General features: G+C 47.2%; 7 protein-coding genes across 16 annotated transcripts; 4 read left to right on the top strand and 3 right to left on the bottom strand.

Moving 5' to 3' along the window:
• The first annotated feature begins 2,477 nt into the window (after positions 1-2,477).
• On the top strand, positions 2,478-11,017 carry LOC310829425 (suppressor of cytokine signaling 3-like). The gene is made up of 2 exons (XM_083707840.1): positions 2,478-3,295; positions 10,232-11,017. Exon 2 carries the CDS (start codon positions 10,283-10,285, stop codon positions 10,895-10,897), a length of 615 nt encoding a protein of 204 aa, XP_083563966.1. The 5' UTR covers positions 2,478-3,295; positions 10,232-10,282; the 3' UTR covers positions 10,898-11,017.
• Positions 11,018-13,230: 2,213 nt separating this feature from the next.
• Positions 13,231-17,754, bottom strand: RPS9 (ribosomal protein S9). 3 transcript variants are annotated; one of them, XR_014557671.1, is made up of 7 exons: positions 17,711-17,754; positions 16,104-16,223; positions 15,886-16,008; positions 14,439-14,625; positions 14,272-14,296; positions 14,102-14,227; positions 13,330-13,503 (listed from the first exon to the last, which is right to left on the bottom strand). XR_014557671.1 is itself a non-coding variant. In XM_083710469.1 (5 exons), exons 2-5 carry the CDS (start codon positions 16,198-16,200, stop codon positions 13,326-13,328), a joined length of 585 nt encoding a protein of 194 aa, XP_083566595.1. In that variant the 5' UTR covers positions 16,201-16,223; positions 17,711-17,752; the 3' UTR covers positions 13,231-13,325. The 3 variants fall into 3 exon arrangements, 1 of the variants encoding a protein (XP_083566595.1); XR_014557670.1 differs by having other exon boundaries at positions 13,231-13,503; positions 14,102-14,296; XM_083710469.1 differs by lacking the exons at positions 14,102-14,227; positions 14,272-14,296 and having other exon boundaries at positions 13,231-13,503; positions 17,711-17,752.
• An 8,835-nt stretch (positions 17,755-26,589) lies between these two features.
• On the top strand, positions 26,590-56,034 carry LOC310829410 (serine/threonine-protein kinase LMTK3-like). Of its 5 annotated transcripts, none has more exons than XM_083707805.1 (15): positions 26,601-27,628; positions 31,691-31,824; positions 32,996-33,146; positions 34,025-34,101; positions 35,078-35,196; positions 36,192-36,279; positions 36,559-36,707; positions 38,052-38,136; positions 38,552-38,673; positions 40,476-40,625; positions 41,994-44,443; positions 45,418-45,788; positions 46,279-46,390; positions 50,084-50,344; positions 52,025-56,034. In XM_083707805.1, the coding sequence occupies exons 1-15, from the start codon at positions 27,541-27,543 to the stop codon at positions 52,039-52,041; spliced, it is 4,374 nt and encodes a 1,457-aa protein (XP_083563931.1). In that variant the 5' UTR covers positions 26,601-27,540; the 3' UTR covers positions 52,042-56,034. The 5 variants fall into 5 exon arrangements, 4 of the variants coding, with proteins under 4 accessions (XP_083563931.1, XP_083563932.1, XP_083563934.1 ...); XM_083707806.1 differs by having other exon boundaries at positions 26,603-27,628; positions 36,195-36,279; XM_083707808.1 differs by lacking the exon at positions 26,601-27,628 and adding an exon at positions 30,676-30,949.
• An 884-nt stretch (positions 56,035-56,918) lies between these two features.
• Positions 56,919-81,449, bottom strand: LOC310829414 (BAR/IMD domain-containing adapter protein 2-like). 2 transcript variants are annotated; one of them, XM_083707814.1, is made up of 14 exons: positions 81,324-81,449; positions 76,316-76,391; positions 76,097-76,183; positions 73,253-73,314; positions 72,915-72,986; positions 71,083-71,220; positions 67,116-67,268; positions 66,344-66,538; positions 65,859-66,087; positions 64,771-64,972; positions 63,181-63,252; positions 62,646-62,811; positions 62,313-62,353; positions 56,919-61,270 (listed from the first exon to the last, which is right to left on the bottom strand). In XM_083707814.1, the coding sequence occupies exons 1-14, from the start codon at positions 81,369-81,371 to the stop codon at positions 61,198-61,200; spliced, it is 1,614 nt and encodes a 537-aa protein (XP_083563940.1). In that variant the 5' UTR covers positions 81,372-81,449; the 3' UTR covers positions 56,919-61,197. The 2 variants fall into 2 exon arrangements, with proteins under 2 accessions (XP_083563940.1, XP_083563941.1); XM_083707815.1 differs by lacking the exons at positions 76,097-76,183; positions 76,316-76,391 and having other exon boundaries at positions 81,324-81,400.
• A 3,150-nt stretch (positions 81,450-84,599) lies between these two features.
• Positions 84,600-91,419, top strand: LOC310829411 (uncharacterized protein). 2 transcript variants are annotated; one of them, XM_083707810.1, is made up of 4 exons: positions 84,600-84,695; positions 84,941-85,186; positions 87,158-89,976; positions 90,991-91,419. In XM_083707810.1, exons 3-4 carry the CDS (start codon positions 87,176-87,178, stop codon positions 91,151-91,153), a joined length of 2,964 nt encoding a protein of 987 aa, XP_083563936.1. In that variant the 5' UTR covers positions 84,600-84,695; positions 84,941-85,186; positions 87,158-87,175; the 3' UTR covers positions 91,154-91,419. The 2 variants fall into 2 exon arrangements, with proteins under 2 accessions (XP_083563936.1, XP_083563935.1); XM_083707809.1 differs by lacking the exons at positions 84,600-84,695; positions 84,941-85,186 and having other exon boundaries at positions 87,155-89,976.
• Positions 91,420-93,782: 2,363 nt separating this feature from the next.
• On the top strand, positions 93,783-114,867 carry LOC310829415 (neuronal pentraxin-1-like). The gene is made up of 5 exons (XM_083707816.1): positions 93,783-95,045; positions 104,114-104,294; positions 106,454-106,701; positions 109,943-110,122; positions 110,760-114,867. Exons 1-5 carry the CDS (start codon positions 94,287-94,289, stop codon positions 110,967-110,969), a joined length of 1,578 nt encoding a protein of 525 aa, XP_083563942.1. The 5' UTR covers positions 93,783-94,286; the 3' UTR covers positions 110,970-114,867.
• Positions 114,868-116,290: 1,423 nt separating this feature from the next.
• Positions 116,291-139,571, bottom strand: LOC310829417 (cytohesin-2). Of its 2 annotated transcripts, none has more exons than XM_083707824.1 (12): positions 139,132-139,571; positions 135,082-135,229; positions 133,387-133,453; positions 132,430-132,548; positions 132,106-132,186; positions 131,024-131,136; positions 129,884-130,032; positions 129,429-129,540; positions 124,814-124,890; positions 123,994-124,065; positions 123,206-123,360; positions 116,291-119,985 (listed from the first exon to the last, which is right to left on the bottom strand). In XM_083707824.1, coding segments are annotated over exons 1-12 (1,182 nt in total). In that variant the 5' UTR covers positions 139,133-139,571; the 3' UTR covers positions 116,291-119,897. The 2 variants fall into 2 exon arrangements, with proteins under 2 accessions (XP_083563950.1, XP_083563949.1); XM_083707823.1 differs by having other exon boundaries at positions 139,069-139,569.
• Positions 139,572-140,487: the final 916 nt, after the last annotated feature.

Below are 140,487 nucleotides of genomic sequence, written 5' to 3' on the forward strand. Positions count from 1 at the left end.
ATATATTGCCTTGATTTCTTTTTCACATTTGTATCATATCAGGGTGAAGGTGGCAGACATGAGACCGTTGCTTCTACATCACAACAGCCCTACAAGGTAAGTTACGAAGAACAGAAGAAACTGGCTTGCATAGAGTTGACCCACCTAGCCCAAGTGTAGGGCTGGGAGTGAGTGTCCAGGGTTTCAAACACAGGTCTCTCCCAGCTGTACCTGGAGATGGCAGGGGTTGAACCTGGGACCTTCTCAATGGAATGCATGAGCTCAGCCATGGAGCTTCAGCCCCTTCCTAAATTAGGCTCAAAATCAGCAACCAAACTAAGGATAATCTCCAAGCTCATTCCAACCCAGGTATCTCCCTGGCCCAAGTCCACCACTTGTGTGTAAGACTTGCAGCACTATAATCCTATATCCAAAATCCACAGGATCAAACATAATGTTGCTGCATAGTGAGCAAGCTTTGGAGCATTTTCCGAACTCTTTCATCAACCTAGATGTTAGGCAGATAAAGGAATACAATACAGTCATACCTTGGTTGTCAAACGCCTTGGTACAGGTATGTTTTGGCTCCCGAACGCCGCAAATCCGGTTTACGAATGTTCTTTGGAAGATGAACGTCCAACGCGGCTTCTGCGGGTTCTGATTGAGTGCAGGAAGCTCCTGCAGCCAATCGGAAGCCGTGCCTTGGTTTTTGAACATTTTCGGAAGTTGAAGGGACTTTCAGAATGGATTCTGTTCGATCCCAAGGTACGACTGTATCTGCAGGTTATAACAAAAAATGCATGTGTAATGTATATGGAGCTTTAGGGGCAAATGAGGGCCAGCAGATTTATCCTCACATGAACCCTGTGAGGTAGGTTGGGCTGAGCAACAGCAACTATTACCAATATTACCTAGCTAGCCATCATTGTAACTGAGCTTGAATTTGCACCCTGGACTCCCCAGTCTTAACAAAACACCAGATCACCACACTGTAAAGTACCATTTATGTTCATCTCCAGCTTCACTGCTGAACAGGAATATGAACCCAGGTCTTCATTCCACACTCTTCCCAGAACACCACACTGTAAAAGTAGTAGTAGGTAAAAGGTAAAGGACCCCCGGACGGTTAAGTCCAGTCAAAGGTGACTAAGGCATTGCGGCGCTCATCTTGCTTTCAGGCCAAGGAAGCCGGCGTTTGTCCACAGACAGCTTTCCGGATCATGTGGCCAGCATGACTAAACTGCTTCTGGCACAACGGGACACCATGACGAGCGCTAGAGCGCACGGAAACGCTGTTTCCCTTCCTGCCACAGCAGTACCCATTTATCTACTTGCACAGGTGTGCTTTCAAACTGCTAGGTTGGCAGGAGCTGGGACAGAGCAACAAGAGCTCACCCCATCCAGCGGATTCGAACCGTTGACCTTCTGATCAGCAAGCCCAAGAGGCTCAGTGGTTTAGACCACAGCACCACCAGCTCCCCTTAGTAGTAGTAGTAGTAGTAAGTAGCAATAACAATAACACATTTGTATTATTTATTATATTTATGAGATGCTTCAGTAAACATCCCTATAAAATTGCAATAAACGTAAGAGACAACCAGCCTACGAATTCAGAAAGCAAAACCAGTGCTGATATTCAGCAGGAAAATACTATCTATAGCACTTCCAAGTGTTCAGAGCGTTTCTCCGTGCGCCAAGCAGTTCTAACCCCTTTAACAACTCTGTTAGCCAAGTCAGTATTATTACCATCTCTCCTCTCTGAGTTCACAGCCTCGGCCTCTATTTTACAGGGAGCGATGGGGCGGGTGGAAGTCAGTGCCTGGGTAAGACCGCCTAGCGGTTAGCTCACAGCAGGGCCGAGATTCGAACCGGGTACTTGGTGGCCCGCGGTCCCGTCGCTTAGCCGCTGCGCTACACCGGCTCTCATTGGATGTTCCTCTCCCTGTTCCGCGCACAAGAAGCTCTACCTACACCGCCTAATAGGTGCGCACGCACAAAAACTCCTGCTCCGTGCACGCGCGTCAGTGCAAACTGCCCATGTGCAGAGGGCAACCTCATGCGCAAAGTGAAGGCGGCGGGCGGGTGGCTGGAGTGGGAGCCGCCACGGGCCACTTGGGGGAAGGTTTTCCCACTTCGTCTCTTGGGACGCCCGGCCACGAGGGGGTTAACCGGGTCTCGCGTGGCTGTTGTTTTTTCGCTTTTCGGCCCGCGGGATCTCCCTGCAAGCCCCTGGATCACCTTACCCAACCTCTCTTCCCTCTTCTGCAGCAGGGATAGGCGGGGACCAGCTCGCTTTCCCCTCCTCCTTACCAACAGTCCCCTCCACACTTCCAGGAATCACCCAGGAAAAAAAAAAGGCAGGAGGGGGAGGGCGAGGGGGAGGGAGCCTAGCGGGGTTTACACAGCCACTTCCTGCCAATCAGGAGCCTGCCAGCCACCTCCGGCGGCCAATGAAAGTTCTGACCATTCATAAAAATAAATACTCTTGCCACACTCCACCCCAGCCACACACAGGCACCAGGAATCCAAGCCTCTCTTCCCCCCAGCGTGTCAGTTTCCCCGTGAAACATACAAGCTCCTCTTGGAACCGGAGCAGCTCAAATATTATTCTTGTAGCTCTCGCTCTCTTTCCCGCCCTTCTCCATCCCTCCAGCTCCCAGCACGATGCAGCCAGCAGCAGCCACACGCTGACATGAGATGCGAGTTCACCGGCTCTCGCTCTCTTCCTCCTCCTCCCACCGCCGACCAGCCCCGCTTTACTCCGCTAACGGGAAAAGCGCTTCAGAAACGCGCGCGCACATTCACACGCACTTCCAGGAAACCAGAAAGACGCTGCGATTCTTGGCGAGAGGAAACGGATCGGTCGGCCTTTCTGCGCGTACACTCCTCCCCCCTCCTCCTCCTCCGCCCCGAGCAACTTCCACCACTTTCGACTCCTCTTGAGTAGTCCTGATCCGGGAGGTATCCGGTGTGTGTGCCGGGGAGGGGAATGTGGGGGGGAGAGAGAGATTAATTGGCCCAGCCTGGGAACAAGCCTCCCATCCGGTGCGCCCCAGGCGCGCGGGGCGTTTGCAGACTCTGCTCGGCGCACCGCTTCCCCCTCGCGACCACAACCCGCCCCCCTCGCCGGCGTTGCAAGTATGGCAAAGGCAGGCGATCGGACTGGGCTCGGTTTCGGCAGAGGATCCCGCGAAGGGAAGAGCATTTTTAAATTTTGATCCCCCCCCCGCACCCCACCCGTTTCCTCCCTCCCTCTCTTTTCTTCCACTCTTGGAGAGACACACACAGGCACCTCGCTGCTTTCACGCCGCCAAAGGTAAGTGAGTTTAAAATAACGACGACGGCGAGAGCATTAATAACCCCCATCCCACTCCCTGTTTTATATTGTTGGTGCCAGAAGTGGGGGGGGGGGGGACAGGGCTGAGATTGCAAAGGTGGGGAAGAAGACGACGAGAAGACAGGACCAGCCCGCCCAGAGCTAGAAGCGAGGAGTAGTCAGTGCCTGGGTAACTTTGGCTCCTGCAGTATTGTGGTGGTTTTCATGTCGGGCGCTACTCAGCCTAGGAGAAATAACTTTCTCCAAGTTTAATTTTGTTTCCTCGTCATAAAGGATTAATTATCATGACGGTTATTAATTATTTAGGGAAATAAGGGGAATCCAGATTATAGGCAAAGCAGCACCGTGGTTTAGGTTGGGTTGGTTGGGGGTGGGGGTAAACAAGGACTAGAATCTGTACAAATTGGAAATCTGACCAAAACAAAAAATCAAAGAAAATGCAAACTTCCAAAACATTTAACATTTTGGTTTTGAGAGCTGGAGGACATTAATGTTCTATCTTCGTGGCTGTTGTAATTAAAACAAAACAATATGCACAGCCAACTTGCTACATTCAGGATTTTTCCATTTCCACCACACACGCCTTAAGAAAACCTAGTGGGATTGCGCAACTGGGAGTATTGGGAAGGAAGTGGAAAATCAGCAGGATTTTTAAATTCAGCTAACCCAACAGAAAATTTATTTAGGAGCTAGTTTTCGAACCATAGCAAAACCTTGTTTGGAAGCCCCAGCTTATTTCCACATATTCCCCTTGTAAAGATGAACAGTGTTTCTTTGCTATTTTGTGGAATTCTATCCCTAGTATCATCAACATCATCGTTATTTGTTATCGCCATCATCAAAATAGGTATTGATTGCCTTTCCGTAAAGCATCCTGAAGGCATTGTTGCTGCTTGAAAAATGAAGGAGACAATAACATGTAATTAAGAGCAGCGAGAAAAGGAGGGGCCTTTTGGGGTAAAGGCTGCAACTCAGAGGAAGAGCATCTACTTTGTGTTGCAAAAGGTTCCCTGGTTCAGGTGCGGCTGGGCATCTTCCGTGTCTGAAACCCTGGAAAACCACTGCTAATGGTGCTAATACTGAACTAGACGGACTAATTGTCTGACTGTGTTTAAGGCTTTTTACTGTATTCCTACAGTCCAACCCAAGATGTGCATATTTAAGTCCTGTTTATTTAAGTGGAAAACTTATGCCCATGCTTAAGCCTTCCGTTTTAAATGTGATCCCCTTTTCTAAAGCCTTCAAGTCCAAAACGATTGCAAAAAAGTTTTGCTAACAAGAGAGAAAGAAAGGCAATGAGGTGTGGCCAGCTTGGCAGGGTGTTCTGCCATTGCGATGCCACTGTTGAGGAGACTCTTCCTTAAGTATAGAGGAAAAGGTGTGTGGGACTTGGAGTAAAACCGCCTTAGAAGATCACCGGTGCCAAGAATGCTCATATGTGCCTCTTGTTTATGGTTAACCATCAAGGACTTGATTTAAACCCATGCAGAGGTTCAACAGGTAACCTCCACCAGGGGACCATTCTGCAGCTCCCCCCCCCCCCCGGGAGTGAATTGTCCAACTGCACCCAAGGCAGAAGGAAAACCCAGAGCGCCGACTCACACAGAGATATGACAGGCAACACCCATATGACATCTGCTCTTATATGACTGGAAGCTGCTAGTACAGGTGATCCAAGGAGGATTTCTCTCCTCCAGCAAAGACTGGAAAGCTAGAGCAGTGACTCACAGAGAGGCATCCTTATTGTGGATGGGTACTAGATCAAGGGAAGTAATAGTGCCACTGTATTCTGCTCTGGTCAGACCTCACCTGGAGTACTGTGTCCAGTTCTGGGCACCACAGTTCAAGAAGGACACTGACAAACTGGAACGTGTCCAGAGGAGGGCAACCAAAATGGTCAAAGGCCTGGAAACGATGCCTTATGAGGAACGGCTAAGGGAGCTGGGCATGTTTAGCCTGGAGAAGAGGAGGTTAAGGGGTCATATGATAGCCATGTTCAAATATATAAAAGGATGTCACATAGAGGAGGGAGAAAGGTTGTTTTCTGCTGCTCCAGAGAAGCGGACACGGAGCAATGGTTCCAAACTACAAGAAAAAAGATTCCACCTAAACATTAGGAAGAACTTCCTGACAGTAAGAGCTGTTCGACAGTGGAATTTGCTGCCAAGGAGTGTGGTGGAGTCTCCTTCTTTGGAGGTCTTTAAGCAGAGGCTTGACAACCATATGTCAGGAGTGCTCTGATGGTGTTTCCTGCTTGGCAGGGGGTTGGACTCGATGGCCCTTGTGGTCTCTTCCAACTCTAGGATTCTATGACTTCGGGCTCACAAAAACAGTCAATCATTTACCGGTACTTTCTTTTTTTTATGGGGGGGAAAAAGAACATAGGAAGCTGACCTATGCCTGGTCAGGCTTTTGATCCATCCAGGATGTAGATCTACCTACTGCCTTTCCCATCACCTGCTACCTGATGTTTTTAAGTGGGGGTCCAGGAGTTGACCCTGGGACCATCTCAATCCAAAGCTTCACCCACTGAGCCAATGTCCCCTTCCCCAGTTTCCTAATGGCAGGGCTTGCAGTTTCTTCATAGTGTTTGTTGCGCTTAGGTAATTTTAGACTCTGGACACTAATGGGCTTGCAGCCTGCCCCACTTTAGGCGGTCATGTGTTTTGCTTCCCTTTCTTCAGAATGTGGCAAGCCTTTCACCCCCTGTTCCTGCTGCCGAGGGAGACAGCTGGACCTCTGGCACAAAGACTTGCCCAATGGCAGCCACTGTTTGCTTGTGGCACCCAAGTTGGCAGGGACATTGATGGGCAACTTAACCGTTTCAAGGCCTGGACACAAAGGCAAATGTTAGCATAACATTTGCATGTGCTAATGTATATGTAAAGATGGGAACATCTCTAGGGATTGAATCTGATACTTTCTGCGGGTGCTCCAACCACTAAGCTGACAGACCTCCCCCCTTAAAAAAACCCAAAAACCCACACACAGATTTCTCACCCAAATCATCCCAGATAAATTTTTCAGTTAATTTGGAGCAGAGGTTGCCTCTACTCAGTTCCTCTTCAGATTCATTTATCCCCATTGATTTCTCACAGCCCCTTCTCCAAATCAATTCTTTTTGCCCAAATCAACTCTAGATAAAGTAGTCTTAAATTAATTTATTTCCCCAGGTGAGTATCCTACACAATAACCTAGAGCTCTCTCACACGCATGCATTCAATTTCCCTTGAATTCATTACCTGGCTAACACTAGGGGGCATTAGAAAAAGGTTGAACCCCCGTATCTCATGGGCCCACCTGTATCAACTCTACAGTTTGGGAATTACCAAATTCTCAATGTTTGTGTGTGGGTGTGGAGGTTTTATTTCTGCATCAGAACCTTAACACAATTCTGCCAGCCTGTACAGGGTGCTTTGGTGCGGGGGTGTGTGTGATTTCTGCCTCAACTCAATTTTCCCCCAGGAAAGATTGGGAAACAGGGTACTGTACTAGAATCCTGCTGCCACATCCAAGCTCGTGCATCTGAACAACAGAACTGTGCTCTAATGTAATATAAATCCCCACCCTCCCTCTCAGTATTATTCACAGATGCCTCCTTTAAAAAATAAGAAGAAATTCCATATATTGTTTAATTTTTCTGGAGTAGCATTCGCCACGTCGATTCTGCTGTGGGAATGAAGGCTTCCAAAAGCACTTTTCTGGCAGAGGTTCTTTGTAAACACTGGCATAGCATAGCTCCCCCCCCTCAAAGCAAGTTAACCACACCCATCCCAGTTAGTCTCCTCCCCCTAACTTTTGCAGAGGGCCTTGGGAAGCAGCTACAGTGGGATGATAAGATCTTCCAAGATGGTGTTCAGCAGCAGAATGGTCACTGCAGCCTGATGTGTTCTTGGGGCTGTATCACTTCAGTATCGAGGCAGGAGGAATTGAACGATGGAGAGTTTTCTCTTGCACTTTGGCCATGGAAGCTAGTATGTTGGGGGAATGATTCTTGATTTCTGTATGCAGGGATGTTTTGGTGTGGGGAAACTTGTCAAATGTGCAGCCTTCAGCTCCCAGTGGTACAGTCTTGAGGAGGCTTTACCAGGCGGAGCCTGCATATTAGCTCTAAAACGGGGGTTCAGACCTTGTTGTTGCTTTCTATGCTCACAAGCAGATACGCATCAGGTGAAGTTTCCCTATCGCTACAGCTCTCTCAAGGAAAAGCATCACCTGTTGAATTTCTGCCCACACACAGCTTGCAGAGGTATATGATGCCTACCAGAGGGGAAACAAAAAATATGGCAAACCCTGGTCTAGGCCATACTTGAGTAGTCTACGAGTCCTTATTATAGGAGACTATCAGGAGGTTCAGACCTAGAGGGCACCAGCATATATTGTTCTGAGATGGGCAACAACTTTGGGGTTCTTAATGTGTGCAGTTTGCAAATCCGTGGGAAATCCTAGACAGCTGGACAGTTCAAATTACTTGAGAATGTGCAATGAACATAACAGTGACTCCTTTCCAAAGTGACAAAAAAGGTCTTTGCTTCCGCTTTCCCAAGAAGTAGGGAGTTGCAGGGTATGTTTTCTTTTAATGAAATATCAGCTACAAAGGCTTTGCAGCAGGTGTTTACTTATAAAAAGACAAAAACATTTTGGGAGCAAACAGGCTTATATTTATCAGGCCCGGAAGTGCTATTTTGGGTAGTAGACTCTCAAGGTGGTACTAGGTGAACAGCTACAGCCCACCCCAAGACTTCACTGCCAGCTCTGTGAGATTCCTTGTATGACTCCCTATCTCCACCCCAAACTCTGGTGGGTGTTGCATTCCAAAGGAAGGAGAGTTTTCCATCCATCAAGGATCAGTATGCTGTTTTGACTACCATAAGTGCCTCATACAAAATCGTTTTATGACCAGTCATATCCATATCACTAAATGTTTAGCACATTTAAAACACCTGCCTTTCCCCAAAGAATCCTGGGGACTTTGGGGGAAGCCACCTGTTGAACGGCTGTAAATATGCTTTAAACGTATGGTGTTAGATGTGATGTCAGTAGAGGGATTTGAACCCAACTCTTGCAGGTCTGAATGCATTGAAGCAGGCCTGGTTCTAGGATAAATAGCACCCTGGGGTGAAGGATGCCTGCAGCAGTCCCCTCTGTGGCTGGTTTTGTAGGGTTGCCAAGTTATGTACCTTGTGCAAGGTTGCAAAACCCGACGGTATAACATGCCCTTGTTGCTCCCAGGCGTTCCCAGAAATGCTCATGAAAAGATCCCGGAGCTACCTGTCAATGATTTTGCCCCAGCAGTGTAGACAGAACAGTCAACAAACTCTGAACTTAGCTGGACAATCACACACACACACACCCCTTCTTCAGCTTGGCACCCAAGGAGAGCAACAGAGCTCATCCACCACTATGTTTGAGCTACAGCCATTCGTTCCAAGTAATCACACAACCAGATCTGCTGCGAGATCAATCAGTCTTCTATGCTTCTGTCCAGTTTAGTAACAGGAAAAGCTTTGGAGATGTGTCAGCAGAACAAGGTGGGAGAGGGGTGAGGCAGTGGAAGGGAGAGTACCACTGTACACTGCAGATAAGAGGTTCCTACAAGAGCATCTTCTCAACACTTCGTCCCTGCAGCCTGGACTATGATACAGTGGGGGAAATATCATTGCTTCTTAGAATGATGGGATTGTAGAGTTGGAAGGGACCTCAAAGATGATCTCTGCAATGCAGGAATATCTGCTAAAGCATCCACCCAGCCTCCACTTAAAAACCTCCAAGGAGAGTCTGCCACCTTCCAATACAAGGGAGTCTGTTCCACTGTTGAACAGTGCTTGGTGTTAAAAAGTTCCTCCTGTAGAGTCAGGATCTCCTTTCTTGTCACTTGAATCCACTGGTTCCAGCCCTAATCTCTGGAGCAGGAGAAAACGAGTTTGCTCCATCTTCCATGTTAACAGCCCTTTAGATATTTGAAAATGATTATCATATCTCCTCTGAGTAGAACTGAGTTGGATACAAGTCATTGATTTTAATGGGTGTATCTGCTGTATGACTAATTGGATATCACTCAGGATCCTAATATGTCCTCCCTGCTTTGATATCTGGGCACCCAAATTTGCCTTTGTTCTTCTGGGTATAACTTTCATGAATGATTCCCATAGTGGCAAAGATTTGTGCAAGAGCTGAGTTTGCTCAATCATAGCTCAACATACACTGGACAACATAGCTAAGGCTTCCTGCAAGAAGTTGAAAGCTGTGAAGTCAAGTGCTCTGACAAGCTTGGCGTACCGGAATGTCAACACAACATCCTTGGTTTGATCTGGTCAGCCAAAGAGGTTTTTTTCTGCCCCCACCCCCCAAGGCCTTACCAATTTTGATGACGTGGCAAAAAAATAAAAATTAGGTAGAGCACTAGAGTGAGCAGAGAGACCTAATGCCCTGCTTAGGTTGCAAACCACCTCCTGCCCAGTTGGCAGATTGATCTGGTGGCCACAACCTCCCATCTCAGCTGAACTGCATGGAGTTGCAAGTGTGTGAGGTGGCCACACACACCACTGATGGAACAACACCTGGAAGTTTTTGGCCAAGGGTGAATGTGGCTCTCAAACCAAAAAAAGCTCTGCTTTGGATAAAATGCCAAAGCTACTTTTCAAACAAACTTTGCTAAACCTGCTTTGTTCAGTCATGCCGCTCCAAGATCTTTCACAGCAAATGCACAGGAATAATATCAAGCATTTTTAGTTAGCGTGTCTCCATTTAGGCGCATATTGAAATAGAGCTATTTCCCAAGTTTCTTGGTTCTGCTTTTATGCCTTGTCTCGAGCAAAGAAGACGTGAGTCCAGGGGAGAGACCTGCACCTTTCAGCTGGAGTTTGAAAGCCTGCAGGCTCCTGCTGCATGAACCGTCTCTGTCTTCCTTTTCAGATGCTGCTCCGGTAACCGACTGAGCGTCTCTCCCGGCCAACTGGAGGCGCAATGGTCCCCCTGTGCTGGTGCTGCCCGCCAGCACCTGCACCAGCTGCGGCGGCCATGACGGGCACGGCCACAACCTCCTACCACTTCAAGAGTTTCTGTGGGGAGTTTGAGCGGGTGGAAAGCGCCCTGGAACGCCTCGAGGCCAGCGGCTTCTACTGGGGCAGCCTGTCTGGGGCCGAAGCCAAGCGCCTTTTGACCTCCCAGCCGCCCGGCGTCTTCCTCGTGCGAGATTCTTCCGACCACCACCACCTCTTCACCCTGAGCGTCCGCACCAACACGGGCATCACCAACCTGCGCATCCAGCAGCAGGGCTCAGCTTTCCACCTGGAGGCCTTGCCAGGCGCTGGCCACCCCCCGGCCTTCCACTGTGTGGTCCGGCTAGTAGAGCACTATCTGTGCCTGGGAGCAGTAGAAGGGGGCCCCTGCTACCTGGAGAGGGAGGGGCAGCCCCCAGTGCCTTTGGCCCTCACCCATCCTCTCTGCTGCAAAGTGCCCACCTTGCAAGAGCTGAGTCGCCGGGCAGTGCGTGCCAGTATGAGGGGCAGAGGCGATGCCAGGGCTCAGCTGCAGGGGCTGCCAGTACCGCAGGGACTCTTGAACTCGCTGTGCACCTGAAAGGCTCTTTTCCTTCCTAACATTCCTTGTACAGTACATAAGCAGGCCTGTCTGCACAGTGTATTGCTGGGGGCGCCTGTTTATCATTATATTTGTGGAATAAACCAACTGGTATACTGGAGGGAGCCATCTCTTCATTCATCAAAAGCCTTCAAATTCATTCTGATGCTCTCAAGATGTCAAGTATCACCAGAAGCAGAGAAAACGAAAAAAGCTGCCTATTCCAGGGCCTGGGTGGGCTTGTAACACAAGCTCCCATCTCAAAAGCACATCCAGAGAAAGGTATAAAGAACTGCTTTTGGGAGGAGTTGCATCCTTGCAGGTTCACACTTGTAATCTTGATGGCCTAAGATGTAACTGTTGCCCTAGACCAGGTAAGAGTTCTCTTCTTCACCAGAAAGTCACTAGGAGATGCACTGCTCAGTGTTAAATGAGGGGTAGATGCAGTAATCTAGCAACAATCAGAAGTGTAGTAATTTTGTCAGAATAAACCAGTCTTCTAGGTGTGAGCAACCTCCGTTCCTTCAGATGTTGAACTAAAAGCCCCCTCATCCCTGACCACTTCTCATGCTTGTTGGGCTGATGGGAGTTGCAGGTCAGCCACATCTGAAGGGACAAAAGTTCCCCATACCTGTTTTAATGTGCCACAAGCCAAGGTTCTTAAAACGTTTAGCTAGAAATTGTGCACTATGCTACAAATGAGAAGCCCTTGCTTCCCATAGTGTGTGGGGAAGGATGTGGGCATTCCATGACCAAGGAAAAGGCATTCTTTGTACAAACTGGTGTTGTTGCAAAGGGATCCTTCTCCCACTCGCTTTTCATGTTTGACCACCACATCCCATTTTTCTACACGTGACACAAATCTTTCCAGTCACTGCCCTAAGGGCAGGTCATTACTGTAACTTGACAGGCCTCGAGAATGTTGACACAGGAAACTAGTTGTTGAGAGAACGACGTTTTGAGGCAAAAAGAAAGTACAAGCTCAGCTAATCTGATGCTGCATCTGGCGACTCTTTAGCTTGTGTATGTTTTCATAAACAGCCTGGTGTGTGCAAAGGCCATGTCACTGGGGAGCCTGGAAGAGCAGAGGGGGGCACAGATCTGCAGCAGTGTTTAAAGAAAGCAGTGACTTCTAGTTTATTACTAGGGACTAGGCTATACCAGTGAGCATATATGCTCAACACTTGCCATGCACTCAAACCCTGTACAAACCAGCAGGAACAACCTGCCATACCAGATGTGTTAAAGCTTTAAAACAAAAAAAGAAAATCATTTTAGACAAAGCTACCTTTGTCTAAAACTGCACCTGACCAATTAATAATTGAAGTTAATTTTTGTATCCTGTGCTGTTCCAGTTTACCTGAACGTTAATTCGAGCCACCCTGCTCCCATTTAAATCAACTGCAGTCACAGGTTGTCTGATTTCAATCTTATTCTAGGGTTGTAGATTCTCATTTCTTGTTGGCAAGCCAAATCTCTTACTGGAAACTCTGGGAGTCCCTGCCAATTTGTCTCCAAGGCGAGGTGACTCAGAGCTTCAAGCTGCTCTGATAAAACTTGGAAGGCTAATTTAACTTCAACTTCTGTTTGCTTGGAAGTCTCCTTAAAAGCAATGAGACACAGCACACATGGGAGGTGTATGCAAAGTTGGCACCCAAAGCGCTCAATTATGCTCCCGGACCCCAAATCTCTCACTTTTCCACCTGCCATCTGTTCCTGTAGATTTGCCTCCGGGAAAGATCCCAACTTGTTTCCTGCCAATTTCTTTACTCATCGCTCACCTTTATGCTATTTTCAGCAGCGATCGTTTCCATCTACTGGAGATAAGGATTGCAATTCAGCTATACATATATGCATGCTAATTCCAGGAATAATCCCCCTTGAGTGTACAGAAAAACAAGGGGTAGTATTATGGGTCCAGGGAATGAATGACCCAGGCAGCCACTGGGAATGGCCTCTCCTCTAGATTTGTTTTGACTTTCCAAGGCAAGGGGGAGGGGGTTGGCAGAAGACAAAAAACAACTGCTCCTTGTTTTTGGACCCTTCTGTGTGCAATGGAGTCAACCATTTCATAGATGGAAAAGAGGCGTGTATATGTTAAGAGTACAGTATTGGCCTCAAATGCACTGTACCCTCCTCAGCCACACTCCACTACTAGCCCCATTCCCAACCAACAATTGGCTGCTGCTCCTTCCTATGCAGATGTCCTGTTTGCTAGGAACCAACCTCAACTGAGTTGCTCATTCGAACAGAGCGCCCCATGCGAGATCACTTGTTGCAGGTATTATCAGGTATTTTTGAGATGCACCCCCGACACTAGAAGGGCTACAATATTTTATCCACAAATATTTTTTATTGTGTAATGTTACAGTTAAGGCAGGCTTGATTCCCCACCGGCATGTGCGGGGGGGGGGGGGCACCCCACAGCTTAATCTTCTTCCTCATCATCACCGCCTCCAGCACCACCCTGGCCCTTCTTGGCATTCTTCCTCTTGACGCGACCTGGGCGGCCACCACCATATGGTGAGCGGAGGGAGAAGTCAATATGCTTTTGGGAGTCCAGGCGGACGATGAAGGAAGGGATGTTCACTACTTGCTTCCTTACACTGAAGAGGGAGAAAGGAAGCAGTTACAGACGTTCCAGCTAAACCCGGCAGCATTCTTCTTAAGAACGGTTTTTCACAGAACTAGAAAGCTAAAGTGATTGACGGAAGAGAGCCAAGTGAGGAATCAAGTGATCACCCCCCAATTCCAGCACTCAGGGAGCTTAAAATTTAAAAGCTCAGCGTTTGGGAACATGGACATTAACATCCTGCTCCTATTATCAAAGCCAGGGTTAACCTCAGCCCCTTCCTTAATTAACACTGCAATGAATTCCTAAACATGATACTCAGAACTAAGCCCCACCATTCAGTAGGCTTTTCTTACACATTAATAAGTGTTTTACAATACAACTCAATGCAACTATGCCCTCACAACTTCTTACTCGCAAACTGCTCACAGAACAAAGGTTCAGAACCAACCAACAGGAAATGCTTGGGAGAAACTGACTCAAGTTTGACATTTACTGCTGCTGCCCTCAGTATACAATGGCAAGATGAATGCCTGGTTATCCTGAAAACTGGGTGTAACAGCAGACAATTTGCTAACGAGGGATAACATTAACACTTTGTGCCAAGAAGGAGCAGAGTTGCTAGTTGTTACCTCTACTGCCCACACGCCAAGACCTTCGCAAGGTGTACGGCTGAGCCGCAGTGAACCTTGCCGAAATTGTTGGTGCTTTTGGCATACAGCCTCATTAGGCAGACTGCAGGGCTTTTAGGTTATCCAGGGTTCCAGTCCATGGGAGGGATTGGTGGGGTAAAAAGACACACGGCTGGGACATGTCCACACATCTCCCTGCACAGGCCACACATAAGAGACATCAGATGCATTACTTCAGAGGTAGACCCTGTCTTTACAGCCCACAGCAACTCAGTCATTGCTTCTGGCTTCTGCTTAAGTGAAATGCCATTTCTAAACATACTCCAAGGCAACCTACCGGATGTGTCTTTGACGGATGAGCACCCGGGCATGGTGGATGGACTTGGCCAAGCCCAGCTTGAAGACCTGGGTTTGGAGACGCCTCTCCAGAAAATCCTCAATTTTCAGACCCAGGATGTAATCCAGCTTCATCTTGCCCTCATCCAGCACCCCAATTCTGACCAGACGGCGCAGCAGGGCATTACCTAGGGAAAGATATGGACATGTAAATAAGCTGAAGAGGCCAACACACAACTAGAGAAGTGGGCACAAGATTCATGTATTTTGGTACGTCTTATGTGGCCATGTAAAAAGCATTCTCTATGAAATACTAATGACGGGTAGGGGAGAGAAGAGGAAGAAATGGCACCAAGTTGACGACAGCATTTGAAACTCCCTTTGTTCTAGGCGCATTTTGCGACAGGGAATTTCATTAGTGTGAGCAGTTTCTGAGCTCTGGGTGCAGTACTGCGCCTAAGATTTCATATTAAAATTGCCACTGCTAGAAGGAAAAGAGGACCCTTTTCTGCCTCCCCACTTTCAGCCATTCTGAAGACTGGAGAAGGGACCCTCATAAGATTCTAGGGGTGGGCAGGGGAAGTATGGATTTGTTTTTTGCAGTCTTCAGATAAGGACCAGACCATGTGAAAACTGAATTTAAGATTTTACCTGCAGTTCATTCATTTTCAGCTTTGTATTCTTGTTATGAAAAAGTGAACCTAGAAACTATTGCAGCACCCATAACCTAGGTTTAAGGTGCCATTTAGCTCCTAGCTTTCACATCTCAGTTTCTAACACAGGTTGACACGTTTAGTTACATACTACTAAGCAGCACTATAGTATATTACATTGACCTTGAAATCACAGTTTAAATCCCAACTCAGCCACAAATGGTGGGCAGTCTTTGAGAAGAGAGTCACTCTCAGCCTTAGTCTCTGATCTGAAATATGGGACTGATTTAAAAGATTCTCAAGACAATATATAAATATAATTACAGCAGGGAAAAAAGAACAATTCAACATAGGTAACTGATATTAATCCAATAGATATGGTCTATTCACTTAAATCTAACACAAGAAATAAGCACATCTGAAAGGCATTAAATACACACACACACACACACACACACACACACACACAGAGAGAGACAGAGAGAGAGAGAGAGAGAGAGACCTGTATCTAAGTAGTATTTACAATAATATCTATATAACACATTGAAATCTAAAACCAGATACCATCAACTAACCATTATGGAAAGATGTAAACATTACAACTGTCCATAACAGTAAGTTGATAATCTCTGGTTTTAAATTTAATAGGACCAGATCCAAGAAACTGGTAGGATTCATAAAGGAAGTGAACTCACATCCCAGATCCCTTAATCTGCTGGCAACTGTTAAAGGGATCCGCAACAGCAAAAGAACCATTAAAGATGCCAAAGATTGACATGTCCAGCCCTAACATACCCTCAAAGAGACGCCTCTGATCCTTCTCATCCAGGGTGAGCAGCTCCCGGGCAGCTTTGCGGATCTTGGCCAAGGTGAACTTCACCCGCCACACTTCACGCTTGTTACGCAGCCCATATTCACCTAGGAGGGGGATATAAAAGTTCAAATGTAACATGCAACTGCCTTTGGAGCGTAACTGTTTGAACAACTCTTTTTTTCATCCAGGATAAACTAACCAATCAGCTTCAGTTCCTGGTCAAGCCGGGACTTCTCAAAGGGCCTCCTTGGGGTGACATATGTCTTCCGACATACCCAGCTCCTGGCAACTGGCATGTTGGCCTAAAGGGAGTCCAGTCCTGTGGAGAAAAAAGTTGAGATCTATATAAGTGGCAGGCAGATGAAACAAGTGAAGCAAATGAAGTTTTGATATATTTCACAGCTACTTCTCTGTATAATTTATTATTACAGTCTCTCATTTCATTTATACATTCATCCAAACCTATGACGTAGGCTAGGCCGGCTAGGAATTTCAAGTCTAATGTAAGCCTTTCCTACTTGTAAGGTCAATACTACCCAATGAACCACACCACCCAAACTGAGCTCAGGGTAAATTCAATACAAGTTTTGTTTTTTGGAATCTAGACTGACCCTTAACTGACACTACTGGACACCAGAGGGTCACAATTGTTCTTTGTAAATTTGTGTTGAAGCCCTTAAGGTGATATAAATCATGTAAGTTTACCCATTTGAAAGGGGAGAATAGTTTGTTGAAGCAATATGCCACTTTGGACCACTTGCTATATCCAAAAGAAAGCAGCTACTTGCAGCCAGTCAGCATTTCAGTGCAGATACTGAATTACAGCAAGCAACTAAAGTACACTTTTTACAATAAACCAGCAAGGCCCTTTGGCCCCTTTTAAAGTCCTGTCCTGCACAAACTAAGCTAAGCAAGACCTGTAATATATGTGGCACAATTTACTGCTACTTCAGTATTTTAATATGGTCAATATTTTAATATGGATATAATTTGAGCAGGAAAAAAAAGTGTGTGATTCCATATAACAATGGTTAAGCCCAAACGCTCCCAACTGAGCAGGGAGGTATGAGAATTTGTGAAATGCTCAAAGATGTTATGGACCATCAGCAAAATAATCTCAAAGAAAGGCACATTCCCTACTCCTCATATCAAGGATGATTTTGCATAAGCAGCATTCACCCACCCAGCCTCTGGGAAGGAAACATTTAACACTGAATCAACTCAAACTGACCAAAGTTTTGAAAACGATCCCACCAAAATTATAGAAAAAAGGGAGCACCTAGAAATAGCTGCTATTTTTTCAGCAACACGTGGGGTGACACCAAGTCAGAGAATTGCAGAGTTGGAAGGGACCAAGAGGATCATCTAGTAGGAATCTTTCTGGCCAACGTGACACTTGTAAAATTCACAAGACAGAGAAGGCTAATTCCCCTTTAAAAAATAATTCAAATCACGTGAGACCGGCGGTTCGAGGGAGCGTGTTTAATCCCCACCATCCACGAATCCCCCGAATAGGCCGAGCAGCACCGCGGCAGCAACCATGCGACACGTGTGATCTGCGCACGCGGGGCTGCCCTAGTTCTATAGCCCGCACATGCGCATTGAGTGAGTGAGGCGGGGGCCGCGCGAATAAATCCTCCAACTCCCTGATTTAAAGTGGATTCGCAACCGCTAAGGCACTTCTAGCAGCTGGTTGCCGAGAACAATTTATTTGGAGTCACTTAAAACGTCCTTCTCGGCCACCGGGGCGCTTCTTATTCCCCGACACCGCGCCTCGGGTCGCCGTGAAACAAAACCTCCACTTACCTTCCGACGCACTTGACGGCCACTACTAAAAGGAAGGGAGCGGCCTACGAAGGTTGCTTATATAACTCGTGCCATGCCCCGCCTACCGTCTCCGCTAGCCAATAGCAAGGCGACGTCTTTCCTGCCTAACCTATTGGCGGAGGGCTGCTTCGCGGCGCGGTAACCAATTAGCGCTTGCTCCAAGGATGATAGAGAAGAAGACGTAGAGTGGTCGAGGGGAGGGTAGCACGTTGCATTAACGGTCCAGGAGTCGGCAGCGTCTGTGTGCCGAGTGGAGCCGCCATTGCTTTGTGGGGGTTGGAGCCCTAACAGAGGTATTCATTGGGGCCGGGGAGTTTCTCCCTCGTTGTCCGCGCCATCCCTGCCTGCGGTTTGAAGTTGGCTGAAGCGAATAAACAGGCGTCCCTGCTGCTTTCTGAAACCGACTGTCTCAACGGTTCCTTATAACGCCTCCCCCCCCCCGTGCCCTGAACCATAGAGATGCCAAAGAACCCACAATGCGTTTCCGCTCCCTTTTCGTTATAGAGATACACACAAAAAAAGTAGAGTCGAACATGTCTTCGCCGCTGTTTCTCACTTCCGGTCTTTAGACCCGGCGTTCTACTCTGTTTCTATCAAAAGAAACGCGTGGCCAGTGACGGCTTTTTCTGGTTGTGTGCGTGTGTAGTATAGGATGCGTGTCAGCTCTTAGTATTTTCTGTCTCCATGCTCTCACCCAGTAGTACCCTAGTATACAGCAACTATGGCCATTCAGTACCTTATGAGAGGCAGAGGGGGAAAGATGGTGCTTTAGTCACAGCCGCTCTGGCTATTGGGTGATGGCAAGAAGCGTGTGTGCAGCAAAAAGTGGCTAATTGATTTGGTAAATAATAAGGGGCGGGGCGGGGGGACATGGGCAGAGAAAGTGTTGGGAGCTCAGGCAGCTTCAGACATTTCTTTTTTTATAGAAAAAAACAATATTATACATCAGTTTACATAAACTTAAACTATGGTATATTATACATACAATACATATATTACTTACCTACATACTCAGACATTTCTTTTCCCCGATTTGATGGGGGCAGAGATGGCATGCACTGCAGAGACCTGTGTGTGTGTGTGTGTGTGTAGTGGCCCATCTCTCTTTGCCCACCCAGGTACTCTGCAGAACCTGGCCAGGCCTGGTGAAGCAAGCAGAAAACTGCTTGGACCCATGCTTTCTTAGGCATGGGACAAGCGGAAGTGTGGAAGAGCCCTAAATGTCTTTGCGGAAAACTATTCCAGAGGGTCACTCCGCTGGGAAGTGGTTTGACCATAACTAGGTGATAATTCCAACCCCCACTAACATCCCGACCATCCTCCCCTAACCCTGAGACAAATATGAAATCCAGGGTGTGCCTTCGCTTCTGCATTAGATCAGTGACAAGCTGAGACAGCCCCATGGTTGTCATGAAAGCCATGAGGTTCAGTGCTGGGTCTTGGCATGGATGTTGAAGACCTTCAGAAACAAGGCCTTAGGGTTTTTCAGCACCACGCCCAAGACAAGCTCAGGCAGCAGAGCTGTTGGGCAGCAGGGTGCATGGTATACCAGTAGGAGGCCCCTGTATGTCTTCTAGCCTTATGCCAAATGCAGGCTCTCATCGCCTGACCAAGGATAGAGGGGTTTCCTGGCGGGTCAAATGGTGCTTGTGTGAACTATTTATTTTATTTACATCCCACACCTTCCTCCCATGGTGGCAGCTCCCCAACAACAACCCTGTAGTCTGTCTTGAAGCTGCACACTCACCCAGATCTCAGTAATACGTGCCGGCACAACTTCCTTATCCATGATTTAATAGTAGATGGGGGAGATTTCATTTTAATGTGAACTGACCTGGTATTCACCAACAGCACCACCAGGCTAGAGGGCACAGTGGTTAGTCCACCAAGTGCCTGTGGCATGGGGAGGGAGTTTGAAAATCAGCAGTAGCTATCTTGGACCTCACCTCTCCACCATTAATTTAAAATACTTTATATTACAAAAATTACCGTATATATGGCTTGATTGTAGTAAAAACCTTTAAGCGATTTACAACAAATATGAAAATTATCAATAAAAACAGTTAAAACAATTAAAAACTTGTACAAATCATTAAAATTACAATAAAAGAAATTAAAATACATCAACGTCTAAGTGTCTGGCTCTGCTTGCCTATATTTACTTTCCTGTATTCTAATGTCCTTCAGTATTGCTGCTTCTGACAGTGGCAAACAGTAAAACGAACATGTTAGCAAGAAAATAATGAAGCATGTCATGAAGATAATTATATATAAAGCAAGGCAGCAAAAAATATAAATCCTAAAAATGCCATTGCAACTTAAACGGCCTCGGAAAATGAAGCAGTTTTCATCTAGCATAAGAGAGATCTAACTTTTCTAGATAGCTTGGGCACTGTACTTGTAGCATTGCTAACTTTGGAAGTAGACTACTGCAACAAGTTTTGTTTGGGGCTTCCCTTGTGTTTCCCAGCAACATGTGCAGAATGCAACGGCCTGGCTTCTGATAAAGGTTTCATATCAACAGCACAGAACCCCTCTCCTTAAGGATGTTTAGTGGCTGCCTATATACTACTGGGGGACGCAGGTGGCGCTGTGGGTTAAAGCCTCAGCGCCTAGGACTTGCCGATCGAAAGGTCGGCGGTTCGAATCCCTGCGGCGGGGTGCGCTCCCGCTGCTCGGTCCCAGCGCCTGCCAACCTAGCAGTTCGAAAGCACCTCCGGGTGCAAGTAGATAAATAGGGACCGCTTACTGGCGGGAAGGTAAACGGCGTTTCCGTGTGCGGCTCTGGCTCGCCAGATGCAGCTTTGTCACACTGGCCACGTGACCCGGAAGTGTCTCCGGACAGCGCTGGCCCCTGGCCTCTTGAGTGAGATGGGCGCACAACCCCAGAGTCTGTCAAGACTCGCCCATACTGGCAGGGGTACCTTTACCTTTACCTTTATATACTACTGGGGCCAAATTAAAAGTCTTACTGCTAGTTAGTTTATAAAGCCCTGAACAGTTTACTTGAGGGACCGCCTGTCTTCATATCTAACTGTCCAGGTTTTATGTTTGGCAGGAAAGGCAGTCTCTGCAAACAGAGGGCATTTTGTGTGAATGCACCTAGGTGGTAGAACTCCTTCCATCTGTACTTTTCTGCTTACACAGGGGCCTTATCTGTGCAACCCATCAGTTATTGTATATCATTGCCCAGCTCAGCTGCTGGCTAAGTATTCTTATGCTATGTGTTATGTTTAGCACCTGGGCACTCTGTTCACTATGTGGTATCTAAGCTGGTCAATCCTCCCCACTCACCTCAAGCCTCTTGGTTTGAAAAAAAAGAAAGAGATATGGTAAAGTTAAAAATTGAATTCCCCGAATGGTGGGGGGCAAGTACTCTTTGGTGAGAGAGCCCCAGGAGAGATTTTAAATCACAAAACAAGCAGCAAAGTAAAGCGTGGAAATATAGACTGACTTTTAAAATACCCCAAGTTGCTTCTAAAGTTCCCCACTTTCCTTAGCTTGGAATGAGGCCACCAGATTGGTAAGCTAGAAATGGTTTACTTACAAACTCTTCAAAGGTCAGATTCATGTGCTTTTCCATGCAGCAGCAAGAAAATACAGGCAGTACAGTAAAACATAGATTCCAAAATGGCTAGTGTTTCTAAATTATTTTTATAGAAACATAAAGATGGCTTTATTAAGCCACATGGCTTGCAGCAACCAGCTTGGACCTCCTTACTAGTAGGGTTCACATGGTGCAATTGAGAAAACAAAGAGTTTGATAACCTTTCCTCCCAAGGTGAGGTGGAGTGATCCAGCTAAACCTGGCAGAACAGCTTACTCTATGGTCTTAACCTCTTCATACATTAATCAGAGTTAAGCATCTTGGTTATATGAGGCTGGATATCCCGCAAGGCTCTGGTTTCAAGCTCTGGTCTCCTCTCAAATCCATTTCTGTCTTGGGCTAGAATCAGTTTTGAAGAGAGTTGAAAATGGTCTTCCGTGTATGTGATATTTACACTGAAATTAAGATTTCTAATTGAACAAATGGGAGCTTGCATTTCAAGGCAAATAACAGATGCACCCCCACCCCTGCCGCCACCTGCCACGCCTCTGATTTACTTTCTTTAATGCCTGAAATTGCTAATTGTATGAATGATGGCGTGTCTTGCTTGGCCCTGAACGACACTGAGAATGCTTGTACATAACTATTTCCACATTAACGAATGCAAATACAGCAGAACATATGGAACTCAGGAAGCATGAGACATAAGGCACTAACCGCTTCATATTATTTTTTCTTTAAATGAATGATTAGGAATGCTTCACTAAGTATCAGACCTGGACAAATATATCTTAGGGATAGACACATTTGGATGCCTCTAAGAGGTAAATACAGTCAAAGAACAATATGGAGCAAGAACCACACATTGGATGACTAGGATTTTAACTTGTTCAATGTAAAGTTTCTTTCTTTCTTTCTTTCTTTCTTTCTTTCTTTCTTTCTTTCTTTCTTTCTTTCTTTCTTCAGTGGGTGGCTGAATTTGCCCAGACAATGAGTTTCTTTCCCCTTTCTCCTGCACTGTTGTGTTCTGGGATGTAGAAAATTGCTCTTGGCTCAGGGAGCCTGAAGGCTTGTAAATCACCCCCCTTTCATTAGACACTTTCATTTGGTAAGCAATAAAGTGCTGAGGAACAGAAAATGCTAGATAAATGAAGCTGCTAATTTACTGGGTGTCTTTTAAAGCAGAGGGGAAAACAATAAAGTTAGGTTTGTGTAAGCATTTGTTTGTGGCTCAGCCTCCTGTCCTGCTTCTATCCTTAAAGCTCAGCTTTCGCTCCCTCCCTCCCCTCCCTCCCTCCAAATGATCCTCTCAGAAGACATGGCTCCAGGCATCTATTTGCCTTCAAGACAAAAGTATCCAGGGTCCCTAACATCTTGTCCATTTCTCTCATGTAACTTCATGGATGAGTGGGGATTTGAATGCAGGCCTCTCTGGTCCAAGCCCTAAGAACATTCAGCATATTACAGGACAACAAACCCGGGTTTACCACTAGGGGCTTAACTTTACATTATGTGCAAATGTGCACCAGAGCTTAAATTCCCTTTTGTTAAAAGAAGAAAAACGGTTTGAGGAGGGTGTAACTGAGAGTCAAGAAGTGGTATTGCGGGACGCAGGTGGCGCTCTGGGGGATGCGGGTGGCGCTTGTGGGTTAAACCACAGAACCTAGGACTTGCCGATCAGAAGGTCGGTGGTTCGAATCCCCACAACAGGGTGAGCTCCCGTTGCTCGGTCTCTGCTCCTGCCAACCTAGCAGTTTGAAAGCACGTCAAAGTGCAAGTAGATAAATAGGTACCGCTCTGGCAGGAAGGTAAACGGCGTTTCCGTGCACTGCTCTGGTTCACCAGAAGCGGCTTAGTCATGCTGGTCACATGACCCGGAAGCTGTAGGCCGGCTCCCTCGCAACCCCATAGTCGGCCACAACTGGACCTAATGGTCAGGGGTCCCTTTACCCTTCACCTTTAAGTGGTATCTAGGGAGAGGGAAGGGGAACATTCCCCTTTCCCCACTCCAGATCTCCTCTCATGCAGCTCTCTCTCTCTCCATCCCCCTTCCTGGATTTCAAGGGCGTGTTTGCCTAATAGTAAAACAAAGGCAAACATAAGTGAGAACTGTACCTTTTAAACTGGCTTAACTGTCCTGATTTCCCCCCAGGAACTCTAGGTACTATAGTTCCATGAAGTGGTTTAGGGATTCCAAAGAGCAATTTCCCTTCATGGTCCCAAAAGTACAACCCTCAAGTTCATGGACAGAAGCCAAGGCAGTTAAACGCATCTCATACCAGTTCAAGCATGACATGTAGTCATGGTCTTAGTGAATTTTCATGTGATTTTCATGTGGGTTTTCTGTGCAGCGCTGTGACAGTAACATGTGCTGACAAATTATGAAAGTTTTCCCATTGGAAAGTCTGAGAAGGCCGTGATGGCATACACACCATACATTTAAAGCACCCCTAAAAAGTGGAAAACTCAAGAATTACCAACAATAGAAGAATGGCAGATGAAGATGATGGATTTTTCAGACCTAGCCGACCTAACCAGAAGAGTCCGCGACCAGAAGGAGGAGTAGTATCAGGAAGAGTGGAATAAATTTAATGATTATTTAGTTAAATTTGTTAAGTTAAACTAACTGAAAACAGCTTGCAGATACTTAATGGGCTAAGGATTTTATTTATGTTAAGTGATGAATTAATATGTTTAATTCCATAAGGTGAAGATCTAAGGATGTTAATGTTTAAGTTAAATTTCATAAAAATTGGGATTTGGAAAACCGTTAAAAGGACATGCAATGAAATTCAACCAAGGGGAAGCGAGGAAGTCACTTAACAAAGTTAATAACTGTAATTTTCAATAAGGCTATGATTTATGTTTGTATGTTTTGTGTGTTTGTTTGTTTGTTTGTTTATAATATTGTGAAAACTAATATTATTATTTTTTGAAAATAATAATAATAAAGCACCCCTGAAAGAATCCTGGGAGCTGTAGCTTGTTAAGGGTGCAAGGAATTATAGCCTCTGTGAGGGGTAAACTAGAGTTCCCAGGATTCTTTTGCAGGGCGGAGATGCTCTTAAATGTGCTTTAAATATATGGTTTGCATGCAGCACATATTTTAAAGGCCCCATCTGCACTATACCTTTAAAGTGGTTTTCTACTACTACTTTAAATGGTCATAGCTCTTCCCAAAGAACTCTGGGAACCCAAGTTTGCCCATCACAGAGCTATAATTCCCAGCACCTTTAACAAACTACAGTTCCTAAGATTATTTGGGGAGGTATGCTTTAAATTTATAGTGTGCATGGAGCTAGCTGCACCTCCAAAAATCCTGTTTTGAGTAGCCAACCAGTTATTGCCGGAAAGCCCACAAACCAGTCGCATGATGGCAAGGGTCCCTCTCTCACTGTATCATTTCAGTACCTGGTAGTCAGAAGGCACAAATTATGTGTCTTCTTACTCCATGGTGCATGAGGAATAGCACCAGGTATCTGTGCGCCACCATTTTGTGTGAGTGAAACACGGTGGCAACTGGGGTCTGCATGCATGCAATTATTTGTTTATTTACTTATAAAATTTATACACCGCTTGGCTGTAATAAAAAAAAAAACCCCAAAGCTGTTTACGACAAAGTAAAACAATAAAACCAATAATAATTCACAGCCAATATACAAAAGTTGAAAATGCTAAAACAGATTAAAATTACCTCAACTTTCTAAGCATCTGAGCAGACTTGTCTGAACAAGGATGTTTTTAGTAGGTGCCGAAAAGAGATAGCAAAGCCACGTGCTTGATCTCAATAGGCAGGGAATTCCAAAGTTCTGCCACACTAAAAAATCAAATTCTCACTGCAGCTTTAATGGCTGACACAGTGAAATTATTACTGTAAGCCCACAACTCACACAGGGGTTACATTCTCGGGATGGCGACTAAAGGCAAAATCACATCTAGTCAAAACCCACTGGGTTCAATGGTAGGCAGGATTGCCAAAGTCGTTTCCCCCAGAACCCCTTTTAGGTTTTTTAAAATTATATTTGCCACATACGTAAAGCTAAAGGTGCACAAGTTAAATGTGTGTAAGTTGCAGGCTTACTGTATTATTTTTTAATTGACCACACTGCGTATGATTCCAAGACCGTTTCAGCATGTGTGGAAACTGCTGCCATTTTGCACTGGATTATTTATTCATCCTGTTTGCATTCTACCTCCAACAAACTCAGGGCAGAGTATTTTTCAGCATCCCATATTTTTCCTTTACAAAATCCTAGGAGGGTGCTTAGGCTGGAAGGTAGTAACTGGATCAAAACCATCCAATATGATTATCAGAGTTGAGGAAGGCTTTGAACCCATGTTGAAGAGTGCCTGGCGTGCTCTGGTCCATGGGGTCACGAAGAGTCGGACACGACTAAACAACAACAACAATGAACCCATGTTTAAGGCTGTTCACCTTGTGGTTAGTGCACCCACTAACGCCCCCTTCTGACACCAATTGGCCACACCCCTCATTGGTCAGAATTGTGGAGGCCTGTCTGTACACAGGCCTCTTTTCAGACCAAAGCTGAATGAATGGCTGTCAGGCAGATGTGGCCTCAGTGTCATCCAGTGCGGTGATTGTGGCTTGCAGCAGGTCCAATCCCCTGCCCCATATGTTTGTTGAAGGTGGGTCATTTGAATATTTCTTCTCTCTGATCCGAATGGGAATCTCTCTGGGATGCATGAGGCAACGTGTTTGGATGACTTTGAGAAAATGGTTCTGTGTGACATAAAATACAGTTCATGACACCATGGGAATGGAGTCTAGTCTGCCGTTGAGATGGAGCAGGGACTTTTCAGTGGCGGCCTCTAAGCTCTGGGATTCCCTCCTACCCATTCTGCGGTCCTTGTTCTCACATTCTGCCACCTCTTCCTTCCAGAGGACAGGGAAAAAATATATTTCATTCTGCCTTTCCTGTTTGGTTGTTTATTTGATAATTATGGGATTCTGCCACCACTGTTTCAGCAGCTGTTTCCCTTTATTCAGTGTTTTAATTTTATTGTTGTTTACGTAACAATTAATTGTTTTCCCATTAATATTGTTTTAAATCTTTTTATCACTGTTGGACACTGCTTGGTGGTCGAAAAGCAGCATGCAGCTACTGTAAATAAATACAGCAACACTTCCTATCTAGGTGTAAGACATTTTCTGCAAGCATGAAATATTGTGCATGATCTGTTATGTTTGTGTGTGTATGTTTGTGTGTGAGAGACTCTGTTTATGCCTGTGTGTGTGAGAGAGAAGGAGATTCTCCTTATGCTTATGTGTTTGTGGAATATGACACTGAATCTGGCAGATGCTCAGCGGCATAGCACTACTTGTGTGCAAAATATCCTCTCCCCTTTTGCAGCCCTCTCTGCCTCACTGCCCTGAACCCCTTTTTTAATCACTCCATCCTTTCACCTTCTTGCTCCTGCACTCCCTACTGCTGCTGCTGCTGCTGTTGCTGCTGCTGCTACCCAAGAGCAGGTCTCCATGGTGATAACACCCCCCCATCCATTCCTGCATCCTCCTCCCTTCAGTCTAAGTGACATGCCCATTGTCCAATCCACAACCCGGGCTGCATGGGAGGGCTTTGATCTCCATCAATTTCTCTGCTACCCGAAGAGCAAGGTTTCTGAAGGGGGGGGAACACCCAGCCTCCTTCCCCCCTTTTTCTCTTCCCCCCTTTTTTCCCCTCTTTCCTTCCTTCCTCCTTTCAACTGGGATTTTAGGTTTTTCTCCTTCACCTCTTCCCCACCCCCCCTCTTCCCCACACATCTGCTTCCTCCTGTTCCCTCCCCCTCCCCATGTGAGATCACCTATTGTTACAATGGCTTTCTTGGCCCCCCCTCCATCCTTGCCGCCACTTCTCTTCAGCCACCTTTGACTATCCTCTGCCCTCCCCTCCCTCTATATTTATTCCATTTCCCATCTCCTCCCCTTCCTCAGCAACGAGAGAAGATGATGCCTGGGGATGAGATCCAGGTAGCAGCCAGCCAAGCGGTCGCACATCCTCCGAAGGATGCAGGCGACACAACGATCTGTTGGGTACCATTGTTCTTGCCGTCTTCGGCTCTGCTCCATCCCTTCTGATGACTGATGCCCACCGTGTCTCTGCTTTTCTGTGCATTGCTGGCTGGCGGATCTTTCCCTCCCTCTCTCTCTCCCCCTCTCTCTCCACTCCCCACCCCCACCCCGCACCTACGTCTTGAGACCTCTCCCCGCCTTCCTGATCCATGATCCCAGACTCCCCCTAAGATGCTAAGACAAGGCCCCTTCCTTCTCCTGGCTGCGTCCATGTCGTATTTCAACCCAGAGAAAGCTTTGGCAGCGCCTTCGGAAAACGGTGAGTCTTCTTGGCAGGTTGCGAGGGCTCCCATTCATCTGTGACAGTGGCCACCCCTCCTTGCCTTTGCCTCCCTTGCCTCCACCATCTGTGGCCACCTGTTTGTGTGATGGGTTACCTGCCCAAATGAGACAACCATCCCACTTTCATGTGTGCAAAGCTGGGCACGGCGGCAGGGCTTGCGGGATTTCTCGCTTCCCAAACAAGAGGCTGGCGGTGTTTTCTGGGTTAATAAATTCCATTCCGGAGAGAAGGCTGGGATTCCTGTACAGACCAAATTAATCATTGCTGGTTTTCCTCAGATGCCTATGCCGGCGGTTCTTTGCTGGTTGACTGGATTCCCCCAACCCCTTCTTCCTTTCCGACCCTGGCGAGGGAAATTGAGTAGACCTGGAGGGGCTGAAGGAGTGGCAAACAAGAATAGAAGTTATTTGGGGTGTGCGAGAACAAATATGTTTTTGTACATGGTGGGGCCCATGATCAGAGCACAGCAGCAAAGATCTGGGATTAGTGTGTGAAGAAAACAAGGAGTGTGTGTGTGTGTGTGTGAGAGAGAGAGAGAGAGAGAGAGAGAGAGAGAGGTGGGGAGGGGTGGGCGTGAGGTCTGTGGCATCTTGAATATATAGCATGAAGCCACATTTGGTCTGGCAGCCATCTGGAGAGAGCGGCGTGACTCACTATGGATGTGCCCTTGGCACAAGGGTCTGGTGGTGGTAGAGTTTTGTGGGAATTGGCATGTGCTGTGGGACTGCTGAAGTGCTGGGAGGGCCGGCATGCCTGAGATAGAGAAGGTACTTGGGGCCTGAAGGGGGGTTGTGAAGATGAGCTGAAAGAGAGAGGAAGGTAGAGGTGTGTGCGTAAGGGACGAAAAGCTGAAGGGAAGGGTGGGTGGATATGTACTGATGGATCGTACAGGTAAGAGTAAGTGACAGGACCTCATCCACTGCTTACCCTTCTGTAAAATGGGAGCAATAAAGACTTTCCTCATAATGTTAGCTTGTGGGGTGTTTACAAGTGTGTGTGTGTGTGTGTGTGTGTGAGAGAGAGAGAGAGAGAGAGAGAGAGAGAGAGAGAGAGGGTGGGGTGGGGGAGAGAGGTCACACCCACACCATACATTTAAAGTATATGACTCCTCACAGAGCTACAATTCCCAGCTCCCTTAACAAACTACACTTCCCATGATTCCTTGGGGGAAACCATGCTCTTTAAATGTATAGCGTGGCTGCGGCCAGAGATTAGGACAAGGGAACATTGCTTGTGGTTTTACTGGAAGTCACTGCCTGGCCTGTTGCGTGAAACAGGATGTTTGCATTGGATCAACATTTGGTCCTATCCGATAGGGTTCTTGTTTTCTGCGAGACAGAAATAATCACAAAGATTAGTTCCTCGCAGTGAATTCTGAAACACTGTTGGATCAAAAGGCCTGTCAAACAGGCCAGGAGTTTTATCTTCCTTATACCCTTAAAGGACATTCAAAACACATTCTTTTCATCAAAGAATTCTAAGCTTTGTAGTTTACCCCTCATGAGTTGCAGTTCCCAGAAATCCTTAAGAAACTACACTGCCTCAAATTCCTTGAGGGGAAGGGGAATGTGCTTTTAATGTGCTTTAAAGCTATAGTGTGTATGCAGCTTTGGACAAATTCAATGTTATTCTTGACAAAGTAGCTAATGAGTTTTATTTCAGGATCCTGTCACCCCTACTGTTCCAACAGCTGGAAAGTTTTTTCCTGAGTTATAATCAAAGCCCTTTCTCTTGCAAAGTCAGTGTGTTCCCTCATGTACAACCCTTCCAATATTTCCCTCTCTTTTTCACCTCTCGTTCTATACATGCTCTGGTGCCATACTGCAGGCTGGAATGGTGGGACTCAGGCTACCATTGGCTTACTTGCCATGATGTCACCCGGAGGGTAGGGTGTCCTGGGTTGAGACCTTGGACCTTTTTGGCCCAGATGCTTTCTTCTGCAGACAAGGGCAGATAAATCCATAGGGAAACAATTGATTGTTCTAGTAGCCCATTCAAGGACAGGCTAATCAAGGCCATTTGGGTGATGTCAGAAGAAGCAGTTTGGTGGGAAGTCCCATGACTTCATGATGGGCTCGGGACAGAGGATGTGACATTTCCCTTTGCTTCATCAAGAAAAAGTCTATGGGCTCACCACAGACTGTTTGCCAGGCTTCTCTTAATGTAGGGATTCATATATTTTTCCTGGAAAATCCAGCTGGATTTCCATTTCTGGTATAACTTTTTCCATGTAACCACCCCCAAGCCTTTAGAAAAGAGACACCTCCAACTAGAGGATTAAACTGGTTTAACGGTCAATTCCCATTCCTACAAAACCCTGGGAATTGTAATTATTTTGGAGGAAGGGGCTAGACACCTCAGCATCTTCACCAAACTACAGTTTCCAGAATTCTTTTTTTTGGGGGGGTGGGGGGGAGTAATGGCAGTTAGAGAGGTATAAAACAGTTTATATAGCCATGGCAGTATATTGACTGTTTTAGTTTTTTTCGGTTTTAGATCTGAAAAATACATCTGCACAGTTTAGAGTTCTGCTTCTGAGGCACCAAATGGACAGGTGGTTGGCAGTGAATGGAAAGTGGGATGGATAAAGTAATTGACAGGGAGTTGGTAAAAAGATTCCATTGGGGAAGACCCGGCCTCAGCACCCAGCATGTCAGGGCAAATGTCAGGACCCTCCTGGATGGGTGCCACCATCCTTTCATATAAATTTTGCCTAAGCATTTTGATAGGGGAGCAACTGCTGCCACAGCCATCTTTATCACCTAGAATGTCTCTAGGCCTCAAATCCATGGAGCCCAAAGGCATTCTGAGGGGAGGGAAAGATGGTGGCAGCTATAGCTGCTTTCCTCAGCTGCTGGTAACCTTCTGCGGTGTCCAAGTGAGGTTGTGGGGAGTGAGAATTGGTAGGGATGGGTGGCGGTGCTGAGCCCAACACGCAGCAGAGCAAGTGGCAAGGCACTGGTGTCTTCATTTGTCTGGAAAGACCAACCAGCATGGCAGTGTGGAGGACTGGAGGAAAAGCTTGCTGAGGACCCATTCACACTGGGCGCTGTAGGGCTAGATGTCAGGAGGTCTGCATGTGGGGAAAAGAGGAGACTGGAGTCACGTGGCTGGGAGGGTAAGTAGTACTGTAGTTTGTTAAGAGGATGAGGAGTGGAGGAATGTTTATGATCATGAATGGAAGGAACGGTTTCTGCCCTGGTCTAGGGAAGTGTGTAGCCAGATTTGTGGTGGAACCGGATTAAACATGAAATAACAGATGACTGGAGAATGGTGCCGTAGGTCCTGAACAGATGTGTAAGGGCTGAAACCACAGAGAATTTGTTTACATTTGGGGGGTTGAAAAAACACACACACACACCTGACATCTGTCCTCCATTCTCTCTCATTGACTGCATCTCAGTCCCAAGATGTAGAATTCTGGAAGAAAATTTGAATGCTTGCTTATTTACTCTCACTCACGGTCCTAGCGTTAGGCAGAGTGAGGCGGCTGCCTCAGGTGGTGGATGGTGGAAGACAGGCAATGGCAGCGAGGTGTTGGACAAAGCTGTGTGTTCCCTAGGGGTTTCTCTCCACCTCCTAAGCACGTACGCTGCCCTCAGGCAAGGTGGAGGAGGCTAGCCTGTCACCTGTCTTCAGCTCTCAGGCTGCATATGCACCATGTCTTTAAAGCACATTGAAAGTACATTGATTCCCCCAAAGAACCCTGTGAATTGTAGTTTACCCCTCACAGAACTATACTTCCCAGCACCCTTAACATACTGCAGCGCCCAGGATTCTGCGTGGGGAAGCTAGATGCTTTCAATGTGTGATGTGTGTACAACCTAGTCTCATTTCTGCTTTACAAGTAATAGGAGGGTGCCATCTTGTATTTTGCCTCAGGCAGCGAAAAAAGTTTGGGTCAGCCCAGCTGCTTTGGCTGATTCTTATAAATGCCATATTATGGATTGTGGACAAACCTAGCTTTTGACATTTTAAAATGTGCTTTAGAGAAAGACCTTGTCCCCTTTCTTCCTCTGCCTCTTGCCTCCCCTGCAGATGGCTTGTCCCAAGGCCGGGCTCCCCTGGCCCCTCCCTATGCTGTGGTCCTGATCTCCTGCTCAGGCTTGCTGGCCTTTATCTTCCTCCTCCTCACCTGCCTGTGCTGCAAACGGGGCGATGTGGGGTTCAAGGTGAGCCTGGTTGTGGGGATTTGAGGTTGGTCATGGAATGCTTTGGGGAAGGGATGTTGTTGTTATTTGCTGAAAGGCATTTGTGGCTTGTATTCTGTGAAGCTAAACAGCATCATGGTTTGAAGTGTACAGTTTCCTAAGCAAAACCTATAGCCCTCCCATTAGTCCCTGAAGGTCAGGGATGATGGGAGGGACACAAGTTCCCCATCCCTCATGTTGGTGAGAAGACCTTGTACCAGCGGTTAACCACATTGGGCATTTCCTGTGGGCCCCATTACTCTAAAGTGCTCCTCGCCAGCCTGATCTGCTGCCCACTAGCTCACCATTGGGTCCAGCTCCACCCCATAGCAGTTGGCTAGCAACCTCTACCTCCTTGCTTGGGCACTGAGAAGGGGGCCAGAGGGTCCTTCTTCTCAGATTCTGGCCTTCTTGGTGAGATGGCTAGGCATTGCCTGCGCTAGTGCGGTTTGCTGTGATAGCTAAAAAGGCTTTTGAAAATCATTCATTTTTTTGAAAAAGTTAATAATCATAGACTTGTACAGTTGGGTCCAAGAGAATTGTCTAGCCCAACTCTCTGCAATGCATGACTCTTTTGCCCAAAGTGGGGCTCAAACCCACAACCGTGAGATTAAGAGTCTCATGCTCTTATTAACTGAGCCGCAAGAGTAGAAAGGAGCGCCAAAGGTCAGTCCTCTGTGTTTAAAAAGTCTTTCGAGCCGCCATGGCAAACCACAGAAGTGACGGCAGAGGCATTCTCCAGGCCACCACATCACCAAAATGCTTGTCTCTATAAAGGATGTCTTTGGCCCTTTCTCAGAGCCCAGGTGCTGAGGGAGGTGCCAGCGAAGCTGTTATTGTAGCCGTGAAGAATGTTTTTAAACAGGATTAAGAGAGACGTCAGGGCGGAAGGGAAGAGGAGGGCGGCAGTGTTGTCCCACAAAGGGGAATATCAGGTGCAGCAGGGGTAACTCTGATGATGGTGGTGTTGCATTGGCCATGCCAAGGTCCCCATTAAACCTGGCACCAGCCCTGTTGGTGGGTTCTGACGCTTGGGGATGGCAAGGCCATGGGGAAACACTGAGGTTGCTAATTCAGGCAACAGACTGGGAAATAATGGGGAAACCAGCAGAATATCTTATCATCCTTACACTCCCCTCTGCCCACCTGGCAGGAATTTGAGAACCCTGATGGAGAAGAATATTCTGGAGAATACACACCACCTGCAGAGGAGACGTCCTCCTCTCAGTCTATCCCGGATGTCTACATTCTGCCTCTCTCAGAGGTCTCTCTCCCATCCTCCAACCAGCAGATGCCCAAAACAGGTAAGATTCATTGGAGAGGGCATGCATGCACCTGCCTGTCTCTTTATTTGCTGATTTGCTACTGGGTTAGGTTCAAGGTACTTGTGTTTATCCACAAAGTCCTAAACAACTTGGGCTCAAAGTGCCTTGGGGACCACCTGATTCCTCATGCTCCACCTTGATCACTGGGATCCTCTGATGGGGCCCTTCTGGTGGCTCCCCATGGCCCTAAGGATCAGTTGGCCATCTCTAGGTCCCAGGCCTTTTGTATGGCAGACCTTGCCCTGTGGAACTGCCTACAAATGGAGGCTTGGCAGGAACCATCCCTCTCTTCCTTCAGACGTCGTTTGAAAACTTTTTCTTTTACAATATTCCCCCCTCCCCTCATAGCCAGCCAGTATTTATTGATATTTATTGCTGTTATTATGGCTCTTCTGATTTTACCTTTATATGTGTACTCCGCCTAGTTCTATTTTTATGGAAGTGTGGATTGTAAATTTGTAAAAATAAACAAACAAATCCCACACCAGCTTGGCCCCATATAGATGGGGAGCTTTTGGTCCTTCAGACCCTGTTGAACAACAACCTCCGCCAACCCTGGCCATTTTCTGTGTTTGCTAGGGCTGATGGAAATTGTAGTTCAGCAACATTTGGAGGGCCAAAGGTTCTCCATTCTTGCCCAGAATGATAGGTGGCCTACAAAGGGAGAAGCAGCGCTCATTATATTTGCCAGGAAGGTGATACCATCCTGCCCCATCAGCTGCTGCTGCTAGCTTATGTTCCAGTAGCTTGTCTATTAACTTTTGAATGTGGGGGGAAACGAAGTTGGGAGGTTCATGCTCAAGTCATTGGGTCATGACATTGACTTCTGTTACTGCCACGCTCTGTCTCTCTTTCAGATCTAGTTAAACACTTGGGACTCAGCAGACAACACCTCAGTTATTTGCAGGAGATTGGAAATGGCTGGTTTGGAAAGGTGAGCAAAAGCTTGTTGTTGGGGATGTGATTTTTGTTGTGGGACCCAAGGTTCTTTCCTGCGGGCTCCAGTTTTATTCTCAGGGAATATGAAGAGCCACTGTAAGTTTAAAAATAGCAATAATTTGAAATATTATTATGCAGCTAACAACAACAGAGTAACAGGACACTTATGTAATGCAGATGCACAAAATGAAACAACAGTAAATAAAACAACAACCATGGTTACATCCACGCCATATATTTTAAAGCACATGGCTTCCACCAAAGGATCCTGAGATGTGTAGTTTGTTAAGGTTGCAGGGAATTGTAGCTCTGTGAGGGGTAAACGACAGTTCTGCAGATTCTTATGTCCTTTAAATGTGCGTTAAATGTTCTCTAACTGTGTAGTGTGGGTGTGACCAGTCAATTGCACAATACAGGAAAAATAAATAAATCTCAATATTGGGTGGAAAGGATAAAAGAAAACCTACAGCCATCTTACATTTAAATAACCAGGATCGAGAAGGTCCTCTCTCTCCAGTTGCCACCTGCCTAAATTTAGATTAGAGGGACATAGAGAGAAGCCTTCAAAAATGAACAGAAGGTTCAGTGAGTAAAAGGCAGTATCCGGACACAAAGCTGGGTAGGGCTTTATAGGTAATTATGAATTACCTTTGAATTGTGCCCAGAAATGAACTGGCAGTCAGAGTGGCCCTGTAACAACTGGCGAGATGTGTTTTGTTTAGTTGGTTCCAGGCTGCATACATATCCCTGGCTTAAATCGCTGCCAGGTCATTCTTTTTCTGAACTCTGAAGCTAGTTTGGAAGAGGAAAAAAAATGGATGTGCAATGTTTCATAAGAAATGACAGGATAGATATGGATCATGGCCAATGTCGTGTGGACACCGCTTCCCTAAACCACTGGTAAGATCACACTGGATGGGAGCGTGTGTTCACAACTCTGGTTAGTAACTGTTTCCCCCCCTGTTCCACAGGTAATCCTGGGTGAAATATTCTCAGATTTCACCCCTGCACAGGTTGTAGTGAAGGAGCTACGGGTGAGTGCTGGGCCACTGGAGCAGAGGAAATTCCTGTCAGAGGCCCAACCATATCGGTAAGAAGCAGGAGAAACTGAAGTGGGAGGAAGAAACAAGGGGCAAAATATCCCCATATAAACAGCTACCTTATTTTGAGGCGGCTGCTGCAAGAGCTAAAGCTGTCCATGATTCCAGTAAGTGTTATAACTCATGCCAGTCTCCCCAGTAGCCCATCATCATGTAATAGGCGAGACTCCAGTAACACAATTGCAGTTGTACCTCGGAAGTTGAACAGCTTAATTCCCAAACATTTTGGCTCCCAAACACCGCAAACCCAGAAGTGACTGTTCCGGTTTGCGAACTATTTTTGGAAGCCGAACGTCTGACGGGGCTTCCGCGGCTTCCGATTGGCTGCAGTAGCTTCCTGAGGCCACTCAGAAGCTGCGCTTTGGTTTCCGAATGTTTTGGAAGTTGAATGGACTTCCGGGACGGATTCCGTTCAACTTCCAAGGTACGACTGTACTCCCTGCTCTAAATAAAAAAGCCTGGCGGAACATAAGAAAAGGGAGGAGCATAGGAAAGAAGGAATCTTTTTAAAATGGATTTATACTCAACCCAGTCGAGCTTTGTGTTAAGTTGTGGGTGAACATATCAGACGACACAGCGATTCTTCAAACAGCTCTTGTTTATTCAGAGGCCAGAATAGAACTGAACTGAAGGGTTCAGTCAGCCCGCTTATATAGAGCTCCAGTACAACGTAACTGTAACAACATTTTGTAACTATCCAATCACTGAATGTTACTTTCGATCCCTTATTTGCATATGTGGACCTGAACTATCTACAGTATCCCCCTGCTGGCTCAGGGTGAGAACTTCAGTACATAACACTTTGCTTACTTTGGAATGTAGTGTCAGCTCTTTTTAATTTTATTTGCTAAAATGCAGTTGGGGTACACTTTCAGCCCTCGAAAACTGAGCAGAAACAGGTGCCGCCTCTTTGTGATGAATGGAGCAAAACCTTCTTTTCCCCTCCTCTTTCTGCCCTTCTCTCTGTCCACCCACTTCCCTCAAGAAGCCTCCAGCATCCAAACATATTGCAATGCCTTGGTCTGTGCACAGAGACCATCCCTTTCCTGCTCATCATGGAATTCTGCCAGCTGGTAAGTATCCTTAAGCCAAGAGATGAATTTGGGTGGGAAAACACAAAAGGGATAGATTGCTCTTGCCAGGGGTCCAAACAGATCGCTGTGGGGAGTGGTGGGGAAGGTTCTCCTAACATCACTCCATCTGTTTGGCCATAGCTGCCAAGTGTCCTGGGAAAAAAGGGACATTCTGTTTTTTCACGTGTGGTTGGGGAACTTGCTTGGGTCTGTAGGAAACTTTGTGCTAGCTTCGCTGACTTTGCTCGCCAAGCCTTTTCTCGCCCTGTGTTCCTCCAGGGAGATCTGAAACGTTACCTTCGAGCTCAGCGCAAAGCAGACGGGATGACCCCTGACCTGCTGACCCGTGACCTCAGCACACTACAGCGCATGGCTTACGAGATCACTCTGGGAGTGCTACATTTGCATAAAAACAACTACATCCACAGGTAGACCAGAGACCACAATCCTTGGGTTTTTCAGGAAATGTTGAGCTGTACGGAGCTGTGTATGGTTTAAGCTCTGGAACTCAAAGGGTTTTGCTGATGAATGTGAATTTTAATGATTTGAAATGTAGCGGGCCATACTCCAGATGTGGGTGGCACTGTGGTCTAAACCACTGAGCCTCTTGGGCTTGCCAATCAGAAGGTTGGCAGTTCGAATCCCTGTGATGGGGTGAGCTCCTGTTGCTCCATCCCAGCTCCTGCCAACCTAGCAGTTCGAAAGCACACCAGTGCAAGTAGATAAATAGGTACCGCTGTGGCAGGAAGGTAAATGACATTTCCGTGCACTCTGCCTTCCATCAAGGTGTGAGGTTGCACCAGAAGCATCATGCTGGCCACATGGCCTGGAAAGCTGTCTGTGGACAAACGTCAGCTCCCTCGGCCTGAAAGTGAGATGTGCGCTGCAGCCCCATAGTCGCCTTTGACTGGACTTAACCGTCCAGTGGTCCTTTACTTTTACTTTACTTTACCTCTGAGAGGCAAATTTAGTCCCACTGAGTATAGCTTGAGCAGGTCAGGGGCAGAACAGATGTGTGAACCTGCCTATTGCTGAGCTCTTCTGCTGAGGCCTTACTCGGAGTGTCTCACATTTGAAGATGAGGGGGAGCATCTAAAACAGGAATTTTTCTCTGGTGCCACCCAAAGTTTGGACTGCTTTGTTGTCATTCAGCAGAGCAGTTGTAACTGGGGTGGGGAGTGACGGGTAAGGGCAAGTTTTGTCTATCTTCATCTCAGTGTATCTTGTTTTTCGTTTGTTTTTAAACCCCTCCATAGGCTTCAGGGGTGGGAGATTAACTATGCCAGCTACAGGCTGGTATAGCTGATTAGCTTCATTCTGGGATTTTTTTGGGGGGTGGAGAAGCTTTGTATCCAGGGCCATTCCTGCTCTGCCCACCCCTGGCAAGAATGCATCATTTTACCAATAGAATTACTGCTTTACACCATGGGATTTCCCATGGCATACAGGGGGGACACTGGGTTTGGCTCCCTGCAACAGAAAAACTCCTATCTGCCCCCCTCCCTAGCCCCCTCCAACCAGTGGACCTGGTCTTGTAATGGTGTCCATTACAATTTTTTTCTACTTATCTTTTCCCCTATTTATCCAAGCTCTTGGTGGCACCTGATTAGTTAGTGCTGTTCTGTTTATTTTGGGCCAATTGGCTGCATAAAATTAAATAAATAGAAAGGGAAAGCTGGTGAAGAAATGTGCCCTTTACTCTCTCTCTCTCCATCCCCTGGCCCACCCACCTCCAAGCTGCCCTTACTGGGTATTTTTCTATCCCTCCCTAGTGATCTGGCCCTTCGGAACTGCTTGCTGACCTCTGACCTCACAGTGCGCGTTGGAGACTACGGCCTGTCGCACAACAACTACAAGGTGAGGGGCGGGGCCATCCATGCCACAAGACCCCTGCAGGTAGATTGAAATGTGTTTGCCCATGTCTGGTGACGTCAGGTTTTTGGGGGAGATCCTCCGGCATAATTTCCAATCAGCGCATATATAGTAACTTCCTGCTGAAATCCCTTTTGCTATCACAAAGGATCTGGTTTATTTTTGTCCTGCTTTTCTTGTTCTGTAGCAGTAAGGTGGTAGCATTGAGGAAGCATCACAGAACTGTTAATAAACAGCCTCAACCAGTAAATGCACCAATGTTGTGTCAGGGACATTTTGTGGAATATACCCACAGAAAGACACCTGCTTGGAAAGGCTCAACACCCTATTTTCATCTGTGAAGCTTTGGAGAGTCTGCATCTCCAGTCCTGTTCCACCCATTCCTCATATCTGTTCATAGGAAGACTATTACATCACTCCGGACCGGCTATGGATCCCTTTGCGCTGGGTTGCCCCAGAACTGTTGGATGAGATGCACGGAAGCCTCATTGTGGTGGATCAAACCAAGCAGAGCAATGTCTGGTGAGTTGCAAAGAGACACACACACCCCACACACCTGTGTGTGAGGGAATTTACAACCCTATACTGTGGTACCTTGGTTCTCGAACTTAATCCATTCCAGGAGTCCGTTCGACTCCCAAAACCATTCAAAAGCGAAGGCCCAGCTTTCGATTGGCTGCAGGAGCTTCCTGCACTCAAGTGGAAGCTACGCTGGATGTTCGGCTTCCGAAAAACATTCGCAAACCGGAACACTTACTTCTGGGTTTGTGGCATTCTGGAACTGATTTGTTCGGCTACTAAGCCGTTCAGGAACCAAGGTTTGACTGTATATCTATTCAGAAGTAAGCACCACCAAGTTTAACAGGGCTTACTCCCAGGTAACTGTGCAAAGGATTGCAACCTTAGTTTGCATTTTTGCACCCTTGGATCCAATTGGCTAGAGCTGAAACAAACTTGGTTTTAAAATCCTCAAGGGAATGCTCTGAACTTTGCTTACAAATATTAAAATTCATATCCACCATGTTCAGTGGTGGGGAACCACTGGCCAGTGGGCCTAATTAAGCCCAGCAGGCCTCATATGACTCATGAGGCTGTTTCTGTTGAGTCATGACCATCTGCCCCATGTCAGGTGTAAATACGTAGCAATGTGGGGTTTACAGGCACCCCACGCCAGCTGATCTGTGCTTTTGCAAAAGCTGATCATCAGTACTTTGCCTGGTTGTGTGCCTTCAAAGCACATTTACAGGCACTCTTTGGTGTCAAACCATACCTGCAAACTTGACATTTTCCCTCTTCATTTGCAAGTGCAGCCTGACTGCAACCCTCCCCTGTAAAGAAACTTCAAAGGGTGTTCTTTGAAGATGTACTGTCAGCCTCAAACAGCTGATTGGTGCTAACACCATGCCTTCAAAGGAGCTCACTCTCAGTACCCATCAGCTGATTGGCCCTGAGAGTGAGCCTTTTCCAATTGGTTACCTGATGTCATGACATCAGGTGATTGACAGGTGGGCACCCACTAGTTTAAAAATTGACCACCAGGGGGTGGAGGAGATAAGGGATCCAGCTGGATCCAGCTCAATTCTGACCTAGTTGATTTGAATTTTTAAAATAACATGTCTAGTTTAAGGGTTCTCTTTCGATTTAGGGATTTTGTGAGAGTCTGGGAGCCTTATTGCTGTTTCACTTCTGCTTTGATTTCTGGTTGTGTTATTTTGTTGTTGTGTGCTGCTGTGTGATAATGTACTGTCGGCCTCTCTGTGGTCCCACTGGGAGAAAAAGGCAGGAAACAAATACAAGAAAACAAACATACACATAAATAAACCAACCCAGGGTATAGAATTTTCAATCTGGTATGTTGATACCATATATTATTTCATTTAACACTCTTAGAATTGTGATCAATTATGTGGGATGGGGCTTACCTGGGCCCCCCAATATTTTATTCAAGTTGGCACCCCTGGCTCTGCCTCGCATGCAAAAGCTACCAGGTTTGATCCCTGGTGTCTCCAGGTGAGCCTGGGAAAAGCTCCTCCCTGACACCTGCTGCCAATCAGACTAGAGGATACTGAGCTAGATGAGCCAATGGTTAGACTCCGTATAAGGCAGCTCCCTGCTTTCCTGAAACAAATCCCTGGGCTGCCATTTCCTTTATTGTCTGGGCTGGGATTCTTGGTTTTGTGGGGCTAAGCAAGAAAGGGTAAAAGGGGTGGGGTTATAAGGCCTCACCTATGGCGCCTGCAATGATTTTCTTCTTTGTTTTCTGCTTGCACTTCTCTGGAGTCCATAGTTCTGGGCTTAATCTCTCTGTTTCCTTTGTTTGCCAGGTCTATGGGGGTGACCATCTGGGAGCTTTTTGAGTTTGGCTCCCAGCCTTACCGTCACCTCTCTGATGAGGAAGTGCTGACCTTTGTCGTCAAGGAGCAGCAGATGAAACTGGCCAAGCCACGCCTTAAGCTTCCTTACTCTGACTATTGGTGAGTTGATTCCCCTGTTCTCCCTCCTGCCCCCCCCCATAAGAAAAAAAAAAGGTATTTGTTGTCCAGGACTCTCCTCCAAAGAAAGCAAGGCCCACCAGCTGGGATACCTTCTTCCCGAGTCTCCTCCATCCTTGACATCTGTTTGGTGCCTCCTGAGCAGCTAGTGACTTGGGAGTGGCTGCTGCCCTATGCATTAAGATTGTTCTTGTCCTCCTAACGTTCTTTCATTCTTCCCTCTCTGTGTTCCTCCAACTGTTCCTCCGCCTGCCTGCCCATTTCCCTCCCTGCCAGGCCTTCCTCTGGTTGTGTGACGTACCTTTTCCTTGCCTGCTCTTCCAGCTGCACTGGTGGTCTGTGAATCAAATTCCCTCCTTCCAGATTTGTATTTTCAGACCATTCTTCTGGCAACTTTTCCAGTTGGTTGTCTGTTTTTTTGGGTTATGGATCTCCTTTTGGATGTTGTTCATATCCGTATAAGGACATATCTACACCACAGGCTTATTTGTAACTTTTATTCTATATTAAGCAAAGTTTTATATAGCGAAGAGAGAGAACCCCCACCATCCCAACCACAAGACGTGTGCTCGTGAGTAGGGATGGCGGGAGAAATCAGATTCAGTTCACATTTGAAGGTGAATCTATCGCACTTTCCCGAAACAATATGTGAACTGAAACGCAGGCATCTTTTGAAGTTTGAAATTTTGCGATGCAATTCTGCAGCCAAACTATGTTTTACAAAATGCACATATTAAGAAAAGCTGTGCCTAAAAGTGAAAGTATTCGTGAAAATAGCACACAAAGATACATCATAACTGGGGGGAACGCTTGGCGAAAATGTGTATATTAGGCATAAATTGCATTATGAAACATGAGTGTATTAGGAAAAATTTGCACCAAAATGCTGATGAATTTTTGCGAGGATTAAAAAAATATCAAGTGATGTGGAAGTGGGGAAAACTGAAGACTGGAAAAATGAGAAATTCCAACTGTTGCCTTTTCATGTCTGCTTGTTGTTCTGACTGTGTCTGCTAAGGCTTCCAATTGGCTTTCCGACTGTTCTCTGTAACTCTGCCCCACAACCCATCTCCTGACAGCTTCCCCACATATCACTGCCCATTCTAGTACTCATGCCCCCCTTAAGCTTCTGCCTCTTTTTCTGTCTCCAACTCTATTTGCGGTGCCTGCGACCATCTTTTCTGCAACTCTATTATTATTATTTTTTTAAAATGTTCCCATTCCCTATCCGCACCCCAACTGTTCTCTCAGGCTATCTCCCCCCCACAACTGTTTCCCCCCTCCTGCTCCTATTTCTGCCTGTTTTTCCGACTGTTCCTCTATCCTTCCTCCGTCCCTGCCCCGCTGCAGGTATGAGGTCATGCAGTCCTGCTGGCTCCCGGCTTCCCACCGCCCAACCATGGAAGAGCTGCACTTGCAGGTGAGCTACCTGTTGAACGAGCGCTCCAACGCTCAGGCAGAGGAGAGCTTCGAGTGGCGCTGGAGCGCCCTGAAACCCAAGCGCTCCTCTTCGCCACCCCCGGCCTCCTCTTCTTCCTCGGCGTGCCACCGCCGCCCCTCAGGAGAGATCTCGGCCTACCCGTTGCTGGACGGGTTCCACGGCGGCGACATGGATGACATCCTGACGGTGACAGAGAGCAGTGGGGGGCTGAACTTTGAGTACATGTGGGAGAAGGCCCGCCTGGGGCGGTGGAAGGGCCCTGCCTCGGCACCACCCGATTACCCCTCCAGCAACGGTGGGCTGGCTGTTCCGGGCAGCAATCCTTTCTACGAACAGGCAACGCAGCGTGGGCACAGTCTGGAGACACCCAGCGTCGTGCCCGTCATCAGCGCCCGCAGCCCCTCGGTCAGTAGCGAGTATTACATTCGCCTGGAGGACCATGGCAGCTGCGAGGGGCCTGTCTGCGCCCCCAGCCCTGGATCCCCACCCCAGCCTCTCTTTCCCTCGGATTGGGACTCCCATGGCGCCCCCTACCGGCCGCAGGAGCAGCCCAGCACCAACCCCTTCTTGGCCGGGGGCGGCGGGGACAGCAACCCCTTCCGCGTAGACGGTGAGATCCAGGAGACGTCCCTGACGGAGACCCCGACGTCGGGGGGAGAGGCGTTCCTAGCCGAGTCCCTGCTCACAGTGTACCGTGAGCTGGAGGACCAGCATCGCAGCTGGGATGCTGAGATGATGGAGGAAAGAGGGGCAGGGGAGACGCTGGCCGGGGACCCCTCAGAGTTCCAGGGTTCGCCCTCGTGGGAACAGGAGCCGTCGCTGATGGAGGACCAGAGCTCTGGCAGCAGCACCGACGGGGGCGGGAGCAGCATTGGGGGCGGGCGACACAACCTCCTGCCGTGCCCGCTGTGCACCCGAGCACGTTGCACGTGTGCCATCCCTCGGGGGGACATGGTGAGCGGCTGGAGCAACCACGGGCCGCCCCTGCGGCGCCCTCACCGCGACAGCTACGGCACGGAGGACGACTCCTCGCTAAAAGTGGAGCGGGGCTCCCTTTCTGACTGTCCAATGCTGCCCCCTAGAGACTGTGATGGGGACGGCGGGGAGCGCAGAGAATTCTACGACCCCCTGATGGGCACGGCGGTGAAGACCTATGAGCTCCAAGACTACCCGAAGCAGAGAGGCGGGGGGAGCGCTCGCCCACCTGGGTCGCCCTTCCCGGCCCTGCCATCTGGCTGCTGCAGTGTGATAGTTCCGGTGGAGATACCGCCATTGTCTACCCTAGCCGAAAGCAACGATGAAGAGACCATCGCGATCCTCCCGGAAGTCATCGATGGATTCTCCACTGGCCCAGTGACCTTAAGCCTCTCCCCCGCGGTACCAGATCGGCAACGGGGAACCTTAGACTCAGTGGATTCCCTGGACATTCCTTCCAACACCAGCTCCTCGGACGTCTGCAGCCCAGCATCCCACTACTCCTCTCCAGGGCAAAAGTTTGGTGACAGCGGCTACGAAACGGAGAGCACTTTCTCACCCGAGTTCATCTTCAAAGAGGAACCACCACCACCACCTTCTGGAGAAGAGGAAGAAACAGAGGCAGAAGAAGATTCCGGCAAACTCCCGACAGCATCCATCTCTCAGTCCACTAGTGATCTTACCTTGTCAGTAAGTGAAGAAGGGGTGGAGCTAGAGGAGGAAATAGGGAGGAGCCTGGGGCTAGCAACACCTCACCGGGACTCAGCCTACTTCTCTGACGGGGAGGGAGAACCGGCTGAGGCACCAGCTGCTGCTGGGCCTGAGGGCAGGAAGCCCACAGAGAAGGTGACGGTAGATGGAGGCTTTGTGGTCCAAGTGTGCAAGGAGCAGCTGTTGGTCACATTGCAAGAGAATGTCACACGCAACCTACTCTGTAATCAGACTAGGCTGCCGACTCTGAGGCTTTCTCCAGCGGCTCCCTTGAAGGAGCAGGCTGTTCTCAGGCTGTGGACCTTAGAGCCAGAGGAGGGGAAGGAGACGGAGGAGGAAGAGGCCAAGAAAAGCCATAATGGAGATGCAACGGACTCCCAGTGGCCAGAAGGTGTGGAAGATAAAGTGGAGGAAGAGGAGGAGGAGGAGAAGCAGCAGCAGCAAGAAGAGGGAAGAGGAGAGTCTGAAAAGTTGCTGTCAGAGCTGGAGGAGGAGGAGGAGAAAAGGAAAGAAGGGGAGAGGCCAAGCCAGATGGAGACCCAAAGTGTAGCAGTGCCCATCGTGGTCGAAACACAGGATGCTGCCCAGGAAGACAGATATGTAGCAGCTGAGCAGCCCAAAAAGGATCAGGAACCTGGCATCCCTGCAAACCAAGCCAGTGAGGATATCAAAGGTGAGGGTTCCATCTGTGATTGGTGTGGAAGTAAGAACAAAGGGTTGGGATGTTCCTAGAACAAATGGGGGAAGGAGAAGCCAGCTGGGAGACGGTGGCTTAACCTATAGTCTAATTGCTGATTGGCAGTTACACTGAGTGTCTTCAAGCCCGTCAGCTGATTGGCGGCACTTGCAAAGCCCTGTTGTGCCTTTGTACACCTCAACAACCAGCTGATCTGTGGGCCCTTGCAAGTGGTGCCCACAAGCACTGCCTCGCTATGTCTTTCCCTGCCCCACTCCTGGCACCATAGATGATCTCAGGAGTAGGGCAGGTGGGTGTGGCTTAAGAAAAAAATGTTCCCATTGGCCAAATGGGAAGACCTGCCAGAACTAATTAGACCCACAGGTCAAGTTGTGTGTGTGTGCTGTTTTGGATGCTAAACGTATCGTATGTGCAAAAACAATCAGCATCATAATGTATTCATATAAATCTGTGGTGTGGCTCCATTAGGGAATGCATTTGTGTACAGCATGAGAATGCTGACAATGAGAATACTAACAACAACAACTTTATTTATACGCCACCCATCTGGATGGGTTTCTCCAGCTGCTCTGTGCAGCTTCCAGCAAAATATAAAAACATAATCAAACATGAAACATGAAAAAATCCTGATACAGGGTTGCCCTCAGGTGTCTTCTAAAAGTCGTATAGTTCTTTATCTCCCTGACATCTGATGGGAGGGTGTTCCACAGGGTGGGCGCCACTGCTGAGAAGGCCCTCTACCTGGATAGATACATTTGGGTAGAAATTCTAGGGACGTGTTCTTAATGAAGTAACCCTCTCTTTCTGTCTCTCTCATCCCAATCCTTCCATCCTCACCTTGCTTCTGTACCATTTGGTCTTCTTGACTTCTGAATCTTGGCTCTTCGACCCAATCACTCCTCCCACCTCCTGGCCATCCTTCCATTTTGACGTCCGGCTCTTTCCTCCAGCCAAGCTCTCCCGCTTATCTCTGTCGCTTCCCCCTCTGGCCTTGCAGACGTTCCCCCCGCTTGGCGGGGGAAGGAAAGGGCCATTCTGGGAAGGAGCGGCTTTGGGGGAGGGTCCAGCACTGGGAGGGAGAGAGGCTGCCATAGCGGCAGAGGATGAGGAGGACGATGATGCTGAAGAGGAAGAGGAAGGAGGCCTGGCTGGAGGCGGAGGGCGGGGTGTCCCCATTGTGGTGAGCGAAAGCGATGACGCCCGTAACTTGCGTGGCCTCCTCAAGTCACCACGCTCAGCTGAGGAGGCGGCGGCTGAGCTCGACCGTAAGCGGAAGATGGTCTCCTTCTTTGATGATGTCACCGTTTACCTCTTTGATCAGGTGAGCTGTCAAGAGCACCAAGGTTGATGGTGTGAAAGTTTGGCCACAGTGAGGTGAGAAGGGCTTCTTTCAGTTCCCTACTCTGTCCTCCTCCCCTTAGCCATCTTGGCTCTACTCCCCTCTTTCTGTTACCACTCCTATTTTGAGGCCTGTCTTCTTACTAAGCCCTCCACACTTAAGCTCCCTTGTCTACCCACAGAGCATTCATGCCCTCTTGGACCTGGTTTAATCCAAGCCATACTGACCTTTCACTTTCCCTCACGAAAACTGTTAGCCAACATTCCGTAGGCAACAGATTCCTAAATAATTCAGCGAGTTAGTGAATATTCGGTGATATCGAGCAATAGTGGAAAATATATTATGCACAGGTAGCAGGCAGCAGCCCATATTTATTTGTAGTAGGAATGTCAGAAACAAATTGAAAGTGGGAGGAGCCAGAATCGAAAGGATTGCAGTTCTACCACAATCTCTTGTCTTCTTCTGTATGCAGGAGACACCAACCAATGAGCTGAGTTCCCAGGGAGCTCCAGATGGTGATTCCCCCTCCCCTGGTTCAATGGCAGAACCAGGACTTGATGCCTTCCCTTCTGCTGATGGCTTCAGTGAGTATTGGGTCAAGGAGGAGAGAGTAAGTGGGAAATACCGTATTTTTCGCTCTATAACACGCACCTGACCATAACACGCACATTGTTTTTAGAGGAGGAAAACAAGGGAAAAAACATTCTGAATGAAACAGTGGATGTATCATTTTTGGGCTTCATGCTGTGGCCACAGACATGTGATCTGATGGTGAATTTGGGATGACCCAATGCAAAGATCCTGAGAATCCCTGTGGATCCATGCTCTGTAACCACGATTTTGCACCATTGCAGCCCCAGGCAACAGTGGGTGCGTGATTTTTTTGGTGCAGGCTGTAGCCATGGACATGCTATGTGATCTGATGTTGAATTTGGGGTGACCCAATGCAAAGATCCTGAGAATCCCTGTGGATCTATGCTTTTTAACCACGTTTTTGCACCATTGCAGCCCCATGCAACAGTGGGTGCGTGATTTTGGGGGGGCAGGCTGTAGCCATGGACATGCTATGTGATCTGATGGTGAATTTGGGGTGACCCAATGCAAGGATCCTGAGAATCCCTGTGGATCCATGCTTTTTAACCACGTTTTTGACCATTGCAGCCCCAGGCAACAGTGGGTGCGTGATTTTTTTGGTGCAGGCTGTAGCCATGGACATGCTATGTGATCTGATGGTGAATTTGGGGTGACCCAATGCAAAGATCCTGAGGATCCATGTGGATCCATGCTTTTTAACCACATTTTTGCACCATTGCAGCCCCATGCAACAGTGGGTGCGTGATTTTGGGGGGGCAGGCTGTAGCCATGGACATGCTATGTGATCTGATGGTGAATTTGGGGTGACCCAATGCAAAGATCCTGAGGATCTATGCTTTGTAACCACATTTTAAGTGGGGAGGGAAGGAAAAACACAGAAGGGACAAGGAGCAGGAGAGGGGTGTGCAGAGAAGCAGCTGGCTAAGAATGCAGGAGAGGGGTAGGGAGGAAAGGAAGGCAAAAGTTTTCCCCCACCCAAGCCAGCCAGCCAGCCATCTCTCTCTCTCTCTCTCTCTCTCTCTCTCTCTCTCTCTCTCTCCCCCTCCCTCCCTCCCTCCCCCTCTCTCTCTCCCTTCCCCCCTCTCTCTCCCTCTCCCCCAGCAGCACCGGAGCTTGCCTGGAGGGGAGGGGCTTTCCCTGTTCTTTGTTCCGTTTCAGCAAACACAGCAAGGAAACAGAGAAGGGTGGGCAGTAAGACCCTGAGGCAGAATGCAGGAAAGCAGCTGCTTCCTCTTTTCAAGTTTCGCTTCTCTGTGCAGCGTGCAGCCCCGCGATTTGATTTTTGCTTGATTTTTCGGCTCCAGGGACCACACATTCGCTCTATAACACGCACAGACATTTCCCCTTCCTTTTTAGGAGAAAAAATCTGCGTGTTATAGAGCGAAATTTACGGTAGTCGCCATCCCCATCAGGAATCTGAAATGCAGAATGAGCCAGTCCAGCTGTGCAGCCAAAGAAACAGTAACCTGGTCACTTCAGTCAGTGTTTGGTGTGAAAATATGAAATGAGTTTCAGGGAAATGTCCTGGCTTCCAGGAGAAGGTGGCTTCTAAGTGCGGAGGGTGAGGGGTAGATTGTGACGGGGGCATAGTCCAAAACAGACAAGGTCCAGTTCTAAAGCAAGGCCAGGATTTGAAGCATGAGGTTAAGCTCAAGAGGATGTTGATGGAGATCAAAAGGACCAGAGCAGGGGTAGCCAGTGCAGAAGCCTTCAGAGGTGGCTGGACTCCCAACTCCCACCAACCCAAGCCAACATGGCAGATGGTCAAAGTTGGTGAGAGCCGTACTTCAACAGCATGTGGCTGTCCAACTGTGTTGTTCGGCACGCTAGTCTGCCATTGGCGGGCTGAAGGCAAGGAGGTACAGCAGAGGCAATTTGGATGAAGGCAGGCTGGGGCCATCTTGCTATTTCATTAATGTACTTCAGCATTGTGGAATCTGTGGCCTTCCAGACTTTTCATTGGCCATGAGGGCTGGGGCTGATGGGAGTTGGAGCCTAACTCCATGTGGGGGTTCCTCATCCTCGATGCATTTATTGTGGCATATTAGCAACCATGTTTTATTTTATTTTGTTAGTTTTTGAATTAAGGTTTAAAACAACAGCACCAAAACCACTTTGTTTTCCTTTTTTTATAATAAAATAAAATAAAATAATCAAGCGATATATAAATTTTCTGAAAAAAACAAACAAAAAGAAAAGAGAAGGATTATAATTAAAATAAAAACCTACAGGATTACAGGCTGTGGCTTTCTTCTCCCAGCCATTTCATTAGGATCTAAGTTCAACTAATGGGCTAGTATAGATTCCACCAAGTGTTTTGAAAGCAGGTGTTACCATACACTGCGACTGCCATGAAAGGTGGTGAACTTCACTTCTTTAGAGGCTTTTAGGCAGAAGCTGGATCAGGATGGTTGCAAAGGAGTGGTACAGTTGTGGGTTTCCCACATTGGCAGGGGGTTAAGCTAGATGGCCTTTGAGGTGCCCACCAGCTTTAGGATTCTGTTCTCTTTCCACAACCTTAAAAGTAAGCCACCTTCAGATGTAGGAGCGAAGTGTGTGCTTCCTGTATTAATTCTGATCCAGTGCAATTTGGCAAACAGAACTTTGGGAAATATTGCCAGGATGTTTTTTGTGTTGAATTTTTTTTTTATTGAATTCCTGAATAGTTTATTTTTAGGAGATAAACTCCTAAAAGATTTCTGCTTGAAAGCACACAGTCTAAAATTGTCACACTCAATAAGGCAGATGGTAGCACAGAGCCTTCTTGGTTATTAAAAATGGATTCAGGGCAGCTTTGTGCCATAGCACAAATGAAGTGAAGACACGGATGCGCAAGTGATTCCATTTATTTTCATTTTAGGACATTTCTATTCTGCTTTCTGTGGCCCCACCGCCGTACCCTGCAAAAGGCCTCTGAGGCAGCTTCAAGACTAAAACGCACATGTGTATACAAACAAATAAAAACGAGAAAAAACAAACAAATATAGTACATGAATTATCTCATTGAAATAGCAGAACAGGAACATAGCATACTGCCTTAAACCGAGTACAGTGGTACCTCGGGTTAAGTACTTAATTCATTCTTAACCTGAAACTGTTCTTAACCTGAAGCACCACTTTAGCTAATGGGGCCTCCTGCTGCTGCAGCGCCGCCAGAGCACGATTTCTGTTCTCATCCTGAAGCAAAATTCTTAACCCGAGGTACTATTTCTGGGTTAGCGGAGTCTGTAACCTGAAGCGTATGTAACCTGAGGTACCACTGTAAGGCCTTTGGTCCATCTAGCTCAGTATTGCCCTCACAGACTGGCAGCAGCTCTCCAGGGTTTCAGGCATTTCCCAGCAATTCTTGGAAGACACGAACCATAAATTTTCTTAGAACTACTGCTATATGACCATGTTTCATTGTTTCCAGGGACCGCCGGGGGAAAGGGGCGTGTGTGCAGCCTCATCAAGACTGCCTTTCTGCCATGTTTTATCCCTGTGCATGTCAGCACCGGAAAGTGTGTGTGTGTGTGTGTGTGTGTGAGAGAGAGAGAGAGAGAGAGAGAGAGAGAGAGAGAGAGAGAGAGAGAGAGAGATGGTGCCAATCAAACCAAGGGAACAGGCTGGGAGAGGCTGTTTTCCTTATCGCTTCAATCTAGGCCTCCTTCCTATTCCCTCCCCGTTCTTCCTTCTCCACTCAGGTGGCAGTTTTGAGTGGGATGATGACTTTCCCCTGATGGCTCAGAACCCATCCTACGTCTCCGTGGTGCCCGACCCCAACGCAGCCAAGCCCCACCCGGTCATGTCGTCGCCTGTGCCCATGGCCCCTGCCTTGCTGCCAGCAGCCAAGCGGGCTGAGTCCGGCCTTGTGGATGCCCTGAGGTTCTCTCGCTTCACCGTCTCTCCTGCCCTCGAGCCACACCTTTCTTCATCCTGTGACCCTGAATTGGGACCCACGGCTGGTAAGTGGACACATGGATGCACATGGTTCTTATCCGTGGAGCAGGGCGGATGGGCCATGGCTGCGTATGTACATCTTCTCTCAAAAGATCCTGAAAATTGTAATTTTCTAGCTGGATTTGTACCTCTGTGGTGTGGGACATTATTGCAGTCAAACCAACAATTCATGTTTTGCCAGATAGGCACATGAAGGTGCAGAGGCTCACGGAGCTTTCCTGTATAATTTGCTAGAGAGAACTGTGTGAGAGCACTTCCTTTGTCTGCCTTGGCAGGAAGCTGTAAAGCTACACACTTCCTTCCTGCCTGGGCAGCCTGCTTTTCTTCTTCATGATTCCAAGCTGATGCATACCTGAGCTCTGCAGCTCAGACACCATTTTTGAACTTACATTTCGTACTTTTGTAACTTAGTAGTTATAAACCCAGTGGCGTAGCATGGGTTGTCAGCACCCGGGGCAAGGCAAGTAATTTGCGCCCCCTAACCCCTGGATTTTAGCACTCCAATGTGAGCGTGCCCCCCCAGATGTTGTGGCGGCCCCCCTGCACCCCCCCACGCTACGCCATTGGGGCTGGGGGCGAGTGAAGGAACCAAGGACCCCCCCTTAAGGCTCAGCAGGAATTTATTAAATTTATTATTTGGGGAGCCCCCGCGGGCCAAGGCAGCCGAAGCCCCCTCCCCTCGGGCGCCTCCCCGCCCTCTCCTCTCCTTGGGCGCTCCGAGGCGCTCCAGATCCGGGCTTGGCGAGCTTGGTCCGGGGGCTTCCAGCCGCGCTCCGTCCTCGCCCGCCGCCCCCGCCCCCGCCCCCCCCCCCCGCGGCTGAGGCTTGCACTGAGAGCCGGAGCCAGCGGCGCCCCCTTCCACCGGGAGAATCTCGCCCGCCCGCCGGCTTCCTCTCGGAGGGTTTGGCTCCTCCCTCCCAGTCAGCAGAAGCAGCAGCCGCCTGTGGCTGGGCCGAAGGGATGGCGGCGGGGGGGGGGTGTGGAGGCTGCCCGTGCCCGGCCAGGCGTTGGTGGCGGCGTCGGCGCTGCTGCAGCGGCTGCTCCTCCTGCGAGCAGTGAGTGGAGCGCAGCCGCAGCGGCGGCGGCGCGCGCTAGGGCGCAAGGCTGGCGGTGGCGGCGAGGAGCCCTGCGGAGGAAGGAACTTGTCCCTTCCCTCTGGACTTGCGCCCCCCCAGATGTTGCGCCCGGTGCGGTCGGCACCCCTGGCACCCCCCACGCTACGCCACTGTATAAACCTGCCTTCATTTTGCTGCTATAATTGCTGCTTCAAGACCTAGATTATGTAAGTAAATACCACTTTTATTTGTTCACAAAACAATGTACGTGTGTGATTATTGTTGTTAAGGGGGAGAAAAGGGTATATTACCAGGGAAATCCAGTCAGCCTTAAAGCATCCTGGGTTATTGTTTCTAGGAGGTTAAATCAACCTTGTTTTAGTCTCCAAGCTTAAGCTGCAAAGGATGTGAATTAGGAAAGAATAATCACAAGCATATTATCCTCTCCTAGGGTTTAAATCCATTCTAACACGTGGTGGGCAAACTACAGTCCATCCACTGGTACAGGCAGTGGGTGACTTTCATGTACAACAATGTGAAAATGTAATGTGAAATGCAGTAGGGTTGAGTGGGGTGACCTGGTTTTAAGTTGATAATGTGTTAAAAGAAGCTTTTTCTCCCTTCTCCCAGATCCCATTGAGAACTGAGACCAAGTTGAAATCGGACAACCCTGCCTCTTCTTCTCTCGACATTCAGGGACGACGCCCAGTCATCCAGTTGACCTGCCCATGATGCCAAGATTTCACCGCCAGTTCCTGTGGCGGACGGACAGACAGATGTGTTTGTGTGTGCGTGCGTTTGCGTGCATGGTGTGTTGGGGGGGCCATTGTTGCTAACTGGAGCCTGACATCATAGGGACTGTTTTTGCCCTTCCTCTCCTGCCCAACAACTCAGCCCCACTTCTGGGGAAGGGGCAGAACTTTTTGTATAAACAATCATGAGCCAATGAGTGATGAGGAGGGGGACATTTCCTCAATTTTAGGGGCCCCTGCCCAGCACTGGCTATTGAATGTATAACCCTTGTGCCCCCTCCTGGCTTCCCTTCAGCAATCTGATATGTCCCTTATAAGGACCCTCTGTGCCAAATTGAGAGGGTTGGGTTGGGAAACGGGGGTTTCCAGGAAGTGGCGTCTGACCTGCTCATGAGCCTTCTTCTGCAATTCCCCGAACGTCATCAGCTGCATCTTGGAATGTGGAACATGGCTGCCAATTTGAACAACGACACCCTTTTTGTGCCAAATGGAACTGAATAGGGCTGGTGATCCTCCCCTTTTAACCAGCGTTATATACAAAAGAAAAGACCGTTGATTCAAACCTTGGGACAGAGTTTTGTCGGCAAAACTTCATCACCAAGTCAGACACATGGCCTTGGAATTACCAGCGGACAATTGGACTCCACAAGGCAGGTGGATGAGATTTGGTTGGGTAGGGGCCCTTTAATCTGACACCTCCGCAAGGGCATGATCCAGAAGTATCGTTTTTGAGAAGAGACGCACATTGGCTCAGCACTCATTGGGATGAACCGATATGGGAGGATGTTGACTTGGTCACAACACCTACTTAGTGGCCATATAATGGACAGCCATGGGTTAATTGTCCCAGGCTGGTTGGTGTGTCATACATGGGAAAAAAATATCCATCACTCATACTTAGCGTTGACAGAGATGGCTAGCTTTTATTGGGATTGGCCTTTTCCTGACCTTCCCAGCCCTCCACTGGTTGATATTGGGAGGTTAATAAAGGCTACTGGGCCCTACTGGGATACAGTTGAAATCACTGGAAGTTCCAGGGATTTGCGGAGCCACCATTCAATTGTGCCAAAAGCACCACGTGAAGACTGAGATTGTATTAGGAGTGGAACGGGGAGCTTGGAGGGGTAGGGAAACTTCTAAAGTTATCTATTCCGCGAACATCTTGAGATGATGGATCTGCTCACTCCCTTCTATGCTTGTAGTGGCAATATTTGGATACGTGAAGCATCGGTGTGGGGCAGGGATGGGGAACCTGTGGCCCTCCAGTTGTTGTTGGATTCCAACGGCCATCACCCCTAGGGAGCATAGACAACTGTCAGGGATCATGGGGGTTGGAGTCCAGCAACATCTGGAGGGTGACACAGGTTCCTCATCTTTTGTGTGAGGCGGTATGTGGGTTGGTCTTGTGGAGTGGGCAGATATATGCATGAACCTGCCTTCCAGGCTGGGTGGGTGGGATTAGATGTCGACTTCCTCCTGAGCTCTCGCAGCATTGATTTCTGAAGTAAATACTCACTGGACCACAAATGGCATATTGCTGGTTTGGGTTGTGCCTACAATAAGAGGCAGTCGGTTTTTACATGGCAGTTTGATACAAGCTCATTCTGCCCTTCTAGGGGAAGGGTTGATTTAGGGTGCTAGCTCCTTCCTTCCCCCACCCCTCAGAAAGATTTTTTTCTGCCCAGATAAGAGACAGGTATTTAATTCTGAACTTGGGGTGGATGTGTATGGGAGAGAGATAATAAAGGTGGGAAAGAAGGTGAACAGGAACTCAGAATTACCTGCGGGGAGGCTAGACAGGTGACCAGCCAGATGCCACAGGGAGGTGCCAAAGCAAGGCATGCTGGGAACATCCATTGGTGGTTTGTGGCAGAGATGCGCCATCTTTGAAACTAGAGCTTGCACCTGCAGGCTTGCAGAGCTAGCAGCCACAGGGAGACCCATCCTCTACTTGCTTAACCCAAGGGGTCTGGAGAGATGGTGAAGCAAAGTCAACAAATGCACTTGACAGAGAGGAGGAGAGCCGGTATATTTCCAAGCGAGCTGGTGTGCTTCTGAGCATGTGAGCTGAGAGGCAGGAAAGCAGGTAGCTGCAACTGGCCTTTATCCTGAAATCAAATTGCTTTATTTGGCCAGCCAGGCAGAAGTGTGTCCTCTGACCTGCAGTGAACTAGCAGCTGCCACAGTGCCCTCTAGCTATATTGAGTTGCTAAGGTGGCAATCCTAACAATCCCTGCCTTGGAGTAAGTCCCTTTTCATTCAAGAGAGCTTACTTCTGAGCAGGCACGTACGTGTACCTAAGAGCAGGCTAGCATGTGCTTCTTTTGCCAAGCTATCCCAGTGTGGCAAGGAAGATAAGGCCCTTCAGTCTGGCTACCAGAGCCTCTCATTTGAGCCTCCTGCTGCCTTAGATCAGCCAATCCCTCCCCAAAGGCATTTAAGGCACTCTGCCCTCCTGATAGGTCATAGAATCATAGAATTGACAACTTGGAAAGGACCACAAGGATCATTTAGTCCAACCCCCAGCAGTGCAGGAATCTTTTGCCTGACATGGGGCTCGAACCCATGGGCCCGAGATTAAGAGTCTTGTGCTCTATCAGCTGAGCTATCCCATTAAATATGTGTTAAGACGTCCCATGCCCATAGGAGGAGTTGCCTGGAAGCACAAAAGCTTGCAACTCTCTTTTCTTACCTGCTCCTGCAAACCTCCAAAAGTTGCCCCCATGATCTTCACCCCTGGCAACACTGGTGGGACCAAGCCACATCACTTCTGGCCCTAAACTCACAAGCAGGGCTGTGTTGGTCCCCTGACTCTTCCCCCCCCCCCCGTCTTCACATGATATATGGCCACCCTTGTTACCTCCATCAGGAGACCTGCTTGTCCACTGTGAGAACCCCTTTGCAGGGGTGGCCAACACAGCACCCTCTCTAGATGCTGTGGGGCTCCCAACTCCTATCAGCCCCAGCCATCTAGGGCCAATGGCCAGGAATACGACTGGAGTTGTAGTTCAACAGCATCTGAAGGGTGCCCTGGCAGCTACCCGTAGATTAAGGGGCGATGCCTCTGAGCTAAGATGTTTCCCCTTCCCCCAAAACGGCATCGCATTCCTAACCTTTTTCAGGCAGTGCTAGGGAGAACAGGAAGCAGAAGAATCTAGAAAACATCCAGATTGGAAATCAGCATCCCGCTTCAGGTCTGTGTCAGGCTGGCCATCTTGGTCCTGTGTCTTGTGGGCTGATTTTAGATTCCTCACCTGCTGAGACTAAAATGGCCGCTCTGACTCAGGGTAAAGGCTCTCCCACATTAGTACCAAGTTCCCTCTTTGTATATTCTGAGGAAAGCAGGAGATTTAAAAACAACAACAAGCACCACCGACCAGATTACCACATAAAGGGAGGATAACCGTTGCCAATTCTTCTGATCTGCCAAAATGAAAGAGATGTATAAACTAAAAAGGAAGAGTAGGTGGTGGCAGGGTGGGGTGGGGAAGAGGAGATGATCTTAAAAACAACAACCCACCACTGCACCCAACTCTCCGTCTATGTGGATGAGTGATTCTTAGGGTGGGGGTTGAAAGTAAGTAAATAGCGGTGGGTGGGTAGATGGATGAAAGGATAGGGAATGTGACTATTCAAGGAATGGGGGTGGGAAGGGTGGCAATAGGCTGCGTAAGGATGCACTGGGGAGGATGGACTGAGGTGTCATGGACTGGGGGGGGGGAGTGGCTGGTCAGAGATGTTACTGTGGGCTGACTGTAAGGGGTGATGCTTTAATGGAAGGGATGTGGGAAGGAGTATGTAAAGATGGGGAGAGCATTTAAATATCAGAACTTAAAAAAAAAAATCTCCAAAATTCTGCAATGGTAATAAATTGTGCATATTTGCATACATTGAATTAATTGGCCTGATTTGCCACTGGGTTCCTCCAGAGTCCGAAAATGGATGTGGAAAAGAGGAGAGCTGTATGAGCAACAGGACCATTGGAGTGTGGCCTACATGGGTGTCACAGGACAACCGTCTGAAGGGAATAAAGGGGACTAGTTGCACCAGTGGAACGGCTTGTGCAAGAGAAGGCACACAGAGTGAGCATGGTGCTCATGACTGCTGTAGCGCCGCTGCTTTTTGTTGCGCAACAAGCACTAGAGCAACATGGTTGCGCCGGAATTTGTACTGCACATCCTTAATGCTTGCACAACATGCGCTGTGAGCCAGAGAAAGGCTGAACCTGGGCTACACTTCCTCTCTGACTTTTGGCAAGGGAAGGCCATGTCGGCTGGCCATTTCAAAAGTCACATTAGTCCTAGGCACACATTAAAAGACTCCACATGCTGCAGGGAGCTGGGGCCTATCGCAACACTCTCTTGCTGCCTTTTTCCTGTGGTATGCACACAGCGGATGAAAGGCATGCTTCCACTTTGCACGTTGTGGGGTGGCTTGGTGGCTGTGCCCATGCTTTGATTGTAGACGGTATTGGGTTCATCTCCAGGTAAAAGGATCGGATGGTAGGGAATGTGGAAGGACTTTCCTTGCCCAAGACCCTGGAGAGCTACTGCCAGACGGAATAGATAAAAACACAATTTCCTAAGTGAGCAAATGCAAAATTATTTTCTTCATTTATGCATTGCATTTAGCACATACCTACTAGAAATGGAACAATCTAAAATTCCCATTAATTAATTGTGCTTTTCACAGTTTCCCCCTGCTACCCATGCATACCTTGACCGGCCCACTGTGAGATTTGGTTTCCAGAGAATGAGAAAACTGAGCAGGAGTAGGTTTATATTAAACTTTATTAATATTAGAATTAGGAAGTATCAACACGGAGATATATACATAGCTAATGAGAGACTCCCCCACACGGCCATGGATAGCTGCACACCTCATGTGTCCCTATGCAATGATGCTTCTTATACACACACACATACAAGCCCGATACCCCCAAATGGAACACATCATATCCTTTCCACACTTTGTTCAGGGCCACACCAAGCACCCAGCTATGTAAACATGTACATATTTAGAGTGCATATGTGCGCACACCAACACAGACTCATTAAATAAAAAGAGAAAGCTATTTATTGATGGGTAACTTGCTGTGAGGTACACTTGCTGAACTAATGGCCTTGTATTATCCTATTGGGGAAGGGAGGGGAATTTTACTATCCAATTCTTCCCTAGATTTCTGATCTGATGCAGATGCAGCAAGAAGACTCCCTCTTTTCCCACCACTTAGAAGGACAAAAAAAAAATCCAGTTTACTCAGCTGTTCCACGCACATCAAGGTAAGCCACCACCTTGTAACTTAGTCACCAGCACTGACCCATTTTTGCCCTTGGAAATATGTCAACCGAACAAAGCAGTGGGACAGGATGGATTCTTTCCACTTGGGGGCCACAGAGCACACATAAGCTGGAATGGAATTCAATTTGCTTTCCCCTCTAAATGCAAACACCAGAACTCTGATTTTGTTTGAGTGTGTTACAATGAGCGCTCCTGCAAATCAAACGCTGCCATCTCTGTCATTCCTTCAAAGCAGAATGTCCCCAAATAAAAACTCTCACATCATTTCCACTCTCAGAATTTGAAAACTTTGATCTCAGGTATGAAACTCTGCAATTTGAATTCACACTACAGGCTTTCCAAGTAGAAATATCCAGAATGCAAAACCCCCCAGAACTGACTCTACAGAAGCATGCAAAACAAGAAACACGCATACATAAAACCAACGTGGGGATTGGGGTCATTTCTCTCTAGTGGGGTGGGTTCAGCCCCTCAACATAAAGCCTGCCACCCCTAACATAAATCCTGGCTAAGCCCTTGGCTGTGAGTAGGGTGAAATTAGGCATTTGCTGTTAATAAGGCACACTTCCCAGCTGCATAGGTTTTAGATAATGTATCACATTCTGCGATCAACAATCTGCTACAGAAAATTCTGCAGCTGGTTATTTCATAAAGGACATTTGCAATCGCATAGCCACACCAAAACCCCACATTTGATTCCTCTTCCCCCCCACCCCAAAAAAGCATTCTGTATTTGGTTGTCCATAGTACAAGAAGTAGTTGTCCTGGCAAACTGGTGACAGCTATCCTACTGGGAATCTGTGAAGGAGAGCAGCTTCACACATTACACGGAAATGGAGGGCAGAGGAGACACATTCGCTTTCCACACTTCTGGTGCCATGTCCCAAGGAGGAACTGCAGCACCCTCCTTGCCTTGCACCTGTGGACTTCCCCAGCATCTGGTGAGCGCACATCTCATAGCAGAGGAGATGAGCAAGTTTCAGTTTTGGATGACACGCCAGAAACATAAAAAGAAGGCACAAAACCACATAGGCGCCTTCACACCCTTCTGTTCAGCACCTGAAGCCATGTTCTCATGGATGCAATTTGGCCTTATCCAATGCATATGCCATTTCCCTAACCCTATCCGAGCCAAACACTGGCCTTATATGCCAGTTTTTGAAAATGTATCACACAGATGGGCAGCTACTTCTCTGTAGCTCATTTTGCTGACCTTGCCATTTTAACCACCCGCTGTAAGTTTTAATGCTGGCCAGTTGCACCCACCCTGAATGTAAATCAACATCCGAGGACACCCAATATTGCAAAGTAAAGAAAACAAAACAAGGGGATGCGACAGAATGGCTGAGGAGGGGTCCTTGCCACCCCATATGGAACCCATTTACACAGCTGAAGCATTTTATCTCCTGCGTTGACAAGCTCTGACCACATGTCCAAAGGGCCGTGGTTCTTTCAACCCTTCCTGGCCCCTTTGGCAAAGGCCATTGTTTTGCTACGGAGTTGTGAACATCAGCAGAAGTAACTACCCTGCATATTGCTTTCGTGAGTGCTTATCCCGGGGTCTGAAAGAGGGATGGGCCATGGAAATTTCCAGAAACTGGGGGAGATGGAGGCAAGGTCAAGGACTAGGACAAAGTGGCCAGGGCAGGGAGTCTGCAATAGCACATCTCTGCCCACAGAGGGCAGCATGCCAGTCGTTAAAACGAGTGGCTTGCTGGTGTGGGGCACCGCCTAGGAAATGGGACAACATGCCCTTTTCTCAAAAGAGAAATAACTGCTTCAGACAAAATATTTGCAGCTGAATTAGTCAGCTTGGGCTTTGACCAAAATGCCTGCATTTTGGTTCCCCAAGACATGTATATTACTGCAGATTGTTTTCTTCTCCCAGCAACTGAAGTTAAGAAACATCCTCAATTATTTTAACATTTCCCAGCTGCCTTTCTCTAATTGGCTACCTCTCCCAAAAAACTAAGGAGTCCTGACTCCTGAGATTTCTATCTATGTCTTATTACATTGCTGGTTCCCCCAAAATGGTGGGAGGACGACAAAATGTATTCTCGCAGATGGCCATATATCCTAGTGTGGTGATGTTATGGTTAAATCTGCTACATAAATCAATATAAATTACACAGTGAACATGTGAGGAAAATTGGTGGCCCATGTTTCATGAAGGGGTCTTGGGGAGATGGTCGGTGTTGTTTTTCTGTGAAAGTATTGCAACTTCTGGTTGAAGAGCAGTCAAAGTTCCCTTCACACGGCTAGTGAAGGCGAGGTCTGTGGACTACCCAGCCGCCCACAGAGAATAGCTCAGCAACCACTGCACTTCCAGAAAACCCAGGAAACCCAGTTCCTCTTTAACACACCACGTTGCCCTGCACAGATTATAACAATGGGCTAGTTGTCACATGCATAGCATCACTCAGTAGTGGCAAGTCTCAAACAGCCACTGTAGATCAAATGCCAACAAGAATTTTTAATACGGTCTGTAGTTATTAACTTGTCAGTGGAGACTGCTCATATATTCACCCTCAAGTAGCCAAGGGCTGTTGCAAGTGGGTACATTTACTGCTTGAAGAAGGCAGAAATTCATATGTATTAGTAGGCCAACGCATACCTAATATATTGCAGAAACAACTTTCATATCCCTTTCAATTCAATGCTTTTCAATGGAGTCAGTTCACACATTCAGCTGCCAAGTGATGTATAACGACATGTTGTGTAACTGGTGTACGTTGTATGCTGAAAGTGAGAATCAGCCTTGAATTCAGCCTTTCCCAAATTCCATTTGCAATGATCACCCATTTCTTCTCTCTCCCAAACTATTCTCCCCTTCTCAGTCCTGAAATCTCTAAAGTCTATACTGCAGGGGTAGACCTGGGGAACTTCCTGCTAGTGGTCCCTCTGTGGGATGAGCTCACCATAGGCAGCCTTTGTAACCACAAGGGATACATCCCTTACGTGATGTTTATTGCCATTAAGGGGCTAACATTTCAAAGGACCAGGCTATCACAACTGCAGCCATTAAGGGAGCCACCTGGACAGTTGAACCCATGCCCTGTACACACAAATTCCAGAGAAAGTGAGGCCAATTTAAGGCTCAAGGAAGTCAGGAATTCTTAAATCCCACTGCTTCTAATGAGATTTAACCATGCCTCACTTTCAATCCTGTCTCAAACGCCTTGCTTAGGAATACATACCACTGAAATGATGGGGCCTTACTTCAAAGTATGGGAGTGCAACTTGGATACAAGTGTTTTTTTTAAAAAAGGGAACTTTGCCACTGAGTTCCAAGGAACAGTAATTGCATCCACACGCCCAGATCTAGTGTCGCGCCTTCCTTAAATAAATTTTGCAATGTGAGAAGTGGCTCCGAGTCCTCCTCTATCCCACCCTAGTTTTCTTCTCCTTCCATCTGACCTCCAGTCCCACATCCTCGATCTTTCTTCTGCCTCTGTTCCTCCAACCATTACACCTGTGCTTGCATCCTAGTGCCTTCTTCTGTCCTGTTCTCTGTCCTTCTGCTGTTGGCTTGTGTCCCCTGCAGGAAATCGCTGCCACCGAGCGCAACATGCAACAGTCCGTGCCCAGTATTCTCATTGGCAACTAGAGGGAGTGATGAGGAGGCAGGCCCGGCCTGGCCTGTGGCGCCGACTCCAAGCCAGGAATGCTTTGTTAGGTAGGAAAGGCCACACAGTGGGGTCAAAAGAGGAAGTGGGTGCCGCGACCTGGCTCCACCAATCGCCACACCTCTCACTGGATGAGCGGAGCGGAGCGGTCGTTGGTCACCGTACGCTTCAGCTTGATGTGAGCAAATGGGTTGGTCCTGCAGTGGGAAAGGGTAAGTCAGAGAAGGAGAAGTGTCACCGTGGCAGGAAGGAAGCACCAGATCATGAAGGATGCTTTCAGGGAAGTTTTTAATGTGTGATATTTTAGTGTATTTTGGTTTCTGTGGAAGCCGCCCAGAGTGGCTGGGGAAACCCAGCCAGATGGGCGGGGTACAAATAATAAATTATTATATTATTATTATTTCTGAAGCTCTGGGTAGGGAGTTGTGACTCTCAGAACCATAGAACCACAGGATTGTAGAACTTGAAATGACCACGAGGGTCACCTCAAAGCAGAAACCTTTCACTCAGCCTGGGGCTCAAACCCACAACCCTGAGATTAAGCGTCTCCTAGGTGTTAGCTCAATATGGCAACAAATGAGGTGACAACGCAGAATACAGAGAACAGACAATGGGTGGGGAAGCAAAACTTTTTAATGCTCTTCCATTTTAAAACAAAGAAGCTCACTTTGCAAATATAAGACTCACATTTCAGGGACAAAGGCTCTAGCCTGGCCTTTTGCCCACAGTGATAGTTTCCTGTTTGCATGATTTATTTATTTTTAAATGTATAGGAGCATTGAAAAGCTGCAGTTTTCCCACCTGTAACCGGAAGAAGGGCAATCCATTCTACCACTTCACTCTCCTGAATGCATCAGCTAGGCTTGAATCATAAGGCACCTCAGAAGCTTTTGGGCATGGTGCCCTGTGCCCTCTGGGACTCTTAAAGCACTATATGCAAAATTATACAGTTGGTACCTCTGGATGCGAACGGGATCCGTTCCGGAGCCCCGTTCGCATCTTGAAGTGAACACAACCCGCGTGATGCATGCGCGTGACGTCATTTTGAGCGTCTGCGCATGCGTGAGCAGCGAAACCCAAAAGAAACGCGTTCCGTTACTTCCGGGTCGCCGTGGAGCATAACCTGAAAATGCTCAACCTGAAGCATATTTAACCCGAGGTATGACTGTATCAGAATTGGGGCACTGGATGTCTCACAGGAAGAAAGATGGCTGTAGAAGCCACAGGAGGGTTTCTTACCTTGACGGGGAGCCACTTGGACTGCCAAATTCATTTGCTAGCTGGGAAGCAAAACGAGAAAGAATTGCATTCAGAGAATCCTTTCAGTTTAGGCAAAAGGCCCATAGACTCAGAGATCTAAACTCCTGAGCAGCAGACGAAGCCACAAAACTGTAAAAACTTTGCACTGCAGAATTTGCAACTTGAATTTTGAATTGTTTCTGCTAAGAAATGTTTCCTAGTGGTCTTTGACCACTGGGTGGCAGCACAGGAACATTAAAAGGACAGATATGGCTAGGGCCCCTCTAGCGCTCTCCAGCTCCTTCTCCACACACAGCCATCCCGCAAACTCACCTGCGACAGGTCTGGGTTAAGCATGCTGTAAGGGCGCTGGCGGGATGCAGTGGCACGCGGTGAAGGCCCAAAGCGTGGCCCGTCACCACCGTCAGGGCCAATGGGTGGCGAGCCGGCTCGGTCCAAATTTCCTGTGCTGCTACTGTTCATCTTGCTAAGTGGGAAGCTGCTCAGGAAAGGGAAAGAGAAAGTTTTAAGGCAATTCATGCCAAATGACTTTGGCTTCCTAGATCTGATCCAGGATTTCCCCCTCTCTGTGCTTTTGAGGAAACCCTGTAGCCTGGGCACCCAGCCCACCCTGCTTAATCCATCTATCTCTTTACCTATATATATCTGGCAGTGGGAGAGGCAGGTGAGCCCAAAGCCCACTGCAGTACAAGGATGGGAAACCCTATTTCCACATAATCCCTTGCAGACTGGCAAGTATTAAAACATGAGCAGCTCCCGCAAAGGACAGCTGTTGGAGACCCTTAAGGCAATCCATCTCAAAGGGTCAAAGTGACCTGCCCCACTGGACCTCCATCTCCCACCTTACCTGCTGAACGGTTTGTCAGACCCTTCGGCTGGGGGGAAGGGCCGGGTGTAGGAGAAAGGAAACCAGCCTTTCCTGTAAAAGGGGAAATGGGGAGGGAGAAGCATGGGAAGCAGACATTAAGACCAGAAAGGAAAAGGGCCAAAAACTGCTTCCTATTCTTTCTGCGTTTGAGGTGGGGCTTAAGAAGGGTCAGTGCTAAGCACAAGAAGCGGCAGAAGCAGGCGTAGCCAAGGCAGAGAGGTTTGGGGAGATCACCTAGTGGGCTAAGAAACAGCAGCGGCTAGCAGCCCAGATGATCGGGGCTCTCAAGAAAGGGGAATGAGCTTGGTTTAGTCACAAAACCAAGAGGCTGATAGCCAGTGTTCTTTGCAGAGGAGTCACTATGGTCTTACCACCAAAGGCAGTATCCTCTGAATGCCTCTTGCTGGGAACTGCAAGTGGGGAGAGGGCTGTGAGGGCCTGCTTTCCGAATTCCCGAAGGCTCCCGGATGGCTGCTGTGAGAACAGGTTGCTGGACCAGATGGGCCATGTGATGTTCTTGAAGGACAGTGCCTCCTAGCTGGAGTTGCATCCAGCCAAGAGTAGACCCACTAAAATTAATGAACCTAAATTGGTCATGTTAACGAGTCTACTCTGAGTAGGACTCCCAGACCCTTATGCAAGGGAACATAAAGGTAAAGGTACCCCTGACCATTAAGTCCAGTTGCAAATGACTCTGGGGTTGCGGTGCTTATCTCGCTCTATAGGCCAAGGGAGCCGGCGTTTGTCCGCAGACAGCTTCCGGGTCATGTGGCCAGCATGACTAAGCCGCTTCTGGCGAACCAGAGCAGCGCACGGAAACGGCGTTTACCTTCCCGCCAGAGCGGTACCTATTTATCTACTTGTGCTTGACATGCTTTCAAACTGCTAGGTGGGCAGGAGCAGGGACCGAGCAACGGGAGCTCACCCCGTCACAAGGATTCGAACTGCCGACCTTCTGATCAGCAACCCCTAGGTTCTGTGGTTTAGACCACAGCGCCACCCGCGTCCCCCAAGGGAACAACGGAAGCTACTTAACACTGAGTCAGGCCATTGGCCCATCAGTGTATTGTCTACACTGACTGGCAGCAGCTGCTCATGATTCCAGGCAGTGGTCTCTTCCAGCGCCACATGAAGCTGAACCTGGGACCTTCTGCATGCAGAGCAGATGCTCTGCCACTGAGCTACAGCCCTTCACCTCAAGGGAGCGGAGTCGAGCGGTTGCTGGCTGTAAGGTCCACAGAAGTCTATCTAGTCCAGTATCCTTTACTGCGGCTGGAAGCAGCTCCCCAAGGTCTCAGACAGAGGTCTTTCGCATCACCTGCTCCATAAAATGTCAGAGACTGAACCTGGGACCTTCGGCTACTATTGCCCTACAGGTCTTATCCAAGCTGAACAGGCCTCCCTCTCTCCCTCCCCCTGCAGAGGTTGCAAGAGAATCCTCATACCTGGTCCCTGCAAACTGCACACATGACCTGGACCCACACAGGTAGGAGTAAATTCCCACCCATCCAACAGAGAAAGCCTACCAGTTGTGTTTGTATGGGGCAGAAAGGGGAGGATCTTGCTTACATTTTGGTTGCCTCGTTTTCCCCGTAATGCCAGCCATCCCGTGCCTCGGTCACTAATAAAAGAATGACGTCTCCTTCTTGGAAGTTGAGCAGGGTGCTGTTCTCTCCTGCCGCATGTGAGAATATCGCCTGAACCCTCCGCCGTTCAGAACGTGGAGGCAGGACCGACAGAGGATTGATGCGGGGCAGGGTTTTGTTCTCCACTGTGGGGAGAAGGGAACAGAATTGGGATAGGGAAAAGGTGGTAGTGTTAGTGGCTCTCTCTGTACATATGTATATTTACTTCTAAGACCGGAAGAGCTGTATATAGTATAGTGGTACCTCGGGTAAAGTACTTAATTCTGGAGGTCCGTTCTTAACCTGAAACTGTTCTTAACCTGAAGCACCACTTCAGCTAATGGGGCCTCCTGCTGCCACTGCGCCACCACTGCACGATTTCTGTTCTCATCCTGAAGCAAAGTTCTTAACCCAAGGTACTATTTCTGGGTTAGCGGAGTCTGTAACCTGAAGCATCTGTAACCTGAAGCATATGTAACCCGAGGTTTCACTGTATATAGTTTAGCATCTGGAGACAATAAACACTTTGTTACTTTGAACTGTATGAGAGAGGAGTTTTCCCCTTAGCTGGAGACTCTGGAAGAAGCTGTCTGATGGGAGCAGGAAATCTCTGAAGACTCTGCTAGGGTTCCACATCCTCTGCTGATGCATCACTCAGGTGGAGGTGTGGCAAGCTACCAACTGACTTCTACAAGTCACCAACAGTTCTTACAATCAGTGCTCAAAAGGCTTTATGGTTTTTAAGTTCTGCATCTCATGCTCCATCCTGGCCAGTCCCCAAATAGTGCAATGGTGAAAAAGTGGCCTCATGCAACTCCAATATCGTCGTTGTTGTTTTAAGGGAATGGGCAGAATTTGTTCTTTCCTGACACTGCACAATCTGGAGTTCTGACGAGAATTCAACAGAAACCTGACTGATCAGATGGCATAAATTACAGAGTAGAAGTCTCATTCCATTCACCCTGGTTTTGAACCGGTGCTGCCTAAACAAGGAAGATGGGCTGCAGGTCGAAACCAACCTGGGGCACTTACCCAGCGTTGCCAGGCGGGTCTCCATTGACATTTTGCGTGGCATTGGCAGGGTGCAGGAATAGCTGTCGGCGGTCTTGGTCTGTGGAGGGGCCTGAGTGGTTTGTGTGGGTGGCAGACCTGACGTGATGGTGAGGGGTTCGGTGACTGGCGGGTGCCCCAAGTCCCGAGATCCCCGCCCACGGTGTGAGTCGCCATTTGGTAACGGCATCACCTCCTGGACTGAGGCACGCTGTGGGGGATTGGTGGAGGGAGAAGGGAAGAGAGAAAGCAAAGAGCGGATAGGGCATTATACAGGTGAACCCCGATGCATCCTATTGCCCCACCTCCCTGCCACACAGAGAACTTATAACCTTTGGGCGAGTGTGGTCCTTCTTCATAGTTGGCTAAAGTGTCACATTAGTAGTTTGGGAGCTGCCATTTGAATCCTGGCAGTAAAGAGGGAGGTTGGGGCCCCCAGGATTCACCAGTCCACCCCATGGACTCACGTGGTTTGGCCCCAGCTCCGAGAGCTCTTCCAGGACCTTGGAGCCAGGGAGGGCATCATTGGCTGGTATGGGAGTCCCACCAGAGAGGTTATTGGCCGTGAGCTTGACCAGGGCCAGGGCCCGCTCTGGCAAGCGGGTGGGTTGAGTGCACGATGTCTGCCAGATGGGCAACTTGGCTGCCAGCAGCTCCCGTACCTGCAAAGGGATGAAAAGAAGGTCCATGTTGCTTGTTTTTGCTTTCTTTTAGCCAACTGGCCTCCACCCCGTCCCTCTTAAGCTACTAGCGGTTGTCTGTTAGCTCCAGACTGCAGGAAGTTGTGCTGATTTCTCTTCCCCACCTCTAATTCCCAGATTTCACCTAGACTTGGCTGTAGAGGAGCAGACAGCATAGTTGGGGGGGGGGCAACACTTACCTTACCTTCCAACAGCTGCGTGGCTGCTGTTTACTGGGAGGGAGAGGGACAAGTTGGCAGGGAGGCTGGCACAGTCCAAAGCACTGGCAGTTCTATTATTCTAATATTCTCTAACCACAACATCACCCTGGCTCAGAATGATGAATTCCGCGCCAGTGCCAAATTCTGCAGTGCATACTCTGGTTTCTCTTCAGATCGTATAAATCTTTCGCCTTTTACAAATTCTGCAGTGCAGTTGCGGAATCGCAGAATGCAAATGGCCCTTCCTGATTCACTCTCCTGAAGCCTACATTGTGGAGAGGGAAAGTGAAACAGGGGCTTCTAATCCCTCCTTCTGTGGTGGAGAGGGCGCAGCTCACCTTAGTGTGATAGTTGCTGAAGTGTTTGGAGACTGCACACTGGCGGTCCACTAGAAAAGAGTACCGGCGCCTCTCCTCCGTCAGGGCTGCCTTGTAGCCTTCAGCCACGAACCGATCCAGTTCGCTCTGTTTGGTGCTCATGATCTCCACATACTAAGGCAAAAAGCACCATGAGAAGGGAAGGAACCATCATGTTGTAATCTGAGGCTCAACTGCTTCACAGCCAGGCCTGCATAGCAGCGCTGTACACCATTTAGTCTCTCCTATATTACGTAGCACACTTCGTTTAATTTCATAAATGTATATCCCACCACCCTTTTGACGGAAATCATTCAAGCGGCTTACAATTAAAAGGATGTTTAAAACTGGGGTGAATTCTTTAGGAAGCCAAAAGGTGGAGAGGGGAAGGAGGTGAAACGTGCAACATCATACTTGAAGCAAAATCATTTTCTTATTATACTTTGTGGAAACATGTTTTGACATGTCGCCTTCTTCAGGAGCGAGTGCGAGAGATGTCAACAATGATTATTAAACTGACGATAATAACCTTGCATAAAAAACACACTTTGCCTCAAAATCATACCAAAACAGGCATATTTAACTTCCATTCTCTCTCTAAAAAAAAAAAGTGAAAAGGAACTGGTGTGTAGAAGAGAATACTGAATACATTCTGTCTATGTCTTCTAGTCTCTAAACTCTTTGGTTTAACTGAGTAATAAAACAGAGAAACTTAACCAGCAACAGTAAGGGCCAAATCAGGCACGACACCACTCACGCAATTAGCAATTTCATGATTTCTTTTTTTAAAATAATAAAATAGCAGCAAAGGAGTCTCATTTCCAATTGAGACCACAGCAAAAACAGAACGAAATGTGTGATTGTTCATTGGACGCATGGTGCTATGTCGAGTTTAGCCTTAACAGCACAATCTGTGCATGTTCACCTGGAAATAAGTCTGACTGTTTGATGGGTCTCACTCCCAAGCACATTTAGGATTGTGGCCGGAAACGCTTCCAAGTATTTTACTCAGTACTCTTTTCACGCATTGCTGTTATCATCTCTCTTAGTGCCCTTGAAGAATGCAACAAGTCAAAACATGTTTGGGGAGTATCACATCGTATAATAAAAATTCTTTTCACTTCAAGCATCATTTTGTGGTTTCATCCCCGGCTTCCTCCTGCCTCTTTCTTGTTGGCTTTTTGACCTTTTGATGCTCTGGGCTGTTCCCTCCCCTCTCCCCTGTTCAAGGTAATTTCTTCCCTACTCTTTGAAATGTCGCCTGTGGGGTGAGATAAAACACCCTGTTATTTTATATTCTATATAAGACATTTACCCAATGCAGTTTCTCCCTGGCTCATGGCTGGAACTGCTGTTCAGCGTTTAGAAAACCGCACAGCTCACAGAGAGATATTATTACAATCAACAGATACATTAGCGTTCAAATGTACTCCTGTTCGCATGCACTAGGGAAAAACATTAGGCACCGTTTTGTTTTGTTTGCACCGCTCATTCTCCTAGCAAAGGACACCTCCATTGCCTCAGGGCAGTTTCTAGAATCCCTTGGCACATTGTTCTGGAATAATTAATGCGGAGTAATTGCCACTGCCTAATTCCACACTCACACAACCACCAGTGTGAATTAGGATCTGAGCTCTATCCATACGCAAGCATAGAGAGACAATTGTGGGGAGAAGTCAGTACTTCCTTACAATTTCAGCCCAATTGTGAGTACAAAAGGATGGCAAAGGTGCTCTGAAACAACTAATCTAATTTTAGGAAACATAGGGCTTGTACTGATTTTATATCCTGGGAAGCTAGGGGCAGGGGGCAGTCTTATAGGATCCAGGAGCTGAAGGGTTATCTCCATACCCCATTCCCTACCAGCCCCCTCCTTGCGGCCTCTAGCCTGAGCAGGCCTTGATCCTGAAGTAATGGTTACCGCGGCAACAAGGTTGACAAAAGGGGCCTTTCCGGAGCCAAATGCTGCTGCTAGGATTCACAGGATGGGGGTAGGTGGCGGATGGTAGATAGGGGAGACAGGGCACCAGACCAAATTTGAGTCAGAGAGCAAGGAAGACGGGTGACATCTGAATCAGGGCAGGCGCACCCTTTCTGCAGCGTTCTCCATGCACAGGACTCCATCCCCTCACAGAGAAGCTGTGCCCAACCTTTCAGGTTTGTTGTGTAAGTGTGTACCGACTGTGCATGTGAAGGCGGGTGTGCAAAAGCAGCACACTGCACTTGCACATGCATTCTGAACAAGCAGGGTGTTTGTGTAAGGCTCTGGGTACAGGGTGTGCATGCGTAAAGGACATGGCATGTATGATTTGCACACGTATGCGCTTACGGGTGTGCGCACAATGATGTACTGTATATACACGGGTCTGGCGGAGAGACTGCGTACATTTCTCTTTGTATTACTGTCAACAACCCAGGTACCCCCTCTGTAGAGATTACCTCTCCAGGCACTAAACAGCCAAAGAATGTTAAACCCTTTTAAAGACATAAACTTCTTAGTGACCCCAATCCCAGCACCCAGATGGCATCTGTATGGAGTAGCCAGGTCTTGAGTGTAACCTGCTCCATTGAAAAACTTTAGAAAGATGAACTTCCAAACAACAATATTCCCACATCTTTTTGCATTCAGATCTGTATTTTTTCATTTACACAAACAGAACTTCTCAATATTATACATTTTCAAAATTTTGAAACACAACACATACCAGCAAGGTTGTTCTGTTGTGTACCATTTTTTCTGTAACCTATCTGTTGCTGCTATTGTTGTTGTTGTTATATGAAATGTAGCTGCCACCGGTATGAAATTTACAGCATGTAATGCTTTAAGAGAAAATATTATGAAAATGGTATATAGGTGGTACATGACACCAGTCAAACTAGCTAAAATTTGCCACTTGCCTGGCAGATGAAGGTAATAGACTATATGGGACCGGCAGAAATGACCGACAGAATCCGAGACCAGGGAAGAGAGACGGCGAAAGAAGATTGGAAGACATTCAAGGACTATCTTAAAAAATACTGTAAAATTAATGAATGTTGAAACGATGTTGGTTTAGAAATTATGTGGTTACTAGCTGTAATGGGTATGAAAAAGAAAAGAAAAGTAAAGATCTAAACAGGATTGAAGGAAAGGATTTGCTGAACATTGATTAGAAATTGGAATACAGAAAGGGAAGGTGTGAGGAAGTCGGGGAAGTAAGGTTTTTGAAAATAAGGGTATGAAACTATACTTGTTTTGGTTTGATTTGTTTGATTTGTATTTGTTTGTATGGTTGTTTTGTTTTGTCTTTATATAATCTGTGAAAACTCAATAAATATTTATATATATAAAAAAATGAAATGTAGCTGAAGGCTAAAATTGTAATTTTTTAATCTCATCCCTTTTGTGAGAATTGACCATCTTGGCCTTGCAGAGCTACGCAAACACCTTAAAAGCTCAGCCCAGAATTGAGGTAAGTCAAAACTAAAAACACCATTCTCTTCAGAACTTCATGGGCTTTAATATGGCATGTCACGAGACGGACTGACTTTAAATTTTAAATTTTAAAGTTACAAGATTGATTTTAATTTTTTTTAAGTGAGTGATGTGCAAGGTTGTGGGTTCAATCGCAGGCATCCTAGACTGCAGGACAGGGGAAAAGACCACTGCTTGAACAGCTGCTTCCAGCCAAGGTAGATGGTAGATGGGCTAGAGAGGTCATTTGTCTATCTCAGCATAAGGTAGCTTCACTTGTTATCTTATATCTTGTAAATAAGCTCACTGAACTTGAGGAGAGAGAGAGAGACATGAGGCTGTTCTGTCTCCTGCCCACATAGCCTGACCTGGAATTCCACATATCCGCTTCTGGCAGGATGTGACACTGTTCCCTGAGGGAGCAAGCAACATTCCCATTGTTCTCTTAAGCACTTCCCTTTATGGAATCCCTCCCTTCTCCGCTGCCAATCTTACCTGCACCTCGCGATCCCCGTATTTCTGCGGGTTTTTGCTATTCTGGCACTTCTTGCGCAGTTTTTTCAGCTCCGTCTGACACTTTTCAATTGACTCTGCTTTGGAACGGTGCTCGCCTTGGTATTTCTTCAGGGTGGCCTAGGGGAGGGAGGGCAGGCACCACATTACATAGCCAGGTCAGCCTTGAAGGAACAGGATCCTTCCTGCTTCTCTGAGCCTCATTCCACATATAAATACACAGAGCAGCTCAACAGACGGGCTGTTGAGCTTTTATTCCTTTCGGATGAACAAGTAGATCAGGGGTGGGGAATCTTTTTTCAGTCTGAGGGCCACCTTTCCGCACCAGGGGGCCACATGCTAGGGGCGGGCAGGGCCAGAGGCAAAAATGGACAGCACTGGATGTCTTATCTCTTATCTATATACGATAGGCTACAGTTTCAGTCACACAAGGCTTTTACACATGCTCACACCTCTCTATCCAGGCCAACAAGAAGCATTGTCTCAGTTACTGGAGGATGGGATGGAGCAGGGTCACAGTTCAGAGCTCTGAGGAGATGTTGTGGCATAGGGAGAATCCCAGGGGCCAAACAAAGAGCCCCAGAGGGCCGCATTCAACCTGAGCCAGAGGTTCCCCACCCCTGGACAGATGCATGTTGACAGAATGGAAAATACCTCAGGTCACACCCTTCTCAAATCAATACGACATACTGAATGGATTATTGGTTTCCCTGAGGGACAACAGCTGGGCTTGGGCCAAACTGGGTCTGTCTTAAGAGAAATCTTGGACCTGGCAGAAACAATGCTGACAATGGAGCCTTGTTTCTTCACAGCCAGTCTTAAGAGCTGAGCTGCACATCTTCACCTTGTGCAAGAGTGGAGAACTTGTGGCCATCCACAAGTTCCCTGACTGATGGCCACGCTAGGTGAGGCTGATGGGAGCTGTAGTTCAACCACATCTGGAGGGCTACAAGTTCCCCGCCCCAGACCTAGAGCGCTCTCAAGAGAGTGCCCAGCCCTCAAGCTTTTCCACACGAATAGCAAGGCCTCGTTTGGGCCTTGTCGCTGGCTACCAAGAAGCTCTCCGGAGAAGTGAAGGCCTGTGAAGAAGTGCTGACCACCGTCTCCTTTGCTTTCTCATAGACTCTGACTATCCCTCAGTCTCAGCTTCCTCAGGGAATTATTGTGAGATAAAGACAAGATGAAAGAAACATCACAACCCATGCTTAGCTGAATAAATTCCTGCCTCAATGGCACTCTCTTCTGTGGGTAAATCAGATACCTCCCTAAATGGCCAACTGTAAGAAATGGAAATGTACCGTATTTTTCGCTCTATAACACGCACCCGACCATAACACGCACATAGTTTTTAGAGGAGGAAAATCCGTAGGCATGCCACCCGTAGGCATTCCCTCCATAACACGCACAGACATTTCCTCTTACTTTCTAGGAGGAAAAAAGTGAGTGTTATGGTGCAAAAAATACGGTATATAAACAGAGATGGAACCAGTGTTTAATTTATGAATAAAACAAATGCAAGGCACATGCCTTCCTGGAAGCCATACTATGACACTATTTGACCTGGAGATTCCAGGAACGTTGTGACAGGCTCTGTGGTGAGGGAAAGTCATTCTGCACATGCTCAGGGGTACTTTCCTTCATCATTATTTCAGACATTCGGGGCATAGATAGATTCTGATACTGAGCCCTAGCAAAGATTAAGCTTCGGATAGGATATTGCACAAGAAGTGATGGGCGGATGAATACACAGGACAACAGACAGACAAACTTGAAATGGCAGAAGAGGAGGGTTCAGATATTAATCTTTCTCTCACCATCAGATACTTGATATCCAGTTCCAGTTTGTGTTCTAGCTGGGATAACAGCTCCGAGTGGAAAAGCTTCAGCTGGGACCAGGTGACAGAGAAGCAGGAAAGGAGAGGGTGAGAGTCAAGAAGACAAAGGCCAGTACCACCCCCTCCCGCCCATAGATTGGAGGTCCCAAGAATGGCTTTTGGACATGACAAGATACCAGGATAGGTGGGCCTGCGGTCCTGATTGGAGGCAGCAAAGGAGAGGAGGGGAAGAGGGCAGAGGTCTAAATAGGCCCATCAGCCTGATCCAGGCAGGCCTGATGCCAGGCTAAATGGGCCCATCACATACAGATACTCACCGTTTCTTCCAGCTGCACTTGGATCTGACGGTGGACCTCAGCCATTTGGAACAACGTGTCACCTGTAGGTCAAGGTGATTGGAGGCTTAATATACCCCAGACATTCCCTGGTCTATGAAAAGGTCCTTTGTCCCCTGGACTCTGCATGTCCCTGGATAATCTCCTTTCGGGTTAATTCCTTTCCTAGGAGTTGACCAAGGAACTCCAACCAGCTTTTAACTGGAACCAAAATGTCGATGGCAGGGATTCGTGGAAGGAGGTCTTCAACTCGGTACATACATACAAACCTGAGCACCGCTCGGCAGCTTCTGCTTTGGAGGTGCATTGTGCAATTCATACACCTGGCACAGAGATTAGATCAGTGTGATGCAGCACACATCTAGATGGGAGCACCCCCTCCAAAAGAAAGTGCGACCTAGCATAGGGGCAGTTCATAGCCCTATTGCCTAAGTAGCTAAAAGTGACCAAAAGATGTTTTAAAAAAGAAAAGCAAACATGTATCCTGCCTACTGGCTGCAGGAGCCCTCAAAAAAAGTTTACAGCATTGCCAATCACAACTATCTTCTGTATACATAATAATCTAAGGCTGTTGTCATGCTCTGTAGTTGGGGCAGCCATGTCAGCTCCAGCATGAAACAGTGCTGGTGACAGGGGCTTAACCCCTTTAAATGGGGGTGAAGGTTGGGACGAGCTGTGAGGGGATAGGTGAAAGGGAGGGTGAGGTACAAAGGGAAGTGGTTTGGCCAGGGAAGCAAGAAGGTATACATACAACAAAATCACAAGATACAGAAGACGTGAGAGGGGAAAAAACCTGCCAGCCTCTCAAAGAAGACCATTCCACAGCATAACCTGGCCCCAAACCATTTAGACAGAAAAAAATGCGTCTGAACTATAGTTGAGGTTTTACATTTTAAAAAACCCATCTAAAGGTGGCATTACAGTTAGGGCTGCAAAGCAGGAGGAACCATCAACAGATTTATAACCAGGATACACATGCAGCAGAATGTGGGCTGTACCATTTCAGGCTGCAGGTATGGATGGCATGTTTGAATGCTCAGCTACATGAAAACTGCCCAATAAATAGTAAACAGGATGAAAGGGAATGGGCAGGATTCTAGAATCTCTTATACCATATAGCATATTATGTGTAATTTATAACTTGCAGGGAGTTGTGTTCACATGGGGCAGTGTTCAAAACCGGCATCCCTACCTCTCCTGTGAAGTGGTATAGCCCACCCTAACACCACAGTTTTCTTGCTACCTCCCTCTGCTGCACGGTGGAGTTGATTAATGATAGGGGCCCATTTTAATCAATCGGGCCATGACTTAAGGGCACCCTTGTTTATGCTGGAGTCTATTTTGGTTCTGGTGTTGCAACAGGGAATTGAAAAGAGGAAATATTAAAGATTGCCTTTGCTTCTAACAATGAGCAGTAGCTTTTGTTTGTGAAATTGTACCTTATCTCGTATTTCCTTCAACATCTCAAGAAAGAGCCTGCCGCAGTTTTATTTACATGTAATTGATGGATCGTTTGACAGAACCACTAAAAAATCTTTAGCCACTTGGCAGCCCTATCTACAGCAGAGACTAGTACAAAACAGCTACTGCTAAAAACCACAAGGCCCCACAGCCGACGAGCTTAAAGACTAGTTTACACCGTCAGCAGAGCCAAGCAGTAACAATCTCCGTAGGCATGTGCAGTTTTAGGCTACGAGAAGCAGTGCTGAACACCAACCTGGATGGCTTTGAAAGAGAATTAGACAAATTCATGGGAGAAAAGGCTCTATTAGCCACAATGGCTTATGTTCTGCCTCCACTGTCAAGGACAGTGTGATGATGGACTGAGAGTGTTGCTGTTGCACTCAGGTCTGGCTTGCGGCCTTCCCAATGGGGCTTTAGCTTGGCCACTATCAGAAGAGGTTGCTAGACTAGATGGGCCACTGGCTCAATCGAGAAGACTCTTCTTATGGGTGGGTATTGAATGCTTGCTAGTGAAACAAAACAAAGCAAAACCCTTCATGCAGAAAAATAGGATGGCAGGGAGAAACTGAGGCCAGACTCTCCTCCCTGCCATGCCATTCAAACATACAAGGTTTATTTTTTAATTAAGGAAGGATTCAAGCATGCAAACACACAAAACACCCTCGCCTTCATCCTGAAACGGCCCAGCCCAAAGGAAACTATACCTATTGGTTTTGCTGAATGTGCAAACTGGCTCAACGTCTCGGTTCGCACAGAAGCAGAGATGTGGGGTCTCTGCTCTCTTGAGGCGTCATCCCTTGATGATTCCACGATGCTTGAAGGGCAGAATTCCATAGAGTCACCAGGAACACATGGAATGCCATCCTGTTCGCCACCAATAGTTCAGATATGGGGTATGTACATGATGAGACAAGTGCAAGTGGTATCCTCATTGGAAGCGGTTTGGCAGGTGGAGCAGAGCTGCAACTCAAGCCTCCCAGAAGATATTCCTCAGCCAATTACAGGAAGCGGAAGAGGTGCAGGAGTGGCTCTGCTGGTGCCCCTGCACTGCACTGACCTCCTTGCAGCTTCACCCCTCCCTTCTCCCTCCTGGTAAGTGGCAGTGACTTGTTTGCTGGTACACCAGTGTTGCAGTTCTGCTCCACCCAAGAAACCACTTGCGAGCAACATGCGTGACCAATACTATGTGGTTCCAAACAGAGACTAGAAGCTGTGGGTTTGCTGGGGTTATGCCAACCCCAGATTTGCTAACACCTTTTTGCTAGCACAAATATGTGCGCAAGAGTGCTCTAGAGAGAGTTCAGTAGTAGGAAATAAGTCTCTTCCCTAGAGAGGGGGCCACAGGTCGTATCAAAAACCTACCTAACTCCTTGGATCCTTGGCTGTCGCTGGCCAACTCGCCGAGTTTCACTAAGGCATCAAAATAACCCTTGGCGGCCACTGTAACTCCTGCAAGGGGTGGAGGGATGGACCATTGAATCATAAACTCTCAACACAAAAGCTGCAGAGACCTTTCCCCTTTAAGGAACACCAACTCTGACCTGGCCTGAGGTCAAGGGCTGGACTGGGGCATTCCATTACCTGAGAGTGCTTTCTGATAGTTCTTTCCCATAGTAACAAAATTCCTTAGACTGGGGTTGAATTGGTCCAGAATCGCCTGGTTACAAGGGAGAAGAAAACAAACAAATAATGCAAATCCTTCTGGCATGATTCAGACAAAGTTTAGGCACTTTAACTTCCCACAGAGAGCTGCGGCGTGTGCTTCATTTCCTCGCTGAAATCCATAGGAATTAGACGGACATAAGTGATTGGTTCATCTCCTTAGCATCAAGATTCTCTCCGTGTTATCAGGAGAGAGGACTTCCTTGCAAAACATGATGAATCATGAGTGCTTACAAGAGACACACACTAATATTATTATTATTTATTAAATTTGTAATAAATGTACTTGATAGAGAAATTGATGGGCAAGTTGGTGAAGAAGAGTCTGAGTTCTGTATGGTCTGATTTTAAATTGTATTTGATTTTAACCTATATTTTTTTTACAGTTGGAAAACTACTTTGTATAACTTAATGAAACTTTGGACTTTGAAGAAGCATGAACTCAGGATGAAAGGGAGAAACGAGCTAAGAGGAAGGCATGTTTGGCAAATCCTCACCGTGATCAATTCCCACCTGGAAGCTTATGTCCACACTGTGGAAGGATGTGTGGATCCAGAATTGGCCTCCACAGTGACTTACGAACACACTGTTAAGACCATATTCATGGAAGACAATCTTACTCAGCTAAAAGTGATCGCCAAAGAAGAAGAAGAAGAAGAAGAAGAGTTTGGATTTGATATCCCGACTTTCACTCCCTTTAAGGAGTCTCAAAGCGGCTAACATTCTCCTTTCCCTTCCTCCCCCACAACAAACACTCTGTGAGGTGAGTGGGGCTGAGAGACTTCAAAGAAGTGTGACTGGCCCAAGGTCACCCAGCAGCTGCATGTGGAGGAGCGGGGAAGCGAACCCGGTTCCCCAGATTACGAGACTACCGTTCTTAACCACTACACCACACTGGTCTAAAAATCTTACAAATGAAAAAAATAAAACAAAATGACATACTTTGGGAGAAGAGCACAAGGAAGGAAAGAATTATATGTGGTGGCCTGCAGTGAGTTGAATATGACAGAGGGTACCTGGGAAATATTACACAGACCTGGCTTACATGTGATGCTAAAACAAAACAAACCATGGTTTAGTGTGAACCTGGAGGCTCTGGGAAAGTACCTAGATCGGGGTTGTTTTGTTCCTCCCCAGGCATTCTGAAGCTGCACTGACCTAAGCCATCATTAAGCTTAGCGTATTGTCTGGAACCGGGCTTGTGATTTCAATCTCCCCCAGACCAATCACAAGCTGTAACTAAGGTTTGTTTTTTAATGGCTTGCTGTTCATACAGGAGAGCTTAACCATAACCCCTGATGCGGAGGATAGACTAAGATAAACCACAACTTAACTCAGCATAACACTGAGTAAGGAGAGAAGAGCAATGTCGCCATGACCTCCTCTCCAGGAGCACTCATGCTAAACCATGGCTTGACTTAGTATGACACGTGAACCAGGCCACAGGTAGATGAAAAGTCTAGGAATGGATAAAGAAAGTAGCTAGCTCAAATAGCTTAGTTATCCATGTTTTCCTCTAAGGAGTTCAACTGAGCATATATATCCCTAAATTTCTCAAAGCAACCCTATGAGGTGGGTTCAGAAGTGCTGAGTGACCCATGGCAATCCAACTGTAGTCTAGCATGCTAACCACCACAATGGCTTGATCAAGAGTGAGCAGAAGCCCTAAACTTTACTAAAACGTCCACATCTATAAAATTAAAATTAACATAATTTCTGCATGAAAAACAAAACAATCAAAACTCTACAGATTTTCTTATGACCTATGTTTTGTATGTTATATTGATATGCAAAAGTCAATTCATATACAGTATTTGGGAATCGATAAATAATTGTTGATAAGAACTGTGACATTTTATTCATTTCATTTTAAGGAAGGAATTGGTTTTAATGTAGTTATATTTTTTTTTACAGGAATGCATTAGGAAAATGTACAGTTCTCCCTGACTCATGTGTGCTGCTTGGTAGCTACTGGTCAGGAAGCTATTTATCTTGTTTTGACTCCGATCAAGAGTGCCCAAGGGGGGTGGGAACAGAGAGAGGGAGGGAGGATTAGCTGGACAGACAGGAATGTGTGGGAGGATGGAAAGACAGACAGGAACTGGATGAAGGGAGCAGATGGACAGAGGGAGAGGAGAAGGGATGTCTTGTGGAATGGAGTTGGCCTGGCCTAAACATTCACCAGAAATAAGTGGTGAAAAAGGGCCAGTCTTGGTCACAGAGCATCTACACCTCTCCCTAGGGGGACCCCTGACCACTAGGTCCAGTAGTGACCAACTCTGGAGTTGCGCTGCTCATCTCGCTTTACTGGCCGAGGCAGCCGGCGTACAGCTTCCGGGTCATGTGGGGCTGTGATTGAGGGCACCAAACCTGAGAGAGCTGTCCTGGTAAACGGCGTTTCCGTGCGCTGCTCTGGTTCACCAGTCATGCTGGCCACATGACCCGGAAAAACTGCGGACAAACGTCGGCTCCCTCGGCCAGTAAAGTGAGATGAGCACCGCAACCCAAGAGTCGTCCGCGACTTGACTTAACTGTCAGGGATCCTTTACCTTTTAGTCATTTAAAACTGCACGTGTCTCACCTGGCCCTCATATGAAAGTTCCCTGCAAGTAAAAATCTAGCACAGTGAGGAGGTTAGCCAGCCCACTTCTTTTGATGCTGTTTTTCTACCTACAGATTAAAAATCCCTTTCCTGTAGTCAGATGCTGAATAGTCTCTTCTGCTACCTTATTCTCACCTGATTCTTTTGCTGTTGCTTCATGATGTGAAAAGGGTATTTTGCTTTCCTGTAATAATATGCAGGTGAACACCACAATCACATCCTGCCTTTTCTTCCATTTTCTGTTCTAAATTTACAATATTCATATGTCCTCCTCCTTAGCATGATAAGCTAATGATATGATCTTTTAGCCTAGCAGACGCAAAAATGCCTTCAACAACTTATTGCAGAGTAATGGTTAGAGTAATCAACTGAGCAGATCCAGGCCCAGACTCCTACTCAGCCATGAAGCCCATGGGTCAAGTCCCTGTCTTTCAGTCTAACCTCATCTCAACAAGTTGTTGTGACGATCAAATGAAGGAGAGAGTCTTACATCACCCTGAGTTCCGCTGAGGAAATGTGAACTAAAAATGTAATACAAAATTAGAATAAGTGGGCACTGCAACAAAATGTTAGGAATATGCAGTCCATTTCATTTTCCCTAACCACTTGGGTTTTCCATTCCACAACCGTGAATTCTGCCTTGACTGAGCATGCTCAGTCCTCATTGGGGTGGTTTTTTGGGGGGAAGGAGCTCCTCATTTTCAGGTCTCTACCTTAAATATTATTTTATGCTCCTGCAAACCTTGGGATTCTCCTAAGCCTGCTGATACCTCTTGCTCATGGGTGGTACCATTTTGGCTACATAACTAACAACACTCACAGCCCAGAGATAGAGGGAATAACAGCACCGGTTAGTACAATGTTCTCCACACACCCAAGGAAAACTGCTCTGAAGACCCAGATTTCAGACAACACCAGCGCCACTCCTGCCCCCACCTTCCCAGCCCCAAGGAGACAATGGCCCCTTCTCGGCATCTGCTTTAACAGCTGTCAGATGTGTCTCTGCTGAGCGAAGACAGCAAAGAAAGCACAGGAACCCCGGCCTATGTGCTTCCTCCCCGGATAAGAAGAGAATATCCCATCCAGTTGGAGTCAAGATGTTTAGGCAACACATCTCAGGGGAGCGGAAGGGGTTAAGTTTTCCCTCCTCCTGGCCAAGTACACTGAGTCTGGGATTTGGCATGGGATTTGCTTCATTTCCATATGGGAGAAGAAAACACACAGAAAGAGCAAAAGCTTCCAGCTCCATCTGAACTTAACCAGAAAAGCGGATAACCACAGATTTCATTGAAAGCAGGGAGCCCAGGTCAGAATCTGGCCCCACATCCTTAGCAAAGTGTCTCTTTCCAAGGAAGCGAGCAAAACAAGAACACTTTATTAGCGGTACTATTTCTATTACCACTGACGAACTTCCCCCCCAAGTTTTTTCCATCCACATGTCCAAACGCACAGCTGAGTTTCTAATAAAACAGTGGGACTGAATGATGATGATGATGATGATAATAGTAATAATAATAATAATAATAATAATAATAATAATAATAAAGTTGTCTGTAGCCACATTTCTCCTGCAAATAACAGAACAGGTCCGTTATCTGAGCAAAACTTTTTTTAAAAGTTCACACAACTTCTCCATCTTAATTAGGGTTTGTCTGGCGCCCCCCCCCCTTTTATTTACTAGAGGGAAGGGGGAACTTCCCAGACCTGGACGTTATTATTAATGTTGCGCTACATTTCTCTGCATTCAAAAGGGGGGCGCGGGGGGCAGCGGGGGTGGGGTGCACGAAGTGTGTGTGTTTGTGGAAATGTGGGGTTGGGGGGTGGCGGCTTGTTGGAATAACTCTGCCCCACTGATCTCTCCTCCCTTTTCACTGTCTTTTCCATTTCCGAGGCTCTGTTTTTCCAAAAGATTTTGGGAGGTGAACAAAAGGCTGGTTAAGAACAGCCAGAAAGGAAAAAAGAAAGGGGAAGGGGGGTGGAAGGGGATTTTTTGTGTGTGGCGGTGCTGGAAAGGGCTAGTGTGCGATGGGGTGTGGATGGCAGGAGTGGGGCGGAGGAAAAGAAGGACGGAAACACAAATCAGGGAGGGAGGGGGCCAGAGTGGGGGGGGGGAGAGAAGCGGTGGGGGGGGGAGAGAGATGAAGGGGAGCCAAAGGGAGAGGCGGAGAGGGTGGGGAGAGAAAGGAAGAACAGGAGGAATAAACAGGAGAAATGGCCGGGGGGGGGTTGGATCTGGGAAGAGAGGAAAGGGTCAAGGGAAAGAATGGGGAAAGAGGGAATGGGGAAGGGATGAGGAGAAGGATAGAAAGTGTCCCGCTCACTCACCCTATAGACGTTCTCCGTGAGCCGGTTTACCTCCTCCGAGCGGGACATGATGCCGGGGCAGTGAGCGCCGTGGGGCCTGGACGGGGCGTGTTAGAAAGGGGGTGGGGTTGTGCCCCCCCGTGGGGGCCTGAGGGGTGGGTCTTAAAATGGGGGGAAGCAGGAGGGGATTGGGAGCCGGATCAGCTGGGAAGGAAAAGGCTAGGAGAGCAGCGCCAGAAATCAAACGGGATCCTTAGTAGGCGGACCACACAGATAGATAGATAGATAGATAGATAGATAGATAGATAGATAGATAGATAGATAGATAGATAGATAGATCGTGGTAGTGAGATGGGTAAAAGCGTGTCAGGCTCATATGCATGGCCATTTTTATCTTATTTTTTAATAGTACACAGGGTGCTGGAGATATATATGTTGCCAAATGTTGGAGAATTGGATCGATCCCCAGCATCTGAAAGGCGCCGTTTGTTTTGGGTGGAGGGAAGTTTATGTTGAAATCCGTAGTAGGGAATTTTTTTTTATCTCCCCGTCTGGAGTCATTTTCAGTGTTTCCCGTTTAGGGAATGCTGTTGGATTTTAAGGTTATCAGGAAATAAACGCCCAGGTGTAAAAAAAATATGAAAGTTAGCAAGTTAGTCACGGTGATCGTCATCGTCTTAAATTTTGTAAGCTTTTCTCAAGGCTAAAAAAGCAAAATTCAGTGTTTGAAACCCACACACGATGTCCGAAGTCTTTAAAGTTAATTTTAGCTGTGTTCAGGATGACGAGGCTAAACGATATTTATTAGGAAGATCAAATGAAGAAGTTGGTATTTCATCTGCATAAATTTAAAGAGGAGGAAAGAAATTGTCCCAAAAGCAGGGGAAAATTTCCTTAGATTAATATGATTGTGTATGTAGAATTGCAGCAGGGATCATCTTCCTTGTTTTGATTATTCCTTATTTTCTCTCACACAGGACTCAAGGCTGCTGGAGTTTTCAAAAGAGCTTCTATTAAAAATAATAATAATTAAAAATGTTGAAATCTGCTGGCTTGATTAATCAGGAACCCTTTTTTCAATCAATCCAAACATTGTGAAGATATTCATCTTCCTGTCTAAACCGGGGGCGGGGAATCTTTTTCAGCCAAAGGCTGTGTTGCCTTCTCACAGACAAACATGCAAAGGACACATTCCAGCGACGGGTGGGGCCTTACATATAAAGTGACTAATAAATTTAATCATCATAGTACAACAGTAGTAAAAAAAATCCTATGTGGTTAGAGACGTGCCTCCCTTCACACTTGGTATGTACAAGTGGTAAAACTTGCACACAAGAAAATCTGCTGTGCTGTGTAAACAAACTTTCAAAGTCTGCAAATCAGCATTTGAACTCTGATCTTGAAGGTTCAAGTCTAGGAAATAGATATCATTGACCAGTATAGGTTGGCTGGAGAATACATGAGATGTAACACAGAGGGAGATTCCAAAAATGGTTTCCAACAGCAATGGATTTGGAAGTTGGGCATAAGCGGCCCCGGCAGAGCTTGGCAGGAGGTTTGGCTATGCCTGCTATTGTTGCTTTCCAGGGCTGGCAGGATTCCCAGCCACGCAATGCCAGCTCTGGGCGACTCGTTTTTCCCATGGGACACTGTCCAGGCCCCCTGTAGTGAAAGTCCAGGACCTAGGACTTGCCTGCCAATCCTGTATCTCTACTGCAATGTGTCCTGGTAAGATGGGTGCATCTTGGTTTTACGCTGCCCCCTGCTGGCTGTCTCTGGCATTTGGAGCTGGCAAGGGAAAGCAAAAAGGCTAGGCCTACTGCAGAACTTGAGGTCTAGATCTAGGCCTGGTAGGGTGAGCCATGGAACATGCTCGTAGCACCCCAATTCCAATACCAGGGATCACTGCCTGAGCTGCCCCTGCCACACCTTGCTGAGGGCTGCAGTCTGCTTGCTATAATCCTGCCTGCACAGTGGTGCCCTCAGGGTAGGATTTGGGTTAGATGTCCAATGCCTCTCTTAGCAGGAGAAGGAAGCCCCCCAAATGCAGCAGGGCCAGGTAACCATGTTTTGAAGTAAGTGGAGAAATGCATATTATCATCTAAAGAATCCAACCACATGACCATTAAGCCCAGAGTCTTGAAAACATCGTGTCATAGCGTGGGCGGTGACAGTACAGGGGTTGTTCCCTTGGTGCAAAATTGTTGTTGTTGTTTAGTCGTTTAGTCGTGTCCGACTCTTCGTGACCCCATGGACCAGAGCACGCCAGGCACTCCTGTCTTCCACTGCCTCCCGCAGTTTGGTCAGACTCATTCTGGTAGCTTCGAGAACGCTGTCCAACCATCTTGTCCTCTGTCATTCCCTTCTCCTTGTGCCCTCCATCTTTCCCAACATCAGGGTCTTTTCCAGGGAGTCTTCTCTTCTCAAGAGGTAGCCAAAGTATTGGAGTCTCAGCTTCAGGATCTGTCCTTCCAGTGAGCACTCAGGGCTTATTTCCTTCAGAATGGATAGGTTTGATCTTCTTGCAGTCCATTTTCTTGCAAAATTGTTAGGGGCGCACAATTTCAACACCTGGTGCTGCACACTTCTGTTGCTGGGCTCCGTTGAAATTCCAGAACTGTGTGTGGAAAATCGGGGCACTTGGAGGGTATGGTGGTTTCCAGCACCTGGTGTTCAGAACCTTACTGCCCCACAGAACAGAGCTTCCCATACTTTTATGTTGGTGACACACTTTTTTTAGACATGCATCATTTTGCAAAACAGCAATTCAGTTTTACTAGCAAAGCAGAGGTTAAATTAAACCCTTTCAGTTAGAGCAGTCACAGGCAGAGGACCAGGGAGGCTCAAAGAGGGGTTATGCCTAAACCCCACCTGTAAGGAGCTGTCCCCCTTAGATCACCTAGCAATGGCGCTACTCATATCCTGGGGAAACTGCAGTTTACTAGCGTTTATATTCCCCCAACTAGCAAAAAAAAACCCCGACATTGAGGGCAACCGGAATAGACTGGATTCTTATGTCAGGTTACTGCTAGCAGATTATCTGGGAGTAAAGGTCCTGCTGGTGGGCGACCTAAATGCAAGGTTAGGGCCTGATGACCCCAGTTTAGAAACTAAATACAGGCATAAAATAGGGTACCCTGATGCCTCTGGCCCGGAGGCTTTCCAACTACCAAGGCAGTCAAAGGACCAACCCTTTTCCAGTCCTGGGAGGAGCACGGGGAGTGTTCGCATGACACACCTATACACTGCAGCCGACACACTATTGTGTCGCAACACATAGTTCGGAAAGCTTTGCCATAGAGCGTAGGCATTGTAGCTAGTAGCCACTGACAGCCTGAGCCTCCATGAATTTGTCTGATTCGCCTTTTAAAGCTCACCCAGCGTGGTGTAGTGGTTAAGAGCGGTGGACTCGTAATCTGGTGAACCGGGTTCGCATCTCCGCTCCTCCACATGCAGCTGCTGGGTGACCTTGGGCTAGTCACATTTCTCTGAAGTCTCTCAGCCCCACTCACCTCACAGAGTGTTTGTTGTGGGGGAGGAAGGGAAAGGAGAATGTTAGCCGCTTTGAGACTCCTTCGGGTAGTGATAAAGCGGGATATCAAATCCAAACTCTTCTTCTTCACCCATGGGTGAAAGAGAGAGCGAAAGTATCCCAGTGTTGCTCCACCTCTTCCTCTTTTCATGCCGCACCTCCTTCTGTCGAGAAGTTTCAGTTCCCAACTGGCACACCCAGGGAGTGAAGGGGCACATGGCTGACCACAGGAGGAGGAAATAAGCTGCACTTCGACTCAAACCTCACGTACCATGGGAGAAGGAGGAAGCACACTGGAGCAGCTTCTTCAGTGGATGAGAGAAAGACCCAAGACAAAGACCCAAGGCTAAAGGTGGGTTTGCCCACGGCAGGACCTTCGGGGTTTGGTGAGGAGGTTTGGCTTCAGTCACAGAGGTGGCTTGCAAAACAGAATGAGTGGAAGGGCAAAGAGGAAATGATGGGGCTGGAAAAAATGGGTATTTCCCATGCCTGTCTGGTTGCTTGTGCAATAATATGCCCATGGCAGCACTCTTGCGTTCGCCTCAAGGAGCTTCCCTGACAGGCAAAAGTCCAAGAGGGCAAGCTTTCCCTCTCTGCTGAAACTGTCTTTTAGCAGTCGGTGTTTTAAAAAGAGCGAGAGATATTACAACTTGCAGACCTTACAGTATGAGGCTTTGTAAACTTTGGAAATGATTGCTTTCTTGCCTCTGACCGGATCACAAGCCTGCGGTTTCAGATTCCTCCAGTCATACCGCCTTGAGCTTCCTCCCATGTGGCATTTACAAATCACTCGACAACTTGAGGTTGCTCAAGGTCTGAAGCAGTCCTTTGTTTAGCTGTGGAGGTTTGCGGAGGCTTCTTTTGTCTCCCCGCATATTGTTATGCTGCTCCTCACTTTCCTGAGAGGAGAGAAGTGTGGTTTTGTGTGGTGTGTTTTGTTTCCTTTGGATGAGAGGACACCCAGGGATGGGGGCAGGTGCTGGCGATAGGGGGTTGATGTTCTGCTGGGCCAGAGCAGAAGACCCACTGCCAATCTGCGCAGCCTGCTTACTGGTCCTCTCTCCTTGTTGCCCATCCACCTGCTGTCTCTGAGGGCACAGAAACAGAGTCAGGCCATTTGCTCCATCTGGCTCAGGACTGTCAAAACTGACTGGCAGCAGTTCACCAGCAGCTCAGACAAGGAAATGTTTTCCCACCAAGAGATTGAACATCCGCACCTTCCGAACCCAAAGCCACTTTCCTAAATAAAATTACAGGTGTGTAAAAGCAGTTAGCATGCCGTAACTAGCATGTGTGCAGCCTCCTCGTGAGGATAGGGGCAGCAGGGGTGGGGAACCATCACCCCATTGTGATCATGATCAAAATGACACACCCCAATTTGCTGTTAGCCGCAGCAGGAGCCCATGGGAGCTTCTTTCCTGATACAAATCACAGTTTGTGTGTAACCAGGATGGTGGCAAGAAGACAAGGGTTAAACTCCCCCCTCTCTGCCCACCACCATCCGGATTCTGCTTAGCTTCACCCCTGCCCCATGGCGCCTATTTATTTAATTATTCTAAAAAGTGCAGATCAGTTGTTTCCACACATCTACCTGGCCCCTGGGTGAGTAAGTGGTGACAGGATGAAGGAGAAGGAACAGCTGACCGCCATTCATCTCACTTTCTTCCTCTGTGGGCAGATGTGGGGCTGGTTTCAGAGGAAGAAGCCAAGTGCATGGTCAGGGGCGACAGTGGCAAGGAAAGAGAAAGAGAGAGAGTATGTGTGTGTCCATGCTGGCTGGGGCTGATGGGAGTTGTAGTCCAAATTATCAGGAGAGCAACAGGCTGGGGAAAGTTGACTTAAACCTACAGCTCTGTTTTCTCCTGCTTCCATTTCCCCTTTGTTGCATTTTAGACGCTATTCTCCTTCATTCAAGACTAACATGTTTTGGGGAAGTCACTAAAGGCTTGCCTGCGCAGTGTGAAAGGGACACTTTTCACCCCTTCCCAGGATCCCCCTGAGTACCATTGAGAAGATGTCCCCCCACCCCCCATGGTAGGCAGCTCCTTTCAATATAATAGCTGGGGCATGAACAATGGCCCCTTGCTGTGCCTTAGGAATAAGGAGAGAACTCTGCTGTACCCCCATATTGCATCCCTGAGCCTTTGAAGGGGCAGAGAATGTGGGCAGTTTACCCCTGTATATGACTAGTGAATTCATATCAGCACTCCTCCTCAGTAAACCTTGCAGAAGAACCTCATGTTTCCAGCTGCAGTGTACTAGATTACGCATTTCACCACCCTGCGTTTAACTCACTGGAAGCGTGTTCGTATTCTTGCTTTAGGAGCTGAATGTCTTCTGCATGAAGCTGCTGCATGATGGTTCTCTCAACCCAAGATGGAGAAGAAACAACTGCCTTTGGTCCTGTGAAACCCACAGTATGACATACAGGAAGCACAAAGAGCTCACGATGCCCAATTTTAGACTTGTCTCCATGATGCTCTGCGTGCTGCTAGCCTTCTTTGTGTGGCCGCATCAGGGCGTTCATTCTTTCGGGCTCGCTCACTGTATTCTTTCCCCGAACAGACCGGGCCTTGCTACCTGCAGTGGCCAGGCCATCTCCAACTTGACTTCTGTTACCCTCCAGCTGCCCAACTCCACCCGCTGGCTCAACGCCTCCAACAACAAAGTGACGCACCTGACCTCAACAACCTTTTCCCATCTTCCTCACTTGTTGGAACTTTACCTGGACCACAACAACATATCAGGCATTGAGTATAATGCATTCCAAAGCTTGGAGGACCTGGAGGTGCTTGATCTGAGCTGGAACCAGCTGGTGTCTGTGGAGTCCTCCATGTTGTCCAACCTCAGAAATCTGCATGAGCTGTTTTTGGGTCACAACAGTATCGCCACATTGCATCCCAGCTCCCTCATATCCCAGGTGGCTCTCCAGGAACTGCACCTTCCCAACAATAATCTCTCTAGTCTCCAAGAGGTGGCAACAGCTACCCAAGGCTTGGCCAACCTTACCTTCCTTGACTTGGGTTCCAATCAGATCTCTACTCCGTGTATGGGCCCCTGTTGGATTGTCTTTCCTTCCCTGAGGAACCTCAGCCTCAACAGCAATGGGATTTCCAGGCTGGACTTGTCTAACTGCTCCTTCCCTAACTTGCAACAACTCAACCTAACCCATAACAACATGTCGCAAGTGGAGGCTGGATCCTTTCGGGCCACCCCTGTTTTGGTGGAGTTGTCCTTCAACATGAACCCCCTGGATATCTCCCAGCTTATCAATGCAACTCTCCCTAGCCTAACCATGTTGCATTTATCCAGTATGAATCCACCATTAAATGAGAGCATGTCAGCAGCTTGCTCCTTCTTCAAAAGCTTACCCTCTTTGACCTCTTTGGACATCCAACATTCTCAAATGAATGACACTCAACTGAGGCAGCTGGGTTCCTGCACTAATCTCACGTGGCTGGATCTGTCCACCACAGGGTACAAGTATCTGAAAAATGGGGTCTTCGAAACATTTCAAGGCCTGGAATTCCTCTCTCTGGAGAAGTGCAAAGTCCTGAGGCTGAGCTCTAGTGCCTGGGGGAAGCAGATGCAGCTACGTACCCTGATCCTAAGGAGAAATTCCATTTCCCAGTTGGAGGATTCTGTCTTCCGTCCTTTGAACCATTTGAGCTATTTGGATCTGTCAAAGAACCACCTGACGAACCTTCAGCAGAGATCCTTTTTTGGCATGGAGGCATTGCGGACCCTCATCCTGCAGGGCTGCCAGATCACAGCTGTCACCCGCAACACCTTCCATTATGCCCGTAAGATGGAGTTCTTGGACTTGAGGGATAACAGCATCAAATTAATCAAGCCCCGTGCCTTTTTGCTGAAGCATGTGGGGACTCTCCTGCTGTCAGGAAACAAAATCCTCACTGTCAAAAGGAATGGCTTTTACCAGCTGAACTCCCTGAGATATCTCTACCTAGACCACAACTTGCTTTACAAGCTATCTCGGGGAGTCTTTACATCACTCAAAAAACTAGAAATCTTGGACATCAGTCACAACCACCTCTTTACTTACAACAAATATGATTACCCGAGTCCTTTTGCTGGTCTCCGCTCCCTTCGCAAGCTGGACCTTAGTTTTCAGAGTCCTAGACTACCCATTTGTCCCCCAGACAAAGTCCTCCAAGGCCTGGGGAACCTACAATACCTCTCTTTGAAGGGCAACCCCAGTCTCTTGTTCCTTAACATCTCGTTTGTTAACCTGACTAGCCTCAAGTCCTTAGATGTCTCCGAAATCAGTCCATTCAATGACTCTTGGAAACCCTCATTAAATTTCTTCCAAGGCCTGGGTAACTTAAGCCAACTCTGGATAGATGACAGTGCCATCAAGGACTTGCCTGAACAAATATTTTCTGGTTTGACATCACTAGAGCAACTATCCCTGAGCAAGAATGACCTGAGGAACATCAGCAAAAAAACGCTTGGTGGGCTTTCCTCCTTGAAATACCTGGATGTGTCTGGGAATCCCCTGACATGCTCCTGTGATAATGCCTGGTTTCAAAACTGGTCTGTGTCGGAACCAAATATCCAGGTGTCCATGCTGGGCTCATATCATTGCTTTGGCCCTGGCACGACTGACCGTCTCTTTGCTTATGAAGACTTCTCCTTCTGCTTTGAGACTATGGGAATATACTTCTTCATTGCCACCACTGTGATCACCCTTTGCTTCCTGTTTACTGTTTTAGTCTATACCAAATTTGGTTGGACCCTCAGACATGGCTACTACCTGCTGAGGGGCTGGGGCTTCAAGCGCCTGCGCCAAAAGGGACAGGAATACCAGTATGATGCCTACATTTCTTGTTGTAGTCAGGACCACGAATGGGTGGTGAACAATGTTCTGGAAAAGCTGGAAGTGCAAGGAGAACCCAGCTTGCGGCTCTGCTTCGGGCCTAGAGATTTCGCGCCTGGAGAATATTACATAGACAACGTTCAGAATGGAATAAGCCAGAGCCGCAAGACCTTGTGTGTGGTGAGCGACAATTACTTGGAAAGTGAGTGGTGTTCGCTGGAAATCCAACTTGCTTGTTCCAAGATCTACTACCAGAGGGAGGACCCTCTGGTTGTGGTCTTTATGGAGGAAATCCCTAACTACAGGTGAGTGAGGATAGCTCATCAGCCGCAAAGGTGAGACAGGAATATTGGGTGCCAAGGCAGGAGATCTTATTTCATTCATTCTGTTTTGAACATTTCTTATCCTTTGTTTAAAATAACCCCGGAGGAGGGTACAATTCCACAAATCATAATAAAACCACAATTTAATATTAACACCCATGTTCAGAAACGCTGGGGAAGGCTACTGCCTTTGCGCCCTTGCTTGTGGGCTTCCCATATGCTGCTGGTGTGGGAATGTTGTAGGTACTAGGAGAGGATATATTGATTTAATAGTATCCTTCTTAGCTCACGCTTGTGAGTCAGCAGCAGAGCAACATTCCCCAATATATAGCAGGAAGCTAGTTGGTAGATTTGTTTGAATCTCTTTACTTAAGCAATCCAATCTGGCTTTGTTCAGATTGGATTTTGTTCCTGGTAAGTCCCCATTTTATCCCTAAAAAAAATAAAGACACAAGAAGCTTCTTTTAAAAGTAACAAGAATTTTACTCACATTCAGTTCACAGTTGGATTCCTGAAGGCAGGCTTTAGCTTAGAGTTACAGAAGAGGGTTTGAGTTCATCCCATATGGGAATGAGCCCATGTCCTGGTGACTGAGAGCCAGCAGACAGCAAAATACATCAGTATCAAGAGAGCATGGTATCAAGAGAAAGAAGAAGGGAGGTGGCTGCGTGACCAGCCCCTTTTATGGGTCTCCCAGGGTCACATGCAGGGGGAGGAAGCTCCAGACCAGGTGTGACAGGAAGTCCTCCTAGCTGTGGAGTAACCGCCCCCCCTGCATGTCCACTCTAGGCAAACAGGAAGTGTTGTACTTGACTGCTTATGTTATATCCCCCAGTTGGTTGGCCACCAAGGGAAGCAGGATGTTTTGCTTAGATTCAGCCTTTGTCTGCTCCAGCGGGACACTTCTTGAGAACCCTGTTGAGTACGTTTGGGTGTGGAGTATGGCCAGTGTGCTAAGGAATGGGAAACCTCAGCCCTGCTTTCTTTCCTTCCTAGGTTGTCTCCCTATCATCGCCTAAGGAAACTGATGAAACAAGAGAGCTACCTCACATGGCCTGAGGACCCTGAGGCTGAGAATGTGTTCTGGACCAAACTGCATGAGGCCTTGAGCTGTGGAGAGCCAGAGCAAAACACTACGCAATTTGGCGTGACTTGTTAGGTGACGGCCGAAGAGCAAAACACTGTGACTAGTCTTCCTGGTATTGGTTAACCTACAACAGTGCTTCTCAACTGTGCGGCCTTTTAGCCAACATAAAAATCCCACACACATACCCCCTTCAAACCTGGCTCCTCTTATAAGTTTATTTGAATTTCCAAAAAATGGAATGTTGTGACTTTTAATTGTAAATAGCATTTTGTGTTTAATAATAGAAATGAACGTATTTCATACTTTTATAGATAAATAATATTGTTGTTGTTTTTACTTAGCTTAGAATATGTTTTTTAGAAATACATCCCCTCAAAAAAAAGGAAGAAGGAAGGAAGGAAGGAAGGAGGAAAGAAAGAAAGAAAGAAAGAAAGAAAGAAAGAAAGAAAGAAAGACATCCCCTCCCTTGAGATCTTTATACAAGCCTCTGGGGTGGCGGAGCCCCACTGGCTAAGAAACACTAACCTAGAATGACATGAAGCAGAAGGAAGAACATGTACTGCGATTGCCGCCACCAACAAAGGATGCCATGGCACTTTCCATCTCTGGATGACAGAATGTTTTATAAGCAATGCCCCCTGAAATTGGACAGGGACTTGTGGGGCTCACATTAACTATCTGGGGGGGGAGGCGAGTATAAAAGTATTGAATCTAGTAAGCTGATGCCTTACAGTATTGCCTTAAAATTCATTAAAAGAAAAGAATTAAATTGAGTTTTTTAAAAAATCAGTTGGGGATTAATCAGTTTTTTTGGGGGGGGAATACATTCTGAGCATGTGTTCAAGGTTTATTGCTGCTGTACGATGACTGGGTGTTGAAGAGCTTTAGAAGCATTGTTAATATCAATAATTGCGGTTATTAGGATTGTTGTCTAAAAGGCTCAAAATTCTAATGGCAAAATTATATAATTCCCTCAGATTTGTTTGAAATGTTGCCTGTATCCTGAACGATATGCTTTTATGGGTTGCTAGTTGAAATAGCTCTTCTTGACACCTGCTTCTTGTCTGTATGTAATTATAGATGGTTAGTACAATGACTTCGATCCCAAAAGAGTAACTGGGCTGAATCCATTGCAGACACGTAAATTAATTGCACTTAACCCCACTGAAATCAATGGGAAAAGTAAATCCAATTGATTTCAGTGTGAACTGAGTGCAGCAAGCTTAGCCTCGTTAGCACAACCCAATGTGCTAAAATGTAAAATGCCTGCTACAATGGATATAATATTCCCAGTTATAAATGCTGTTAGATTTGGGGGCTGTAAGGGGAAAACCCAATCATGTAAAAGTGTTCTGGCAAGTTCAGTTTCCCATGCCAGATATGTGAAATCAAGACTTGTTAGAACCAACCTGTTGTGCTCTGAGGCTAGGGATGGAGGAAATGCTATTCAGATTTCATTCAGGACCAAATCTAGCATATGCGCATTTTTCAAAAACAATGTGAGAATCAAAGCACAGCAATCCTCAAAATTGTTTGAGGGGGGGGAATGTGTTTAGGAGAAAGTTGCATGAATTTTCATGAGGATTTAATCCCCACCCCTGCAAACTGCTGCAGAAGTGTGGAGAACTCGGTTTAAGATTGGAAAAAATGAGAAACGGAAACCCCAAATGGACAGATGTTTCCATCCCTATCTGAGCTCTGGGCCTCCACTACCTCTACCCTTGGGCTATATTTGAAGTTTACCATAATCTCAATCGGATTTTTACTTTTAAAAAAATGCAAATCTAACAGAAAGAAAGAAGATACTACTACTACTACTAATAATAATAATAGTAACACCATTGCTAGCTGACATTAACAATAAGACTATTCCATAATTTAAACATATAAATTAAATACAGTATAGGCAGTCCAAATATCCAGAGATATCAAAATGAAATTGATGATTATAAGCCATGAGTTTGAATACTGGCGGGAGGGGGGATACTGTTTGTGCTTTTGGAATATATGTCTAATATTTCCCCCCTAAGTGCACTAGAAGTACTTTCGCTTCTTGGAGGGGTGGGAATAATATTGAGGCTGTTCTGAAATTTCCAGTGCTTAGGGAATTGGGATCAAACGGTTAAAATGATAATTGACCCTGGTGTTTTTAATGTGGTTGTTTTGTCTTAATATTTGTGCACTGCACTGAATTGTTTTGTGCTTTTCCTCTGTTTTTGATCACTCCACCAGGCCCTTGTGTGGAAAAGTAGGATGTATTGATATATCTTTCACAGATATTCCCCCCGTCTTGCTATCCACCCCCCCCCATGGCCTACTTGACACCCTGGCTCCCATTATGTCCTCTTATTCTACCTGCGAATAATGGGCCCCGTGTAAGTACTTTTCATTAGATGAGAAACCAGTGAATTAGTTCAAAGCTCAGACTTAGCTTCTGTGTCTCTCACTGGTAACTTAATTCTTCTGAGTGGAGTTTTAGCTTTGCAAGTCTCTTATCTGCTGGGGGGGTAGAGGAGGAGGAGGGCAGTGGCATGAGGAGGGGCTCTAGAAAGGCTTTCAGGCAGAGGCCTTAGCAACAGGGGTGGGAGGAGGATGGGCAAGGGTGAAGGAAAAAGCTCTGCCGTGACACCTTAAGCCCATTAATTTCTCGGTCGCCAGGGGAGACGATGCCTCTCTCTGCATCACCAACGGATTTGGCAAATTGAAAAGGAAGGAGAGGCAGGAAAAGCACAAATCCTGCCTGCCTACAGTGTTGGGATACCTGCTGGCAGCTCGTTTCTGCTAGGTAGTAAAGAGCAGATGCCGGCAAAGGAGAAAAGGCTCTGACGGCTGAGGCAACGCTACCGGATTTCTGGGGAGGGCAAGACCTGATTCGTGTTTGGTGACTTGGTGGGCCCAACTTGACTCCCTCCATTGTACGCTCCGGCTGGAATTAACGTCCACTTTTCCATCAAGACCTTCGGATCGCCTTCCTAACAGAGGCCTCTGAGGTGGCCCCTTGGGATTTTCGTTGGCCTCCTAAAAGAGGGCCTAGATGATCGAGGTTGCATCTAAATCTGTTGTGCGGCAACGTCCATGATATCTAGACCACCGGCCTCTATCTAGGATCACCTCCATCCTCCTTCCTTGGCTGCAAAACCCATTCCGGACTGCTCTCCCTACCCCCATCCCTTTTCCATCCACCAGAGCCATCGCAGCTGTGGAAATGGCCTTGCATTGGGCGTTGCTCTGCCTCATCTTCTCCCCACTGATGCCGGCCACTGAATACGGCTTGCCCAAATTCATCTGCAGCCCTATGCCTCTGGATATGGACAATGGCTGCCAGTCAGCCAGCCAGCAGCGACACGGCGCAGGGGCTAACAGCGCAGGGAATGGGCACTGGGTAGGGACTCTTGAGGAAGCCAAGGAAACCATCCTGCACCTGCGGGAGACCGTGGTGCACCAGAAGGAGACGATCTTGGACCAGAGGGAGACGGTGCGGGAGTTGACGGCCAAGCTGAGCCGCTGCGAAGCCCATTCCCGGAGACATGTTGGGGAGCACCATGGCGGTCACCATGAAGAGAACCACAGCCATGGGCATGGGCACCACGAGGGAGTCCACAGAGGCCACCACGAGGGTGGGCATCGGACCCACCATGAGGATGGTCACAGGGGACATCATGAGAATGCACACCAAGGCCACCGCGAGGATGGGCATCAGGGTCACCATGAAGAAAGTCACAGGGGACAGCATGAGGCTGGGCACCGAGATCCCCATGAAGGCATCCATGCCCGGGAGAACGAGTACCACCATTTTGGGCAACGGGAGCACCATGAACTACAGGTGGGACACAGCAACCACGATGCCTTTCGCAAGGGGGCTGCCGCTGCCAACACCATGGAGGACCCACCCAAGGAGACATCTGGGGTGAACCAGATGGAGAGGATGCTGGAATCCCTCAAGGAGAGACTGGAGCATCTTCAGGTACCAAGTCTTATGCATCAGCCACCTCTTCTCCAGAAAACTATCCCTTATCTTTCCCAGTTATGCTTTCTTCTCAGATTTGTCCATCTGTTCCTTGTCTACCCAAATATTCATCACCCAAGTTTGCCTCCCATCCCTCCCTCCTTTAACGGGATGACAGTAAACAATGGCAGGCAATGCTCTTTATCCCTGGTTAAAAAACCCCCCACCTTATTTAACACAGAACCCTCTATAAATCCAATGTCCAAAAACATTTCCCATCTTGCCAGATACACTTTCTCGCATCAAGCTTTCCTGCCTCCTCTTCACATCTGTGAAGTGCACAAATAGATTCACATGGCTAAGTTGTCTTAGCCATTGGGATGATTTTTGGACATTGCATGTGAGAAGCAAAATTTAATATTTTGACAGTTTATTTGAAACACATTATTTCGCTCAAAGAATTCTGGGCACTTTAGTTTACCCCTCACAGAGTTACAATTCCCAGCAACCCTTAACAAACAACAGTGCCCAGAATACTTTGAGAGGCGCTTTAAAGCTATAGTGAAGACACGGCCTATGAAGCTACCCCATCACTACCAACAATATCTGAATGGGGAAAACCACAAATTCAGGTCAGCCAGTACTCCCAGGGGACACCTAGCTTGCCTGTAGTACATGTGAAAAGGATCTAGGCGTCTTAGTAGACCACAGGTTTAACATGAGTCAACAGTGTGATGCAGCAGCACAAAAAGCTAATGCTATTCTAGGCTGCATCAACAGAAGTATAGTGTCCAGATCAAGAGAAGTAATAGGACTTCTGCCTTGGTCAGACCCCCCCCCCCCACCTAGAGTGCTGTGTCCAGTTCTGGGTGCCACAGTTTAAGAAGGATGTTGACAAGCTGGAACATGTGCAGAGGAGGATGACCAAGATGGTCAAGGGTCTGGAAACCAAGCCTTATGAGGATGGTTGAGGGAGTTGGGTATCTTTGGCCTGGAAAAGAGGAGATTGAGAGGAGATAGGATAGCCATCTTAAAATATTTAAAGGTCTGTCACACATGGAAGATAGAGCAAGCTTGTTTTGTCCTGCTCTAGAGGGTAGGACTCAATTCAATGGCTTCTGGTTACAAGAAAGAACTTTCTGACAATAAGAGGTGTTCAACAGTGGAATGGACTCTCTTGGGAGGTGGTGGACTTTCCTTCCTTGGAGGTTGCTAAGCAGAGGTTGAGTGGCCATCTTTCATGGATGCTTTAGCTGATACCTTGCACAGAAGGGGGTTGGATTAGATGAAGCTCAAGGTCCCTCTACCATTCTATGATTCCATGAAATATTTTGGATCTCATTTCTTAAGGACGCCGTTGTAGACTGATCAACGTACCTACATGTCTATTCATCCATCTTCTGTAACAGAGGCCTTCATCAGGGAAGATGCTGCACAAAGCAGTGGATAAAGGAGGATATTCTCTGTCTTAAGGCAGTATATCTCCTGCTTAAGCTATATCGATCAGGTCCTGATTCTTCCTACTCTGTAAAATCTCTAGAGCTGGATCATCTGTAGCTTGGATCTCATCACACTTTTCATACACCTTTATGTCTGGCAGAAAAATATCTGAATTGACTCCATTGAAAAAAATTGCGCTGAAAGTCATTTTAGTAAAGAAAATTCTCTAGGTGGATTTATATCTCAGTCATCACTTCTTGTTGCAGTCTTCAAGTGAAGAGCATGCATTTCTGGCTTTATCACATACGGTTGGCCACCATTCTTTCAGTTAAGAAGTGATCCACCCCACACCCCATGTTCCTATCCCTTGAGGGAGCCAACATCTGGCACTCCAGATGTTGTTGGACTGCAGATCCCATTATCCCTGACCATTGGGCTGTGCTGGCTGGGGCTGATGGGAGCTGCTCTAAAACTATAGTATGGTGTAAACCCATTGTCCCTGTCCCAGCCTCTGTTGCAAGAGAGAAAAGATTGCCTTCTGCCACCTTTGTATTAAACTCTCTAAAAATAGGCAGAGATTGCAACTGAGTCCCCTTTTAATCTTCTTTTCCCTAGTCTAAACATACACAGTTTCCTTTACCTTTCTTCATACTGACTAACACACTTTCTAAACATTTGGGTGTCATGCTGCTTTCCTGCCCTCAGGTCCATCTCCCACCCCACTTTCCACAAACACCCTGTATTCCTTGTCTCTCCCATCAACATATCTATCTCAGCAGCCAATGTATCTCCTTCAGTAAGGAAGATAGTTTATTGGAACTCCTTTTCCTAACCTCAGGGATAAATGTAGGTGAAATCTTCGTTAGGACTCCGTAATGGTTTGGTGTCAGTGGTCTCTCTGCCCTTTGCCTCCTGAACTTATCGCAAATGACCACTCACTCACATGTACTGTCTATTTCCCTCCCTCCCTATGGCCATATGTAACCAGAGACAGAAAATCATCTTGTTTTACTTTTACAAAAGTGAGGTTGATGTAACAGAACCAACAGCTTGCACATGATACAGCACAAACAATGATTCCAGTTGAAGTCAATTTTCTGGTTCCAGTTGAAGTCAATTCATTTCTTTTTACAAGCTCAGTTTATCCAGACAGGTTAGCACTCAGCTATCTCAGTTCCTGCAAATGAGCAGGTCCTTTTAGAGGCATTTTGGTCTCAGCTGGAAAATGGTCTTCATGAGCCTTTATTCCCCCACACCCCAACACACAAACCTTGATTTCCCAAAGTGCATATCACACCAGCCTCCACCCTGAGGCCTACCACACCTCCAAAGAAAGGAATAACATGTCGACCAAGCTCCAAAATTGACAGCTGGGTGAAACCTTTATTGGGGACTTACCACAAGCCTTTAAATTTTCCAGACGTTTCCAGGCGTTTTCAAAATTGGGACCTTGGTTGGAATTCAGTGTTGCGCTATGACAAGCATGGCAGCATTCAAGGTGGAATGACCCCCCCACCCCGTTCCCCCATGCACTGTTCTGGGGGTTCATTCAACCCCCTAAAACAATATTACGGAGTGTATAGGAGGAGAGGGGAGAAAGTCCCATTGCAAAAGCAACATATAGCCTGATTATTTTGGAGTGTTTTCCCCCCTTATGGATCACTATAAGTTTTTAATGAAGTTCAAAGGTTTCTTTTCCCTCCCCATCCCTCCTTCTTCTGACAACAGCCAAAACTACTGCCAGGGTGGCGGCATCACTCATCTAGGCCTTAGGAATTCTTTCTGACCGTCCTTTCCTCTCAAAGGCTATCCCTCACCTCACCTTCCTCGCAGGGTTGTTGAGGCAAACAATAATAATACATGATGAAGGTAAAGCCTGTACCGACCATGTTAAATTGGGCCTCTCTCTCACTTCGCTCCACATTGCACATCCCGTACCTTACAATTGCGTCCCCTCGTGTGGAGCAACTGCGAGATCTCCCAAAACGGCTGTCGGACGAGGGATAACAAACAGGCCAGGAAGACAGGAGAGAGGAAACATACAAATGGATTCGTGGAATGCAGAGGTGGATCAATGGATTATTAGATGCATAGGAAGGTTGGAAGGAAAGCAGGATAGATGAGACAAAGGAGGATGGGAGAAAAGATGAGATGGAATGAAGGACTGGCAGACTCAGGCCCCCACTGCAAAAAGGAACGCAGGAGGTCATTTGGTGCTGCAACATTTTTAGGGGCACATAAATAATAACGTTTATACAATCTGAGAGAGCATCCTCGTCCTCTTCAGGGACAGGTCAAAAGTCATTTAAAATGGCAGAATGGGTCTTGAGAACACCACAGAATGGCACTTCCATTGAAGACTATGTGCTGCCTATTCTCTTATTGTCCCCCTCCCCACTTGCCTCCCTGACCATCTGACCTGCCTCTCATGCTGTGCTCCACACCTTTCCATGCCTTCTCTCTTCACCTTCATAGCTTTCCCCTCACACACCACCTGTTAATTATCCTTCGGAGGCCATTCCTGTACAGGTCCTGCCCCTTTTTTCTCCTGTGCATATCTGGATTCCCACAATATGGCTCTCATTCTGTCTGGGGTTATATGTGGACACATACACACCATACATTTAAAGGACATTCCCCTCCACCCACCCAAAGAATCTCGGGAATTGTACTTTACTTATCACAGAATCTACAATTCCCAGCACCCTTAACAAAACTACAGTTCCCAGGATTCTTTGGGGGAAGTAGTTGGATTTAGGTGTGTTTTAAATGTATGGTCTGTTTGCAGCCTAAGTGGGAAACAGGATTAATTAAGCCTTCAAAAGGGGGGGGGGATTGACTGGTTTGATTTTAGACAATGGCCCTTTCAGGCAGGAAGTAAAATTATATGGGGGTAATTTGGATGGCAGGATTCCTTCATTTCCTGGACAGAGAGGTATAATCAGAAAATAATACTAATAATGGAAAGAGGTAAATCTGATGAGTTTTTTGCATTTAAGATCTATGTGCTGGCTCAGGCATTTGATAGTGACTAATACCAAGCTTTTGCAGATATTGTTGTATTTCACTGCATTGCTTTTAATGGGAAAATGTTTATTTTGTTGTGAACTACCCTGAAAGAAAATTACACAAAGCAGTGCACAAAAATAGTAAAAGCACAGAACAATAACAATACAGTGAACTGCCCTGAGACCTCTGGGTATAGGGCGGTATATAAATTCAATAAATACTACTACTACTACTACTAATAATAATAATTCCACCACACATTTTCCTGTACAGCTGAATATGATACGTGGTACAAATTCTTCCTGGGATATGGCAGAATAATATATACAACGGATGGGGAGCCTATGGCTCTCCAGATGTTGTTCCTGGAGGATGTTGTTCCTGTCATTCCTGACCATTGGCCATGCTAGCAGGGGCTGATGGGAGTTGGAGTTCAACAGTATCTATGGGCTATGGGATTCCCATCCCTGAAATAGACAATCAAGCTACTCTAGGGCACACAGATTACACTGGATGGGGGAGACAGTTATTTATCTGGACTCAGATAAGACCTGTTATTTATCGGGACTCAGTAGGGTACAAGTGGGAGAGTCATACAAGAACCAGGGAGACATATTGAAGTCCCTACAAAGCCACAAAGCCCACTAGGTTACAGGCCAAAGGAACCATGCCTCCCTTGCAACGTCCAACCCATCATGGAAGGAAAGACCGTAACTATCCCACCCTAGTTGCCCAGTAGGGTCAACTGGGTTGGGTGTCTGGGCTTACTTACTCTGGGAGCTGAGTGGAAGTGGGCACCAAGCTTAGCTCGGTGGATCTGTTTCTGGAGCGTATTGTCTGCTCTGCAGGGAACTAAGGTAGGGAAAAAGGCAATGTGTCTCCAGTTTCTCTCCCCCCCCCCCCGCCAAATTGTGCAGGTCTCGCACAATCTACAAAATGATTTTCTGTTAGTCAGCTTTAAAGTTTGCTTATTTTTCAACTTCCAGTTCAATGTGATTTGCTCTAGATAGAAATAGAACACAGCTATACTTTGAGGTGACACTACCAAGTGGCCAAGTACTACAAATATTACAAACACGATAAGTCTTCTTCTTCTTCTTCTTCTTCTTCTTCTTCTTCTTCTTCTTCTTCTTCTTCTTCTTCTTCTTCTTCTTGCTGTAAGGAGTCCATTTCAAAACAGGATAATGTTTTTATTTGGTTAGAACTTTCCTTTATTGTTTTCAAATAAGAAAAATACGTCCAGAATCTTTCCCCAGAACTCAAGTAGGACAGGACTGACAGGTTTGGCAGCAAAGCAGCAAATAACTGAGAGGTCGCTCTGGGCGTTTTTCATGGGCAGTGCCAACTTTGGCAACCCTGTACAACCTGAGGCTCAGTAGTAGCAGAGCACCTGCTTTGCATGGAGATGCCCCCATGCCCAATCCTTGGTATCTGCAGGTAGGACTGGGACTGAGGTACACACGATGACCTCTGAAGCACATCCCATGCACATTATTTTCCCCAAAGAATTCTGGGCACTGAAGTTTCCTCCTTAAAGAGTTGCCCGTTCCCAGCAACCTTTAGCAAACTAGTGCCCCGAATTATTGATGGGGAGGGGGAGAGAAATGTGCTTCTAATGTGCTTTAAAAGTATAGCATGTACACAGCCTAAGGCTTCTTTAAGTGGATGACAACTCTAATTGCTAGTGTTGTTGTGATTATTTAAAAGATCTTCATCCTGACTTTCCAGTGTAACAAACCTCAAAGAGATTTGTCGCTCCCATTGGAACAGTGTAAAACACCCACCAGACATACATTGACAAGGGCTAACAGGACATGGGACATTTGTTTAGGGAGGTAATTCTCTAGGAGAGGTTTTTCCACAGTGGAGGCCCTAACCTCCAAAGGGCAGGGCTACTGGGAAGAGGGTCTCAGGTGAACATCCAATTGATGGGCAGCTACAAATGGTAGAAAGTGGTATTTTAGATATCCTCAGCCTAGGCTGCTGGGCCAGAACTGCACTTGCAAATCAGGATAGAAGCCAAAGTCCCTGAGGTATGAAAGCAGCTTCTGTTGTGTTGCTATTTGTTGCTATCAAAGTGTTGGTGCTAACTTTTAAAGCCCTAAACGGCCTCAGTCCAGTTTACCTGAAGGAGTGTCTCCACCCCTATCGTTCTGCCTGGACACTGAGGTCCAGTGCTGAGGGCCTTCTGGCGGTTCCCTCACTGCGAGAAGCCAAGTTACAGGGAACCAGGCAGAGGGCTTTCTCGGTAGTGGCACCCGCCCTGTGGAACGCCCTCCCACCAGATGTGAAAGAGAAAAACAACTACTAGACTTTTAGAAGACATCTGAAGGCAGCCCTGTTTAGGGAAGCTTTTAATGTTTGACAGACTATTGTATTTTCATATTTTGTTGGAAGCCGCCCGGAGTGGCTGGGGAAACCCAGCCAGATGAGTGGGGTATAAATAAATTATTATTATTATTATTATTATTATTATTATTATTATTATTATTATTTGTTTTATATTTATAAAAAAAAATTACAACTCATATTTACAAGACCCATAATCTGGGAAACAGCTGTCATAAAACCATGATTAAAAAAACAATAATGACACCCTACAAAAAAACAACAACCCGCACCCAAATTGCTGGATAACTAATACAAAACATGTAAGAATTTTCTACTGAAATGCATGTCAGAACAACACTGGTTTCAACTGATACTTCAGGCATAGAGAGATCTCTGTCCTAGAGGCAGGTAATTTCATAGCCTAAGCCAGTGGTTCTCAAACTTTTTTCTCTGGGACACATTTTCAGAATAAAAAAATTGCTCATTGCTACACTTTTTTTTATTATTATTGATAAGAAATGCACTGGAAAACAAAAAGAAACGACTCCTAGCAGTGCTTGATTTATAACATAGAGAACAAAATACTTTCTAATATGATCACGGGGCATCCAGAAAGTATGAAACAATGCAAATATTCTGCAAATAAAAAAGTATATATTGATCCTATACTATACTACACTGAAATGTTTGAACATTTCTTAGATTGTCCTTGAATCTTCCTGCCACACTCTTTGAGAACCACTGGCCTGAGCCCATTTTCTTCAACTTGGGGGATCTAGGTGTCCTTGGACTACAACTGACCGTTGGCTAAGCTGGCTGGCTGGGGATGATGAGAGTTGTGGTCTCAACTGATTTGGGAACCCAAGGTTAATAAACATTTATCAAGGGGCCACCACTGAGAAGGCCCTTTCCCACGCATCCATCTATTGGCCAGTTTTTGTGTGGAGTGAAGGGAGGAATGCAAAACAGGATTCCTATGTTTTCTCTTAAAATGTTCAGTTTTTTCTGTGGAGCTGGAATGCACAGAAGCTAAGAAAGCCAAGATATTTTGTTTCTCAAAAAGAGCAGAGGCCTTCAAAATATGTTCTGAATAGCACCTTTGTACGTGGTTTTATGATTCTGCTTCGTACGTGATGGCTTTTACAGAAGAAGCCTTGAAACGAGGGACAGGACAGTTCTGCCACCATCACTGTGGGTGGGAATAGAGATTACTAGAGCATCTGAGGTGTTAACCTGAGTGCAGTGACTAAAAATAATTCTGTTGCCCTTTTCCCTCGCTTTCCCCCTTCTTAATACGTAAGCAAGAATTAGATATCCAGGAACACACCAAACTGGAGGTGGGGGTACAGTATCAAAGTTGGTGGGTCTCCCAGTTCAGGCTTGTGGGCAGGGAAGGGACTGTGGGAATTGGCAGTAGTGGCTCAATATATTTTGCTTCCAGAAACCGAACCCAAATGTCTTCCTCCCGGCCCCCGGCCCCATTCGAGAAAACACCTGAGAAAGTCTTGCTGCATCAGTCAGACACCACTTCTTGTCCCCCTCTTGGTGTTGCCTGAAGCAGTTTGTCACACTGCTGTGCGGCAGGGCTGCCTCCGGGTAGCTAGTGCCACAGATCTGTTGACCCGTACATAAGTTCCATTGAAGTCAATAAGGCTTATTTTTGAGTACACACATGCAGGATTGAACAGTCAACGAACTGTTTGTTTTATGTAGGCTGTGTCTTAGACAAGGCCTGATGCATTATTATTATTATTATTATTATTATTATTATTATTATTATTATGCCACTAGAGTGTATGGTTGTGTACACAACATACATTTAAAGCACAAATGTACACAAGAATCCTGGGAACTGTATTTTACCCCCAGCAGAGCTGTCAGTCCCAGCACCCTTAACAAACTACAGTTCCCAGAATCTTTTTTTGGGGAAAGAATGTTATTTAAGTGTGCTTTAAAATTTAAAGCTTAAATGTATGGTGTTTATGCAGCCAAAGTCATTTAAATAACAACGAACAAGCAACACAGGTTCCTTCTCTGCGGCACTTAATCTAAAACTCAACACAAAGAAGATGGAGGTGAAAGTCACAGGAAGGCCATATGTTTAGTTTGGTTATACGTTCAGCAGGGGATGAGAACTAATAGATTGTGAAGAAGGTTTCACAAAAAAGTAGCTTTCAGGAGAAGAAAGATGAGAGAGGCAACAGAAGTGTCCTGGTAGGAGGTTCTGGGGTTTTGAGGCAGCAAGAGAGAAGTGGCAGAGTTACAGAATTAATGGTTGACACGTGTGCCTGTCTTGCCTTCACCAGCACAATCGGAACAGCTCTGTCTTCTCCACGTCTCTGCGCGATGCTCTCCAGAAAAAGATAAGCATCTTGGAGCATCAGATCCACGAGAAATCAAACACCTCTGAGCATCACACGGTGGGTGTGCCAACAGCAGCAGGACTCAGGCACAAGCACGTCTCTCATGGGCACAGTGTTGAGAAAGGTGAGTGGCAGTCACACACCAAGTGTTGCCAGGGTCAGGGTGGGGAGAGGGAGTTTGGTCTTGAGACAATGGGGTGGAGGTGGAAGGAAGGAAGGAAGGAAGGAAGGAAGGAAGGAAGGAAGGAAGGAAGGGAGGGAGGGAGGAAGGAAGTCATCTTCAAGTATCTGAAGGGTTGTCATAGAATAAATTCGTTTTCTGTTGCTCCAGAGAAAGGGTAGTCAATGTTATTGGAGCACAACTCCCATAATTCCCCCTGACCACTGTCCATGCTGACTGGGAATTGGAATCTAAAAACTGTCAGGAGCTCGTCCTACACTCGAGTAGGATCCTGGCAGAGACACATGCCCGACTGGCATGTTCTCTCCCTCCTGGTCAATTGTTCGGGAGCTTCAGAAGCTTTCTTCAGCCCGAACATCACAGCGAATGATGCCAACAGACATTGGCACACTTAGGGATTTGCAGAGTCTGCGCAGCTTGCGTGACAGACCTCAGCAACTCAGCATTTTGGCTAATCTACTTTATTTACATATGAACATACACGGCACACTGCAACATGGCTCCCTCTCTCTCTAGCATCAGACAGCAAAGAGAAAAAGGACAAAGGACAATAGTCCCACTTCACGGAACACAGTAACACAAACATCCTTTCTCTGTCACTTCCCACTCTGTGGACTCAAAACATATACCGTCATGTGATAGACAACAACCCCATGACTGCAATCATGAAGCAGGAATTCTAACAAAAACATGTGGAGGTCACCACTGCGCTGGCAAACCCTGCTTCAGAGCCATGCTGGCTCTGAATCAAGTTTGTGTGAGTGGGCAACCTTTGGCCCTCCAGATGTTGCTGAACTTCAACTCCCCATCACCTTTGCTCACTGACCATGTTTGCTGGGGGTGATGGGAGGTGTTGTTCATCTGGAGGGCCAAAGGTTCCTGCTCTAAAATTAATTTCTTAGGCAAATAAATTTATCAACATGTGGACAATGGAATAAGTGGATGTCATTATTTAGTTGGATGAATCATGATCCAGTCAGAAGAGAGATGGGTGGAAGGATGTGTGGAAGGAATGACAACACAGTGGATTTGTAGATCGGTAAATCCATGGGGAGGCAGAATGAAAGATGTGGGGATGGATGGCTCAGTGACAGAACATTGAAAACATGGCTTGGTAGATAAAAGCAGTCATGTGTGGCTCATTGGCTGGTTCATTGGTTGTGGGATAGAAGGAAACAAAGATTAAAAAAACACACAAAAACCACAAAACATAATTTTCAAATACAACAAAAAGAAACAGATTTTTTTTTAATGCCAGCCGACATTGTCAATAATATATTCCATCAATCCTAAATTAAATGTGTGGATCAATATAAGTAGTCCATACGTACAGATAGATACCTAAAATGAGCCATTCTTTCAAACACAGAAATGACAGTAAGATATTCAAACCACCGAGTAATATCTGCTGGAGGCTTGTCCTTCGAACCTTATAGTATAAGGCTGTGCCCATAGCATACATTTAAGGCACATCCGCTGCAAAGAATCCTGGGATCTGTAGTTTTAGCCTCGCAGGGCTACAATTCTCAGCACTCTTAAGAAACGACAGCTTCTCGGGAGAGGGTGTGTGTGCTTCAAATGTTTGGTTTGTATGTCCATTTTATGGGCTCTCAGAATCTACTTGTCCATCTGCTGTATAGGTGGATGGAAACTTTAACAGCTGTGTGAACAGATATGACTGGATAGACCATGATGAATGGAGACGGACAGCTAAACAGACAGACAGCAGAGTGTGATGGATGAATGCTGTTGTTGTCCATTAATATTATGTCAGTTGCACCATCAGTGTGCATGGGGCCTTACAAAGAAGAGGTACCTGCCCCTAGGAGTGTACAACAGTGTAAAAACCCAGTACAAGGAAGTCCACAGAGAGAGTGGAGGGAGGAGTCAACTAGGAAATTGTGCATGGTATTTCTGGTGATCAGGCTTAGTTACAGTTGGTAGGGGGGAAAGATGGGAATGGATCAAAAGAGTATTTGGGGGGCGGATGCTTGGTAGATAAACTGGGCAGTTAGCAGCCGATGGATGGACAAACCCAATTCCCCTCCATTTCTCTGTGTTGGCAGCTCAGTCCCACATCTCTGATCCCCTCTGTCCTCCAGGAAACAAGGTGGAGAAGCAGTCTGAGGACTTCCGGGTGGGCTTCCCCCTCCGCACTAACTACATGTATGTCAAGGTGAAGCGTACGCTCCATCACGAGATCTTTGCCTTCTCCATCTGCCTCTGGCTCAAATCCAGTTCCGCACCGGGAATGGGCACCCCTTTCTCCTACTCTGTGCCAGGCCAGGCCAACGAAGTGGTGCTCATCGAGTGGGGAAATAACCCCATGGAACTGCTGATCAATGACAAGGTACGGGAGGAAGGCCAATCTGGTAGCTTCTTGAGCTGGCTGGCGGCGGTCAGATATGTTGCGAGACTCACTGTGAGACTTTTGTGGGTGAGCTAAGAGTTTGGACCCTGGGTGACAATCTGGAGGCAGAGAGGGAGGATGTGTCAGAAGGAAAATGAACTGATATTGATTTACATATATTAGTAAAGGTAAAGGGACCCCTGACCATTAGGTCCAATCGTGGCAGACTCTGGGGTTGTGGTGCTCATCTCGCTTTATTGGCCGAGGGAGCCGGCATACATCTTCCGGGTCATGTGGCCAGCATGACTAAGCCGCTTCTGGTGAACCAGAGCAGCATACGGAAATGCCATTTACCTTCCCGCCAGAGTGGTACCTATTTATCTACTTGCACTTTGACGTGCTTTCGAACTGCTAGGTTGGCAGGAGCAGGGAGCGAGCAACTGGAGCTCACCCCCGTCGCGGGGATTCGAACCACCGACCTTCTGATCAGCAAGCCCTAGGCTCTGTGGTTTAAAACCAAAGCGCCATCCGCGTCCCTTTTCTCACATATATATTTTTCTCTCATATATTAGTAACTTTGTATTAATGTAACATTTTTATAGGTAACGGTGTATTTTTGTAATATTTTGTCGAAGCTTTCTTTTGTTGTTTCAGTTTTCTGTACACCGCTTAGAGATATTTTATAAATATATGAAGTGGTCTAGAAATCAAATAATCAAATACGTTTGAAGAATGGCCACCATGTTCATGTTTTTCTCTGTCTTGCCTGCTGTGATGGCCTGGGAATCCGATTCAGAGGCTGAACTGGAGGAATCCCAGCCTGCACAGGAGTCCCTGCCTCCGGGGCCGGCTGAGCTGGGGCAGGGCCTTGATTCTGAAGCACCTACACCTGTGCCGGATCCTCAGGAGCAGGCACCAGGTGAATCCACTCGGGCTCCGGAGGTGGTTGAGGACTCAGTGCCTACAGGTGAGTCTCCCCCTGGGTCCAGTAACCCTTCAGCCTCTCCTGAATTGCAGAGGCTCAGGGCAGAGAGGCGAAGGGAACTGGTTTCTCCCAGGAGGAGTGCTCGCCTTAAGGCCAGGAGAGGTGGGTCTCCTGGGGGCCGGGGCCGCCCCTGGCCTCAGAGAAGATAAAGGCCAGTCAGCCCGGTCCCAGGTTGCGGGAGCAATGTCGTCGTAGAGCTGTTTTGGCCAGCACCCAGTCCTGTTCCCCCAGAGTTCCTGTCCTTGCCCGGCTTCTCGCTGTGGACCCCGTTTTGCCCGTGGAGGACTGTCTGCTGACCCTCAATTCAGGTCCTGGACCTCGCCCCACGGTAACCTCCCCCCTGGACCAGCACACCTGCCTTTTGGGTTACAATAAATAAAAAAACAAAAATAGTTTTTTATGATCACTTGGGCTGAAACAATTCAGTGATGTCCTGCCAAATCGGAAGAGGGCCCAACAATAAATTAAAGAGACAGAAGCCTGCCTTGTTTGCCATTTAAGCCTTCTGGACTGGGGTTCTGGGATATACAGAACAAAATGAATTCTTCACAAGGTAGACAAGAGGGGACACAGACAGGGGATTAAGAAATCTTGACCAAAGATTTGCTGAAAACAAGAGATGTACAGTAGCTATAGATACCTTGATGTTTGCATTAGAATATTCTGTGAGCTACATCCTCCCGTACCCAATTCTGGTTTTGGAATAAATTGTGTCAATTGAACAAACCTTGGCCAACAAACATCCATTCATTCACAATTACAGCTACACAGCCGCATCGTGTCTTTATTGGAACCAGCCAAAAAGTCCCAGACATGTGGCAATGTTTTGAGTTTCTCCATAGCTCTTCACCAGATGGGATATCACACAAAGAGACAGACAAGGAAAAGTTTGAAACAAAAAGTACACAACTAGATGTTGTAGCCACGAAGTTGCCATTTCCAAGATGCAGATTGCAAGCTACACAGCTAGCTTAGTTTTAGATAAAAATATTCACCCCACCATCCTATATTGCCTGATGAAGTGTTCTGGAGAACTCAGAAGTTGCCACATTGCTGTGATTTTTTGGTTAGCCCTAATACAACCTTGATGGCAGAAAGTGAAGAGGAATTAAAGAACCTTTTAATGAGGGTGAAAGAGGAGAGCGCAAAATATGGGCTGAAGCTCAACATCAAAAAAAACGAAGATCATGGCCACTGGGCCCATCACCTTCTGGCAAATAGAAGGGGAAGAAATGGAGGCAGTGAGAGATTTTACTTTCTTGGGCTCCATGATCACTGCAGATGGTGACAGCAGTCACGAAATTAAAAGACACCTGCTCCTTGGGAGAAAGGCGATGGCAAACCTAGACAGCATCTTAAAAAGCAGAGACATCACCTTGCCAACAAAGGTCCGTATAGTTAAAGCCATGGTTTTCCCAGTAGTGATGTATGGAAGTGAGAGCTGGACCATAAAGAAGGCTGATCGCTGAAGAATTGATGATTTTGAATTATGCTGTTGGAGGAGATTCTTGAGAGTCCCATGGACTGCAAGAAGATCAAATGCATCCACTCTTAAGGAAATCAGCCCTGAGTGGTCACTGGAAGGACAGATTGTGAAGCTGTGGCTCCAATACTTTGGCCACCTCATGAGAAGACTCCTTGGAAAAGACGCTGATGTTGGGAAAGATGGAGGGCACAAGGAGAAGGGGACGACAGAGGATGAGATGGTTGGATAGTGTTCTCGAAGCCACAAACATGAGTCTGACCAAACTGCGGGAGGCAGTGGAAGACAGGAGTGCCTGGCGTGCTCTCGTCCATGGGGTCACGAAGAGTCGAACACGACTAAATGACTAAACAAGAATTAAGAGTATTACCCCATTATGGACTTGGTTTCTTTTTGACAACATTTGCCTTTTATGTGTCTTGAAGTTCAGCTTGTCCTTTGGCCACAGCCTTCAGCAAAGACCTCAGAAGGGATATTGAGGCATGCCTCAGGATTCTATTGAAACTGGATCGGCAAAATATATTGTGCTCCATCCTGCCTATCCTCTCCCACTGTATTGATCTCCCTCCCAAAAACATTGGAGGTGAGGCACAGAGAGATATTCCCAAGGCTTTATAGCTGTCTGGATATCAGCTATAACCTGCTTCTTCTCGGTCCAAGGCTGTGCAGGTTCAATATAGCTGGTGCCATTCAGATCACGATACACTTATTGCAGCAATACTCTTAGGGCTCAGCATGTTTGCTCACCCCACTTTAACCTTTTTTCTCTGCAGGCCGCCACATTACCTCTGGCCATTAATGATGCTAAGTGGCACCACATCTGTGTGACCTGGTCAACCCGGGATGGCATTTGGGAGTCTTACCAGGATGGAGTCCGGAGAGGGAGCGGAGAGAACCTGGCTCCCTGGCATCCGGTGAAGCCTGGGGGTGTTTTTGTACTGGGCCAGGAGCAGGTAAATACCTCTCAATTATTACTTAGAGAGAGCCATTTCTGGTTCCTCTAAATCTGGGATGGGGAATACGTAGCTCTCTAAGTGTTGCTGAATTACGCAGTGCCCCAAAACATGCTTTTTTGGGTTCTGTGTAAGCATGGCTCGGAAAAAAGTGTCTATTCTGGGTTGTGTGATCTCACACGGGTCATGTGATCTCGCACAGGTCATGTGACTCATGCAGGAGCTCAAACAGAAAGATGTGTGCCCTGGTTTGGGGTCCTGAGATGTTGGAAAGTGTGTTGTCATTCTTGACAGTTGGCCATGCCAGCTAGGGCTAATGAGAGCCAGAGTCAAATTAATGGAGGAGAAGGCCACAATCCCTGAAGGCTATGTTCTACCTCCACTCTCAGAGGCAGTAAATGCTTCCAAATATTACTTGCTAGAAACCACTGAAGGGGGCACTGCCTCTGCACTCAGGTCCTGTTTCCACAAGCATTTGGTTGGCCAGTGTGAGAACTGGAAGCTGGACTGGATGGGCCCTTGGCTTGGCTCAGCAGGCCCTTCTTATGATCTTATGGAGTCCAGCACCACACAGAGGGCCACAGATTCTCTTGCCCTGCTGTGTGTTCACTCTCTTTCCCCACTCCTCTTCCTACAGGACACTCTGGGTGGCCGCTTTGACGCCACTCAAGCCTTCATTGGGGAAATCTCAGATTTCAACATGTGGGGCCACATCCTGACACCAGGCGAGGTTTACAAGATGGCTACCTGCACCAGCTACGCCGGTGGTGACATCATCAACTGGGCCGAAGCCTCCATGGAGCTTCACGGAGGAGTAGTCAAGCTACCATTTAATGCCTGCCACTGAGAGGCTGCGAAGGAAGAGGGACTTCTGGGTTCTCGAGAGGAGAGGGTGGGGCTGGGCACAAGCACCCCAGGATTTTCTGGAGGGACAAAGATACCTAGTGGTTTTTTGTTTGTTTTTTATAAAAGAAGGTAGGGTTTGGAAAATAATGGGGACCTTTCCATTTGGGACAAGGGTACTCCTGGATCTCTTAGGAGAGGGTGGGGTGTATGTAGCCAAGTTTTGTGCAGGGGGGTCTTCGGATCTGGAATCTAGCATGCCTGGATTTTCAACAAGGGTGCCTGATCAAAATTTTACCTTTAAAAAGTAAGCAAACATTTGGAGCATTGATGTCTGTTCTGTCGAGGTAAGGGACTTTTGTCCCGACTGTAAAATGGCGCCATCATGTTTTGGAATGGAGCACTTCCTTTTTATGTGAAGTAAATGGAAATGACATTCTCATGGTGGAACATAAAGGTAGATGCATGTAAAATAGAGGAGACTGCTTATATAGGTCTTTTGTAAGGCCTTATTAGCACAGCATTGGTTCCTTGGGAAGATGATTGGAAATAGTCAGATTATCCAATCTCTGGCAAACTGAGTTTCCCAACCATCTCTAAATCTGTTTTTAAATAGTAGCTTTCTTCTGTTGCCTTTGTGAAATATGCTTGGCAGGAATTGGAGGGAAAGTTAGGTACTTTTTTTTTTTGTCTTTGAGATCTCTAACACTCCCTCCTCAGTTCAGAAGACAAGATCTTGTGTTGTTGTTTTTTACTAAACTAAATAGCCATTTGCGAACTCAGCTTATCTGCTTCCTTTAAACAGGAAGACCTCCGTCCTTCATCCCAAACATACTGACCAATTAAATACACCCTACACATCCTATTAGGAGGGTTAAAGTTCTGTGTGTCAATCTTAGCCCTTCCATGAGTTATCCCAAAACTTGGTGGAGTCCGCTTCTGGAACCATTGTTGATTTTAACATCTCCTTTCCGCTCCTAGGGAACAACTTCCAGGATCTAGGCCTTCCTATAAGATTTGGGGAGGATCTGTAGGAATATTTTGCTCTCTTTGTCAATATGTATAAAACGTGTGCCTCTACACTGATGCTTCTCTCCTTAGGTGGATTCACATGACCATTTTTCTAAAGGTTTTTAACCCACTTCCACTAGTTTGCGTATCTTAGGCTAATTTGTAAATATTTCAAGATACCTTCACCAATTATCAAGAAAATCAAGTGTTTGAGGGAAATTATTCCAAATGTGTAATGTAGACATGGGCTGAATGAAACACAAAAGCCATGGGCCAAAGTCTAGAAGCAAGCTGATATGTGGGTTGATGGGATTCGGTCAGATTCTGGAAACACCATAAATCCATAATTGCACATCACCATAAAAGCATATTTTGTTGTTGTTGGCAGCTCAGATTTTGATGTGCTGCAACAAAGAGAATGCCTGGTTGCTACATTTGCTCATATATACAAACTCCAGTTCAGTGCTTCACTTCTCAAGCCTCATTACAGTTGACTCTCACAACGTGCACATTAGAACACAGGATCATGGATGACACAGACCAGGTAGAAAATAAGTGCTTGGTCACATGGAGAATGCCATGAACTATCATACACAGATTCGACACAGATTAACTGCAAAAACACAGTATGTGCTGGAGAAAAACAATGGCAAAATGGTTGTACGGATCTGTATTGATTGTCATTTTAGTAAATGTAGGGTAATATATTGGACCCCTCCATTATAAATAGCAGGAGGAATACAACTACATTGTGGATAAGAGTATAAAAGTGAGGTGCAGTTCAAGAGAGCAGGTGTGCCTAGAAGCAAGGATATCCAAACTCTGGAGGAGACTGCCTACACCAGGTGTGGGGAACCTTTGCCTGAGACCACCCCAATACTGGTGAACTACAACTTCCATCACCCCTGGCCATTGACCATGCTTGCTGGGGCAGATGGGAGTTGTAGTTCTGTAGAATCAGGAGCGGCAATTCCCCACACCTGATTGGGACTGCAAGGGAGAAAGGGCTGAAACAGATGTGATGTTGGAATTAAATCATTTTGAAGCAGCTAGCTTTATCCATTGCAGACCTACAGTAATGGCAGATCAGGAATATCTCACATCACATCTGTTTTGGCTTTCAAGGGAGGGGCCTAGAAGCCAGAAATCCTAGCTTTGTTGGAATCAGTGAAGGATGCAGACCAGAGTTTTAATGTTTGCTCCAAATAAACACCAAATGTCTTCTCTTGTGTATGTGTGTACATATATATATATATAAACTTAGCATAGGTTTTTCTATCACTCTCTCTCTCTCTTTGTAAATACTGTGTTTTTTTCCTGGGCTTTGATAGCATTCATTTGTGGAATGGATGTAGCTACATGGGGGTATGATGTTAATTGTCTTGAATTTTCATACTTCAAACTGGATGCAATAAACCTGCCAAAGAAACTGCAACCCTTTTCCACATGCTTTTTGGTCTTTGCTTTTAAGACTCCAAAAGTTTCTTTCATAACACACATTGCATCTAGATAGCACTTGTCCAAGACCCCAGATATTAGCTCATGATCAAACTAGACCTTGACTTTCCTCCACATTTCTTTTAAATACAGTGGTACTTCGGTTCTCAAACTTAATCTGTTCTGGAAGTTCATTCCAAAACCAAGATGTGCTTTCCCATAGATTAATCCATTCCAGACTTTTTTTAAAAAAACCCTAAAACAGCAATTTAACATGAATTTTACCATCTAACAAGACCACTGATCCATGAAATGAAAGCAATAAACAATGTACTGCAGTCACACAATCAATCAATCAATCAATCAATCAATCAATCAGCAGCTGAACTGGGTTCCACACAGTCACCAAAACAAAACAAAAAAGCCACAGAAACAAAAACACAAAATAAATAGCAGAAACAGACCTCAGTGTAACATTCAAAGCGGAAGCGTAACATTCAAAACGGAGCACGTTTGGCTTCTGAAAAAAGTTCACAAACCGGAACACTTACTTCCGGGTTTGCGGTGTTTGGGTTCCAAGTTGTTTGAGTACTAAGGCGTTCGAGAACCAAGGTACCACTGTACAAGCAGTTTTAGCAGGGCTGCTAGGCTGAGTTCCACTCAGGGTGGGGGAGATGCTGTGTTTTTCCTCCAGGAATTATTTTCCAACCTCAAAATACCCTTCCCCAATATGGTGCTCTTAAAATAGTTCTTAAGAGTGAAGGGAAACCTCTGTTTTTTCTCTTGTTGATGGAAAATCAGGTGGAGTAAGTGGGCAGGGATTGACCAGAAACCCAGCTGGAAAGGGTTAAGCACCCCCCCCCCATTCTGCTGTTCTCAGTTGCAGCCTCTGAGGCCTTTTTTACTTTTCAACTTGCTTTTGCTGCCTCCGAGGCTGATTTTCAAGTTTTTTAAAATGACAAAATTATCGGGGGAATATGTTATCCCTATATTGTGGGTATGGAGGCTGCAAGTAAGAACTGGACCCGGACACACAAGTAAGATTATGACCAAGGGGAGATTTGAGCTCGCACCCAGATTTACAGCTCATGCTTTTAACTACTGAATGTCATTTACGGAGTTTGACAGTTGACTACCTTTCAGGGAGAGAAGAGTGTATGCAACCCTAATTGCATTTCAGCTATCAAATACTGAATATCATCCCTATTATACCGTCAGCTAAGATGTATTGAACAGAGATATGAAATATTCAGTCAACGTTTGGCAACGCAATGCAGTTTTTGACCCCGTCAGCTGAGCAGATGGGAGATGTTCCAGGAACATGTGTGAATTGCTATGGAGGGAAGAATAAGGGTATTATGAGCAATTGCTAATAATGTTCAGAGAATATCCAGTGGATATCTTGCATCAAAATTCTCAAGGGGAAAACCTGAGAATTTCATTTGGAGAAAAGTGATTTCAGCATTGCTTTGGCTCATGTCCAGGCAGGTCATTCACTTGTTCTTGATCTCATTAGCAGTGGCTCAGGCCAGATCTGGCCCCTCAGCTGTGGGATGGACATGCAAGGTCAGCAGAGCAGCAAAGTATTAATAGCCTCAGGAAGGATGCATTAGTGACCCCGAGGCCAATAGAGAGATCTAGTCTGGCTCCAGGAAGCAGGGCAGGGGGTGGGGAGAATGGAGGTATCTTGCTTCCGCATCTCCACAGCAGGCTGGTCTCAGGAGCTGTAGTTGATGCCCACCCTAGATATTATCTAGATATTATCTGACATTTTCCCTTTTGCCTGGACCCAAAAGGCTCAGCTCAAATACAAAGTGAGCAGTACACATGGTTCTTCTCTGGCTCAGATTTTCAACTGAGCTGGAGAAAGTTCAATCTGATCCAGAGAGGAATCCGTGTCCCCACTCATGGGCCACACCCTTGAACCATATTGCACAGAACTTGTGCTCTGTGAAAGTCCCCCATCCTTTTGCCTGATGCGTTGCTATGCAGAGGGCCAACACCTGGCTGAAAGTAAACCCTGGAATGGCTGTTTCTCAGAGGCTGCTTCACAGCAGGGAGGTAGGAGAGATTTTCCTTTCTCCCTGTTTGTTGCTACTGGAGTACTTCGAAGCACCAGTCTTCATAAGAGAGGATGGAGGGAAGAGATCAGTGGATGGGTGTGGTGAAGAGGACTGGGTTGATACATAGGAGACTCACCCCAAATTTGGATTTGGAAATAAGATGAGCTACAGTGGTACCCTGGGTTAAGTACTTAATTCGTTCCAGAGGTCCGTTCTTAACCTGAAACTGTTCTTAACCTGAAGCACCACTTTAGCTAATGGGGTCTCCTGCTGCTGCTACGCCGCCAGAGGACGATTTCTGTTCTCATCCTGAAGCAAAGTTCTTAACCCGAAGCACTATTTCTGGGTTAGCAGAGTCTGTAACCTGAAGCATATGTAACCCGAGGTACCACTGTATTCCCCGTTGTTTTTTGAATGGGGGAAGAGAGTGGAGCTCACCCATCACTATGCCAGAGAGGGGGTGAGGCTGTACATTTGCTGGGCCCCCAAAACCAGCTTACTTTCTCAGTTAGATCCCAAAGGAAGAGCTTGTTCTCTCAAGCTTTGATTCAAGGGTGGTAAACCATGATGTTGCTGGACTTCCAACCCCCATCGTCTCTAGACCATTGGCAATGCTGGCAGAGGCTGACGAGAGGTGAAACCCAATGATATCTTGTGGGGCCACATGTCCTCCAGTCCAGCCCACATTTAGCTGCACTCACTGTTCCTCAGATTGGGAAAAATGATTCAGTTTCCCCCCAACTGTGTGCAATTGCTCCATCTTGGCTCTTTCAGGTTCAATTAATACTAATAATAAAGACTCCTGCAACACATAGACAAGTCTGCAGTGTTTACATATCATCCAACGATGCATACATTAAAATTTAAATAATAATTAACATTTTTTTCTTTTTTAAAAAAGAGACATCATAATAATAAAAGGAAATGGATTTAAAAACAAGAAAAAATGCCCACTTTTCTTTCTTTCTTGTTCTGGAACAGGTGGGGGCTGCTATATTGCCCCCACTCCAGCAACACAGGTATACAAATCCACAATGAGAGGTTTGCCATGGGAGGGGTGGTAAGAGTAAAATTTTACCATTGATATTGCTGTAGAACTAGTCCTCATCTTTCAATTGCACCAATTCTGGGCGTTGCCAGAGCTACCATGTGAATAGCTTCTTGTAAAAGTCAAAAAATGAGATGATTTGGAGGCGGGATGAAGGTGAGGAAGAGAGAGAAGCCTTCTGCAAATGATGCTGGAGAAAAAACTAGCTACAAATGGCCAGAGGGAAAAACTGGGACTCAGAGCCAAACTATCAGTGACATTAAATGCACCTTTATAATTAATATGCACTCTTTAAAAAATGCAAACAGCCATGGTGATTGTGGCGAATAATTATTAAGATCGCAGTAGGGCAGGAGGAGAAATGGAATATTTTCCTTTTCTTGCTGCAGTCATTAAAATGTGCAACGGGAGCTGCCATCCGAATGCAAACAGCAGCTTGGGAGGCACAATTTTTTGCCAGGTGATGTGTCAAACTCCCCCTCCCTGCCTGCTGCAATCCTGATGATTATCAGCACCCCACTCCAGAGTAGCTGATATTTGCATTTAGAAAAATGTGCCTGTTCAATGCGGGCACATGTAAAGTCAGGAGTTTTTCTCAGAACTAAAAGGGGACTATGGCAAGGCAGTGAGATCTAACAGGAAAAGGGCTGTAAACTTGGAATTTCCTAGAACTGGGTTCTAGTAGTATAGAATACAGGCTTCTAGGATTTCGGGGAAGAGTGGGTGACTGATGACAGCTGCTAGGATCAAAATTTCCAGGTGCTTTGGGAGCAATGAAATAATTTAATTGCACAAGGGGAATGGCCTGTTCAGCAGACTAATTGTAAATATATGCTTCCCATAAATTTGGAAAAGTTGAATTGAGAGAATAAAGACGGCTGGTTTGCCATCTTTAATATCAAGTGACCCGATTCAGACAGTCAATGACACATAATATCTATAAGTTCTAATTAAACTTGGCCCTTACCAGGTCAGTAACACCCAAATGGAATAGCTTTCCCTCTCACACACCAATATTAACTGAAAATTAATACCAAACCGTTTTCTTTTCTTTGTCCTGCCTCGAATCTTTTTGCCTTTCTTCCATATGGAAGGAATGGATCTCACCGTGACTGAGACCAAACTACATCCCTTTTAAATCTAGGATGCCTCAAACCAGATCTACCTAGGTTTCAAGGATTTAAAATGGCCGCTGTCCTAAAAAAATGCACTTCGTCCCTGGCTTGCGGGTAATGGAAAGTTTAAAATGCTCACAGCAGAAAAAGACAAGGCCACAGTCCTGTTGCAGTCGAAGACCTTTGTAGGCTTACAAGCACTTTGCAACAAATCTCACCAGGTCTTCGCAAAGGAGTTTATAAACTTTTGTTGAAAAGCGCTTCACGTGGCTCTAGCAATCACACCTCAGGACCGTAATAAGTCCTGCAGGACCCCAACTGCCATACCCAAGGGTTTGCCTGAGGCAAGTTAAGTGGTGGAAGACGAGATTTCTAGTTAGAGAGTTGTGGGACGTGGAGGTACAAAGTTCCACCCAATAATTTAGAGCTTTATCTGGTTAGAAGCTGTAGAAGCTAGATCTTCAGCACATTCAAAAGGTCACTCTCTTTTACTCCGGGTTAATTTATATGGAAACATCACATCCTGGCTTCTGACCTCACCAACCACTTATTTGGGTTTGACTTCCTGTGGCAGGTATTGGGGAAGGTGGGGAATATCCAACACTGAACCATCCCGATTTTTCAGCCACGAGAGGTCAAAGTGTATTCAGGGAATGCTCATCTGTTTTGCGTTATGGAAGAGCCTTTTGGTTTTAGACAGGAGTCCTAACCTCGAAGTAAACCGTTTAGGTAGGGATGGGATGGGGGGAAGGAGAGAGAAAGAGAAGAGGGTGTTGCTTCAAATTTCAGTTCATTCGAGGCAGAACTTTGGCATCAACCACTTCCACCGTGTTGTGTCGTCTCAGCACAGGAGATGCCTTCTTACAGAGATTGCTGGTCTGAAGTCAAAGTTCCCTATCAGATTCCTCTTTCAAAGGTATGGAGACATTTGGGACAGGGAAGCCCCAGATTTCTTGATGGTAGTCTTTGAGCATCAAAGTCTTTGAAAAGAGAAGGACTTTGGAGCGGGGAAAAGCAGAACTGATTTCTCAGACAATGGTCCAGTTGCTTCTGCAAAGGTTTGTGAGTAGCAGCTCAGTTTCTTGGAAATGGCAGTGACGGCAGTAAAGAGGGACTGAAGGTTTCTTCCAACCCTGTCCCCTGGCTGTGAAGAATCAAGAGCTGTCAAGTCACACAAATGTGCTGGCTATTCCTGCTGTAGAGGAACTGGCTAGTGTTTGAAATTGTGTCAGTGTGCGCATTGGTCTGTCTGGCTCTCTGCTTCCCCCTCGTGGCTGTCAGTTATGTTCACTTCCTTTCGCAAATGCCAACTTAACGGGGTGTAGCAGTACAGCCCTTGGTACTTACTAGAGGCTCAAAGCCGGAAAACGGGGAGACACAGTGTAGCTGGCTTGGCAAGAGACTCTAAGGGGTGGCCTACACCTTCAGGGAAATGGGTGTGGAACAGCTCTCCCAGGACTCTACCAGCACTAGAATACAGGTGGGGGAAATCAGGGGGCCGAATATTCCCTTGCAGTAAAAACAAAAATAAAAAAACTTCCCCCTACAGAGAAAACCAGCGTATCAGAGACACACACTAGCTTACTCTTGCACATGCTTTGCTTAGGTGTGCAGGATGCTGTTTTTGTGCAGTTGGCCAGGGGAAACGTGAAATTTCCCCCTCATTCTGAAGTGGTACAGTCCTGAGAGAGCTTTCCCATCTCCTTATTATTCTGAGCATGTAGACTGGCTCTAAATTGGGGAAGCATAAACAGGTATCGACTGAAGGTCCAATCAGGTGGGAAACCTTCCCTTAATGTAGTCCCAGCGTGTCGCCCTCTAAGTCCAGGTGGGGTCAAGCTGCAAAGGGGGATTCAAAGGCATCTGCCGGAGTCTGCTGTGGGGCCTAAGACAAGAAACCGCTCAGAGAGGGAGAAGCTGCCCCCCCCCCCCAAAACAGGAAGGCCCTCTTCAGACTCTTGCAGAGTCCCTGGCGCAGACAAAGTTCATGCCCCCGTAGGCAAATCCCAGAAGGCCAAGTGGAAGCTCTGGAGATGTGAACTAGGGGAAGGCAGGCAGAGGGCGTCGGGTGTGCTGGCATGCCATCAGGCTGGCAGAGTTGCGTGGTGGTCCAACGATCCAAAGGATAAGGGGGCAAGGGGTTGGCTGGTTGGTTTCATGGAGCTCAACGCAGGTGGGTTTGTTGGCAGGTCCTAGAGGGGATGCAGGAAGGTAGAGCGCAGGGAGGGAGGAGGAGGAGGGGCAGGAGGACCCCCGCTTCATGCCTGCTCCTGCTTCTGCTTCACCGAGATCCGCTTCTTGCGGGCGGCCAGCATCTCGTAAAACGGATCCACGCTCACAGCAGCCCTGGGAGGGGCAAAGGGAGGAATGGGGACAGGTCAGCCACCAATCAGGGAGTTGCCAGGTCATGGGGGAGTGTGTGCATGGGGGGAAAGCCTCTGGCATTGCATGGCACTCTGCTCTGTCCCAGCTGGTGTGGCACAGCACACCGTGTTTTGGATGGATCAAGGAGTGCTGGGATTGGTGGAGTCTGGTCCGTCAGGAAGAACAGAGCACTGCCCCAGCCTTGGTTTGCTGCCAGCAACCTGTCTGTCTCCTTGCTTGCATTCCATACAGCCCATAAGGAACAATATTAGTAGCATATGGATCTTTGACAAGGTAAGCATGATAAACACTTAAGTGGGGGGTGGAAATCAGAACACAGGCCGGACATGTATCATTTGGGGAAAGCAGGGAGAAGCAGGAAATTGCGCACCTGCTCCTGATGGTAGGAATGGTCCCTGCCACAGCTAGGATGCAAGACTTCTGGTCTATTCCCTTCTTGGGAGAGGACTGTGATTCAACAGAGGAAGAGCCAGGATTCCTAGGCTAGGCCTGATGAACCTTTGACTCTCTAGATGTTGCTGAAATTGCAACTCCATCAACGCTGGCCACTGGCCCTGCTTGCTGTGGCTGATGGGAACTGTAGTTCAGCAACTTCTGGAGGGCCAGAGAGTCACTGTATCTGCTCCAGGTCAGTGGTCTGCAGCTAGTAACATGGGATTGACCTAAGTTACGTAGTAATAGTATAGAAACATTTGCTTAAAAGGAGTAGAACGCTGGGGTGGGGGGAAGGAAAAAAAGAGAGAGGGTGAAATTATGTTTGTTGTGGTCAGAGCAAAAGAGGAACATTTTGAGAAATCTTTAGTGTAATGAGAAAGGGAGCCTGTGAAGTTGGGGGGTTTTCCAAGTGAGGTTTAGAATGGGTGACTCACAATCTGGGTCACTATTTCCAAAACAGCAAATGCATCACACCTAATCTCCGCAGCCGCATCACACTCTGACCGCAGCTGTTACACCACCCACCCTCTTAAGAAAGGAGGTGTCACGGCTACACTCTTAACACAACCTTTCTCTAACTGACAATCTACTTAATTCTCATCTGATCAACCCCAAGTTTTCCTGCAATGCCGCTGCAGGTCAGATTTCTGAGGGAGATGCTTTTAATTTCATTTTCATCTGAGAAAAAAATAGTTTAACCATCATTTAAAAGCTTTGTCCGATTCCCGAACTCAATGGCTGGGGGGAAATGAGCAAAGGAAATTTAAATGAATGTGCCAGCCTTGGGAGAAGCTCTCGGTTCGTAGCCCCAGGGTCTCCCCGAAATGTACCAGTTCTAACTTGCTCACCTGCAATGGCCTTCTCCCTCCCTGCCCATCAACTCCTAGGAATCCTTGCAGAAGGGCCGCAGCTCAGGGGAGAAGCTCTGCTTTGCATGCAGAAGGCGTTGGGTTCAATTCCTGGCAACTCCAGATAGGGTTGGGAGAGACTCCCTGCCTGAAACCCTGGAGAGCCGCTGCCAGTCAGTGCAGGCAGTACAGAGCTAGATAGACCAATGGTCTGGTTCAGTATAAGGTAGCTTGCCTACGCTTGCCGGGAAGGTAAGATCTGCAGCAGCTTTGCCTCCCCTGAGCATCAGGCTTTCTTAGGGAAAAGGCATCTTGTAAACCAGCATGTCCACAATGCCAGATATGCCCTGAAAAAGCTGGAAAGTAAAAAAACTGGGCAAGGAAGACATTCAAATGTCTTAGGACCTATGTTGCAGCCTGATCTAAGGTGGGTTGCAGCAGCATATAAATACCGGGGAGGTTCACCTGGCACCTTCATTATATATCTTTAGGCACACGGCGAAAACTACCAGCACTCCTGGTCATTGTCTGTGCTGGCTGGGGCTGATGAGAGCTGAGCATCCGGAGATACCTGGAGGGGGGCCATAGGTTCTGCAACCCTTCTTAAAACCTTAGATACCACACTCACTTCCAGAAAATTTGACATACCTCCTTCAGATTTCTAGACCTCACTTATCCTATTTGTAGCCTGTGGCATTTGCCCTCCTAGGTGGGTCATAAGGAAAGGGTTAAATGAGTGTGAAGTGATTGGCCAGTGGGAACCCAAGGGGAGGAGTTAGAGTTGGAGTTTTTTTGGAAGTCAGTTGGGAGTTGGAGAAGGAAGAGGGAGGATAAGTCTGTGGATTGGTCTAGTTTTAATGTGAGAGAGTGAGAGGAACTGTTAGGCGGAGTCAGATAGATAGTTGGGATAATCAGTTTGAAGTTGTTAGGAAAGTATAGGTCAGTAAAGAAACTAAGATTAAGAAACTGACAAGAAAAATTTACTGAAACCATAAACTTGTTCATGCTTATAAAATAAACTTGATTATTTGTTAACGTTAACAACTGTCTGGACTCCGTGTGTACCCGAGAGAAACTGGTTGGTGGCAGCGAGGAGGAAATCACAGTGGTGGCACAGGGATCAATAGACCGTCAAACATCCGGGGACCCTGTGTGATCGCCACATAGCCTTTTAAATGTGTTTATTTTTTTTGGGGGGGTATTGTTGGGTTGTTTTTGTTTCAACTATTTATTTGTACTTTTACCTTATATTTTTACCTTGTGAACCGCCCTGAGATCTTATGAAGGGCGAGAGATGAGTCTAATAAATAAAGAAATAAAAACAAATAGTAAAAAAAGAGAAAAAAACGGGGGAACAGCTCCCCAAAAGGCTGAATTAAAAGATCAAGGTATATTTCAGGTTGAGGTTAAGGATGAGCCTGGGGAGCCTAAAGAGAGATGCCCTAGGATAAGTGAGGTCTAGAAATCTGAAGGAGGTGTGTAAAATTTTCTGGAAGTGAGTGTGGTATCTAAGGTTTTAAGATGGGTTGCAGAACCTATGGCCCCCTCCAGGTATCTCTGGATGCTCAGCTCTCATCAGCCCCAGCCAGCACAGCCAATGACCAGGAGTGATGGTAGTTGCATGTCCAGCAACCTCTAGAGCAGTGTTTCCCAACCTTGTGCCTCCAGATGTTTTTGGCCTACAACTCCCATCATCCCTAGCTAGCAAGACCAGTGGTCAGGGATGATGGGAGTTGTAGGCCAAAAACATCTGGAGGCACAAGGTTGGGAAACACTGCTCTAGAGGACCACAGGTTCTCCATTCCTTGGCTAGAGATGCAGGAAGAAAATGCTGTTGATGGGGGTAGGATTCCCAGGACACCCCCCCCCCGCACAATGGAATGGTGCCTTATCCTCACTTGATGGATTTGATCCATTCATCCTTCTCCTCCTGCGTTGGCGCCGAAATGCGGTAGACCATGTGGTTCCCCTCGACCACACGCCCGTCTGCCTCCGTCTTGCAGGCTTTGATAAGCTGGCCCTTGTTGTTGGGAATGTAGAGCTCAAAGCAATTCTAATAACAAAGAAAAGGGAGGAGAGAGGGAGATAAGTCCCTGAGAATGGCAGGTGTCTGTGAGCAGCCTCACCCCCTGTGCCTCTCCAGCGGTTCAGAAAGAGGACACAGGAGGAAGAAGGCAGGTGGGGAGGCTGACCGCACGGGATCTCGCAACCAACAAGTGGGCAGGAAAACATCATGGGATTAACATTTTGTGTTTTCAAAAATTGCTGCTGTTACTATTAAGAGCTCTTCACCATTTTCTGTCACAGCAGAAGGGCAGAATGGAAATTCCTCCCCCACCAAACAAAGGAAAAGTTAAAGCAGCAATTTGGTAACATCGTTAAATTAATGAGAGTTGAAAAATAATAATGAAAACCACATAGGATTCTTAAATAACTTGAGTGTCATATAAAAGGAGCGTTGGGAATTTCTAGGAATGTATTTGGCGATGTCTTAGTGCAGTTCCTGGGATAATTCCTAATGTAACTTAAATGCATGAAATTTATAGGAATCTTTTGGAATATGACAGAAGAGGAATGAATAACAATTGCAATGCTGCAACCCAGTAGTTATGCTGATTTTCATGGGGCATCCAATAAAAGAACCACAGCCAAGATGCAAAAACAGCATAAGGCAGTGCCAACTCACTGGTTTCCGAGGGTCTTCCACTTCCCGAATGCTCAGGTTCTCCAGAGGGATAATTCCTCTTGGTTCCTTGTCCTGTCAGAGGATCAAAGAGAGAGAGAGATGGAGCTGAAATGGAAGGTGTCTGAAACCTGAGCTGGGAAGGGAATGGAGAGGAGGACAAGGGCCTGATCCAAGAAGACTGGGGGGAGGGTGCAGCTCAGACCTCAGGGCTCCTCCAGCTTCAGTCCTCTGCCACTCCTGCAAACAAGCAGGGCTGGCACCTTCTTCAACACTGAAGCACTTGGTCTTGGCATGCCAGATGGCACTCCCATTCTTTTATTTGTGGCCAAGCTTTTTTGGGGGGCGGGGATGTGAAGGGTGGTGTGTTTGTTGCTGGTTCTGCTGACCCAGACAGGGCTGAACTTGCAGGACTATTCCCTGCGTCCTACCCTCTCTGCCCCAAGCAAAGAATTCTGGAGGAGCTGCTGTGCTCCGGGTTTGGGAATGGCCAAAAGTTCAGCTGCAGAGCATTTATCTGCTTTGCAGGCAGAAGGCCTCAGGTTCATTCCCTGGTTATCTCCAGGGCAGGGCTGGGAATGTCCCCTATCTGAGACCCTGGAGTGCCCCTACCAGTCACTGTAGACAACAGTGAACTAGGTGGACCACAAGGTCTGATTCAGTATAAGGCAGCTTACTCCAGTGCCCTCGGTCTCTGTTCCTCCCAACCCTGGCCATTTGGGACTCTTGGGCGGCAGATACCGCCCTGGGCTGGGGCTCTTGGGTGCCAGGTTAAGGGTGGGAGCATGGGATGGGAGCAGGCGGGGAGAGAAACTGTACTAACTGTTGTGTATTCAAAGTAATAGAGGCAGTTGTCAGTCAAGATGAACCAGCGTCTCTTCCACGTCTTCACTCGCCCTCCTGAAAGCAAAATAGGAGGGAGGGGGGAAGGATTTGTGCTCGCATTGATGCCTTTTCTTTCCGCCACTCAACCCTTCCCCACCCGTGGAGCCTCGGGGGGCGGGAAGCCATGCTTACGGACAGAGCCGACGCAACGAAATAGATTCAGCAGAAGTGTGAAAAGAAAAGGAAACAAAATAAACAAACAAAAAGCTGACGAGCGGAGGCAAATGACAAAGGGGAATCTGAAAATGGTACCCCAGGGCGGGAAGAAGAAAACTGGCAGCAAACACTCAAAGTAACCACAAAGCACAACTGCAAGTGTGGGAGGAAGTTCCTGTAGAATAGGAGTCTGTGGGATATATTCTCTCTTTCGTTATTGTGTGGGTTTTGCTTTGCAAGCACTGGGTATCCCAGCAGGCTACTTTGAGATGAAAGTGACCAGTGGAGGGCTTGTGCCTCGTTCAGCATCCTCTAAGGCAGCCTCCCAGCAAGTTATGTCCTGCTGCTCTGCAACTTGGGGGTGGGGGCAGGACTAGCCTTGTGGTGACCCCTCCCACCCCCTTCAAAAAGAAAACAGAGCTGCAATTTGAAAAAGGCATTTCTGCCTCTAGGCAAGGTTCTCCGGAAGAGGACTTGCCAGCTTAGGATGCTTCTAATGCGTTTTCAACCTCTATGGGAGGCTGATTTTGCTGATGAACTAGGTTTTCCTGAATAAACGCCACTTCACATATTCAGTAAAAGGACTCCTGATGATATGGACCTCCAGGGAACCGCCACCAGTTTCAGCATGCAAGGCAAGCGGTTGCTACAGGCTTGAAGGCCAACTACTTCTACAAAGCTCAGACTTATCCCCAAATTCTTACTCCCAGATGCTTCCACAAAGCCAACAGACATTCCTGGCTTCAGGCAAGGTGAATACACTCCCATGTCTGCACGTCTAGCTGGAGGTGTCTCATATATGCCAGTGGGCAAATGTTTCAGCCCTTGGGGGACACTGATTTTGGAGAATTCAGTTCATCCTGGACCCCCCCCCCCTTTTAAGCTCCCCATTTCGATCTAAAACAAACACACACTTCCCTTCATTCTGCTCCTCTCACCTTACCCACTAAGATAGTAGTCCTCTGTCTTTCAGATTCAGGACCCCCTGTTAACATGAGACCCACTCTCTGTTGTTTTCTTCTTTTTCTTTTTAATAAACACCTCCCACTTTCCTGCTTCTCTCTAGGGTGACCAGATGCAAGAGTGGGGAGGGCTCCTTTGCTTTTTACAGTTACGAAGAGGGTATTTCAGCTAGGGATGTGAAGGCCTGGAAAAAACCTGGACAAATTGCCCTCCCATTTCCCCACCCCTATTTGTTTCTGAAAAACTGGGTGTGTATGAGATTTCTCAATTTCCCTTGCTTTCTCCCATGCCTTCACGGGTTAGGCTATGAGTTGCAGATATTCCTTCCCTCTTAGGGACCCTCAGAAAAGTGCTACTGGAGCCCATCTGACCCCACATCCTGCTTTTCCACCATGGCCAATCACATGCCTCTGGGGAGCCCTTGAGTGGGGCTTGAAAGCCACAGCCTTCTCTTGCTTTTGTTCCCCAGCTGTGGACATTTTGCTTCTGTACCTGCAGGTTGCGCATAGTCATCTTCTGCAATAAGTAAGTCCGTAACAAGAGTTCTGCTGTTATCAGGCCAGGATGTTGGGCTAGCGGGGCCTTTGGGATAGCCTAGCATTCTGTTTCCACAGGTAGGACATGAGCACAATAGTTCTTGAAAATTAGAGCTGCCCTTTCTCAGCACCATAATATACTTTCTGAGGTGCAGCGACTTGAATTCCACCCAGCCTTCCAAGGGCAGTCGAAGCACAGATTTATATGAAGGCTTTAATGATATTGGCAGCTTTATTTCCAATTTATTACCTAAGATCCTCAGCTAACGGTGTTTCTCAAACTTAAGTCCCCGGCTGTTGTTGGACTACAACTTCCATCATCCCTAGCTAGCAGGACCAGTAGCCAGGGATGATGGGCGTTGTAGTCCATCAACAGCCGGGGACCCAAGTTTGAGAAACACCGTATTAAAAGGTATGGTATACCTGTCCTCCATTGCATCTGGTCACCCTCTCTCTGATTTTCTCTCTGTCAGGATGCTACTACTGAAACCCGCTATAGGTCATGGTGTGACCCATTTGTGGGTCCTCCTGATCGACCGGCTGAAGATGAATGCATGAAGATGTGTACCCCTTCCAGTCAACAAAGGAACCCAAGTTCCAGATTTAGTCTTCCATTCCTAGCCCACTGAATCTGTCCCTGAGCACCCAGCACAATTCATTTCCAACCCCCCCTCCCCTCCAAAGAGCACCAGGCAAACCAGCTCTCGGCGGCAAAGCAAACATGCCCCCCTCTTCTCACCTACCTCCTGGGTTGGGGGGCAGAATTCAGACAGTGGAACAAATGTAGTCCGCGCCGTGGGACGGTGGAGGAGAGAGGGGGGTCAGGGCAGCAGTGGTGGGGAAAGAGGGGAGAAAGAGAGGTGGGGACCGGGGAGTCAGGATAGAGAGAATGGGGGTGAGAAAGAGAGAGAGAGAGCAAGAGAGAGAGAGAGAGAGGAAGAGAAGGAGAGAGAAAGAGAGAAAGGAGAACAAGTTACATCAACATAAGGTAGAAGTACATGGTCAAATCAAAAATCCTCCGACACAGACACAGGCATTTGGGGGCATCAGGAGTGGGGTGGGAGGGGCAGGCACAGGGAGGAAGGGTTTAAAATTTTATTGGGGTGGATGTAAGGTGATGGGCATCACTTGGCTAAATAACGTAGACCCCTAAACTCTGGCACGTCACAAGAAACCCTACTGCTAAAAGTGTAGATGAGGTTGGCATTAGCGATTGTAGGAATGGTTTTCCAAAACATCAGCCTCCGCAGGGAGCTGTGGAAAAGCTGTGGTGGAACTTGACATCTTAGCCAGGCCAGGGATCAGGGTTGCAAGTCCACTTCCTTCTCCTCCTTTTTTTTTTTTTAAAGGTGTGTACATTATGCGCCCCACTTTTGTGGGGGGAGCGAGGGGGTTCCAAAAAATAACACTGCTTTCTTCAGATGCCTCCATCTTGAAGCCGTGCTGATTCGGCCTCCTAACACTCCTCCTCTTTGCTCTTGATTGGCTGGCCTCTAAGCCAAGGGCAGCCAATGGGCAACTGTATTGTACTGGGGACACCGCCCCCCCCCCATCAAGGGCAGAAAGGAGGATGTGGTGGTAAGGAAACTTGGCTTCCATGTTGCCCTCTACGCTGAACAGGAGGTGGCTGAGGTGGAAGGTCTGCTCTCACTGAAGCTGCTCTAAGTTTAGAAGAGCAGGGTCACCCTCACGCCAATCCCCCTGCGGACAGCAGATGGAGGTCTTGAATAAGGGCTCCCACAAGTCAGGACCCAATAACTCACCTCCTATGCCTTGCCACCACAAAGCTGTCACATTATGCAGCCTATTCTGGACACTTAAATCATCTCAAGGACCAACTGCACCCTCACCGGGCCGTATAAGGCCCTGGCCTTGGAGTCTTCCATCCGAGTTACTAGTTTCTGGTGTGAGGATATGGCGCAAGTTCCTTTCCCCCCCTTAGATAAAGAACCCCGTTTCTGACCCATCTGCTGCTCTGAAACAAAATCCTTGCCCATTTGTGGCTGCGCATCTATTACAGTGCTGCTTGGACAGCGACACCCATGTTCTACAATTCAAGCTCTGCAATGGCATCACCATTTTGGGAGCACCTCACCCACAGACAGCTCAGTACTTGGGAAGCTACCCGAGGCAACAGATCCAGCAAACAATGTGTACTGGGACTGTGATTGTTTTCTGGCAGAAGTTATTCCGGTGGGAATTTCACTAGTAACCCCTAACTCGATTCTGGGAACTTATTATGATTAAGGAGCTGATGAACGTCAGACACTGAATATGGGATCAGATTTAGGCTTCAGCATTCTGTAAATCCTATAGTGGTGGTGGTGGTTTTTTTTGTTTTGTTTGAGAAGGCCACTTTCAAATGCTTCAGGTTGGCTTGAAAACTTATCCGCAGCCACTGGCGAAATATTAAGAGGCCAGAGAGGAGGTTTAAGAGACATTTCAGTAGCTGACTTCTCCCTACTTTTAGAGGGATTCCGAAATCCCAGCAGACCCCTCTCATCATCCTTCAGAGGAGATCCACCTCAATGAGGAGCTGGGGAGGGGGAAGGGAAGAGGAGGGAGGATCCCGGTTTCTGCCCGATCCTTGCAATCCGATGAGCAGTGGGTCCAAACGGGTCATGATGTATTTGCTGGTGGGTGGGGGAAGGGCTATTGGGGTGGATTTCAGGAGGATCCCTTTGATCTGATGAAGAGAGAGGTCATGCTTTAAATGACACAACAGGCGGGTGGGGGGGAAGAGAGGAGAGCGCAGAGACGTGCAAAGATCGCGGGGGGAGCGGGTAGCGGTGGTGGTAGGGGGAGGGCAAGGGGAAGGGCAGCGGGGAACGGAAGGGGGGAGGAAAGAGACCACAGTATTTAAAGGGAAATGGGGTGGGGGTGGGGGCCACCTCTCACCCAGCTTGAGGAGCCAGCCCTCGCGGTCAGGGTTAAAGAACGTGTGGGTCAGGTCGTTCCCATCGTCCTCGGGGATCTTGAAGGGCTCGTTGCGGATGCTGTCGTACAGATTCTGGGGGGGTGGGGAGGAAGGGGAGGAGTTACAGGCAGGTTACAGCCCTTCCCAAGGCAGAGAGAAAAGGGGTGTGTGTTTGTGTGTTTTCAGCACAGCACTGAGACCACGAAAGATACAGCAGAGAAGACAAAACACCAGGTAGAAAAAGTGCTCACGACGAAGGGCATTTTTAAAAAAATCAAGGAGGTCAAAGCTTCTCACAAGCCGGCGGAGGATTCCTGAGCGGTGAAGACGACTACGACAGCCTCCCCCTCTCCCAGAAAAACACCCAAAGAACAAAGCAGCAGGCCCACTGAACCCCCCCCCCAGGCCTCCCCTTCCCCTCTGGCAGGCCTCTCACCCGCAGCAGCTCCTCAGGCAGGTCCCCTCCGTCGTTGATGCCGCGGTTCATGGTGATGAACCTCTCAACGGTGGGCTTGTCGCGGACGTTGGGATTATGGAGGCTGGTGTTGAGCATGATCACTGCGAAGGAGAGGACGTAGCAGGTATCTGCGGCAGGGAGGGGAAGGAACAGAGGAAAAGAACTCAGTACCTGCCTTGGCACGTCCATCTTGTGCAGCTAATTCTGCTGGGGGGGGGGGGTGCTAGCAGCCAGGCTACCTTGCTCCCCCGCCAAAGCCCTGCTCATTTAGGTTGAAGCGGCAAAATATACAGTGGTACCTCGGGTTAAGTACTTAATTCATTCCGGAGGTCCGTTCTTAACCTGAAACTGTTCTTAACCTGAAGAACCACTTTAGCTAATGGGGCCTCCTGCTGCCGCCACACAATTTTTGTTCTCATCCCAAAGCAAAATTCTTAACCTGAAGCACTATTTCTGGGTTAGCAGAGTCTGTAACCTGAAGCGTATGTAATTAAAACAGCACAAACAACTATTTGTGCAGATTTTTAATTGTATGTTTGTGGCTTCCTTCATTTCTTGTATACTGCATTTCTTCAATCTGAGCAAAATAGAAGATGATAAAATACAATACGAAATAAAGGAAGCAATAAGAATTAAAAACTGTGCAGCATCTAGAACATCTTGTTACAATTGCTACCACAGGCAGAAAAATCTTTTAAGTAGTCTGCCAAGACTCTCTGCAGTAATAAAAGCTTTAATTCTATGAAATATTTGTGAGGGGTGTCAATTAAAGCTGATTGCTCTGCAGCTCTAACAGTTTTCTGACTCATTTCTGTGCTGATCCTACAAAATACAGAGGAGGCAGTGCAATTGCGGATGGTTCTACTTCCGCCTTCAGCCAGAGTTTTCTTTGTTTGGATTTGGTTTGATTTGTTTCCCAGCTTTTGCAAAGAGAGGAGCTGCAGCAGCAGGCAGGTAGGTGAAGGAGGCTCGTTCCTCTCTTGTCTTATTAAACCAAGATAGGATTGCCTGAATGTGATTGACAGAACTGAATTTATTTTCCATCCCGGAGAACACAGGAGCCCCACAATTCCCAGCACCAGATAAGAGTCGCATTCCCTTTTCCAGAGAACCCAGTACCTGTGGACTGAAAGACCCCCGGGTTGCACAGGCAATACCGCTGGGCAAAGGCCTCCATCATACGGTCAATTTTCTGGGCTTCTCCTGGCAGTCGGAAACTCCACAGGAATTGCCTAGATTGGTTTTAGAGGGAAGACGATGAACAGAGAAAAGAATGATTTAAAGGTTGTGGGTTTGAGCCCCATGTCAGGCAAAAAAGATTCCTGCATTGCAGGAGGTCGGACTAGACGACCCTTCCAACTCTACAATTCTATGCTTTTATGCCTACTCCGTAAACACTGTGCCTATACTTATTCTCTGTATGTAATATTTCGTAATTTTGGTCATGCAAGTTAATGCAAATATAACAGAACAGACCTCCAGGACAGTGTTGTAACTGATGACTTTCTAACCCCTTTCTAGCTCCATTACTCTGATTTTTGTATGTGTGTGGAGGAAAACATTGTTGTTGAAAAGAAATGCCTGAAAGCCTCCTTATGGTGCCTTTCATTTGCTGCTTTCCTGTGGAGAAGCAGCTTTCCAATGAAGGGGCCCGATAAAGTCACATTTACACAAGAAATATACACATGCAGCTAACAGAATTCTGTGTATTGGGTATAAAAAAGCTGTGCTCAAGGAGAATGGGAAGGACATGTGACTGCACAGGAGGTTTCTCTCTCTCCCTCAAGGAATGCTGGGAACTGTAGTTTGTTAAGGGTGCCTGGAATCGTAGATCTGTGAGGGGTAAGCTACAGTCCCCAAGCATTCTTGAGGGAAGTCATGTGCTTTAAATGTATGTTGTGTACAAAGCCTGAGCATACAAGGACCCCACCATGTCTTCTTTGCTTGTGGCATGTGGTGTGCCTGTGGGAAGGCAACCGTTACACTTCAAGACTGGGATGGATTTTTGAGGCAGAGGAAAAGAGCCAAGAGTGCCCATCACTGGCTGAGGAAAACGCCACTTTGCTGGTGCCATTCCCGCCTCTCTCCCACCCAGCACAGGAAGGGAGAAGGCGAGAACCTGCAGCTAAAAGACTGGGAGACCTATTCCAGCAGGCCAGGGCTTTCTATTCTAGAGGAGGGCTGAGGATTCCCAGACTCACCTGAGTGCCTGCACAAGGTTGAGGTCAGTAAATTCATGCAAATCGACAAAGGCGTGGAGTACTGCGATATTAAACTCCTCCCTGAATAAAAAGTGGAGAGAGCTACAGTTAAGACCTCCCCTTTGAACCCACCTCACTCAGCAAGGCCCACACCCTTGTCTCTCTCCTGCTGACTACACTCCCTCTGCTAGGCGAAGCTACTTGTCATCCCATCCCTATGATCCTTTCCCAGGTCCTGGAGACTCCAAAGCTCCACCACCATGGTGGGTTATAAATGCTCACTTCTGTGAGGCTATTCCTCCCACATTCCCCAATCCTTCTCACCGCTCGCCCAGGTAGTCGCCAATGGCCGTCTTGTTGAGTCCTTCCCCTTTGTAGAGGAAGCGGGCAATGTCCTCGGGGGTGGAGCGCAGCAGTTCATTTTCCACCAGGAACTGGATTCCCTGCAAAAAAACAAAAAACAGAGAAGCTGAGAACTGTAGGACCCAGAGCTCAAGCATGCCCCCAACCTAACAAAACATTTAAGTCATAGAGATACTTCCCAGAGAGTACTTGGGAGGACTGGCTCCCTAACCCACTAAATTGCAATTCTGAGGCAATTGCAGAGAACTCAGGATTCACAATTCTCCTGTCCAGCAAAAAGAAAAGAAGTTTCCGCTACCTTTTGACAGGGGTGGGAACTGTTGGCCTTCCAGATGCTGTTGGACTCCAGCTCCCATCAGTCCCTGCAAGCATGGCCAATGGCCAGGGATGATGGGAGCTGTAGTTCAGCAACATACAAAGGGCCACACGTTTCCTATGCCACAAACCCCAGAACAGAAGCAGACAACCTGCACCCCTTGGCCTAATTTCAAAATCAGTCAGTTCTGACCTCTGTCAAGTGTCCATTTCCTGTCAATCCACTGAGGAGGGAGGAAAGGACAGGAGAGGGGGAAAGAAAGGGAGGCAGCGACAGAAAGATAGCAGAGGTGGTGGCGGGGGGAGGGGGGAAGAGAAGGGATTCCATCCCACTTGTGACTCTAGCCCTGCCCTCACTTATCATGCAGTTCCTGAGAGTTTAGCCCCCACCCACCCACCTGCCAACTGTAATGCCTGATCAATGTCAGAATCCAACTGGTGCATGAGAACAATAACTATCACCACAGCATTCTCCACACACCACAGGGTGTGTGTGGAGGGGAACTGTGTTCCGCCTGTTCCAGGTGGATGGCTGAAGGTGCTACATATATTTGGTACCAGAAACAGTCACTGCATGCACACACCCACACCCCAGCCACCTACTTTTTTGGGATCCATGTTGAATTTCTTGCGGCCCATCCCCATCTTCCGGTTTCTCTGAAGCGTTTTACTGTACAAGACAAGGAAGCGCACCCATCAGTCCTTTGGCCCTTGAAAGAACAAAGGGGCTGCAAACCTCTAGAAGCAAATGGAAACTCTGGGGAAATGTACATGCTACTTCCCACCTGCACTCCAAAAATGGTACTGCCAGCCTCAGAAGGACTGAATCACATGCTTACCCCTAAGCGGCCAACCTGGCTCTGAACGATGGATTATCAGAGGTGACAGGCACAGTAGCAGACACTGAACATTCTTTGGAAAATTGAAATAAGTGGTAAGAACAGCCATGTGCCACAGCCAACCAAAGATCCATTACGGCCAGGACCTGGTTTCCAACACTGTCTGCCTGGCAGTTCGCAAGCCCTTGTAAACAGCAAAATGGAACCAGAGAACTCATTTGTTTACCCTATGTTACTCATTAAGCAGGGAAGTTCTAACTTGAAGCTGGCATTGACATGAGAGGAATCAGGATGTGTTCACAGCATGGTCAGCATGAGGTTCTATGGGGCACTCTACAAGGAGCTACATTTTCCCCATCATGTACCTTGCATACAAAGGGCACTGTAGCCCAAGGTTTTCTGGGATATTTCTCTGATAGTTTACCATGGTCTCTAGCAGCTGTTGGAAAAGAAGAGAGGAAATCTGCTACACAAACAAGTATTTATTGAAGCTAGTATTTTGAATTAATAGGAATCCCTTTTCAATATAATATAAACATACATTTATGTTTGTGGAGCTCAGTAAATGTATTTCTGCACACCTGGAGGCTTCTCCACTCCTGGTTTCAATTAGGGCTGCAACCTAATCAAAGTCATTTTAATCCATTAATCACCTGAGTTTGGGCTGATTAATTGACTAAGCTTTCAATCACATTTGCATATGGGGGGAAACAATTATTTCTGAGGCAAAGATGTACGTGTGAGCGGAGGAAAGCTTTCTTTTAAGATGGTTGCTTGCCATCTGCAGTTTTTTAAAACCTCTTGTATTCACACACACTTAAATATATGCTGCCTGATTCCTAAGGGACATCCTTTTGGTCAGGTGACAGTTTGTTTTTTCCAACATGGAGTAATCTAACTGATTAGTGGATTAAATGTTGCAAGAAAATCCCAGGCAGTCAAAGAATGGCAGGCAAGGAGGTATTGGGATTAGCACATTCTGAGCTTGAATGCAGATACTGCAGGAATGAGGTTAGCTGCTGCCAGAAAGGCTTGTCCTGGCACCAGGATATAAACAACATTCTGCAAGCGGCCACACTCTATACTGCAGCCCTCCAGATGTTATTGCACTCCAACTCCCATCAGCTTCAGTCAATGTTGCCGATGGTCAGTGATGATGCAAGTTGTAGTCCTGTAGGATCTGGAGTGCCGCAGGTTCCCCACACATATTGTTAAGGAATCTCTGACCAGTGGCCAAGGCAGGGCCATGTCCAAGTACACAGGAGACTGCTTCATACAGCCAGACCATTGATCCATCTTGCTCAGTACTGTCTACACTGACTGGCAGCAGCTCTCCAGGGCTTCAGGCAGCGAGTCTTTCCCAGCCCTATCTGGAGACACTGGGGGCAAGGGACCTTTAGCACCGAAGTGAGATGCTCTACCAGCAAGCTGCCACCTGTACAAGGAGGGAATCCCTCACCTTCCCTCATTGGCTTCCAGCCCCTCCACCTCATTCATGGCTTCACTGAGCTCATCTCGCAGCCGCTGGATTTCCACCAGGAGCTCCTGCTTCCGCCGGCGGATGTTGTCCAACTCTAGCCTCTCCTCTGGCGTCAGGTCTGGAGGCACTGGGGCAGGGGGAGAGAAGATGGGAAGAAGGGTAATATTCTAGCCATTTTGATCACACTACTCTGCTGGTGGCAATGGAAGTTGCAGCATGGAGGTGGGCACCAAGTCAGAGGATACAATGGGCATGGAGTCAGCTTTGCACCCTGGAAGACCAGTGTTACAAATCAAGCAGGGAGCCTATGCCAGTCGAGAAAGGTTCCCCACTGCTCTCTCCAACTCGCAGAAGGCGATGGGGTGCAGAGTCAGTGTATTCCCTGCCCCCCACCGCTATCCCTCATTGTGGAAGGGGTCAGAATGCCTGGATAGGGTCGGAGGCAGATAAGCATGGTAAAGAAATAGAAAAAGCATAGAAAGGGGGTTCCATGTGGCAGGTTAGGGGTAACTAATACTTTAGATGGTTCCTGGGATTGGCGAAGAAGGAAGAACTGCCCCTGAAGCAGAGTGAATGGGGAAAGCTGAAGCGGGTGGGATTTCCATTTCTATGTCTACTGTACAATCCTATCTTACAGAAACCCCTTTGACATATAAGCAGCACATAAATAAATCTTACTCGTAAGTGGCAGTGAGTTCACTGGTAAGTTAACTTCCAGATAGGACTGCAGCCTTCCAGATAGGATTCTCAGGCAAAGGATGGCGTTTCCCTATTTGAACCTGCCCAGACCCTTCTTTGCATGCCACTTCCAGGGGAGGTTTATAGTATGGTGACAAGAAAATGGGCCTTTTCTGCAGCGGTCCCCCATTTATGAAATGCTCTCCCCAGGGAAACCTGCCTGCAGCCAACCTTGTTATTGTTTCAGCACCAGGCAGCGGACAGCACCAATGATATATTTTACTGTTACTGTACATCTTTTTAAAATAGCGTTGATGCAATTTTATCATTGTATTTTTACTTTGGCTGTAAAATTCTTTGGGATTACTTCAGTAGGAAGAGATGCATGGATTTAATAATCTGGATTGGACAAAGTTTGTACACTGGAGAACACACATTCAATTAACTTATTACCACCCCCATCACATTAATAACGATCCCTATTCAGTGAGGACTGAGGAGCGAAGTGTGATCTGAGTTAGTGGCTGCAAACATCTGGATGTGGAGGGTGATGGTGCTTCCAGTTTTATAATGTGGTGTAGCAATCAAGAGACAGACCTGTGAATCTCCCTCAGCCTCCAGTCTTCAATATGAGGATAGATAGTTGCACACAAGATAGTTGCAAGGCCTGTTGCTGCCTGTAGGTCTAAAGTATCAAACCACAAAAGGGGGTGGCCAGTGCATGATTCACCCCTCTGGGCCTGTCTCCTTTCTAATCAGCCTCTAGGGGTAACCAGGGAAAGAAGTTAGTAACTCTTCTCGGTCTCGCAGTTGGGTGTGACTGGATCATCCAAACCCTCCCAATACCCAGATGTCGCAAAATTACCTGTCCTCAGATGAGACAGCATGGTGTTGCGGTTAACACGCCACACTAGGACTAAGAGATCTAGGTCACTCCCTGGGTGACTTTGGGCCACTTACTATCTCTCAGCCTAACGTGCCTACAAAGGTGAAAATAGGTGCATGTGAAAGAGAACGAGGTAGGCTGCCTCAAGCCCCTTGACGGGAAGATAGGATATTAAATAAATAAATAAGCTTTGCATGTGTGTGGTACGGAAGCTGTACTACCCAGGACAGGATGGGGTTGTGCAGAGTTGTTAAGGCAGCAGAGAGCATTGTTGGCTGCCCACTCTCCACCTTAGAGCAGATTTATGCCACAAGGTGCCATAGGAAGGCACTGGACATAGTAAAAGATCCATCACATCCTGGTCACTGTCTCTTCGAGCTCCTGCCGTCGGGACGGAGATACAGGACGATGAAGACAAGAACGAGCCGTCTCAAGAACAGCAATCTCGGCCCTGAATGGGAAACCTGGACTTTGAAAGTCATCTAATCTTCCTTGCTGTATTATACTGTATTGTTTTAATTAGTGTTTTTATTGTTGTTCTGATTTTGAGTGGAGTGCCCTACCTGGGTGGATGGAGCAGCCAAGTAATTTCGTTGTCCCCGAGAGGGGGCAATGACAATAAAGATATTATTATTATTATTACTATTACTATTAACATTATTATTATGAGCGGCTTCCTCCAAGATGGCTTCCTTTGCAACATTTACTTATTTATCTTAATTATATTGGCTGCTCAATAACGTAGTTCTCTGGGTATCTCAAAAATATAAAGATGAAACTATCATAAAAAACAGCTGCAGCGTAAACCTTTCCAGGAGAGAAAGACCTAAAAGCAAAGCTGAGGCACGACACACCATGAAAGCAGTGGGATAAAGGAAGACCGCAGGTTTAAAAAGCCTGGGAGGATAAAAAGTCCCTCATCTAGTTCTGAAGAAACCATAAGGAAGGTGTCAGGCGGGCTTCTCTGTAGAGGCTACCCCACAACCAGGGCACCATTACCAAGGAGATGGCTCTCCTGAGTAGCCTCACTTAACTTGGGTCACAGTCACCCCACACATGTAAAGCAACGTGGTGCTACTTTAAACAGCCATGGCTTCCCACAAACAACCCTGGGAAGTGTAGTTTGTTGAGGGTTGCTGAGAGTTGTCCAGGGATCTCCATATTTCCCTTGCTGAGTGACAATGACCAGAGTTTCTTCCTAACAACTCCCAGCACACCAGCAAACTACACTTCCCAAGATTCCTTGCGGGAAGCCATGACTGTTTAAAGTGGGGATGTGGCCTTGGTGAGGACCTTCAGAGCAAGGGAGATACACTTGGAACAGCAGCTTTTGCAGAATAGCGGTGTGTATGCCACAGATAGCCTTTTGAGATTGGGTTGTTCTTATTCTTAAATGCAGTAAAACTAAGCTTTCCCCACTTTTTCCCTCTGTGTTTGCAAACTGGGCTTCAAATTTTAAATTAAATTCATTTTAATGAAAAGGATATGTTCCTTATCTCTCAGGAGCTGCTGGAGGTGAGGGAAGAAATGCTTTGCAGGGGAACCTGAGATGACACAAGTTCTGAAGCACTTATATAAACTCCTGAGCGCAATTAATCGGCGGCACTAATAATTAATTAATTGTGCTCACACTGAGCTTTCATCCAGCACTGGGCTCACAAAGCAACTTCAAAATAAAATAAAATAAAATAATAATCAATTTATTGTTCTTGGTAATAATGATGCTTGACCTTCCTGTGCACTGCAAATAAAAGGCAGCCCCTCCAAGAGATAAGATCCTCTCTGACTCATTTTCCAAATATTCCTCCACCCCCGCAGAATGTTTAGCTCCGGGACACAGACACCCCTCCTCCCAAAGAGAGAAATGGTACAGACCATTATTTAAATTATTGTAACTTTATTTTTTAGTCTTCCCCCCTCCGCCAACTGAAATGGCTCTGCCGGTTAACGCCACCCCCCCACTCAGCCAATTGGTACGACCCACACGCCCCCTCCTTACATTGTAATAGGTACTCCCAGCTGCTCACGGCAATGGTACATCCCAATCCCCCCCCCCGCCACTAGAATGGTACAGCCTTAAAAAAAGACACCTCCGCCCTGACAATCGAATGCTGTACATCGGGTATGGCTCACGTCACCAGATCCATACAATTTTCATGTCTCCCCCTTAAATAAAATTAGATGGCCCACTCGCACATCTCCCCCTGTCACTGGTATGGTTCAGCCCAGCCCCACCCCTCTTTGTAAGGGATCGGCCCCGCCCCCTAGTCTTCTCGCTCAGAATGGCTCGGCCCGCCTACCCGCTTTTCCCATTGTAGTTACTGGACGGTCTCACAATACTCCCTTCCGCCTGCCTCGCCCTTCTTTAAGCTTCCCCGTGGCCGGGTCTCAGGGGTCCCTACCATAGATGCCGTCCTCCATGGTGGCCAGAATGCCCCTAAAGGGGAGAAATGAGAGCTCCTCACTTTCTCCGTGTCTCTCTTCGGGGCTCCCAACGGCTGCGCCTTCCTCCCGCAGCAGCCTGGTCCTGCACTGAAAGGAACGTTCCGCCCCGTGCGAAGGGCGTAGCCAATAGGAAAAGAGAGACCCCGCGGAACGCCACTTGACAGCTCGGAGAGGGAACCAATAGACGTGGCGTGCTTTTTCTCAGAATTGGGATGCACGCCCATTTCAACCAATAGGCACCTCCCTGGTGATATTGACAGGGGAGCTATTCAATGAAATCTGGGACTTCTCCTAACAGCCCGCCCGATATCCTTCTGTGGATATGCAGTCGACGCTATAGACTTTCAGCTGTCCCACCCTATACGCTTACCTAAAAAGCAGAGTGATAACTCACGATGGCTGAGAGGGTGCTTCCTGGTTCCTTTCCACGCTGTTTCCATCCGTGGGAAACCACGAAGAACGCGAGCCTTTTCGTGGACCATGGATTATGCAGTAGGACAGCCAAACAAAAGGCAGCGCCGGAGAGAGAAGTCCGTCGTGCCCTTTATATCTCAGCCCTTATTTCACGCGATAAAGATAACGCGTGTGTAGCTTTTAAACGTTTTGAAACACAAAATCCACACTGGCAGCGGCGCAAGTCCAGCCCATTTCCACATGGCTGGTTGGTTTGATTATGTATAGGTGGCCGCGTGGGGCGGGGAGAGGTTTACGACAGCCCTGCAATGTAGCCTATTGTTCATATTATAAGTTATAGGCATAGCTGTCAACTTTCAGATTTGAAAATAAGGGATCAGCAGCCTCGAAAATAAGGGATCAGCAGCCTCACCTGTCCCGGGGACAGTCTATGGGATATCTAACAATCCGGGATAGCAGCGGGAAACGGCGCTGGAATAAGGGAATTCGCCGCAAAAAAAGGGAAAGTTGACAGCTATGGTTATAGATCGGGGTGGTTTGGATTTGCAGCCCCAAATTCCCCATACAAAACACTTGGTCGTCGAATTCCCCCTTAAGCCTTCCTGCCAGAATCCAGTTCTCGGTTGCATAACTGCAACGACGCCCCACTGACTTCCATGCAGCAGTGCTGCGGCTTTATGTAAAATCCCTACCCACATCCACCCTGCCAACGATCAGGGTTAAAAAAAGAAGAAGAGCACGACATTTTCCCCCCGTGGGAGGACACGCCCAGTCTCAAGTATGTTAGAATCCTCGATTTCTCCCTTTGTTTCCTCTTGGCAGCTCTCGCTTCTGCCCGAGGGTAGGAAGAATATTATTCCAGTTTTAAACCCGGAAATCCGATATCCGTTTGAGAGTCTATAAGCCACAAGTCTATGCACTCCAAAAGAGACCCTTGGTGTCCCGCCCTCGTTGCTTTATTG

Source organism: Podarcis gaigeae, assembly GCF_964106915.1.
Source record: "Podarcis gaigeae genome assembly, chromosome: 13".
Lineage (NCBI taxonomy): Eukaryota > Metazoa > Chordata > Lepidosauria > Squamata > Lacertidae > Podarcis > Podarcis gaigeae.

Bases quoted from the DNA above. Each gene is read 5' to 3' on its own strand.
- RPS9 (XM_083710469.1), bottom strand. From the start codon at position 16,200: ATGCCAGTTGCCAGGAGCTGGGTATGTCGGAAGACATATGTCACCCCA. The intron at 16,009-16,103 runs GTTAGTTTATCC...TCCCCCTCCTAG, and splicing joins CCAGGAACTGAAGCTGATTG to GTGAATATGGGCTGCGTAAC. The intron at 14,626-15,885 runs GTATGTTAGGGC...ATCTTTCCCTAG, and splicing joins TCAGAGGCGTCTCTTTGAGG to GTAATGCCCTGCTGCGCCGT.
- LOC310829425 (XM_083707840.1), top strand. From the start codon at position 10,283: ATGGTCCCCCTGTGCTGGTGCTGCCCGCCAGCACCTGCACCAGCTGCG.
- LOC310829410 (XM_083707805.1), top strand. From the start codon at position 27,541: ATGCTAAGACAAGGCCCCTTCCTTCTCCTGGCTGCGTCCATGTCGTAT. The intron at 36,280-36,558 runs GTAAGTATCCTT...GTGTTCCTCCAG, and splicing joins TCATGGAATTCTGCCAGCTG to GGAGATCTGAAACGTTACCT. The intron at 38,137-38,551 runs GTGAGGGGCGGG...ATCTGTTCATAG, and splicing joins TGTCGCACAACAACTACAAG to GAAGACTATTACATCACTCC.
- LOC310829414 (XM_083707814.1), bottom strand. From the start codon at position 81,371: ATGTCCCGCTCGGAGGAGGTAAACCGGCTCACGGAGAACGTCTATAGG. The intron at 76,392-81,323 runs GTGAGTGAGCGG...CCTTGTAACCAG, and splicing joins TCACGGAGAACGTCTATAGG to GCGATTCTGGACCAATTCAA. The intron at 76,184-76,315 runs GTAATGGAATGC...CACCCCTTGCAG, and splicing joins CTATCAGAAAGCACTCTCAG to GAGTTACAGTGGCCGCCAAG.
- LOC310829417 (XM_083707823.1), bottom strand. The intron at 130,033-131,023 runs GTACTGGGTTCT...TCCCTGCCGCAG, and splicing joins GGGGGTCTTTCAGTCCACAG to ATACCTGCTACGTCCTCTCC. The intron at 123,361-123,993 runs GTGAGTTGGCAC...CTTTGTTATTAG, and splicing joins TGGAAGACCCTCGGAAACCA to AATTGCTTTGAGCTCTACAT.
- LOC310829411 (XM_083707810.1), top strand. From the start codon at position 87,176: ATGAAGCTGCTGCATGATGGTTCTCTCAACCCAAGATGGAGAAGAAAC. The intron at 89,977-90,990 runs GTGAGTGAGGAT...TTTCCTTCCTAG, and splicing joins GAGGAAATCCCTAACTACAG to GTTGTCTCCCTATCATCGCC.
- LOC310829415 (XM_083707816.1), top strand. From the start codon at position 94,287: ATGGCCTTGCATTGGGCGTTGCTCTGCCTCATCTTCTCCCCACTGATG. The intron at 104,295-106,453 runs GTGAGTGGCAGT...TCTGTCCTCCAG, and splicing joins TGGGCACAGTGTTGAGAAAG to GAAACAAGGTGGAGAAGCAG. The intron at 110,123-110,759 runs GTAAATACCTCT...CTCTTCCTACAG, and splicing joins TTGTACTGGGCCAGGAGCAG to GACACTCTGGGTGGCCGCTT.